Source organism: Platichthys flesus, chromosome 12, assembly GCF_949316205.1.
Source record: "Platichthys flesus chromosome 12, fPlaFle2.1, whole genome shotgun sequence".
Taxonomy (NCBI): Eukaryota; Metazoa; Chordata; class Actinopteri; order Pleuronectiformes; family Pleuronectidae; genus Platichthys; species Platichthys flesus.
This window is the reverse complement of record NC_084956.1, coordinates 7,020,599-7,163,881: the sequence shown is the minus strand read 5'-3', so window position 1 is coordinate 7,163,881 and position 143,283 is coordinate 7,020,599. Positions and strand designations below refer to the sequence as shown.

The 143,283-nt window shown below is 43.9% G+C and overlaps 5 protein-coding genes across 23 annotated transcripts; 4 read left to right on the top strand and 1 right to left on the bottom strand.

Moving 5' to 3' along the window:
* The first annotated feature begins 22,684 nt into the window (after positions 1-22,684).
* Positions 22,685-78,361, top strand: LOC133965996 (ankyrin-3-like). Of its 16 annotated transcripts, none has more exons than XM_062400656.1 (46): positions 22,685-22,714; positions 24,496-24,594; positions 25,190-25,288; positions 26,445-26,630; positions 28,615-28,713; positions 29,061-29,159; positions 29,726-29,824; positions 30,315-30,512; positions 31,203-31,301; positions 31,453-31,551; positions 31,661-31,759; positions 31,870-32,067; positions 33,584-33,682; positions 35,495-35,593; positions 37,000-37,197; positions 37,530-37,628; positions 38,403-38,501; positions 38,582-38,680; positions 38,829-38,924; positions 40,765-40,837; positions 44,988-45,111; positions 48,716-48,818; positions 49,484-49,534; positions 50,622-50,737; positions 51,502-51,534; positions 52,469-52,693; positions 52,791-52,945; positions 53,265-53,476; positions 53,586-53,793; positions 53,967-54,063; positions 55,422-55,650; positions 55,740-55,865; positions 56,207-56,329; positions 56,887-56,913; positions 58,287-58,368; positions 59,510-65,311; positions 67,637-67,711; positions 68,025-68,156; positions 68,556-68,636; positions 72,153-72,240; positions 72,362-72,524; positions 72,824-72,904; positions 73,179-73,262; positions 73,391-73,498; positions 74,632-74,723; positions 76,261-78,361. In XM_062400656.1, exons 3-45 carry the CDS (start codon positions 25,211-25,213, stop codon positions 74,701-74,703), a joined length of 10,713 nt encoding a protein of 3,570 aa, XP_062256640.1. In that variant the 5' UTR covers positions 22,685-22,714; positions 24,496-24,594; positions 25,190-25,210; the 3' UTR covers positions 74,704-74,723; positions 76,261-78,361. The 16 variants fall into 16 exon arrangements, 15 of the variants coding, with proteins under 15 accessions (XP_062256640.1, XP_062256631.1, XP_062256638.1 ...); XM_062400647.1 differs by having other exon boundaries at positions 70,854-72,240; XM_062400654.1 differs by having other exon boundaries at positions 68,556-68,648.
* Positions 78,362-79,459: 1,098 nt separating this feature from the next.
* On the top strand, positions 79,460-94,486 carry LOC133966212 (coiled-coil domain-containing protein 6-like). Its single transcript, XM_062401016.1, has 9 exons — positions 79,460-79,831; positions 81,017-81,166; positions 82,968-83,096; positions 83,664-83,767; positions 84,831-84,991; positions 87,066-87,222; positions 88,668-88,768; positions 89,898-90,019; positions 92,708-94,486. The coding sequence occupies exons 1-9, from the start codon at positions 79,577-79,579 to the stop codon at positions 92,903-92,905; spliced, it is 1,377 nt and encodes a 458-aa protein (XP_062257000.1). The 5' UTR covers positions 79,460-79,576; the 3' UTR covers positions 92,906-94,486.
* Positions 94,487-98,399: 3,913 nt separating this feature from the next.
* Positions 98,400-107,107, top strand: LOC133966645 (monocarboxylate transporter 9-like). Of its 3 annotated transcripts, none has more exons than XM_062401643.1 (6): positions 98,400-98,596; positions 99,903-100,160; positions 101,395-101,538; positions 103,114-103,209; positions 103,670-104,545; positions 104,813-107,107. In XM_062401643.1, exons 2-6 carry the CDS (start codon positions 99,962-99,964, stop codon positions 104,995-104,997), a joined length of 1,500 nt encoding a protein of 499 aa, XP_062257627.1. In that variant the 5' UTR covers positions 98,400-98,596; positions 99,903-99,961; the 3' UTR covers positions 104,998-107,107. The 3 variants fall into 3 exon arrangements, with proteins under 3 accessions (XP_062257627.1, XP_062257625.1, XP_062257624.1); XM_062401641.1 differs by lacking the exon at positions 98,400-98,596 and adding an exon at positions 98,888-99,146; XM_062401640.1 differs by lacking the exon at positions 98,400-98,596 and adding an exon at positions 99,677-99,801.
* Positions 107,108-107,998: 891 nt separating this feature from the next.
* LOC133966621 (protein FAM13B-like) lies at positions 107,999-126,439 on the top strand. Of its 2 annotated transcripts, XM_062401607.1 has the most exons (21): positions 107,999-108,066; positions 108,440-108,641; positions 108,763-108,972; positions 109,586-109,766; positions 112,448-112,667; positions 113,356-113,477; positions 116,952-117,176; positions 117,321-117,429; positions 117,775-117,869; positions 118,475-118,532; positions 119,083-119,166; positions 120,452-120,659; positions 121,448-121,700; positions 123,286-123,418; positions 123,886-123,967; positions 124,214-124,437; positions 124,660-124,743; positions 124,891-124,995; positions 125,341-125,555; positions 125,721-125,822; positions 126,301-126,439. In XM_062401607.1, the coding sequence occupies exons 1-21, from the start codon at positions 108,037-108,039 to the stop codon at positions 126,425-126,427; spliced, it is 3,069 nt and encodes a 1,022-aa protein (XP_062257591.1). In that variant the 5' UTR covers positions 107,999-108,036; the 3' UTR covers positions 126,428-126,439. The 2 variants fall into 2 exon arrangements, with proteins under 2 accessions (XP_062257591.1, XP_062257592.1); XM_062401608.1 differs by lacking the exon at positions 119,083-119,166.
* On the bottom strand, positions 125,866-142,284 carry phyhiplb (phytanoyl-CoA 2-hydroxylase interacting protein-like b). Its single transcript, XM_062401609.1, has 5 exons — positions 142,046-142,284; positions 132,655-132,851; positions 131,342-131,516; positions 129,828-129,945; positions 125,866-128,669 (listed from the first exon to the last, which is right to left on the bottom strand). Exons 1-5 carry the CDS (start codon positions 142,149-142,151, stop codon positions 128,126-128,128), a joined length of 1,140 nt encoding a protein of 379 aa, XP_062257593.1. The 5' UTR covers positions 142,152-142,284; the 3' UTR covers positions 125,866-128,125.
* Positions 142,285-143,283: the final 999 nt, after the last annotated feature.

The window sequence follows — 143,283 nt, the reverse complement described above, 5'->3', positions numbered from 1 at the left end:
TTAAGTTCTATATAATCTCAGGGCTCATTAAATGAGTAAGAATGACACACAAACTGAGGTTCTCACTTCCTTACAACTCAGAGGGTTGTTAGCATGTATTAGAAGACATAGGAGAATTATATTAATCCATAACGTTAAGGAGCGTTAAGTCCTTCAGTCTGACAAAAAATCGTAGATTATGGAGATCGGTGAAAAAATCCTTTCATATTTTTGTCTTTGCGTGTGATATCTATGAAGTCCGTGTGAAAATCACATATTCCCGCACAAGACATGTAGGAATGGGGAGTTTTACCTGTGATAAATTCACTAAACTGGAAACTGTAGAACATTATTTGGGTTTAGTGACACTGTCAGTGGATCAGGAGCCGAAAGTATTTGTCAGATTTCATGTTTATCTTGCTCCCCTTGCAGAATGGCAGTTTTTTGCCTTTCATGCTTTGTTCTTTGTTTTATATGACACCAGTCTGAATATTTTTATGTGTCTGGTTTTATGTTTCCTTGGACAAAACAAACAGTTAACTGGCATCAGTTTGGGATTTACTGTTATTTGACTTTTTATGGACCCGTTGATTTATCGAGGAAGCGATAAGCAGATTCATCAGTCATGGAAATAATTATTAGCTGCACCAAATGCACACAAACAATGTAATGCAGCCTGTGGCCATGGGCTCAGAGAATGTAATAAGCATGTGCAACCTGGGCTTGTGGTGTATTTGTTCTGCTTTACAAATGAACGCTACATTAATGCAATAAAGTGTTTCATTCATTTTGTGTGCATCAGATGATTGAATCTACAATCCTGCTCAGGTTTAAAAGTCCTCTCGGGCAGGATATGGCTTTTTCTGCAGTTTGCCATATTATCTGAGAAGAAGAAGGAAGATGCAACATTACACCTCAAGTTTAATGCAAACACACAAAGCAACCGCAAGAGCAGATAGTATGATTCATTGGAGCAGGATCATCCCTAAAAACACAAGGTTAAACCGGAGTGCAGGGACCTTCCCCCCCGGAACAAGCCTGCCGACTCACCCCTCCATCAGTCATCTCATTCAAACAGGACATCCTCACCTCTGATGTTCAAGGGTGAGACGGAAAAGGAGCGAGCGCAGTTCACCGTGAGATTATTCCTGCGTAGTTACAGATACAGTAATGCTGCTTAATGATGTGATTACAGGGCTGAACGGTATGTAAAGGAGGGGGTGTGGGGGGGGGGGGCACAGAGACTGAATAGTGGGAAAGAAAGAGCAGGAGATGAATCAGCGGACTTGATGAGGCATGGACGGAGGGAGAGAAAGGAAAGGTCAAGAGGCGGTGGGCAGGTGTGGAGGAGTTCCAGTGAGAAGAAGAGAAGAGGATCTTCCGGAATGGAAGGAGGGAATAAGAGAATAGAGAGATAAGGAAAGAGAAGTGGACGAGAGGCGCAGCTGGTGGATGAAAGACGGCAGGGGAAGATGTCGGCGCTCCATTCAAACATGTTTGCCGGTGAACGATCAGTAATAATAATAATAATAATAATATTGATGATGGTGATAGTAATAATAACCTTCATTCATTCATAGAGCGCCTCTCATGGTGCCCAAGGAAAAAGACGTGTTGACTGAAGCAGCCCTGTGTGTGTGTGTGTGTGTGTGTGTGTGTGTGTGTGCATTAATGCAAATGTGGCAGGTGCTAGTCATCCACTCACAGATAAAGCTTATCCTATTGAAATGATGCTGCTCTACCCCCCCCCCCCCCCCGACACACACACACATGCACGCACGCACGCACTCACACACACCACTCTGTTGACCCATGGGACTGATGCTTGCATGGCTTGATAATTACTTTCTTTTTGCTCGCCTCCACCAGCACGCCGGTTCCCTGTCCTCCACTTAACCACCTGCCACGCCGTCATCATGTGCAGCGATAACTGGCCCCGTTTACGAGCTTCCAGGTCCCTGCTCATCTGAAGGCAACGGAGACAACGGAGATGCAAAAATATTTAAAAACATGTCGCAGACTTTGAATTCACGATATGTGTGAAAGGTTTCGTCACCCTCGTGTGTGTCCCCCCCCCCCAGTGGCGATTCTAGAAAATTTTACATGGGGTGGCAGAAGGGTGGCAAGTTAAATTCAAGGGTGGCAAATCACACACACAAAGTCAAGTCAAGTATTTTTATTGTTGGAAACACACATGCCTGGTGTCTATATGTATTTATTTATACCAATCGCTAATGAAAACAGTTAACATATTTATAATTCGAAATTCGTCCCAGCCTTTATACCACATACACAATAGGGTCTATAGCATATAACCGAGTCATCCTCTCACATTTTAATGCAGCTGTATAGCGAGCTAGCTACTAGTCCTATCGTCTTTTGCAAGCTAGCAATTAAATAAACGATTGAAATTACAACGGAATTGTCTATCACATATGACCACCCATCACATTTTCTTGATTCAAGTTTCAGCTGTACTGTACCTTTTTTCATCACTGCAAGCATACAGTTGGCTTGTCTCCAGTTCTTTGGCTTTCAAACCGTTTCTGTCTTCATTTGAATGAAGCGGCAGATGCGCACGGTGAGAAGAGAGCAAATAGGATTCATGGACTCAACCATTTTACAGGGGGGGGGGGACATAAAGATTTTAGTTCTTAAACTTAAACAAGTTACCAATGAGATCAACAGCTTCAGTAGCAAAAAATATAACACCATTCAATAAATGTATATTGGAGACACTTCTAACAACCTGGGTGGCAAGTGGGGTGGCAAGCATTTTTTGGGGGGTGGCAGCTGCCACCCCTTGCCACCCCGGTAGTTTCGCCACTGCCCCCCCCCCCCCCCCCAGACAAAGCCTCTGTCCCTGGGCAAGGGCGGGATGGTGTGGTCCCGGTATGCAGGCTGGAGCTCAGAGGCGATGGGCTCTGTTAGGACGGATCGATGGTAATCACACCTCTTCATAGTTAGCTCTTTCGCATGGGGGGAGGGAGAGAAAAGGGCCAGAAAGAGGGGGGGGGGGGGGGGGGGGGGGGGCAGCAGGAGGAGGTGGGTGCAGCGGGGGGGGGGGGGTATTCAGGGTCCCTTTGGGAGCAGAAAAAAGCCTGGATTCATGATTAGAGAACATGTTCACCCCACCCCCTCTGTCCCATCTACCAAAACCCCAACTCCCAAACATAGATGCACCTTTTCTCTCTATGCACATGCTGATTGTGCTGGGGAGTCATTTTGTCTTTTGCATGTCCAGCCGTCCCCGATTCTCTAAACACAACTCGTCTGCTCTTCTTTTCACTGTGAAGGATTAATCTGTTATGGTTCGTTCTTTTTTCATTTTTCTTCTCAGATGTTTATTCTGAAGCACAATACACCTCATGTTATGTCCGCCTAATAGACTCAGCTACAACAGTGGCTCTTAAACCCGGTTTGTCACAAATGTACTTTTGCTTGGGGCCCCGGGGGAGCGGCTCCATCGCACCTTAAAGGAGGTAATTTAGTGTGAAAAGGTTGCGGTCTGTGTGGCAGTGTGATCCTAGCATGGGATCTCTGTATTTCCAGCGTGTGCCTGGCCTTGTGTGCACCACGCGGTACAGTCGGCGGTAAAAACACCCGGTGAAATGATGTGTTTTGTCATCTGCTGGCTTGTGTGAGACAAGTTCCAAGCGGCCCTGTGCAGAACGCTGTAATTCAGCATAATGTCGGCTGATGGGGAAAAGGTTGATTGTAGCTCCGAGCTGGGATTGGTATTCTTCTACTCAGCTGGTTATGTGTCAGATCACTGGATAAATAGACCTTTAGACAGTAGAGCCTCGCACACACACACACACACACACACACACACACACACACACACACACACACACACACACACAGGTTTTTGGCTGCAGTTCTCGTGTTTTCCTAACAGTTGTGTGCACAGCCAGAACAGTAGAAAAAGCATTCTGTCTGCCTAATGTTGGATACTGAATTATTCACGAGCAGCTTGGCCCAACATGTTTGCACTCTGTTATCAGTGACCGCTCAAAGCACATTGTGGGGACGCGAGTGTATTTTATCATCCACGTGAAGACTCTCGTCACTGGAACGCGACCGAGGCGGCGGAGAATTAATATCGTGACGTAACATCACAACCCTGGTTTACTATATACTATCAGAGAGGATTCCTGAACTGCAGTATCAAGTTGTAGCATGTGTGAAAACCCAGGATGAGGCGCTGCAGCCGATCACGTCTGTGTTTGTGCCTCTGCTTGATATCTGAGGATTTTCCAATGTTTCTTTTTGATTTTGTCTCCCTTCTTCTCACTGGTTCTTACTGGTTCCACTCCGTTCATGAATAATCAGGAAAATGTGAGATTACATTTATGGTTGGCTGTAATACGCCTACATTACCATCGGTGTCTGAGAATTATCAAAGAGATCGTTTTCTGTCGTGTCTTTGTATTGAATGTGACAGTTATCTCACCGATTCCTCTTTTTAAAGATCCTAGATGGATTTTTTTTACGCAGACTTGAATCAGACTTTATAGCCAGAAGGGATTGGTGCCACGAGGGGAACTCTCTGTACATGTTGTGATATGAGTTTACCCCCTTAGGGCAGAACAGTAATTCAGGATTGATGCTGTGCTCTGGCTCTAGGTGCCCTTCAAGCCCACTGTTCCTGCCAGAAATCCATCACTAATACTGTACAGCAAGGGCACAAACACAGGAGGAGGAGGAGAGAAGGTGTGAAGAGTGAAAAGAGTAAAGCAGGACTAAGGATGCTAAATGAAGCTGAGACTAAATGAGTCGACACAGGAAATGATTAATCGTATAAACTGATTTGGGGGATTTTGAACAGATGGATGGATAAAACATATTATCACGGCTGAAATAATTAGTCAGTTAATCGATCTGTTGATCTGTCTTTGGATACAGCTTTCTCCCACAGTCCAAATATATGCAGATTGGCACTTTGAATAATGAATGAATAGAAGGATTGCATAAAATCCTTCAATTTTATGCAAAGTATTCATTGGTTCAAGCGTCACAATTGTAACATATTTTTCTATTTTCTGACAATTTCTAAACCCAAATAATTGGTTGATTTTATCCAGAAAACAATCCGTTATTCATGAAAGTTGCAAAAGTGGAATTTCTTCTGCTCTGAATTCAACGTTATTTATATCGGGGAAGATCTGTCACCAGTGAAATGCTGCTGTTTGACATCCCACAGGAATGAAGACCGTTAATACTGATGATGAGGGTAAAACCTGATCTTTGCTTCATCATCTCTCAGCTCACACGGTCAATACCAACACATGAGCTCGCTCTCCCAGACATAACTGAGTCACAGTGAATTCTCTTTCCAGTTTCCTGGTTGCTAATTCTTCTCCACCATCACTGAACCAATAGGTCGTAAATGATCTTCGGCATCATCTGGTTCCTCTTCCTCCTCTGGTGCTTCTTACCCTGTTTGGTTTCAGCCTCTTTAACAAACAACCCATCACGTTGGAAATAGAACAGCCCTGCAGCATCTTTCAGCCAGCTCCCTTGATGATGCTGTGTGTTCCATGTGTTGACAATCTCACCCTGGATATTTTCGGTTTTCCTCTCTGCTTGCTGTTTTGAAAGCGGCTCGACTCAGAGATGTTGTTGTATATCTATAGTACTAGTATGTTCCCACCCAGCCATTTCCTACCTGGAGGGAAGTGAGTAATAGTACAGGGAGCAGATCGTCTGTGTGCTGTCGCTTTGTCTCGATTTTAGAACAAACAAGGATGGACTCCTTTCTGTGTTTGTCTAAAATCCTCCTGTTAGTGAAATCAAGTTTTTAGGTTTAACACAACTTTAGTGTTATGTTGGTGTTACAGTTGTGTTGAAGCAGGTGTTTGACAAAATTGCTTTTGCACAAAATGCACCAATGAACAACAAAAGCTTCTCACCTCTTTTTCAAAATGTTGAAAATCAAGAATTGGTATTACAGTGAGTTTCATATATTTTAGTAACTTTAGTTTTTTCTCACAGCTTTGGCTGACAAGGGTCAAGAAAGAAAAAACATTCACTTTTGGCATGTATCCGACTACATGCTACAGTAAGAAGTTACACACTACAGTTTTAAAAAGTAGACACCACATTGTCCTTACTGTCTAATTGCACACTTTGCAATCTGTCAGCTTGAAGGTTTGATCTGATGCAACGAGACGCAGCAACATGAGTCAGATTGTTGCTAGTGTTGCTGCTGACTAGGTTGCTGTCACTGTGTGTGTGAGTGTGTGTGTGTCTGTGTGTGTGTTGCTGAATGGGGATGCTGTCAGCTGTGTGTCAGCCATCTTGACACCCACATTGCACTTTTAACTTTTCCGGGACCTTTCCTACCCTGACAGCCAAATGGCCACTCGGCCAGTTACATAAATGCAAATTGCTGAAACGTCCAATTAGAAGAAGTGTTTGAACTAAGCAGAAATGACACAGAGGAGACAGCAACAGAAAAAAAAGGAAACTGCAGTGCTTGTTTATCGTTTCACAGAGTCAGCTTGACTTTTGTACTTTTGACCTTTAAATTACATGGAATGTATTGACTTCAAATTGATTTTAAAGGCTTTTAAAGGTTCAGTGTGTAGAATTTAGTGACACCTAGTGGTGAAGTTGCATGTTACAGGTGCAAACCCCTCAACTCACCCTCACTTTCCAAAGATGATAGAGAATAAAATGTCTCTTATACCACTTTATGATGTGATGGCATTATACACAATCGTTGTGTGTATGCAGTGTGTGTCTCTGTTTGAGTCTTTGTACCTGTGCCTCTTTCCATGTGTGTTTGTGTGAGTGTAGATTACACCCACCACATGTTAATGTTGTATGTAAGAGGCACTTCAAGGTGAGCGCAGTGTGGGGGTGGAGGCTCTTAGACGTGACTTGATCATTTGAGTTGTTGCTGACACCGTCACGGCCTCAAAGTGTCCTCATGGAAACACATATCACTTAATCAGGTGAAGAGAACCCTCGAGGTTCTGTCCCTGATATCACATGTTCGTGTCCCCTTGCTGTGGCAACATAGCCACACATGTCAACGCAAGTTTACCACAAGGTTAAACCAACACGGACGATATATGTCCCAGATATGTCCCCTGAAATAAACAGAAAATCGTTTTTTCAAAAGGGAATTTTTTAGAACTTCTCAGGAAATCTCTGATGGTCGGGGGATGAGTAGGAAAGAGAACAAAACAGAAACACTCTGTACAATGGGAGAGATGAGACGATGGTTGACAAATATTAGGTCAAATCATAAGTGTGACAGATGAGAAACCACCTCAGTGAAGAACGCAGCTCAGCATCATTGTTCTGTGTGTCTGTGTGTGCGCGTGTGTGTGTGTGTGTGTGTGTTTGTGTGCGTGCACTAGCCAGGCTAACCGACTGTACCCATCATCAGTCAAGGTTGTGTCTTATTATAGGTCATTAGTTTCTCTGCTCAGCTGCGACCTTGAAGCGCGCTGCATGCACATGCACCAAGCAGGCAAAATGAGTGTGTGTGTGCGTGAGTGCATGCACCCATCCTGCTCTGTGTAGTGCGCCACACAAAATACGTGTTCGAGACTGCCTACTGTATGTGAAAGCGTACATGGCTGCACCGTAGATGAGCTGTGTGTGATGGATGGATGGACGGGGGGGGGGGTCACAGTGGGTCAGCCAACATGCCCTCATGCAGGGGGGGGGGGGGGGGGGGGATGTCACTAACACTGGGCTAAAGTAAAAGTGCTGCCACCCAAAAATAAATATATGTCTGCCATTCGGGACAAGAGGCTGAGTCCGAACTGCCAGCAGTCATTTGCTGCTTGTCGCCTTCTACCTGCTGTGACAGTCACACTGTGATGTGCAGACCACATCAAGGTCTCACCCCAATATTTGACTTACTGAGAATGTGATGCATCAGAAAAGTGTTTAAACACTGACTCGCTGCTTTTTATTCCTGTTTATTGTCCAGTTTGAACAAACAACAGTGGATGTTTTAGTGGGTGACAGTTACAAATGATGGCAGCTGGAGTTTCTTGCTGTTCTGGTTACTTTTCCCTTTCAACCTCATATAGCACGTCTGAAATAAAGTTACAATAAGTTACAGTCCACACCTGAGACTGTTTCAGTTATATTGTAAACTGTTTTGCCGAATATCCGCCATGTAAGATCTGCCTGAGCCGGGGTGCCTCCTGAGGATTGGTCTAAATCCTGGGTGACTGTATTACTGAGCACCAGTGGAGCAGATTCATGTTGCAGTGTCCCGCTGAAAGAAAACCAGCCCAGAGAGGAGGAGGAGGAGAAGGAGGAGAGAGACATTCTGGATCATCCTGTACCCCTCCCTCTATCGATTTCCGTGTCCCATGTCTCAACACAGCACATTTGATAGAGAGACGCTGCTCATGAGCCCGGCCAGCGACACAAGGAGAGATGACATCAGAGGAAGCTTTTTTTAATTCTCCTTTCTCCCCTTTAGAAAGTCACATGACGCGGGTCCACCTGACTGTTGCACTGACATCTGCTGGTGTTTTTTATTCTAAATGAATGAGAGACGGAATCAATGATTATTCCCCTGCCGTCCCCTTAAAAATAATGAAATCCTCCTTCAGGCCACGCTTGACCCCTTAAACTCCCGTGACCTCCGGGTCTGATGTTGTGCTTCGGTCAAGGCGTCATAATTGCTGTTAAGGGACTAACGTGCCGGAGTATTTGCTGTCATGCCTCCAGCTGAGAAAGAAATATACTCATCTCATAATGCGTGTTGCTGTGTAGTGCAGTTGTAGTATAGTGCTTTGTCTTTTGGGATAATGACCATTTCATAGCATAGTGAATTTCTTTACTCTCAACACTGCCGCTGTCTGTCTTGTCGCCACGCTGCTGCTATTATGGATTTGGGCCTCCCCATTCAACAGCCTATTACTTTGTGTTGCCTGAGGGGCAGCTGGCTGCTTCAGCACCTAATAGCCTTCTGTTGGCCAAGCAGGAACCAGCAGGAACTGAGAGACCATCACTCCAGCGTATAGGAGGCTGCAACGTGTAATAACCCCTGTGTCTGTGAAGGAGCAGAGATTTTAGAAGTTTACATGAAAGATCAGCGGATTTCATCGGTCAGGATGTTTGGCATTGGATAAATTCAAGCACCTTTTCACTCTCACTCTTCCTCACAAGGCTTCACTTCCCCCTCCTCTTTCCTCCTCATCCGTTTCTGTCTGGATGGAGCCTCTGATCCACTTGGCCTCATGTCAAAGGTAGAAGATTAGAATATTGTCCCTCAATTTTAACACGTTTACCGAGCAGCTGAGTGTGTTTAGTTTATTACATGTGCATGATCGTGACTGTCTGCATGTGTGTGTGTGTGTGTGTGTGTGTGTGGAGCCTGAGGGGGGGTGGGGGTTCAGGGGGGACAGATGGTTCGTGGTCTGCTCTCGTCTGGTGCTCTCCGCCTGCCAAAGATCAGGCTCAAACCATTACACCACTCAGCACCACTCCGCTCAGGCCTGCTCGACGACAGGCCACCACAACAGCCCTCTTTCTGTTTTATAGAAAACTTTATGAGCGATTATAATGATGAAGTAGAAGCTACAGAAATGACATTTACAGCAGATTTAGTTTGGGCTCAGTGACAGACTATATTTTTCAATAAATACCAGGTTTTATTCTTTGGCTCTTTTGTAAGACAGTATACTACAGAACATAGTTTTTTTTCTAGATTTTGAAATCCAGAGAAGTAAAATACACACAATAATTATACAGATATTCCATGTTTTCCCACTTAAGTCTTCCCATATAAACGATTTGCCAGGTCACACTCTAGATACAGTCTGTGTGTGTTTCCAGGATATGGGCCTCTCTGCTGTGGTGGTTTACTGAGAAGTGATAATATGAACACAAAGCTTTCAGACTTGGCCTCTTCCTTCTTCACATAGTCTGGAGAGGAGCCTCGCCGTCTGCTGCAGGGGTCTCAGCAGAACGATATTTATCACTGCCAGACACACACACACACACACACACACACACACACACACACTGCTTATACAGTACAGTGTATCTGTGGCAGATCCATACACAAAAAACACAGAATATCTTAAATTAATTATCCAGCCTAGCTGGCATTCCCAGATATATTGATTTTTCTTTTACTCCTGTCTTTTCTGTGTTTTTAACCTGTATGTTTGAACGTGTTTGTGTTTGTGTGTGTGTGTGTTACTTTCCCCTGCATGTATTTATATTTAAAGCTCTTTATTTCATTGTAGCCCATCTTGAACAGGACTCCCTGGCAGAGGAGATATTGTATCTCAATGCGACCTTCCTGGTTGAATAAAGGATGAAGGAGAAAAAAACTTATGGCAGAAGATAAAAAGAGGAATTGAGTTCGACTTTAACTTGACTTTAACAATGCCCTGTGGAGCCAGATGCACATTTATTACAAAGTTTACTCACTGTAGTGCAGCTATGGCACTAAACCAGTGCAACAGATAGGATGTGTAGGAGGTGGTTAAACTTGTTGATCTCTGTTGCTTTCAAGGACACGAGGGAAGTTTAGAAACGTACATGGCACATCAGAGACTGTACCTGTCTGTGACACATGTGCAGACCCACACGAGGAAAAGTCAGACGTCTGACATGAAGATGCAGAAAAAGCTGTGATCAGGGAATACAGATGATTAGTGGAAAGATGGATGAGTGAGATAGAAACAGAGAAGTTGAGAAATTAGTGGATTCTTGCTTTTTATCACAAATGTCCCTCCAGTCCTTTTCCACCATGAATATGACTAGAGGGACACTGTGGTAATGGGCGTCTGCAGTTGATGAATTGGTTTAATTATTCACCTTTTAAACACTGTTTTGAAAAAGATAGAAAGAGAGTATCTTCCCTCAGTGGCAGATCAAGTCAATCACGAGATTCGATTAATCCTGTCATATCAGCTCAGGCTGCTCAAGTGTATTTGACTCAAGTCTGTTTTTTCCTTTTCAATGCCCATGTGTGTATCTGCTGTGTGTGTAAAATGAGAGTGTGGATATCTGCTGGGTGTTTTTTCCACTTAATCTACGTAACAAAATCAGTCCTGTGTGTTGTGTACCGACAAATTATTGAATCACTGCACAATTTAACACATATTCACTACATATTTGAGTTTTTTTGTGTTTAATGGGGAGACGATGAAGTATAGTGGCTGAGATTTGTGATCAGGAGATTTAGTCCTATTCTCAATTCCACCTCTTGATGCTCATGCATGTGACATGCTGTTCACACAAGATTGGCTCTTATTAGAGGTAAAGTCATTTCAGTGCATTCACTGGTTCATCATTTGCATTTTTATGTTCCATGGATGTATCAAAAACCCACTTATAAGAAATCATGTATCAGTTGAGAACTGGCTTTTAGTCATTAACCTGAGATGGCGTCACTTCTGTTCTACAGTGTGATGCACATCTGACAGCATGAATACAGCCCATATTTCAGTGGAGACAATTGTCATCGGAACAGTAGCAGTAGTTTTTCTGTGTGTTTTCTCCATGATTAATGTGACATGTGTCCACTTTAAAAAATACTCCAGATGTGGACACATGTGAGACCTGTGCTGTTCTCATGATGATGATAGTACTTGTCATGCAGGAGACTGTCCACCAGAGTCCAGTGTTTGACTGCGGAACACAATCTGCTGCAGGTCAGACTGAGGCTGTAGAGGAGAAAAGCAGAAGAGGAGGAGGAGGAGGAGGAGGAGGAAGAGGAGGAGATCTTAGACTCGTCTCTGACTTTGTGCTCGATTTAACTGAACTTTGACATGTTGTGTCTCTTGTCGCTGTTTGGCTGAGAGGTCTGTTTTTCTGCTCTATGACTTTGTGCTTCATTTATTTGTCCTCCTCTTTGTCTCTTCTGTTTCTATCTTACATTCTCTCTACTCGCTCTTATTATTGGTTATTTTGTTGATTAACCTCGTAATTGTTTGGTCAATAAAATAGTGTAGAGCCAAAGTGACCATATAGTGAATAAAGCCTTTAAGGTAACATCTTCTTACAACAGCACTTAGAATTCCATTTACTATCTAATTAAGGCAGCAAATTCGTCCTTTTCAGAACAAGAGCACATTTACTTTTAGATTTAGATTTTGTTAGTCGACTAATCTAATAAACATTTCAGGTCTTCTCTCACTCTCCTCTATCTTTACAGTCTCTCCAGTCCCTCTGACCTTTTCTCTTCTCAGACCTACTCCCTCCCCCCCAGTTCTTTTCTCCTGTGTGTATTTCCTCGTCCTCTTCTTTGCTCTTCTGGAGTCTTTATGGTGACTTTTTGGAGGGACAGCTATTGATCCAGCATCGTGCACTAGTGTGTAGGTTTCACCTGAACAGCTGACAAGTCAGTTGGATGAAATCCAATGCGACATTCAGGTTCTCCCCAAGTCAGGGTCATTTCCCCTGGTCCCAGACACAGGAGAGACAGTAGGAGCCTTCATGTGTAGTAGAACAGCGTATGATAATAGGGGAATTTAAAATAATATGGATTTAATAGATATTTAACTTATTGACATAGTAAGATTTTTCTGATAGTAATAGCTCAGTAATGAAGCTGATATTGTGGTTCTGCATGATGACGTCTGAGGTTTGCATATTCACTCAATGCTCCAGTTGAATGGTTCACCTATTTTCCTTTCCCAAGTTCCCTCCCTCCCTCGTCTCCTCTCCTCCTCTTTCTGTTCTTTCTATCCTTCCTCTCCCTGCCTCCTTCACGTCCTCTCCTTATCCCCTCCCTCCCTGACGGTTTCATGTCCCAGGTGACGGAGAGGAGCTGTGCCCTTGAGCAGGCTCTGTGCAGCGGGGGCAGTAAATTTCCGTCTGGTGTGTGTTATGTGCTGTATCTTCTCCGCAAATACCGAGGATACTCTCCAGAATGAGAATGATGGGATGTTTTACAGCTTCCCCTCAGATGGCTGAGCTCACACATTATGGTTGTGAAAGCAAGTCACAATTATTGCATTTGCCCCCCAGCCCTTTTTTCCCATTTGAATACATAAGCATTTATGTGTTTTCAGGCTTGGATTTAGCATGCATAACTCAGTTCTGATGCAAAGTGTTTCTTCCAAAAAATAATAAATATTTCTTTTGCTTAATAATCCAAGCTATAATTTGACATTACAGTCTACAGTACCACAATCACACATGCACACATTAATGAGAAATAATAAAACAAGTTTAAGATTTTATTTGAGTGTTTAACCTGAATAAAGATAACGGTAAATATTTTATTTGTTCACAATGTTTCCTGAAGCTCAGATTACAGTTACACTCACTATTTCATCTGTTAACATCACATATCACACCGGGTGATTTTATCTATAAATGGTTTCTCAAAACAATACGTAGTATATTTACATGTCAAGTAGATAAAGTATTATAATCTACCTATAGTAACATTTGAAGCCTTAGATCCCAATTGTACAAATCAATAAAGAGAAAATATAATGTTAAATGACAATATAACAAAGATATAAATTATATAAATTATAAATAAAATAAAATGATTCACAGGTGTAATACAATTAGATTGTTGACAATAGAGAACATTTTTCATAAACGCTTGACTCCCATCCTCCTCTGTTGTGACTCCCCCTCCCCCCCCCCCCCCCGTAGCCATGGCAACCCGGCAGAATCCCAGCTGCTGGCTGCAGCGTTAGCGTGAAGGAGCCGGTGATCCACGATCACATGTTCAAGTCCCCTCTACTGGTCCAGAGCATCTGTCACTCCCTCTGTCAGCTCTCACCTTCTCCGTCAGCTCTCACGTTAGAATTTTCTCTGACTCTCTCTCCGGTTCTCTTTGTCTCTCGTCCGAAAGCTGATAGCGCTTGGAAAATACCCATGATGCAAGTGGTGCCATTCCTCTGGAATAGTGACAGAATGTGAAAGCGGCCGGCTGAGGGATGGACGGGCTGCATGATATTACAGGCAGCGCTGCCAGGAAAGCATTATTCCTGCTATAAATAACATGCACGGGTGTGACACTGAGGAACTGTGCTTATCATTTATAATCAAAAATGCTGCTGGCGGATGGAAAGTGTGTCCGGGGGATCTTCCAGATGCTGTGAACGACCACAGCATTTGTTTACTCAGCTGTGGAGAGCGACTTTTCCATCAACAACAAAAATGTGTTTTCAGCCAAGTTTCCCTGCAGGATTTATGCTTCTGCTCAACGATGCTGCGCCACAGTAAACGTGTAACAGCTGAGGCGGACATGTTGTTTTGTTTATTTAGTGAAAGATTGGTGAAAGAAACAAATGAAACGGACAATGAAATGTAATTTACTGTGAACAAGAGGAACACACTTTAGCAGGAGTAACAGAAACAGTTGTTTAAATTAGATGCGTTGGATAGACGAAGATTTCCCCTGAGGCCTAGACACTGGTGATGAGGAATGGAACATGAAGTTGGGACGACTTATGAAGGGGCAGCTGTGTCAAAGTGGAGGTAGAGCGGGTTGTTCACTAACCTAATCAACCTCAGCCATCCCCATTCATTCATTCATTAATTCAAATGTGAATTGAAGTTTTCTTTGGCAGGACACCCCAAAGCGCTGAGCCGGCAGTGTGATTGATTCACTGTTGTCCTGCAGTTGGATCATTTGCTAATACCTACATTTCCCAGATGAAATGAATTCATTCAATAATTAGGGCCCAAGCACTGACAGTGGGAGGCCATATTGAAATTGTAATTCACTTTATTTGTTATTTGCAGGTGGACTTGGGCCACAGACATGATGAGGATGTGAGAGAATATCAGAACATCTTTTGGTTTGGACTTGTTGACAGTACGAACAAATAAATGAAAAGAAGAAGCTGCACAGTAAAAATATTCATAACTGGCATAAATAAGTGTGGTGCTAAACAAGTTTTTCTTTCAAAATTTCCCATTATTAATATTCTCTCAATCTATTAAGTGTATTTGTATGAAATCATATTGCCTCTTAAACATGTACATACAATCCGTGGGAGATCTTTACAGTTGTGAGTGGTCCTCCGAGATAAGATAATCACATCATATGCTTCGCAGGTGTAATTACCAAATTACACAGGCACTTTAACATGCCTGTGGAAACGTTACATGTTACATGGACACACTGGTTAATGCTGCATGCTGCTCTTCATGGGGACTTTTCTGTTTCTCCTGCTGCATCAGATCCAGGCTCTTTGTGCACATTTTCCAGGGGAGCAGGGAGTTTAACTGTGAGCAGGATTTGTGTGTGGGGGGGGGCTTCTCATCCCCAGTTCCTGCTCAGCTGACTGCTGAGGGGTGAGAGGTGGGAGGACGTAGGGTGTCCCTAATACCAAGGGAAAAGCCCCCTAATCCGCTGTCACAGTGTCCCCATTGATTGGTGGAGCGGCCCCCCCACTGGTCCACTTTCCCCCAAAGATAGCGTCTGGTGTTATTGTTGTTGTCCTCTGCTGTGATTTGGACTTGAAAACTTCCCCGAGCAGACACACGTAGAATTGGCCCTGTTGGAGAAAAAAGCCTGGAAACACACATTCACGCTGCTCTTTGTCCGTGTGGAGGAGAACAAGCTGATAAGCAGGATGATAATTCAGAGCCATGTGTTGGCAGAGGATGGCAGGGGGAGTGAACCGTGAGTGGGAGGAGGAGGGAAAGAGGAAGAGTGGGTGGGGTAACACGAGAGGGTAGGGTAGGGGAGGGGCTTTGACATATCCCACCCGAGTCACCTCAGTTAAAGTATTTGTTTCAGCTGCTATTTTCAGCTCGGCCCCTCTTGCCTCCCCAACCTTGGGTATCAAGGTCTCAGTGTCAGCGCCCCCCTCACCACCCCTCAGAGTAAATGAAGGTGAGGAAGAAAGGGAAGGAGGCAGAGAGGGAGGAGGGAGACGCCTCAGCTATTATGGTAAGTCAAGTGCTCCTCCTGCATAACCCCCCCACCCCACCCGTTTCGAAGATGCTTTCTGGGGCAGGGGCCAGCTCCTGTGAGGCGGTGGGGATTTACCCTGGTTGACACATTAAAAAAAAGACAGGGAGAGAGAGAGATTGGGGGATGAAAGAGAGAGAGCGAGAGAGAGAGGAGCAGCAGAAGGGATTTGCAGCGTGTCCCTGAAAGATGCTTTGTTTACCCGCCGCAGCAGAGTGGGATAGACCCGCTCTCCTCTTTCCTCCCCACTCCTCCATCCCTCCTTCTTTTTCCGGTGCACGCCGTTGACCGGGCGGAGGAAGGAGCTGTTGTATCCTCCAGTGCCGTAGCATGTATTTTCTTGTTACCTGAGCTGATGGCACCTTGCTGGTCCCAGTGGGCTCAATGCCCGTGAGGTTAAGCTGAAGACGGAGCTGACAGAACGGATGAGGGGTTAATTGTCTGAGCTCGGGTTTCACTCCTCTTCACACAGAGGAGGGGAAGACAGACAGAGAGAGAGAGAGAGAGTGAGAGGGGGGGGACATGGCTGTGGAGGAGGGTGCTGTCTTCCTGACGCAAGTGAGTAGTGCTGAGATTTGGATTTATTCACATTTGCTTTATTCTGAAGACTGAGATTTGTGCTGTGAGATGGTGTCTGAGGTTGATGTTGTGGATTCAGTGATGCAACAGCTACAGTCCTGTGTATCATGAATTATGACTGAACTGGTGTTTGGCTTTGTATCAACTCAGAATCGGAACGGTGCCTGAAAGGGGGACATGTTTGAAGCTGCATGGAGACAACACACAGGATGTTGTTCCAGTGCATATTTAAATATTTGGGACCTTGACTGGTTATTGTACCTGCATATTTGAAATGTCCACTGACTGTATTCATGGTGTTTCTATGCTTTTGCCTTTTTATGAAAATACGCTCATTCGCTTTTGCAGACTTATTCAAAGCAGTTGCTCTTTTAGCACAATGCAGCTGTTTTTTAAGTGAATGTTTGTCAGCACATGTCTTTATCTTGCTTTCTGGGATTAATAAAGTTGTATCTTAAGTTGAAGGATTTACATATAATGGTGTTTAGTAGAGGAAGTGAAAGAGAGGAGCTGAATCCCACTTGAAACAGAGCGTTAGAATTTGACACAGCTTTAGTTTCTTTCTCGGTTAAAATCTCTTTCAATGAAGAAAGGTTCATTGTTGCCTTTTCAGATGTGAAATGGGTCGATAGTATTTACTCATTCATTCACTCTTTTATTGACTTACTTATTAATTGAATGTCATTCCTGCTAGTGGTCATCAGGAGGCAGGACGCTGCTATAACAGCATCAGACCACTTCACTCCTTTGTCGTACCACAAGAAAGATGTTGTGCTTTTCCTAGAGCTGTTTTTGTTTTGGAGCCATGTCATGAGAGCTGTGGAGCAGATGGCTGAAGAATAAAATCATCAATCATTTTGCTGTCAATATAATGCTCTCCATCCATACTTCCATCAGGCTTGATAATGATTTTCTGGCATAAGCATGTTGACAAGGAAATGGGAGCATTAATTCATCACTGGCTTTGCTATATTTAGCCCTGAAAGATCCAGCGGAATCAGGATACTACGAAGGACTATTTAGGGCAGTTGGGAGGATTGGGGGAGTGCAGCGGTTTAAAGATGGGAGTAATGGAAGTGCTGGTGGGTGGGTGGGCTGAGGTCCTCTGGCACCGGTGGGTGTTGTGGCCGACCACTGGAAGCCCCTGTCTTTGTGCTCACAGAGCTGGGGAGCGCGGAGTGTTTTGTGCTGTCAGGAGAGTCGGGGATAAAGTGAAACAATGCAGCCGCTGCTGGTCTGGCTCTCCTCCCCTAAGCTCGCCCAGTTCGCCCAGAGCCGATAACATCATCAGCGCCCTGTGTGTCTCCGTGTTTGTGTTTACACACTCTCACCTGCATGTGAACAGGGCATAAAGTGTTTGCAGACATGTGGGTGTCGTCCCTCTCGTACCTGTCTTTAGAGCTAAATGAGTCCTTGTTCTGTTTCACGCTCGGTGCAGAGTGACAGACTGACATATCGGAGTCTGGCATCGTATCAGTCTTTATTCAGCTAACTATCCTCCATCCGTGTAGATTATCACTGCGTTGATGTCATGAGGAGAAGTGCCAAGTACAGATTCAGCAGAATGAACAACACGTGCTCTGCTGCTCCAAAATGAAAGAGGTGAACTGTTTCAGATCATGAGAGACACTCCGTCCCATTTCAGTGTTACTGGTTTTCAAGCCCCCCGCCAGGGCGCTGTTTGAATGTGTAATTAAACTCCAGAAACAGAGAGCAAATTCATTTATATTTCTATTCATATATTTTGTCACAAATACATTTCCAGAAGCTATGTCAACACCATTGAGCTTTAATGTTGCTCATCTTCAACGCCTTTGACAGTAAAGCTGCGTTCAGACAAGCACTGAAGTCCAGAGATGTTCCTGGTCTTTTCCAGGGGGGGGGGGGGGATATAAATGTTTCATTCAGTTGCTCGCAGAACTTCTCCCAGCTGACCCCTAGTAAAACATCTGGAAAATGCCATGTGAGTCCATGTGAGAATAGAGCAGGGAAACGCAATACAAATTTATCAGGATGAAAAAGGAGGAGCCATACAAACAGGCCTGGTGGAATAGACAAGGATCAAATAAGGACCAACACTGGTGTTTATGTGCTATAAACAACAAACTCTGATTCCCACAGCAGAATATTTCCATCATGTTCAGCTCCACAGCGTCAGCCCTCACCTGGATGATTATCTCCTGATGTTTTCTTCACATTTGAAAGTCAAGAGTTCACGTCTGAAAAGAGCTGAAGATATTTTATCAAACCTACTTCAGCCCTTTTACTTTAACGTTTTTCTCTCTCTATACTTTAAAGAGTGTCTGAAAACAGCAGTCATTAACCAAAGGGCATTTTGAATTAGATATGAGACGGTTAATTGCCATCTTTACAGCAACCTGCCCCTGAAATTAGCACCATTTCTGACTTTGTTAGACTGTAATTGGGAATGATGGTTAAACTCACCGCTTTACCCATGTGTCGGATTTCTCTCCCGCTTTCTCTTTCACCCTCTCTCTTCTATCCACCATTAGATTAATGCTTTCCTTCAGGCTTACCTAGTCTGTAATGGCCCCATTTTCTCTGAACCTCTGATCTGCGGCGGCTTAATGATATTTCTCTGGCTAATCTCTTCCCTCGTCCTCGGTAATGCTTCGTTCACAAAGACTTGAAGATCCGTCGTGCTGGACGCAGATCGGATCCGCGCGGCTGGTCGGACATGTTGGTCACTGGTTTTCACTGCAGGCATTAAAGGATAAAGTGACGAGAGCAATGAATGGTGACTTATGGATAAAGACTAGTTAATCTGTTGGCACTTTGGCTCGAGCAGATGCTGAAGGACAAGCAAAGAACACTGAGTGATGTTTAAATGCAAAATTGGACCCTTCAAAAAAAACATTAACATTATATTCAAAATTGTTCCCTCAAATGAGAGCATGGGATTGCTGTAAGTGGGTCAATATCTTCTTGTTGTGTTATATATATGTATATATAAAACCACATCTGCCGGAACAAAGCAGCAAGATTACAGTATTAGATATCATGACTTATATAATATTTAAAGCTGTGAATCACTGAGTAGTTGTGATGCACGCTGCCCGTCCACAGCAGTGCGTCCCTGTGTTTTCTAATGTCAGAGGTTTTAGAGCCGTTAAGCATTTGGTGACACTTGAACAAAGCCTGAGAGTCGTGGGTCACACTGCTGTACAATGCATGGCTCTTACTGAGGACACACGCTGGTTACATGAGAGATTGGACTGTTAGGATGGAGGCTTACACACACATATGCTGCACAGATATTATATTATGTTGAAATTATTACTTCAAATACAATATGATAAAACGAAAAAACCTAACCAGACAGAAATTCACCACCACTGACGAGTAGCAGACTTCTATAACTTCACACAGCATTGAACTACAGCCAAGTTCCTCACTTTTTTTGGTCTCCTGGAAAAAATTGTGTGATTTTGCAGTGGTTGTTTTAAATTTGAAGACTTTTTAAACACAAAAGAAAACTATAACTATGACTAGAGGAAAGAAAAACTAAGAAATCATAATACATCTCCTTTACATAAAACAGTTATACATCTTTATTTAAAAACATGGAACTGTGTTAGTGTTGTCTCAATATAAATGAATGTATAAAATTGTCTAAATGTTCTCATGATCTTGCTCAGTTTGAATTCCCTTCCTGTATGTTATCTCATCAGTCAAACAGTGTTTTCATTCCTGCAGGACACCACATGTAAACAACCTTCACTGTGAATTACGCCGACACTATAAACGACTTGTACACTTAACGCAGCAGTAAAAGAAAGTATCCTAGGAAAAAGCCCCTGCATGAGTTTGACAGAGAGCGGGTGGAGGATGCTGAGTTCTGGGAATAAACAGGTCTTTACTTATTTTATCATCCAGAAGGTGAATTGTATCTTTCCTTTATCTGTCTCATGACTTTGCTCTCCATCACGGACATGTATAATCATAGAAGTGTAACACAACTGAGTTCACAAGCAAAGTGAGGTGTCCATTTGCACATCCGCACAAACTTGTTGTCGTGCTGCATCAGGAGATTTAGACCAGCGATCTTGATGTTTGTGAGTTTTCACAGTCAATTGCTTATTTCACAGCACAGTGCAGCAGTGGCTTTAATGCAGCGCTACCAGAGACTCTCACTTCATTACCTCCAGCAGCAGTATGATATAATCTATAAATGTCTTTAAACCTTTTTTTTATTTTTACAATGTTACTTCCACACACTGACCCAGTAATGCTAGTGGTTTATCTGTGATTGTCGTTGACCTGTGACTCACATTTGTTGCTCAATATTTGTGTATTTCATCAGGACATTTCTCAAGGCCACAAGAGCAGAGAGGTCGTTAGTGGTCCAGTGCGATGGAGCAGTCCTCAGGGAGCTGGGGGGGGGGCTATGGAAAAAGGAAGAAGGCATCTCTAGATGTGGGCTGATTAGCTGCAGAGATTTAGCTTAATGGTCCCTTGTAATCTGGGAATGACTTAGTTTCCAGTTAACCTTGTTTCATCTGCCAGAGTTTTGTTTACCCTAATGCTTAAGTGACACATCTTTTCCTCTTGCTGTTTTTATTTATCTGTGGAACGATCTGATGCTGCACGGCTTGGTCTCTCACATTTGGGCTTTGGGTCACATCCCTCTGTGTTCGTCAGAGTTATTTGTGGAAAAGCTTGACCGAGGGGGAGGCGGAGAGCACAATGCTGGATAACAGCTCGTACTGTTTGGCCGCGCTGGGTTTATCCTTAGTGTCTCTGGACGCAGAGACTAAATTTAGCACGACTTTGCTTTTGATAATTCAGGGGAATTTGTATGTTTTGAGCCTCGATTATTAAGCAGCAGTTTCCCAGCCTCTCGCCCTCCTGCTCTCAGCAGCTCCAGTGCTGAGTTCTACAAAAAGCTCTTAACAAGGCTGCTGCGAGGACGGAAGTCAAAATGTGCAGAGTGTGCTGGGTGTCATTTCATGTCAAACCAGACGTCTTAGGAGCAAACATGAACATTCGTCTCTTCTCCTGTCTCTTTGGCTTTCTCCCTCTCTCTTTCTTTGTGTACTCTCATCCCTCTTTCCATCTCCCCCACCTCCTCCCTCTCTCTTCCTCTCCCAGACACATGCACAGCACATTTGTCATGGGGACAAAATATGCTTGCCTCATCAATTTTATTTTGGTGTGCAAAGCCCTATTTCTGTAGTGAAATAAAGGGACAGCCGAGCAGAGCAGAGGATGCTCAGCTTCTCGTAGCAACGCGACACTGCTGTCCTGCTGGATTCAGAAGAGATATCTGTGGAAGAGAGGAGGTCTCTGTGGCAGCTGTGTGGACCACCCAGCCACCATACTTCCCACCTTTGAGATTCAGAGACGTTTGGATTAGAGAAAGCTGAAACAACAGTCCAGCGGCTGTGATGGGTGACCGAGGGTGATGTGACTTGCTGGGATGATGTGCTGCGGCTGCGATCTCATGGATTTACTTTTTGCACTGTTTGCGTTTTAGCGGACTTCTAACTTAAAAGGGACGATGGACCTCCGCTGTGTGTGGACATTGGCTTTGTTTTCCCTTTGTTAAGATGTTCTTTGGATGTGTGAGACATTATGACAGAGTTCTACCTGGTACAGTAACATTTTGGCATTTGTATGTGCTTTGGTTCTCCTCTGTGTGTACAACTGAAATGCTGATGCAGTTGGAAATTTAACACAGCTAAACATGTGAAGTGTCTGACCTGACATTCTCTTCCTCTCTTTTCTCTCTCTCTCTCTCTGTTTTTGTTTTTCTCTCCCAGTCTGACAGCAATGCCAGTTACCTGCGAGCAGCCCGGGCTGGAAACCTTGAAAAGGTCCTTGACTATATCAAGTCGGGGGTTGAAATAAACATTTGCAATCAGGCAAGTTTTCTTACACTCTAATTAAGAAAGTAGAAAAATGTTCATTTGAATCTTTGTCCTCCTCGGGGTCTCTCCTCCACACACGTCAACATGCTTCTCAATCACATTCTGCTGCGTCAGCTAAATTTCAAATGAAAGAGCTCGAGGGCTTGAACGGAACACGCAGGATTATCTCAGAACATTTTTACGATATTAATCCATCCATTAAGCACAATCACACATCGAGTCAAGGCGTCACCTTCGTGCATGAGCTGCTTTTACTCAGCTTAATGTGTGTCTTTCTCAGAATGGTCTGAACGCTCTTCATCTGGCCGCCAAGGAGGGACATGTGGAGGTTGTTGCTGAGCTGCTGAAGCTCGGAGCCGCGGTGGATGCAGCCACAAAGGTAAAGGAGAACCTGTCACCTCTCGCAGCTCACCTGATGTTGTGGTCGACTATATTTGGATCCTGCACGAAGCGTAGTGCTGCAGCGTGGTTACAGTTTGGCTGCTGCGAGTGTGAAGCCTTCATTAGTGTTCAATATCGGATCAATATTTAATGACCGCCGTGGGGATCACAACTGGAAACATTGAGAAAATGAAACAAAAGGACGTTTATGTATAATTTCAACAGCAGAGTATGTTAAATATACGTGATTAAAAGCAGCAACAGATGTACTACTATTGTTATATTTTATCTACTGTACAATATCATGTAATACATCCAGGGAGGATCTCCTCCTTGAAAGCATCTTTGCTGTTGAAGCAGAAAGGAGATGAGATGGAGAGCCATTGAAAATATAACCCAGATCAGTTTCCAGGGGGCTTTCACTCCAAGTCTGGTTCAGCTCCTCTGCCACGGGCCATATGCCTGGTGCCGACATAAACACAGCACACGATGAAATATTCAAGATCAAGGAGGAAACCTTCCCCAATTAAAACCTCTCTGTTGTGACCCGGAGGAGGCTCAGGGATTAGTTTGAGATTTTTGGGAATCCACTGGCTGCCCCCCGAATGCCTACAATTTACATTATGCATTCAGGGAGGCAGTGCTGTTGATGTCTAGATCTAGTTATGCAGAGTGTTTCATTTAAATTTGTGGCTTTTTTTGATGATCGAGGTAATTTTGCATCTGGCCCTGTAATGTTTTTCTTTTGGAAGAATTAAACAAGAGGGTTTGTCCCCAGTTCAGACTGTTTGATTTACTCTTGGCTTCACTGATCGGTTTGAAACAGTTAGAGAAAGATGGTTTGACATATTTGAAATATTGTGTCTGTAGTGTTATTGTTGTTGTTGTTCTGGACTGAACCGTCCATGGTGCATCTATCTCACAGAAATCCGTTTACGATCCTAGTTAGAGGGGAGGAGATTTTTTCCCAGTGAATGAGTAGCTGCAGTTTTGTTTCCCCATCAAGTCACCAGGAAGGTGTTAGTGTGGGTGGCGGACGCACCAAGCCCAGATGGTGGTTTTTGAATAAATGGTAATTAATTACATTGGGCCTTCAAAATGTCAGTTTTTATCTTTTCAGTTTTTCTGTATTTCCATCTGTGTCTTTCTCGTGAAAGTAACATCTCTGCAAAGCCTTGAAGGAACTCACTAACATTTGATCAACGATCAACGAAAATTGGACTCAAAGATGAAATGACTATCTTAAAAAAAGGTCCTAAAAGCCATACAACACTTCAATAATACTCTAGTTATTGCCCCCAGCTCTACAAGGAACCAGTCTTGTCTGTCTCTATATTACTCTGCCTTGGCCTCAGCAGACATGTCTCTCTGCAGTGTATGATACATGTGACAGATGATCAGGATTGTGTAACAGCAGTTATAACAACATGGCTCGGTATCACTCGTCCAGGACACAGGTCAGGGGTTAACTCTGCCGTCCCAGGGACCTGTGCATGTCCTGTGGGAAGCCTCCCGTTGTCCTGTCTTCATTTACAGCCGAGGCTCAGCAAGGGGCTCATCTTGTTTGGGACCAGCAGTATCGGAAGTGACACATTGTTGGCCGTGCAGTGGGGGGGGGGGCGGGATGCCAGAGCTGGAACGTAGGATGTAAAAAAGAAAAGTGTGGCCGGGGTGTTATGGATATAAACAGAGGACAGTGACAGTCACACCGAAGCAATGCGGTGGAACAGGTGGGACAGAGCTTAACACGCGTCCCTGTGGTTGTTCCATTTAATCCAGAAAGGAAACACTGCTCTGCACATCGCGTCGCTGGCCGGCCAAACGGATGTCGTCAAAGAGCTGGTCACTAACGGAGCCAATGTCAACTCGCAGTCTCAGGTAGGTTATACACAACATGCACACTCACACGTACACATGCACAATGTCACAGGGACAGTAGGGTCATGTTGGGCTACTGGGGAGATTTGCCCCAGCTGGGATTCACACATTTGTTTCCATGATACTGTGTCATGAAGTCAAATTATATTGAGGGCATCACTGGCTGCAAAGATCCTCACGGGCAGAATCTGGCACCGCTCCAACTGGGCCTCTCCAGAAACCTGCTGCTCCAGCACGTTGCATGTAACTCAGACAGATCAAGGAGAGGAGACAGATTTCAAACCCCATCTTTCTGTCTGGTTTCATCAAACCCTGAAACAGACCATCGCAAAAGTCCTACCTGAAAATTCACATCATTATATATCATCATATTACTCTCAAGATTCTTATTTTTCTATAATATAATAATGTTTCATGATGTAAATGTAGAATAGAGGAAAAAGTCTGCAAGGTTCTGATAATAGAAAACATCTCGAATCCAATCTAAAAGACCTGACATCACAGATTTATCCATTAGTTTGTATTTTCAAGGTGAACGCGCTTTAACCATGTTGTTGAACATGCGTGTTTGTGTTCCGGTCCGTGTCGTGCACAGAATGGCTTCACTCCTCTGTACATGGCCGCCCAGGAGAATCACCTGGAGGTGGTTCGGTTCCTTCTGGAGCACAGCGCCAGCCAGAGTATGGCCACTGAGGTACTGTACATGTGTGTGTGTGTGTTGTGTTTTATCGTGTGTGTGATCATATGTGTGTCAGTCCTGTGTTATAGTGTTGTACCATTGTGCCTAAGTCATATATGGCCTCTACATGTGTTGTACTAACCACCTGCATCTCCTCCTTCCTTCCCATCTTCCCTTTGTCATCCCGCCTCCCCTCACTCTGCATCTTCCTGTTTCTCCTTCTCCTTCTTCCTCTTTCTTTACTCTCCGGCTTTTCCCTCATCCACTCTGTCTCACATTCTCCTTGTCCCCGTCTTCTCTCCCTCCTCCTCCTGCTTGTCTCTCCTCCGCCCCCCCTCCTCCTCCCTCCTCTCCCAATCTCTTTCATGAGCGACTGGGCAGAGCTTCATTGATTGGTAGTGTATGGTGGCGGTGGTGGAGGCAGAGTGACCTTGAGCGGGTCACACACACGAGGTCCGCTCCGCTCGCTGCCTCTCCTCCACGGCTGCTGCTGCTGCTGACTTTACTGCTCTGATTTACGATGCTCAGCCTTGTGGAACCCATACATACACATATTTACCTGTCAGCACACGTATATACACACAAACACACACACACACAAGAATGGGATGTGCACATATGGAGACAAACATCTGATGGAGCTAATGGAATAGCCAGGGCAGTCTGCAGCCTGCTGGTTTACATCTATGGGTTACATGGTAGAACGGGGGGGATGCCCTTTAAGACAAGTACACACAAATAGAACACACACACAGAACTACACATGGATCCAGGACTCATGTGAACATCACATACGAAATATCAGCACATGTGACCAATATATACACAGATATCTACTGATATACAGGATCCAGAACAGGCAGCTTTCAGCTAAATTATGCATCATGAGGGTAATGTGTGCGGGAGTGGGTGGGAGAAACCTTTTCCACCACATCCTCTCATTATGTAACGTACAGTAGTGTCCTCTATGGAGGAGAGGCTTGAAAATCTGCATCTGTTTGAAATGTGGTGCTTGAACTCAAAAGTTTTCTGGATCGATTCCCCCCCCCCAAAAAAAAACGAAAGATTATATAAAGCATCAAAAGAGAAAAAACTAAAGCGTGAAGTCGCTCGATCAAACTTTATTCTTTGCTGACTCCTCTCTGTCCCCCCCCCCCCCCCCTGCGTGCAGGATGGCTTCACCCCTCTGGCGGTGGCCCTACAGCAGGGCCATGACCAGGTGGTCTCCCTGCTGCTGGAGAACGATACAAAGGGCAAGGTGCGCCTGCCTGCCCTGCACATCGCTGCCCGCAAGGATGACACCAAGGCCGCGGCCCTGCTCCTGCAGAACGACCACAACGCCGACGTCGAGTCGAAGGTGAGCGACGCCGACTGATGTCCGTCTCTGAGGGAGGACGTTCAGATGCTTTATCTTTTTGATTGTTTCTTTGATGCGTTTTTTTTCTTTGTCAGTTTGTTTTATTTCTTTCTGCCTTTTGCTTTCCCTTCTTTCCTCGGTTGAAATTGTTTTTTGATGCTTGTTTTGGCAGAAAGGGGGAAGGAGCAACACTCTGTACGGAAGAGGATAGGATTTGAGTTGGAGAATAACTTTCTCCAACTCAAATCTTATCATCCTGAATCTTTAATAACAGTGACTTGTTGTGCGTATGTTTTGTGCGGAGCTCCTCCTCCCCTGTCTGTGCTGCTCCACTTCCTGTCGGTGGAGGCCCCTTCTCAGTTTTTTGCTCACTAACCGCTCATTCTCTCCTCTCTTGGCTGACTTTGTAGATGATGGTGAATAGAACAACGGAGGTACACCTCTACTCAGTACATTTTGTAGTCTCCATCGCAGCTCATTAAAAAACTCTGGGAACAAAAAATACACTTCAGTGCCCCCGACCTGATGCAGTAGTGTATCTGCAGCCCCCCCCCCCCTCCCTTTTCCATTTTAACTCAACAATCGTCTTCTTGCTCCTCATCGCTTCATCCATGTAGTGAATAATATCTCCGCTCGTAGAGAAAGTCAGAGTAGCGCATGTTCCACTAATACTGATGTAGTTCATCCTGGGGCTGGAGGCTTGGCTATCGAGGTGTTCCTTGATTCTAATGGTTTCATGGTGTCCAAAGCTCAAGCTGCGGCTGTTCCTTCTGCCAAATTCCCTGTGACTGTGGACAAAACGTTGTCCTGATGTGTCCCGACACAGTCCGTCCATGAAACTGATTAACATGATAACCAGTGGAAGCATGAGATGTGGTTATCATTCATCGAATAGCAGCGGTTCGTCTGTAACCTGCATGACAACCTAACCCCCTTTGAGCTGTTAAGGAACCCAGCCTTCCAGCAACAGACAGTTTAACTAATTTACTAGATTGCAACCCCGTAGTGATATTAGTACAACCCCTCAACCCTTTGCACCTCAAGCATTTTGCATGGGACCAAAACCAGACCCTATCTCGAACACTGCTTCAATGGAAAACCAGGAGCGCTTTGTCAAACCAAAGCCAGGTGACCATCCTTCTGTGTTTTGGCTGGCATGGTTCCTGGTGTGTCTTAAAACAACGGCTTTGTTGATATGAGGCTCGTGCATGGGTGGTAAAACCAATTTGCATCGAATGCTGATGGGAAATGATTTCAGATTTCTATAGAGGAACATGAGATAATTACGATTTTTGTGTTTCATTTTTGGATGACAATGAGTGTGAAGTTTAAATATGAGATGTGTGTAGTTGGACACCCGATGTCTCAAGTCCGAGACACCTGCTTCCCACTAGATTATTGACTTTATCAAATAGGGTTTTCCAGTGATTAAGTAGCTTAATGTGAGATTCCCGTGCTGATTGGACGAGATTCTTTCCACTGTCCTTTTGTTGCTTTGACAGCTGTTGCTCACTAAGCCAGGGGTTCTGTCGGGGAATCACCCTTTAAAGGCAGCAATTGTACTTCAGGTTCATCTGCAGGACACTAAACCTATCAGGATGCCTGTAGATAACAGAATTGCATATACAGTTTGCATATTGATTCGTAAATTACAGATTATAGACCCAGGTGTACTTGTATCACAGTAGCGTGAGAGCACATAGAAGCACACACGGTATACTGAATTTAAACCCCTCCAGTGGTCAGCATACCACCGGTCCCATGTTTGATGCTGCTGTGAGAGAAAAGTCAGGTGTTAGTGTAACAGTGTGTAGTAAAATGTGTCCTCGTCTGCTGGAGTGTGAGTAAACACCGACCACAGGCCTCTGTAGACTCCTGTAAGGCCTCACCTGGCACACGAGTGTTGCGTTTCATCGGTTGTAACGTAACGTGTGTGTTTTGTCTGTTTGCATGTGCGTGTTGTGCGGTTTTCCTCGACCCTCAGAGCGGTTTCACCCCCCTCCACATCGCCGCTCACTATGGCAACATAAACGTGGCCACGCTCCTGCTGAACCGGGGCGCTGCTGTGGACTTCATGGCTCGGGTGAGTTTAGTCTGACCTCTGCTGTCTGGGAGGAGTATTACCATGAGTAACGGTAAACAAGAGTAAAGGAGTAAATAGTAAAATGATGAAAAGTGTCAGGACCTTATAATCCTTTCAGACATTTTTATTTTTCAAAGCAGTAATAACATTGAAATTGTCTCACTGACTAATAAATGACTATTTACCTTTAATTAGGAAGCAGGGAGCACTGAAATTAATTTGCAGTCCTCAACAACATGTGGTCCAATGGGATTAACTTTTTAAATGGGTAGACATCATTTTAACTTTCGTGTAATTCCTGAACGTCACATGTGATTTGAAATCTATTTTTTATCCTTTTTCCTCAGAACGACATCACACCACTTCACGTGGCATCGAAAAGGGGCAACAGCAACATGGTCAAGCTGCTGCTCGACAGGGGATCCAAAATAGATGCAAAGACCAAGGTGAGAGATAAAGCTAACGAGGCTGAGTGATGAGGTATTTTGCTGAAGCTTATCAGGCTGATGTTTCTGTATTCTGCACATTCGTGAAGATGGTACCTATTGCCTATTTCATGTGTTGCAGGAAAAAAGTCTTTAAATCTGTCTTGTCTGACATTTCCTGTCAAGATTTGTGAGGATATTTGTGAGATAGTGCAGCAAACCCCAGTTCACGCAGCCCACGGGTCTTTGAAATACTTTATAACTTTAGAGAATTTTAGAGAAAAACAGTTGAAAATAGACCCAATGAACAGGTTTTACAGTATGTATTTTCGCAAATGTAGAGATCGAAACCCAAAAGAGAGCGACTCATACATTCAAGAATCTCTCTTTAATTGCCACTCCTCTGAAAAGCCTGATATTTCTCATTGTTGTTGTGACACTAACAAACCATGTTCCGTGTCTCAATCCAAGTATGTTTGGTCATCGAGAAGAGCTTGAATTTGATATTTGAGAATCTACAGAAACCATGTGAAGTTTTATATTTCCGATGAGCTATCTACACCTTCGCCCTCCCTCTTCTGTTTCAGGACGGCCTGACACCTCTCCACTGTGGGGCGAGGAGCGGACACGAGCAGGTGGTAGAAATTCTACTCGACCGAGGAGCACCTTTCCTCTCCAAGACCAAGGTAGCTACTGGGACGATCAATTCAGGATTCACTGCTTTAATGAGATTAGTGAAGGAAAGGTCACAAACACATGTTTTATTCCCACTTTTCACAAACTGAATAGAATCCATCACATTTCACTCAAACAGGGCCACACTTGATTTATAACACACAGCTATTCGACATCTGTTAACCAATCAGATAGCAGGTCTGTTGTTGCTGCTGCTCCATAACGTCTGTGCGACCTCTCCAGAAGAGCCGGTCTCCGCTGCGTGGCTCCACACTTTGACCACGCAGGACGACCAGTGTAACGACATAGACATTGTTGTAATGACCTCGTTATAACAATGCTCCTGTAGCTTCCTTCACAGTCTTTCAGTGCAGCGCAAGGCCACGCCCTAACTTCCTGTGTCTGTCCATCTGTCTATGTGTCCGTCTGCGTGTGTTTGTCTCTCTCTTCTCTCTCTTCTCTCTCTCTCTCTCTTTCTGTCCCTCTCTCCTCCACCTATAGAACGGTCTGTCCCCGCTCCACATGGCCACTCAGGGGGACCACCAGAGCTGTGTCCAGCTGCTGCTCCAGCACGACGTGCCGGTGGACGACGTCACCAACGACTACCTGACGGCGCTGCATGTCGCCGCCCACTGTGGTCACTACAAGGTGGCCAAGCTCATCGTGGACAAGAAGGCCAACCCCAACGCCAAGGCACTGGTAGGGAAACAGGGGGTTGATACCGGGGGCCGACAATGAAAAGTGATATCGTCAAATTGACCAAAAGCCTTCAGAAGATAATGTTTTTTGAAGACAACAGTCATATCATTAGTAACTAGTATAGTATCATGTTGCTGAATTAAAAACACTTAAGATCTCTTGGCAAAAAAAACATGGATCCCTTATTTAAGAACAACACATAATGTATGAAATCAATACATAACTCGAGGGGCAGTCAGAAGAGCACATACCTCCACACAGGTCCAATAGTCCCCTTGAATTGTATCATGTCATAGATTTCAATGATAACATGCCTTATTTTGTATTCATCGAGATTCATGAATTATTATCTGGCACGTCTTGTCTCACAATATCAAAGAAAGTCACAAAAACATTCCTGGATCCACCCCCTGATCCAGATCCACCCCAAAATGTCTTTCCTGACCCGAGGCCTCTCCTCACCAAAGTGTGTCGTGATCTCTATGGAGTAGCAAAACAAAAAACACACAAAAAAAATGTACAGTGCTGAAAACATAACCGCATGGCAGAGGCATTACCATTTAAAGATATAAAAAATACTATTTGACCATTGCACTGCGTACATTTTCGGATAATTTACTCATCAGCCAATTTGAATCATTCCTTATATTTTCGGCTTTACACATATTTCCTCTTTCTGTGTGTGTGCAGAACGGTTTCACTCCACTTCACATCGCCTGCAAGAAGAACAGAGTGAAAGTGATGGAGCTGTTACTGAAACACGGAGCGTCTATCCAGGCTGTCACTGAGGTACTGTACCACACCGACACTCGTTCACTCTGCTGCACGACCTCCTCGGGACACCACAATTGGTTTCTTGTCAGTGTCAGAATTCACAGCTTTTCTTCTACTATTTAATATTCACAGTAGTCATATGTGGATCCAATCTGTTTCCCTGTAGTCTGGCCTGACCCCCATCCACGTGGCAGCCTTTATGGGTCATGAGAACATCGTCCATTCACTGACGCATCACGGAGCCTCACCCAACACCACCAATGTCGTGAGTGGATCATTCATACAGTTGTTTTTACCTATTAAGTATTCTTTCAACTTGCATGGCTGCTCATAAAAAGCTCCCACTGACCTCCAGTCACTGTGTGTTTTCCCAGCGGGGTGAGACCGCTCTCCACATGGCAGCCAGGGCGGGGCAGGCGGACGTCGTCCAGTACCTGCTCAAGAACGGCGCCAAGGTGGAGACCAAGTCCAAGGTCAGAGCCCTGAGTCCCATTGTCAATCGCTGTGTCAGGTGGAGAAATAACTAAAACAAACGAGGATCAAATCCTGGGGCCATGTTGACTTTTTTTTTCCTTCTCTGCAGGACGACCAGACAGCGTTGCACATCTCCAGTCGACTGGGGAAAGTCGACATCGTGCAACAGCTGCTGCAGTGCGGCGCCTCTGCCAACGCCGCCACCACCTCAGGCTACACCCCCCTTCACCTGGCCGCCCGTGAAGGACACCAAGACGTTGCTGCCATGCTGCTGGATAACGGAGCCTCACTCTCCTCAGCCACTAAGGTAAGACTGGTGGAGGGTCCTTAGATAAATGCAGATCATAACTAGGATGAATGATTTCTCTATATAATGATAAAACCACATACAATCTATGGATAAAACCCAGATAGAATAAAAACTAGTTTTCCAGTGCCTAATCTGTCCACTAGTGGGCGCTGTTCTGTTTCCTGCAGACTCCTTGGAGCTTGTCTCGTGTTTATTAGTCGGAGTCTGTTGCTCCTGATAGATTCTCTCATCTTAATAAAATCATTCATAGTCTCCTGTTGCAGACCCATAACCTTCCTGCAAATACCTGACACTGTTCAAACCATTGTGAATTTCTGTCACGTTGCGGATTAACACCATTGTGACTGTGTTCACATTCAGGTCAGAGGTAATATTAAAGTCATTTAAACCAGTGACTTTCACCTCAGGAGGGTTTTTTCTCATGCGTGCAGTCAACCGTGGAAACATATTGTCATTTAATTCTGTCTAATTGCACAGATTAAGGTCACAGGGACTTGTAGAGTCGACTTCATGTGCTCGGTTTGTGCACGTGTGATACGTTGCTGGGGGCGGTCTCTCAAGGTGACCTCTGTCAGTGGAGCAGATGAATGAAGGTCAAACCCTCTGCTGCCGTCTATTGGGACGCCAGCCGAGTCACCTGCTCAGGGAAATGATGTCATACCAACCTGGGAAGGAGGGAAATGGGGGATGAGAACTAGAATTTGACCCATTTTTTTATGTTCATATAAAAAAAAATACATCAAAGAAGTGGGTTGATTTTAAAATGTTTAAAAACGTGTGTCTTTCTATCCAGCAATCTGTCGCCTCTCAATCATTCACCGTGTGAACTGTAAGAGGAGGGAATGTGAACAGGGGCGAAAATGAGGCCAAGTGTTTCAGAGCGTGGAATGAGAATCTGTGGGAGTCTCACATTCCTGTGGACAATCTAACCTAATGTCTTTAAATATCTTCACATGTACACACAGGATGGAAACCCAGATTAACAAGATCACATTGTACAGCAGCCATTTATAGATTTGAAGAGTTTCTCAGGGTATCGCAAAGCTTACACCAATAACCGGTCATCATGAACTTCATTGTTATCCATGAAGTGAATTCATTCTAAAAATCAAATGTAACTGGATTTAAACAAACCCAAACCTTTTTTCACAAAGTTTAACTTCCTCTACAACAAATACTTTAGCTTTTATATGTTGATAGAATGATAATGTCTCGGGTCATAGGTTAGTCAAACATTGTAGTTCAAGAAAATGATTGAAACAGGTTTTGATGAACTAAATTGGCTTTTAATAACACAGCATCTTTGTCGTATTTAAATTTTTTGTGAAAACACATTATTTGTCATTGCAGTCACATTTCAAAGTGCATTACAACTAAGTGAAAACGATTCCTTCTGAGGCAGATCACAACTATTCACTTCCTGTTCTAACACCCATCTCTAATCCTCTTCTCTATTCTTTCATCTTTCTGCCGTCGTTCATTTTAACGATGCTTATTAATTTGTGTCCAACAGAAAGGGTTCAGTCCACTGCACGTGGCAGCAAAGTACGGCAAGATGGAGGTGGCCAGCCTCCTGCTGCAGAAGAGAGCTGCGCCTGATGCTGCTGGAAAGGTGCGATGTGGAGAGCTCACAACACGTGTTAGAGTCAGGGGATGAATCCTGACCAGCGTATAAGGATGTTTTCAGATGAAGTAGTAGATCAAATCAGCCACTGATTCTCCACCTCAGGGTTCTGTGTACTGAGTAAGCTTCACTGCACTTCAAATAAACAGGTGAACAGCTTTGTGCAGCTGCAGCTTCAGGCTGATGTGGACTGAGCTCTTTATTTGCCTCGGCTCAAATGCTGCAAGTCTCTTTTACAGTTTCAGTAAGAAAGCTGCAACCAGCGAATATCCCAGGCCAAGCAAACACCCAATAGTTTAGAATGTGCACTAAACTAGAAATGTAAAACAAAGAATAGAGCATGAGCTAATCATTTATACATCTGCAGTGTTGACTTCTCCTGAAGCTTTGTAAAGATCTGTCATTGAGCTGTAGACCGTAAACATTTCTGGAGAGATAATGGCCCCAAATCAGGAAGTCGTTCAGATAATGTGTCCATTTATCATCCTGCGAGTCTCCCTGTCGCCCGCTCTTATCCACCCTGTCTCTGAGAGAGTGAACAGAATCCTGTCTGAGATGAATCCTCCGAGCTGCAGCTGCACAGGGGGGCTGGTGGCGGTTGTGAGGATGGGGTGACAGGTTGGGGAGTGATCTCGGGACGACACCGCGAACAGACGCTCGTCCTGCTTCTTAACAAAAACTCTACAGATTTGCTTTGTATCACCAAGATGACACGCACACTTCTGTGTGCACCCTTGTACAAATGCATTAATATATACACACACATATTGACACATTTACTTAGCAAAGACCTACTGGAACTGACTAACAGTGTTCGCTCGTTGTGTGTGTGTCTGTGCCACCATCTGAGAGTGTTTAACATAATGGCGGTCAGGTATGATAATGACGCTTTCACCTCTGCTCACTGGTGTCACGCTCAAATCGGTCCCTTTGTAATCCTGAGTCTAAACTTATAGCAAAACCAGGGATCCCACTGCAGTTCTAACTCTTTTAAAATGAGAAGAAAGATGAGAGACAAAGATGTGAAATAAAAGTTTTGACCAAAACCATGAGAGTTGTAATCGTAACAGGTCAGAGGATTATCTGTGTTCTGGGACACATGTTTTCTGAGTCATTTCAAGTGTCTGTTGAGTAAGTGGGACATTCCAGTGGCTCAGTGAGCATCCTGCTGACTCAGTGCTGGCTACTATCGTGTGCATGAAATACTTTGGATGTTGCTCAGAGGCTCCATCATCTAACTCTCAGGCCTATGTCCACCCGTGTTGTGAAAAAAAAAAAGGAATATGACGTTAACTACAATGTTTTAATTGCAACCATGCTTTTGTGATATCTCGACTAATCTTCGGAAACAGTGTGACGTTTCAAACCTGAAATCGTCCTTTAGATTTGTAAAGAAATTAAGCTTCTGAAATGAAAAGTAGATGAATATTGTAGATTTTCTTGTCGGGAGAAAGGAGAAGTTGTAATTAAAGATTTTTTTCGTTCAAGGCGATTGAAAATCACACTTATTACTTGTTGAGCTGAATAAAGGGGATTAAAGATACTTGACATTTCAGGAGATGCACATCAAGGACACGCTCTTCTCTCCCTTTGCTTCTTTTACTGAATTCCAGCATTAAGTATTTTCTCTTAACTGTCTCCTTTACTAAATATCAGTTTGATGTCCACCTCTCCTCACGCCTTTGTTTGCTTCCGACTTCTAACTTGTGCTTGTATGCCTCTGGCAATATTCTAACTCCTTTTTGTGTTGCTTGCCTGCGTGTGTGTCTGTGTGTGTGGGTTGGTGTGTTGGTGTTTTAGAGTGGGCTAACTCCACTGCATGTAGCTGCTCACTACGATAATCAGAGAGTGGCGCTGCTGCTGTTGGATCAGGGAGCTTCCCCGCACGCTGCCGCCAAGGTATCCGCACAAACACACATAAACACACACACACACTGAAACCATCCCAGTGCCTCCGCCAGTAACCATTAACAGTGTTTTTCATGTAATGTGTGTGGAGATCACATACCTTCCCCGTTTCCTCATTCCACCCTTTCTTGTTTACAACACAGTGAGTGTGTGTGTGTGTGTGTGTGTGTGTGGCTTTTTTTCTTTGAGCTCAGCAAACTTTTTGAAATATTATCTCTTTTACATTCAGCTAGATTTGACAATTATTCTCCCAAAACCGAAGCCGAGGGCAGGTGTGATCGGACGGATGATGTTTTCTACGTGTCATAAATAACTCACTCGCCCAAATTTCTTGAACTCTCTGGCAAAGCCATACAGTTTGTGCGTTCCTAAAGAGAAAATACTAATATAGTTACTGCTTTCATAATGTCTGACACACACAATCACACTTCGTTGTGGTTCATCTCCTGTTCAGCTTGAGAAGTCGCAGAATGACAGGATATAGAGACTCAGCACGGCAGGAAATGCCCCTTTTGTCAAGACAGACATCTGGAAAGAGGAGACCAAAGATTGCAGCAGTAATTTGTCTTTGAGCTCGATCTTCCCCTTTCGTCGCTGGCTCTGTTTCCTGCATGTTTTCTCTCTCTCTCTCTCTCTCTCTCTCTCTCTCTCTCTCTCTCTCTCTCTCTCTCTCTCTCTCTCCTTCATCTTCATCTGTTTCTATTTATTACTTTTTCTTTGCCTCCTTCCCTCCTACACTCTTACTCATTCCCTCCCTGCCGCCCTTTCCCTTCGGTTTCCTCCTCTATCAATTGGTCTGCTGGGTGTAATTCAAGGGCATTTTTGAAAACCAGGATCCGTCCCCGTGGAGTAGAGGAGATGATCACGAGCATTTGCATGCACAGACGTAGCAGTGAATAATAACCAAGTTGCACAAAACATATCTACTCGTGTATCTGAGCCAGGAGGATGCTGATGAAATTATGTTGACTCGTGAACTTTGTCTCAATGATCCTAACAATCCAAGAGAGAAAATAACGTTTCATTCAAAGGAGATGGATGGCTTGAAAGTAATAGCTGTGTGTTTGTTAGTGCTCAATGCAAAGTGACAGTAGAGACACTGAGACTCATAGTAAATGACTCTCGTACTAATCAATGACTTTCACTGAAGCTGAAGCCCCCTCTCTGTGAACCTCAGAGCTGCCCAGAGGGTTGAATAAAGCCCGGCCACAGATCACACCATCAATAGTTTCTTCTCATTCTCTGTCTCTTTATTTTTGACATGAATGGAATCAACTACATTATAGAGAACAAAACACCCATTTTGTGCAGCACTGAGCATAACCACTGTTTCTCAGTAGAATGAAACGACACCCCGAGCTCAATCCACCCTCCTGCGTCTCTTTCCCCTCCCTCAGAACGGCTACACTCCGCTGCACATCGCTGCCAAAAAGAACCAAATGGACATCGGGACCACGCTGCTGGAGTACGGCGCAGACACCAACGCCATGACGCGGCAAGGCATCAGTCCCATTCACCTGGCGGCGCAGGAGGGCAGCGTGGACCTGGTGTCCCTGCTGCTGACCAAGAACGCCAACGTCAACATGTGCAATAAGGTGAACTCGGCCAAAAAGCTAAAGTGCATGCACCTCACCTGTATTCTGTGCTGGTATTAATAATAATAGTAATATCCTGCACCAGATGGGTCCAAAGCAGAGGTTAAATTTCCCTACCTGCATGAGTGTGCCTGTGCATGTCTGTGCATGTATAATCTTAATTATAAACCATATATCGAATGACCTATTTTTGTCTCGGGACTTTTAATAAAAGGTTTTCAGCATCTTTTTTCCTGAAGGATAAGATGTGTCAGTGCTGTTATGTGTTCCCACTGTAACACATGTGTTTACGTGTTCTCACATGTTTTTGTGTGTCCTTCCTTCATGTACAGAGCGGACTCACACCACTTCATTTAGCAGCTCAGGAGGACAAGGTCAATGTTGCAGAAGTCCTTCTCAACCACGGTGCTGATGTCAACCCACATACAAAGGTAATGCTTCACACAAAGGCACACACACACACACACACACACAAAATAATCATCTTTAATTCTGTTTTACTCTATATTTTCAATGGAACTTTCTTGCCAATGTATTAATAGCAAATGGAAAAATATACTCGCCCACATTTATCTGCTATCGTCTCTATAAAAAATTGCCTGGTGTTTGTGTCTTTGTGGATGCAGCACACACTGCAGCAAGCACACACACATGCACGTGCACATGAGCTCATAAACGATCTAATATTCACTTTCATTGACTGATACACAAACACTCCCAGGCCTCATAGCACGCTGCTCACGTTCAAACACGTACTCGCTGAAGGTTGGGCTCATACAAGGTTATCTGTGTGTGTGTGTGTGTGTATGTGTGTGTGTATGTGTGTGTGTGTGTGTGTGTGTATGTATGTTTGTGCTGACAGGACAGTTGTTTACAGCAAACAGGTTATTCACTCGCTGATCTCCATTATCATTATGCACCACACACATTATTCAACAGGGACATGGCATGCGATGTAGTTTGGACGTTATGAAAGGGATTTTAGAATCAGATAGCATGCTGGGAAATAAAAGATTATTGTTTTTTTTCTCAAAATAATAATTGTTATAGATGAGCTTTGCACATTAACAGTCCGTTGTGTCCGAATCTGTGACGTAAAAGATACGTAACTGTCCTTTCATCCCTATCGCCCTCTCATGTGTCTGCTCCTTTCTCTCCTCCTCTCTCTCCTCCTCTCTCTCCTCCTCTCTCTCTCCTCCGTCCAGATGGGTTACACTCCGCTGCACGTGGCCTGTCACTATGGCAACGCAAAGATGGCAAACTTCCTGCTGCAGAACCAAGCCAGAATCAACGGCAAAACCAAGGTAGACAAACCCACCGACACGTCCAGTGCACCCTCTAGATCTTTTCCCCTCTCTAAAGCTGCTCATGTGTCTCTGTGCAGAACGGATACTCTCCTCTACACCAGGCGGCTCAGCAGGGCCACACCCACATCATCAACCTGCTGCTTCAGCACGGGGCCTCGGCCAACGAGCTCACCGTGGTCAGTGCACAAACACACTGGCACACACACACAGAAACACACACACACACACTCACAACAGAGCCGGAGATTGACGAATCACTGAATGCTCTTTTTGTTTTCTGTGTGCCTCCTCTGAATAACTCTCTCTCGGTGTGCCGCTGCTCAGAATGGGAACACTGCCCTCTCGGTCGCCCATCGACTCGGGTACATCTCTGTGGTGGACACTCTGAGGCCCATGACGGACGAGAACCTGACCACCATGGTGAGACACCGCTTTCCTGTCGATGGTTGAAGGTGTCACCAATACGTTCCAAACTAGCTCCATTCTTGTGGATGTTTTATTTAACATGGAGTTAAACCTTTATCATTGAAAAGTATTTTAATGTTTTAAAAGTAATAATCCAGCATCATCAGTTTAGGGAATATTTTATACATTCTATACATTTTGCCTGTTTTACTATATACATACAGTATATTTACATGTGTCATATTTTTGAATCATTTATTCATTTTCAGTAGATTAAAATTATATTTTTTACATATGATTTCTCACCTTCCAGACTGTTATAGACACTTTAACTGTATAACAATCATGATATTAAGAAAAAACATTTAATCTTTCTGAATTTCATCACTTTGAATGTTTTGCCACTTTTAAATGTTTGGGCTTTTTACCAGCAACGGTTTTTAATTTGTCAATCAGAAGCAAGAAACAAGAAAAATAGTTACTATGGATGATATGCTTAAAAATGCAAATGTGAAGTAGTTGTCGCTACTGGACTGAAACAAGTAAATGCTCCTGTGTTCGGGGGCTGTATTGACATTGTTTTGAGCTGAATTGTGTGACAGGCAGAAGCAAACTGGAGGTGGGGTCAGTGTGTGAATCCTGGGAAATCAGCCAGCAAATCACTCAGTCAGCCACCATGTGTCACTTGTGTGAAGAGAGAGAGAGAGAGAGAGAGAGAGAGAGAGAGAGAGAGAGAGAGAGAGAGAGAGAGAGAGAGAGAGAGGGAGAGAGAGAGAGAGAGGGCTTAGATTGGAGCTTAAGGTTTCTCCTCTAATAGCTCAGGTCACTAACAGCGATCGGATCAACACACGTGTCTGTGAGGAAGGGGGGGGGGGGGGTGAGTGGTAAAGAAAGTGTGGCAGTGGTATGATGAAGAGGTGACAGGCGTGTGTGTGTGTGGGGGGGGGGGGGGGGACAGTGGGTGAGGAGATGGGAGGTCACTGAGGATACTGCACAATCAGCAGCAAAGTGTATTAGTCATAACTGTCTCTCTATCGGTAGGGATGAAAGTAAAAGATCAAGGTTGTTTCCGTGCTCGTGTGTTTGAGTGATGTATTATTCACTGAGCAGAGGCCTCGTGGTTTCATCCCTCTGTTGGACCTGTACCTGCTCAGCTGTGTGGGGCCATGTGGCCTTCGAACACCTAGTAGTACCTCTTAACGTGACAGGAGCCACAACTAGGATTCAGCTAAATGTTCAGGAAACACACGTGAAGGTCGCACTTCACACAAGATGGAATGGAACTGCTCACATGCTCCTTAATGGGCTCTGAACCATTGACTAGTTTTCAGGGGATGTGATATTGTCAGACCTTCTAGATGTGATCCCTGATTTTGGTTTGGATGAAAGCGAAATTATGTAAACATTTTTTTTTGCAACTTTAACAATACAGCAAGAATACTTTCAAGTGGAGCGCAACTTGTTTATTGATTGGTAGATAAAATCAGTGGACATGAGACTTTATATATATAGTTATCAACGTTCATATCCGCCGATATCAAAACTTTTATGATATGTTTACATTTTACGCAAACAATTTATTTTATTCCCTAATATTTGAATCGGGATCAGCCCCCCCAAAATCCATTTTGTTCGGGTCTAGTTTCAAGGTTCAGGTTGAAAATGTCAACGAGTAAATAAACAGGCAAAACCCTGCGTCATGTGACAATCTGAAAGGATTATCTTATTTATTTATTTACAGCTTTGTAACTTTGGGGTTTCTATTAGAACTGGCTCTGACTGTTAGGGATATGTTTGGAGTATAGAATTTTTATTTTACAATAAACTGAATGGTCCATCTCCCTGTCATTCACAGAGTGCATCAGAAAAACACAAGATCAATGTTCCAGAGACCATGAACGAGTTCCTCGACATGTCAGATGATGAAGGTACGTAGAGAACATGAAAACTTCTCTTTAATTCACTTATCTTCAACAATTAGTTGCTTTAATCACATTTTTACTGGTTTTCCGTTTTCATTAACATGTGCATGTTTCACTGTGTGTGCGTCACAGTTCGGGCCAATGTGCCAGAGATTCTCAAAGAGGAATCTGACTCTGATGTTGACGAAGGTATTTGTCGACAGCTTGACTCCCCCGCTCTGTGGTTGGTTTGTTTTCCTTTAACGTGAGACGTTTCAGCAGAACTAACAACCTGCCTTTGTTGAGAGACATCAAGCTTTTACCATTCTACTATTCAGCTTTGCTTCTCATAGACTCTGCAGCAGAATCAGAGCAAACTCACCTAATGTTGGTTTGCCTGTTTGGTTATTTTGCTCTTATTTATGGACTGGACAGAGCTGGAGATATTCTATTTGTGCTTGTGTTTGTTTTTGTTTTATTTACTGTATTTCCAGCCCTCCCAAGTCTCAGCGTCTTCCATTTTGTCCAAGAAATCCATCAGCAAACTTTGAGCAGTTATTTTGTAAAGCTGTTTTATCCTTGAATCTGGTCCTGTTTTTTTCTTCTGGCAGCTTTCAGTGTCCTGTTTCTGTTCACTAACTGACACTGCTGATGTTATTTTCACCGCTACTTGAGAAAAACAAATTTGTTATTTTTAACCACATGCACATCAGAAGTCTCATTCTGCTCTTTATCAAAGACGCTTTGTAAAGTCTCATCCTGACTCCTCCGACCCTGCAGTGAAGGAGCTCCTGCAGGAAAATCCAAATTAGGCCGACGTGACTACATTCATAATTCACGTTAAAGACTATAAGGAGAGCTGCATATAATCAACAAAAGAATCCTATTGTATGTAAAATACCACTAATAGCATTACTGATATCAATGTCAGTAGAATATCGGCTGTAGAACTACAGAGCCAAACAGCACTGTGGAGTTTGTGGTGCGAGCGTCACAGTTTCAGGCGGTTGTCCTTTGTTTGGGAACCACAGAGCCGATGGGACTGCAAAATTGATGAGCTTGTTCATAGACTGTCGCTTAGGGGAGGGGGGGGGGGGTTCTATGTCAGGCGATACAGCCAGACTCAACAAGTTACACACGCACACACATATCAGGTTTGTGCTCCAGCTACGTGATAAAGTTCCTCAATACTTTATGGATGATTCAGGGTATCATTGTTTCTCAACTAGAATACCTTTAAAAGTAATTCACGAGTATTGTATTTGTGATGTGTGGCCAGAACCAGACTGGTTTCTGTTTGCTGCACTTCACCATCATCTCTGGAGGTGTGTGTGAGTCCGATGTGTGTGCGAGAGAGAGAGAGAGAGAGAGAGGGAGAGAAAGTGGCAGTAAATAGTCTCCTCATCTCTGTTTAATCCTATATGGTGGAGGTCAATCCTATTAGGCTGCAGGTTGAAGTGTGTAATTCTGAGCGAGTGTGTGTGCGTGTGTGTGTGTGTGTATGTGCGCGCGCCATCACACGCTCACCCCTTGCTTTCTATAGACTACTACTACCACCTTAAGTAACACCTCAACTCCTGCTTGCCCTCTAAACTGTCAACTTACTGTAGAGTATATCTCCATAATCCCTGTAGCACTGGACTCACTGGTGCTATGTGCTCTATGCAGAACCTGCAGTATACACAACACTTTATATATATATATATACATATATAAACCCTCTTGCATAACTGATCTTAATGTCTTGGGCAACTTTTACTCCTTGTTTGTGCAACGTGTGGAAGGAAGAGCAGAGCAGAGAGATGTTGCTCAATATTTTTTAAAGTTGACAAAGTGATGAATGAAGTGAATATTTGGAGCCTCACTCCCAGTTTGTCATGAAGCCAAACTCCCTCGAGTAACTTATCTTATATCTTTGTTCGTCCCCGTCTCCTCCACTGAGGCTTCCCGTGCCTTTGCTCCAACCCGGTGTCAGCTGACCGTGGATCAGCCTCTGGTGACGCTGCTCAGCCCGCGGTGTGTTGTCGCTGCTGCTTGTTGAGCTGCAGGGACGCACAAACGCCTTCCTCCCAGTAAATCCAATAAGACGGAGAATTAACCGACAGCGATGTCAGATGGTTTCAGTTTCTGCTCAACTCCGATGCGTTTTTCTCATTTTTTCGCTGCAGAGACAAACTTAGTGGAAGTTGAGTTGTGTGTTGTTGAGAGATGTGCGCACCAGCAACAAGGGCGCAACTCGGTGTGAGTGGAGCGAAGTGCGTGGGGTGAGAGGAGGGCAACTTTTTTTCCACCAGCAGCACAAACACTGGAGGGACCATTGAACCAGTCTGGATTCTCTCTGTGTGGAAGTTTAACAGGAGAAACAAACTCAGGGATATAAAGAAGAATAGAGAGCAGTGAAAATGGCAGAACTGGACAAAGGTACGTTTTTTTGGCCAAGAGGAGTTTGGTGTTTTTTGAGAGGCTGATTTATTATTCAGGCGAACTGGTGGGAGGAGAAACTTGATCTCCCAAAATGTAAAACTTTCTTAATGTTTACTTCTCTAAGTGGATAAATATGGATAGAAGTTAACACACGCTTTATACTTCTGGCGTTATGTAGTTGTTGATTGTTTCTCGAGTAAAAAACACACTGTTTGTCGATACAGTGACTTTTAACATTTCAACGGGTGTGAGGGTGTAATTGTGTCCATGTGTGTGCGTGGGTTGTGTGTCTATGTCTGTGTATACGTGCGTTTGCGTGCGTGTGTGGCGTATGAGGGCAGCAGGCAGCTAAACGTTCTCCAGTTGTGTCAAGTCAGACAGAAACAACCAGAGAGACGGGAAGTTAATTGATCGATTTTTAACACAACAATAAAAGCAGAACGTGTCTAAGAAATCCGCAAAATGGCATCACGACGGTTTCCTTCTTCTGGAGTTGATACATATTTTATAATGGATGGAGACCATGGTGACACACAGTGTGTTGTTCTGTGTTAGTGTTAAGAAAAAGAGTTCAGAGAGGCCAACAAACTTAGGAAACAATACAACAACTGTGCAGAGATAACAGTCTAAAGAAACTCTTTAGTTGCACATCTAAAAACATAAGCATTTTTTCTTTGTGACTTCATTTGTCATCACCCTTTTAATTGTTGTCTACTGTCTCTGGATATATAGATATATATGTAGACAGATATATCTTACTTCATTAATCCCAAGAGAAATGTGTGTTTATTCAAGAGAAATGTATTAAAGATTCAAAGATTGCTGCAGTGAGATAGATGAATGAATGAATAAGTAGTAAACCTTTAAGATAACATGGGAAACTATCTAGTATTTCCTTCCTCTTACTTAATATATACTAATCCTCAGTGTCCCGTTACTCTGCTGTAAACCGTTAAGAGTTGATTTGATGACGTCTGTCTGAATAGTAGCTGTTGGCTATTCTATTGGCTGGTCTCTGGGTTCCAACAAGCAGAAGGCTGCTGGTTTTATTTTGAAAGGTGTCCCCGGAAGCCCTCCCGCAGTCTGACGGTGTGTCGGTAGTGCGGCAGTGTTGGAGGTGGGGGGGAGGGGCTGCGGTGAAGGAGCGCACTGTTGCAGGACGGATCCCGACATGAGGGAGAAGGAGAAGCGCTGTGGCCGCTCCGCCGGCTTCATAGACCGGCGTGTCATCGTCCACCGGTCCGCCGATCGAGGTGCGCTGCGGCCGGGCTCTCTGTGTAGATTCCCCGGGGGTGTTGTGCTGAGGCTCCGGTGGCCGCGGGACCTCCGGCTGTGTGTCCGAGGTGGATGTGGCGGCAGCTGCGTTGTGTTTTACAGGAGCTGCTGCACATCTGCAACATCTGCAGCGCTCCGGCTCTGCTGCTGCAGCCTCCGGTGGCACAGTCGTGCACAGGTGCTGCTGTGTGTGGTGGTGGTGGTGTTTGTTGTTGTTGTTGTTGGTGTTTGTTGTTGTTGTTGTGTCGCTGACAAAGAGACCAGAGGATAAGTTGCGGTGGGCTCTGCAGTGAGGCAGCTTGTGTTTGGCTCAGCGTCACACTGCTGCTGATCCGTTATCCCAGGGCCTGTTCTAAGTGATGAGAGGGGGGGGGGCTGGTGTTTCTCTGCTGTGCTGCAGCGTCGCCTCTCTGCTCCGGTTTGTTGTTCCTATTGTTGTGGTCAACCGGAGGATCTCATGATTTTATGCCTCCACCAGGTGAGGATGCGATGACCGGGGACACAGACAAATACCTGCGGCCTCAGGACCTCAAAGAGCTGGGGGACGACTCCCTGCCCCAGGAGGGGTACATGGGGTTCAGCATAGGAGCCCGCTCCGCCAGGTAGGCACCTGCCCTTGTTACTACAGACATACAAACACTGATGTACTCAGGTGCAGTGATGTCAACCACATTGTGTTGAACTGAAGTATCATGTTGGTAATTTATGCTGTGGCTGTTTACCGTTTGATTTATAATACCACACCTGATATGATGGGCCATTTGCCAGATTTCACTGTATATGTAGGACTGGTCCAGACGATACGATACTGGCCTGTCCCTTCAGCATTCACACAAATGCAGACACAAACACACAATAGTGGAATTCGCTGCAGAAAGCAGCTGGAAAGTTGCCATCGAATGATTCAACCTGACAAAATGATTCAGCGTTTTGTGTGTCCTCATTCAAACCCCGTGCAAAGATAGCAAACGTTCCATGGAAGGTGTAACTTTGAACTTTGATAGTGAAGGTGTAAATTTGAACTTGTGTAACTGTGAACTCTGAGATCCAGCCCAGCTCAGGCCCCAGTACAGTTTCAACAGTGGAAACCTGGCAATGCCCTGGTGAAAACACAACACTGTGACGGCCCCACAGTGTTGCTGTAGCCCCACTGACAGATGGCAGAGGCTCTGTGATGGTCGGATTGATAAAAACAACCAGGCTGACTGGGAGAGGAAGCTGCCATCGTCAGCAGGGCCACAGCAAACAAGGGAAACGCTGAATTAAACCCAAGAGATTCCATGTAAACAAGCCTGGTTGATGAGGCGCTTGGATAAATATCGGAAAGAGTTCTGAGAGAATTCACGACGGTAATTACGTGGAAAGTTTATTAGTTTAAAAGGTGAGAAAGTACATTGGGTTTTGTAACAATAACCCTTGTGGTACTTACTTTAATCAGCTATTACAGATAAGAGAATTGTTTTCACAGGTTTCAGAATAAGCAGAAATAGATTTTAAAGTGCTCGACAGGTGTCTTTGCAGGGGTGTGAATGTAATGCTGGGAAAAATATGAAATCATTGATTGACCGATGAACGCCTGATGCTGAGCGACCTCTTTTACTTTCCTTAGCTTTCTTTTTATGACATCGACATTGCATGGTTTGCTTTTTCCCCTGGGCTGCAAACACACAAACCTCAGAAACACTTGCAGTCCATAGTTGTAGCTGGCAACCATGCAAAGGCACAGCCTCAATGTCACATGAGGGAAAAGAAGAAAGCCACATCATGCTTGAATGTCTGCTAAATGCTTTGCTTTTCACTCTTCTACTCTATTCTTTTCCTTGTTCCCCCCCCCCCCCCCCCCCCCCCTTGCGCCCCGTACCTCATTCTAGCCCTAGAATCAGGTAAGAAAAGAGTAGTGGTCGTAGGCAACATTACCTGTGAATGGTGTCCCTCCCTCGTGACCCCTGATCTACTGTTTGACTCCCTACATCCATAAAAAAACTCTAAACCAAACCACCAGTTGTCCATCCTACATTGGCGTCATCCACTTTCGCTGTTCCTCTGTGTGTGTGTGTGTGTGTGTGTGTGTGTGTGTGTTTGTGTGGTAACATCCTTCTGTTGCTGTCTTGTGTTTTATTCTGAAATCATCATTCCATGTTAGCTCATCACCCGTCACCCCTTAAGTCATCGCATCACAAAAAATGTGTTTTCCTCGTCCGGTGTGGACAAGAGACAATGTTGTTGGAAGCACTAGTGTGTTGTGCAGACGTTTTCTTCAGTTTCAGTTGTGTTGACTAATTACTTAACTTGTGCCACTTTATTTTGTTTTTTTATTGATGTTGCCCAGTGTAACTTCCAGGGATTTAAAAAAAATCCATCTTTTTTACCCACCATGTTTACTAATGGATGGAAAAACTAATTGTAAGTCGCTTTGGATAAAAGCGTCTGCAAAAGACATGTAATGTAATGTTTACATGAGATGTCCCAGCAATTCTGGATTTAAACGGTTTGCAGAGATGGAAAATAATATAAATCCCCCCTATGCATCGAAGAAAGACTCGGCCACACACACACACACACACACACACACACACACACACACAGTCTTTAGGATGCACAATGACTCAGACACAGGTATGACCTAGTAAAATATTGTAGAGATGAGAAAGACGAAAACAATTGGTTCAGAAAATTGGAACAGCAAGTCATGTTAGAGAGGAATGGAAGGGGGGGGAGGTGACAAGGAAAGATTGGATGAGAGGAGAGAGTCAACAGGGTTGGTAGCATAGGGTGGGGGGGTGTGGGGGGGTCTTCCATGGAGTTAATTGCCGCGTAATCGAGCCATCGCAAAATGACTCTGAAATGGGGACGAGATGATGGGACGGCGTGGTAAAGACGAGCGGTGTGGGGGGGGGGGGGGGGGGGGGCGAAAGAGAGAAAGAGACGACAGACAGCAAAAGAGAACGAGCAAAGAAGGAAGGAAACGGAAAAAGCACGGATGTTTATGGATGGCAGAGGAGGATGGACAGAATGAGAAAGAGGAAGAAGCTGTGAAGAACAAACAGTCCCGGTGAAAGCAGAGCGGCGAGTTGGGGGGTGTTGGGGGGGGGGGAGTTGGTCCGCCATGCCAGCGAGTCCATTCAGGCCACACAGAGTTGCTTGGTAACTTGGATGGTGGGGCAGGCAGTGGCGTGCTGAATAGAGGGCTTCTCTCTGTGCTGAATAGTGTGCCCACTCAAACACGCTGAGCTCTGCGTTTTCTCCCCCTCGCTCCCCTCCTGCACACACACACACATACACACACACACACACACACACACACACACACACATTCACATAAATACACATCTACAGTACACACACCCTCTGACAAACTAAGAGAGAGCCAGAGCTATCAGCCTCAATGGTACCCCTTTTCCGAGCCCCCCCGCCCCCCACCCCCACCCATACAGCGCACAAAAACATACTCCTCATCACTTGTGTTATTTCCACACACACGCACACAAGCGAGCGCACATGTTGCGGGCGACTGCAGACGCTTCGGCTCCCGTGTGCGCCGCCGATCAGTTCCTCGGCAGCGAAATGAGCACAAGACAGAAACCTTGAGAGGAGTCCACAGCACCGCATTGAGCTGCAAAAATAGACACACGTCACCGCACGCAGGCACACGGCAGACTGCAGCAGGACGCACGAGGAGGACAGCTTCCTCTTCATGTCGGGCTGCTTCCAGAACAGATCGAGGTCAGCCGCTAATCTTAGAACAAAGCGATGTCAGACCTGAAGCTCGAGTTTGAAACCGTGTTCCTTCTCAGCGTCGTTCTCACAGGATTTTTCTCAGAGACTTCCTGTGATTGCCTAACTCTCCCCTCCAGCCGTATAATATAAACGTACAGTCCTCTAATCTGTCATGTGTCATCGTTTCGATGCACTCACATCCGTGTTCGAACCCCTCGCCCACACCTTCATGTAGAATCAGTTGTCCTCTTTTCTCTCTCTTAATGCAAACCCACCAAACCTTGCTCTCATTTCCATCTCTGAATGACCTGCTGCAGTATCTTATCCCTCTCTGACTGCGGGCTCTATCGTTTCCCTCTATTCTCCCACATATTTCTCTTGGACTCTCTCTGTCCGAGTACAAACCTGACTCCCTGGAGGTTGCATGTAATAATGGATTCCTTTTTGTTCTATGTCGTGTTCCCCTGCCCGCGGCGCGGTAACATGTAGCCTCCGCTCCTTCAGTTCGGATAGGTCCAACACCCTCAACCGGAGCTCGTTCGCCCGAGACAGCATGATGATCGAGGAGATCCTGGCCCCCACCAAGGACACGGTAAGACCCAGTTCTTCTTCTCCTTCTTTTAAAAACAATCTCAGTTGGAGTTCACCCTGTCCTCTCTTTCCTCAACTCTCTGTTTTTCAAGCTTTAATGTTTAGCGTTCACCACAATTTTGCACTTTTGTGCTCCGTCCCTTTGCCAATCAGCTGTTTAAGAAACACTAGCTGGGTGGAATTCAATCCTTCATCACAGAGGTGGTGTTGATGCCATGCTTACTTTTGCCAAAGTGCTGAGGGGGAGTGTATAGCACCTTGTCGAAGAGTTTATCCAAACCTAAGGGCTTCAGGAGGCCCCTCTGTGCTTTCTAATGGAAAACTTCAGCTCAAGCTGCCTGTCCAGTACTTGTTCTGGTGGCCATGAGCAGAAACAGAAACCGTAACCTCTTCATACTTTATAAACAGTGTTAGTAATATAACATACAACTGCAAGGACATCATCACCCAGGATCTCAAACTATACATGGCCAAAATATGCACATAGCTCCTTTGTCTTCTACAGAATAAGAACATGTTCTTTTCCTGATGATATGTTTCACCTAAATCCTAGTAGGATTCTTTAGATTAAAAGGCTTGTCCTCGTTGAGATCAGAACTTTGGCAGCAACTGAACCCTCTAGTGAAACAAAGTGTGACTTCTGAACCGTCTCTCTTCTCCCCCAAGCTTCAGAGTGTCTGTAATGACATTTCCTACTTGGTTGACCCACTGAATAAGGTATAAAGTATAAAGCGTTTTGGTCGATGTCCGACTCACTCGTCAGTTTTTCTTATTTTTTCGGCCGCAGGGGCTCAGCTCTTGAGTTTTGTCTCTTTGTATATGTGTTTATTTTGGGTCTTTGCCGTTCTCATCTCATTCATTAGTGCCGGTCTGCTTGTAGTGGATGGTTTGTTCCCATGGTACTTCGGCTGTGTGTGAGTTCCCATGTGTCAGTGTTCACAAAGAGCTGTGGTCAAACTGAGGAAAACTTGGTCGACTGCCTGAAATCATTCCTGTTCTCTTTGGAGGAAAAAATCTGCATATTAATTTAATTGGCCACAGTAAAAACACTAGTGTTAAAACTACATATTAATATATGCCAATCCAGTTTGCAGTGAAGGCCTCAAGTGTTAAACACAAATTTTTCTGACACAGGAAACTGCTTTTTGCAAAGTTTGCACATCTCTACTTAAACATAATGCAACCAAACTGATGATCTCTTTCACATCATGTCAACTTGATTGGAACCGATGAACATGAAGTTGTATCCCCTTGAAAATAATGAGTTCATCTTGGAAGGTTATTGATGTAACACCATTTGAAATTTAGTCTAACTAGAGCCTATTGAACTAGTCGACCAATCGAATGAGAGACTACAGCCCTCGATTTATTAAAGCGGATTTTCTGCAGTTTACGGTTCCTCCACCATCATCATTAGAGTTGCACATTTGCTGGTATTTTCTGTCTCTTTTGTACTGATGATGAGAGACAAAGGTTAGAAAATGAGTCAAGAAGCTGTGAATGTAACTAACTCATTGTTCCATATCATGCATGACTCAGGGACCATGAGTTAAGAAGGGAGGGGGGGAGGGAGGGAAGTTACCTGTTATGTTCATGCAGGGATCAGTAATAAGCTCTATCCCTTCCATCCTCTCTTTTCTGTGTTTTGTCTTTTAGTCTGTTTTATCTCAATGATTTATCTCAACTCCTTTTCTTTTTATCCTCCTTGTTCGTCTCACCCCCTCTTCTTCACCTCAATCTCTACCCCCCCCCCCCATCTCTTAAATCTCTCTCCCCTCCTCTCCGCTCCTCCGCCGTCTCCCAGCATCTGGCCGTGACGAGGGACTACGGCTCGGAGTGTATGCGGCGCTACAGCTGGACTCCAGACACCGTGGACCACAGCCACAGCCACAACACCTTGTCCAGCCCCATTCACTCCGGGTAAGAGCAGCTGCGCTTTCTCATGTGATCCGTCAAAGTGTGTGTTCATCAGCACGCACACGCACACGGTGTATTACATACAGACGACCTCGAGACTCGTATTCTGCATGTGCATCCAGGCAATTTATGCTGAAATCCCACATTATATTTACTTATTGCGCAAAATATGTATCGTATTCTGTTCCCCCCCACCACCCCCCCACACCAAGAGTCAATATTCAGCAAACCCCGCAGCACTGATGCAGACAAGGTGCAGGGCTGTGGGATTTTCTGCAGTGCTGCTACTGTGCACGTTACATTACAGCATGAATCCACAGTTCATCCTCTGAAGCTCTCGCCGTGTCGTCGCAGTTACAAAGAACAGCCTCTGTCTGAGCTCAGGGGCTCATTTGTTTCATTTTGTATAAACTGATAAGATTGCGCTCTCATGTTCGTCAAGCACTTTGAATATATGACGTTGTGATATGTAAATGTGGCCCTTTACAAAGGCTGCTGGCTTTTCCATTTCCTCGTTTTTTTTAACACTCCGATATGAGGGATCTGTCGTGTCAAGTATTTCTGACGCTGTCTATGTTTGTCCGTCTATATTACTTTGTTCATTGACATTAACTCCTTGGCGTCTCTCAATGTTTCCTTTGATTTTAAAGATCCCATTTCATCCTCTGTAGTTATAACAGATCCCACCAGTGGTTGTGAAACTCTGATACTAAAACTGGGTTCTGGGGATTTGCCCCCTGCATTGTCTCCATGTGTTTATTTTGCAGCCTCTCCTCCCCGCTCCCTCAGTATGACTCCAGGTGATGACTGAGTTCGCTGCTTACCCCCATGATGCCGCAGTGATGTCTCTCACTCCTCCACCTCTGTCTCCCCCTCATCTCGTCTCACACTCTCTCTCTCTCTCTCTCTCTCTCTCTCTCTCTCTCTCTCTCTCTCTTCTCTTCTGAGCCTCCTCTACTCCTCCAGTCTGTGCTCGTCTCATCTGTGTGGTCTTGAGTTACATTTTGCACTGCGTAGACTTTAGAAGTGTGTGGTACAACATGTTTGGGAGTTTTGATGTGCTGTCTCCCTCTTACACAGTCTCTCTCTCTCTCTCACTGCACATAAAGAATACATCACATGGATTCACGTGTTCACAACGCACAGTATTTGAGATAAAAGAAAAATACAAATCGAGGGGTTTTTACGCCTCTTCTCCGCCCTATCATCAAACTTAAGTCGTGTCTATGATTGTATTAATGGGAAGAAGAATCGGACACATTACAAATATCACATTAACCCTCTCCTGGTGAAAACATCTGTGCAGGTGTTTAATATGGGATCACTGAATGCCGCTTTAGAGAATCTGAAACTTTGGCAACTATCTCACTTTCAGCCTCAGAACTGGAAACTAAACTCCCCGTGCCTTCATTAGCACCCGGTTTAGTTTCAGATGGTGTTTAATGTTCTAAACTGAGGCAGATGAAGTTGAGAACGTCAAACTTTCAGAACTCAAAGCAACCTTTTTTTGTCTTCTTTCTCTCATTCTATCTATAGCTCTTGCTCTCTCTCGCTCGCTCTCTCCCTCTCTCTTTTTGTTATTTTCTCTCTTTTCCTTTTTCTTTATTTGGGTGTTCGGTGATCACAGCATGGGAATCGTCCTCCTCACTTGTGTCCGTGGTTTGGCCTCTGTCGCTCCTTCTCTCTATCTGTCTTTATCCCCTTCCTCTAACATTGCTCTTTTTGATCCTGCAGGTTCTTGGTCAGCTTCATGGTGGACGCCCGCGGTGGCTCCATGAGAGGCAGCCGCAGCAATGGCATGCGCATCATCATCCCTCCCAGGAAGTGCACGGCGCCCACACGCATCACATGTCGTCTGGCCAAGAGGCACAAGCTGGCCTACCCCCCTCCCATGGTGGAGGGAGAGGGGCTGGTCAGCCGGCTGGTGGAGGTTGGACCGGCCGGGGCTCAGTTCCTCGGGTACGAATCGCAGGACTTGATGAGTTGACATTTTCCTGCCCTTGAGAAATCATTTCCAATAATGTATTGTAACATATTAACTTCTCTTTTCTCTCAGCCCTGTGATTGTGGAGATCCCTCACTTTGGTTCCATGCGAGGGAAGGAGAGGGAGCTGATTGTGTTGAGGAGCGACAATGGTGACGCCTGGAAGGAGCACCAGTCTGACGCCAGATCAGAAGACCTCTACGATCTGCTCTCTGGGATGGATGAAGGTAATGGAAAAGTTAATCATGTTCTCCACCGTTTTTCTGAGTCAGTGAAGGTGAACTGTACCACTCAGGAAAATCCTATACTACATAACCCAGGGCTACGTCAGCTGGTGACCCAGAAAATCAGGTTTTCCAGCCCAAAAGCTTTTTTTTAATCTTTTTAATTTAAGCAGTTTGGCCTATTTACTGTCTTTTTTTGTCTTGATTCTGACCAAAATGCCAGACTTCAATAAAGCCCAATGTTCAAACTGCTTAGAGAAAAGATAACATCCATTAAATGTTGCTTAACACCACATGTATTTGGAACTATTTTGTCTCGCAGAGCTGGACAGCCCCATTGAGCTGGAGAAGAAACGCATCTGCCGCATCGTCACCAGAGATTTCCCTCAGTATTTCGCGGTGGTGTCGCGGATAAAGCAGGAGTCGAACCACATGGGTCCAGACGGCGGCATGCTGACCAGCAGCACCGTGCCCATGGTGCAGGCTTCCTTCCCACAGGGGGCGCTCACCAAGAAGATCCGTGTGGGCCTACAGGTACAGCAAGTGATTCGCTGTCCAGTCATCAAAACGGAAAAGTTAGGAAAAGATTTACGTTCTCACGGTTAAATGAACAAACATTGACTTTGCATCATCCTGTGTTTAGGCCCAGCCTGTACCCGACGACATGGCGAGGGCAGTCCTCGGCAACAGAGCCACCTTCAGCCCCATCGTCACCGTGGAGCCCAGGAGGAGGAAGTTCCACAAGCCGATCACGATGACGATCCCTGTCCCACCTCGGTCGGCGGAGGGACATCCCAGCGGACACAGGGGGGACGCTGCGCCATGCCTACGTCTGCTGTGCAGCATCACGGGCAAGTGAACCTGCATGGTCATTCATATTTCCTGTCTGTGTGAGCATCAGCCCAACGTTTGATGTTAAAGGCCGCTGGTCGATGGAATAAAAGTGTATGTTCAATATAAAAGCTGAAACACAGGTTTGACTTCAAGTTCAGTGAGGTCATGCTTTGTCCTTTGCTTCATTCAGGAGGGACGTCCCCTGCCCAGTGGGAGGACATCACAGGGACCACACCGCTGTCCTTTGTAACTGACTGTGTCTCCTTCACCACAAATGTGTCGGCCAGGTGAGACACACACACATGCATGTACACACACATTGCACAAACTAAATAATATACATGTAGCACCAAAAAGAGAAGAGTTCTGGATGGGATATAGGAAATGAACACTCATGCTAATGGAGAGCTTATTATATTTTGTTGAAATACCAAAGTTTGACTGCTGAAGCTAAATAGGAAACTAATGAGACACAGTATAGTCGTGCTGACACAAACATCTAATAAAAATTCACATTTTGCTCAAATAAGAGCATGTCCTGTTTCTCTGCCCCGTTGCTAGAAAATAAAAGTCATTTAATTTGACAATGAATTAAGTAAAGCATTTGATCCAGATTGTTAAATGTAGAAAAGTTGACTTTTATTCGGACAAAACAAGTCAGGTTGTGTTTTATGGACAAAAGAAATAGTGGAGAAAATAATTGACAGATTTATTTATTATTTAAAAGCCCTGTCCTAGCCAGCAGACCGTAGACCTCTCGGAGGCCCTCAGAGAAGAGACAGTGCAGCACTATGACGCAGAGAGGAGTTGGCAGTGAGTTGTAAGATCTATCACAAGAGAGAATCTCAAATTACTGTCAGCTGGCACTCGGATCCACACGACAGCAGTTTATTCTCCTGACTCCTGTTTTCCCCCCAAATCTGCTTATTTCAGTGCACGCACAAAGAGAGGGCGTGTTCCCCTCCTCGTGCTCTACAGACAAACATCTGCGTTCTGTTCAGGAGCATTGTTGACACATTGCTCACTTGAGGCAGCGGAAATTGCCTTTGTCCATTAAAAATATAATTTGAAATCAGTGCTGCGATATGGTGCATCTTCCTTTTCACTTCCCATAAACTAGCAGAAGTAGAAAAAGAAGATGCCGTGAATGCAAATGCACTTTAGAACACATTTAGAAAGTTCAATCTGTTTATCAAGGTGATATTGTTTTTGTTTTTCTCCTCCTGATGCTCGTGTTGACTCTGATCTCTCTGACCCTGGAACAAGTTCACCTTCAGACACATTTACCTGAGAGGACACAGTGTCACACAAGCAATGTATTGATAAGTCCGGCCTAGACCTCAGCCAGCGAACCTCTCGGTTACATGACCCAAAGTCATGAACTCTTATCTTAACTAGATTTGGATCATGTGGCGAGTGTGTGGCCTGTTATTAAAGGAGCTCTCCTCACTAATTACTATGCAGCTGTCACGTGTTCAACCTTCAGGGAAATGACCTCAGTCGGTTTTTATTTACTATTTAAATTAATACTTTTCAGGCTTGATACAAAAATAGTCTTCATTCATCTTCATATCAGGCAAATGGTTTACCTGGCTGGCTTTCTGACGTGTCATTTTCTTCTTGGTGGTTTTCCTCCTCTCCTCAGGTTCTGGCTCGCAGACTGTCACCAGATTCCTGAGACGGTGAGTCTAGCGTCTCAGTTATACCGGGAGCTGATCTGCGTGCCGTACCTGGCCAAGTTTGTGGTGTTCGCCAAGATGAACGACATAGTGGAAGCTCGGCTGCGCTGCTTCTGCATGACGGACGATAAGGTGGACAAGACGCTGGAGCAGCAGGAGAACTTTGAGGAGGTGGCCCGGAGCAAGGATATCGAGGTGGGGTTGTGTCTTTGTGTCAAATTGCAAACACTAACAAATGAATACACGTGTTGCATGTTGTTCAAATGAGATGTTTTCTCGTGCAGGTTCTCGAGGGCAAGCCGATCCATGTGGACTGTTATGGCAACCTGTCCCCTCTCACTAAAAGTGGCCAGCAGTTGGTTTTTAACTTCTTCTCCTTCAAGGAAAACAGGCTTCCATTCAATGTGAAGGTAAGAACACTTATCCCTTATATCACCATAACCCTCCTTCTACAGGCATTCACTCTGCATATTGTTCACTCTCATTTAAATTGTAAATGTGCCTTGCTCGTTGATATAGAAATAACAGTTTTCTTTTGCGGTGATAATACATTTTTTCCAGGAAACAACCGAATTACACTAAGCTTTACAATTATTACAAAATTGGAATAGGAAGGAAAATATATTGCGAGATTTTTAAACCTAGATTCAGAAAGGAAACCACCTTTTCACCTTTTTCCTCTCAGCAGCGTTGTTCTTCTAATTTTGCCGTGGGCCAAGTTGTGACGCAATCTTCTGGCTATCTCCTACAGATCAGAGATATGGGCCAGGAGCCATGTGGCCGCCTCTCCTTCCTGAGAGAGCCGAAGAACACCAAGGGCCTTCCACAGACGGCCATCTGTAATTTGAATATCACACTGCCAACCCACAAGAAGGTAGGATCGAGTGTTTGAATAGTTAATCCAACGAAGGGCCACATCATATCATCCACATGTAAATGACCTTGAGAGACAGAGAGCAGTGTTGTCCTGACGTCAAGAGGAGCCGCTGACATTCATTTGGTCTAGAAAACGACCGCCTGCTGCTTGTGTCTATTGGTGTTAAAGCCTGTGCCAGTCATAAGACCCCACAACGTACACACGCAGCCGCACACGCACATCATGCTTTGTTGTATTGCCTGGCTCAATGTGGATGCATACGAATTTTGCACAACAAAAAAAAACACCAAAAAAACCCACTCCATGTGTTTGTGGTGTTTATTGATCACAGGAAACTTTAATCATTTTGCTTTTGCTTCTGTTACTTTGCTGTTTATTTGATTAATCTCAGGTTCTTTCCGATGCCTTTTGTTGTTTTTGCTGCTCCATTTTCACCCCCTGAATTTTAATTTCTACCTCCTCCTCCTCCTCCCCACCCCCCGCTCCCGATAACTTCCCCGCTCTCCATTGTGTCATCTCTCTCTTCTCCTGCAATGCATCTTGGATTACCACAGGATATGGAGTCTGATCCTGATGATGAGGTAAACAGATTCTTCATCATCAAACGGAGCCGCTTCTTCTTTTGTTGTCCTTTCTGTTTGCTTTACTGCTGATGCTGTGGTAAATATGCGCGTGGGCCAATATTTTGTCTCTGTGCAGCACTTGCGTGTGAAAGATGCTTCGTTTTTTACTTTTTTTTAAGTGACCCCCATGTAGTGCATGAGTGGAAGTGGCAATTGTTTTAATAAGCTGGGATTTATTTATTGTTGTCTTCATCCCAAGTCCAGTACAGAACAGTTGCTGTGCCACACCTCGGCTTGTTTTTCATCTCTATCTCCCTTCACATACGTGTTCAATAAGCAATCACTAAATCTCCATCCTTACTGTTAACCTGTCCAACGATTCACACTGGACTCTGGTATCTCTTGTGGGCTAGGAATGAAACTTTTAACTTTTATTATTTGTCCCACTGTTGCGCTCTATTTGGATTATCCTTTCTTTACCCTCATCCTCTGCCTTTATGTTATATTGAACGCTCACACTCTGAGCTGCATGTCAACACGCCTACAAGTTTAATCAAAGGGAAATTAGGCTGTTTTGATGTTTGAGTGTTAACGTAGGTAGCGTTCGAGTTTGTTTTGCTCTTTCAACACAAATATATCAACCCTCTCCCTAGACAGAATATTTATGTTGGACAACCACCAGGTTATTAAATATAAATTGTGTTCATTGCAAAAAATGATTCCATCTACAACCACACAGTTTCCAAAAGACTAGTCATACTCTCAAAAACCAGCACTGATTTTCTTAGAATGACACAAAACTAAATACATAGACTCTAGAACCATATTTGTTTTGCAGCATTATTTGTCCACCTCGTTTTAAAGTGCACACTATTATCTGAACTGCCCGGTTCTATAGATCATGAAATGCAGAACTGTCCATTATAAACTAGACTGCGCTGAAAATGTATCACAGGCCTTATATCAAAATTAACACAACTCCTACCGCTATCTTATTTTATTAAGGTGTCCCATGTCACATGTCACTTCCATGTCATGGAGGTTGCATTTGGTCACTTGCTGGAATAGGCCATACGGACAAAGCTTACATTGTCTGTAATTATTTCATTGCAATGACGTTGAGACATGCAGTGAGAGAAGCGATTTAGAGAAACAGTCCAGTGCTCTTCAGACGAGACCTTACAGTTCTCCTGCAGTGCCTCCTTGTGCCAGTTCTAACAGCATGTACTGATTCACTAAAACCAGGACAGTGTCTGCACACCACAGCGTCCAATTAACAAATAACACAGACTAACATTCACTTTTAGACCATCTCTGAAAGATAATAACCACATTTCACCTTCCACTTTTTTATGTTAAAGCATCTTTTGTTTTTTATTTGTTTGTTTCAGACTGAAAAGCCCGAACGACGTCATACCTTTGCCTCCTTAGCTTTGCGTAAGCGCTACAGCTATTTGACCGACCCAGCAGCGAGTGAGTTTCCCATTTTTACTTTCGTGAAAAATTCTCAATTGGTTTTAGATATTTTTGTAATTTGAATCAGATGCCCTCTTCATGTGACACATACTCTTTGGTCATTTGTCATTCATCAAACATTTGCATGGTTTACTGTGTGTTACGCTTCGCTCACATTCCCCATGTTGACAAAACAAAAAGTCCCCCGGGCTCAACTGTTATTTTACATTTGTGAAAACACTGGGAATCATTGTCTGTCTGTTCATTTATCATTTGGACAAAATGTTTCAATTCATGTTGAATAAAATATTTTTTAAATTCTTCGCATTCTTTTAGTGGCCATTTCACTCTTATTGGCTTTATGATTGTGTGCTGCTGTGTTTATCAATGTGGTAACGGGTTGCACTTTATATAATGTGATTTCTCTACAGTGACACTATGTTTGAACATTTTGCCATATACAAAGTGTCGGCATACGTTTCAATGGAATCCTAATTAATAAATGCAGTGTCCTTGCTGCACTTTCTAAGGACACACAAGTGTAACACATTCTTAGATGTCTGTGTTACGGTTTTTTTCTTCCGGATTAATCCACTTGTGTCATTTGTTAAAACAAACTGATTCCTTTCCTTTTTGTAAAGTGCAACCTCTTATTTTATTTTGAAGCCGTGACCAGACAAGTAAAGTGATATTTATTTTATTCTACACACTTGTGGGGTCATCTCTGGCATTGGAAATGGACCAAATGAAATCATGATCACAAGTCAGTGAAAACTGTACAAGGCACTGCTGCGAAGAGAGGAATAGATTAAGCACATCAGAAGTCAATGGAATTTTTCTTATGGTTATGTCATTTTTTTTTGTCACCTTTATCACGTCATTCATTTCTGTTCCTATACGTTGTTTATCAGGTGTATTTTGCCATTAGTCACTGCCATTTCATCCTGGATATTTGAATATGGGCCTTAATTACATTTGAAAGACTTTCTCAGTTTGAACTGTTATGTTGTTTTGAACCTTTTGTCTTGCCAACGTCAATAATGCTGTTTCTGACTGACTCAAATTTCTCTTTCTTGTTTTATATCATTTATTTCTTATTATTTCACGTTACATTTTATGTTTGCTTTCTTATTGCTTTTCGTTTAAATTATGGTCGAAGAAACAACTGATCGAAGCTCGACGAGAACACAGCCTACTAGCTACCCTCACAAACCTGTCTTTTCAACGAGATCTTATCAGGCGTGGTCGCCTGTTCCTGTCGCCGTCCCTGGCCAAGCCAAATCTGGGTTTTGCTCCATCTCCAGTTCGTCATCCAACACGCCTTCTGCCTCTCCACTAAAGTCTGTCTGGTCCATCAACTCTGCCTCCCCCATCAAGACCAACATCCCTGGATCACCTGCACATTCTGTTAAGTCAGCTAGTGACATGGCCTCTCCCATACGATCTTACAGAACCATCTCCTCTCCTATAAAAACTGTAGTCCAACAAGTCCAGTACCCGAGCCAGGTCTTGTCTAGTCCCCTGGCCTCACCAGGGAAAAGTGCCCCAGACTCTATGTCTATGAAAGGACTGGCGGCATTATCTGCTAGGACCTCCCCTCTAACTGTCTCTGGAGGAGGAAGCACTCTTCTTGAGAGAACATCCATGGGCTCGACGCCACCAACTTCTCCCAAATCATCTCTGAATATGTTCAGTTCACCATACAGGACTGTTATGGGGGGCTCGTGTGGCTCCACACCTTCCTCCTCACCAATCAAAACAGTCCCCGGTCTTTCGTCTGTGCGTTCCTTTGCTTCGGAAGTCACTGGCCCTGCAAGAAGCCTGTTCTCATCTCTTACATCCCCACATAAATCCAACACCCCTCCAAGTGCTGCATCTCTGATCAACGGAACGGCATCTCCTTCACAGTATCGCTCTTCATCCCCAACATCTCTGCTCTCCAACAGCCTGCAAGAGAGAATACAAGCAACCACCAATGCTGCGACTACAAATGTCAATGCAGCATTTGATGAGGTTGAAAAAACATTGAATTCTTGTTCTGCAGGCTATGGCACCTTGAAGTCCTTGTCCTCCTCCGGATCCTCCTCCTATCAGTCCATGAGATCATCTGCCTCTAGTTCCCTTTACACCTCTTTAAGGCCCTCTCCAAATGCCACCCCTGCTGTTACATCCAGTACAATGACTGTCCCAGTGTACTCTGTTATTAATCTGCTGCCAGAGCCCCAGTTTAAAAAGTTACCTGAGGTCTCCAAATCAGCTGCTGCCCTCCTGTCCCCGCGGAAGACTGTGCCGACTGAGGGTAATTCTCAGTTGCAGTCTTCCTTCTCCAGAACTCTTTCTCCCATCAAAGCTTCTCTTTTTTCTGCTGGCCTAAAATCAAACACCATATCACCATTGTCATCAAGCCAAGAGATTCTGAAGGATGTAGCTGAAATGAAAGAAGACTTGATACGAATGTCAGCCATTTTGCAGACAGATCCGAATTCCACAGCCAATAAAGGATTTCAGTCTGATTCTCCCAAGGGAGTCAAAATAGAGGACGAGGAGCCATACAGGATTGTGGAGAAAGTAAAACAAGATTTGGTTAAAGTCAGCGAAATCCTTACTAAAGAATCTGTGAAAGATGGTAAGGTTTCTCTAGCAAGGGGTGCTTTGGATGACATACACTTTTCGAAAGTGCAAGTTGAACAACCACCAAGCAACTGGAGCTATCCGCCAAGATACGAGACTGTGGTTCCTCAAGCCAAATCAAAAACAATACCAGATAGAGATTTCAATCTCTCCAAAGTGGTTGACTATCTGACCAATGACGTTGGTAGCAGCTCTTTCTCTAAAATGCATGAAACAAAGCATAAAGCCGATGAAAGCAAGAGAGAAGGAGAGGGCAAGGAGAAGCAGAAACGTGTCCTGAAACCCACCATCGCCGTTCAGGAGCACAAACTCAAGATGCCTCCAACAAACATGCGATCTTCAGCTTCCGACAGAGAGATCGGTAAATTGGCAGATTCACTTTTTGGAGCTGACACTGTGCTAGACTCCCCTGATGATATCTCTCATGAACAGGATAAAAGCCCCCTCTCAGACAGTGGTTTTGAGACCAGGAGTGAAAGGACACCCTCTGCCCCTCAAAGTGCTGAAGGAATGGGCCCCAAGGCCCTTTTTCAGGATATCCCAGTTCCACCAGTGATCACCGAGACTAGGACTGAGGTGGTCCATGTCATCAGGAGCTATGAGTCTCCGGAAGATGGCAAACAACCTCCAATGGAGGATACACTTGCTGTCAGATATATTGATTCAGATTCTAAAGGGTATCTAAATCAAGCTACTCCGACTTCAGAACAGAACAAGTGCTACTCAATAAAAGTCGGTCCTGATGAAGATCCAATGGGAAAGGGGATGAGGGTAAAGGAGGAGACTCACATCACTACCACCACCAGGATGGTTTACCACAAACCTGGCAAAGAAGCACAATCTGAGAGGTGTGAAGAAACCATGTCTGTGCATGACATAATGAAGGCTTTTCAGTCAGGCAAGGACCCTTCTAGAGAACTGGCCGGACTCTTTGAACACAAGTCTGGCAGTGAAGAGACATCACAAAGAGGCTTTGAGGACATCAACTCCAAACCTAAAGTTGAAAGAATAATTGAGGTTCACATTGAAAAAGGCAATAAAACAGAACCAACAGAGGTCATCATCAGAGAGACAAAAGAGAAGGAGATGTATTACTACCCAGGGAGCAGGCAGGAAGCAGATGAGCCTGAGGAATCACTTCCAGTGTACCTTGACTGCCCCAGAGTAAACACATCCATGTCTCAGGAGGAAGACAGTCGCCCTAGTTCAGCCCAGCTCATTGCAGATGACTCTTACAAAACCCTAAAGCTACTTAGTCAGCAGTCTGTAGAGTACAATGAGGATGAGTCTTCTGAGCTTAGGGGAGAATCTTACAATTTTGCAGAGAAAATGCTTCTCTCTGAAAAATTTGACCAGTCTCATTCTGACACAGAGGAATATCTGAGAGACAGGACTCACTTCCACTCACCAGAGAGAAGCAGTGACAGTGAGGGTAGATCTGTTGGGCCAAGGACAGAGTATGTCTTCAGGTCGCCGAGAAATGTTTTTGACAAATCAGGAAGAATGGCCAGTGTTGATGATAACTTTGACAAACTGACACTTTTGCAGTATTCGTCTGAACCTGGAAGCCCAAAGCAGTCTGTTTGGATGCGGGTGTCAGATGACACACAGAGTAAGGAGAGAGAAGAGCTTATGTATGAGGACAGAGTGGACAGAACTGTTAAAGAGGCGCAGGAAAAACTCAGTCAAGTATCTCAGTTTTTTCGAGATAGAACAGAACAGCTCAATGATGAGCTCTCATCTCCAGAGAAAAAATCTCGTAGAGCCGACTTCAGAGAATCGCGATCAGGGCCGAGCTCCACACACAGCAGTCCAGAGAGGTCAGCTTACAAGAATGGGGCAAGTGGGGAAGAGTGGAGCAGAGAAAGGCTTAGAGACAGGTTCAGCGCCAGTGATAGGAAATGTGCCAGCTTACCCAGCAGTCCAGAGAGGAGGGTACTGTTGCAGTATAGTGATTCAGACCCAAGTAAACAAGGAGATGGTAAATCCCAGGGAATCCCTGGTGAAATGTCTAAACCTTTTCAAATACCTTCCTCAAAAGTGAGTGCAGTGAGGCTTAAGTTTGAGCAAGAGGCTCAGAGGCAGGATAGGACTTCTCAAAGTGTACAAAATTCCAATGCTCCTATTAGGAAACTACAGGAAAGTAAGCTACCTGTGTATCAAGTGTTTGCTGGGTCAGATATTCCCAAAACTCCAGAAAGTCCAGGAAATCAGAGGAGAAATTTAGGTGGTGAATCAAATAAGTTCTCCCCCAAGCAAGAAACAAGTGAAAATGTTCAGGAGGAGAAAAAGCTATTCAAAACTTGGGAGAGCCAAGGTTATGGAAGCTATAAACCCCAATCTCCAAAGCTATCTCATTCATTAATCAATGATTCCATGATTGATGGCAATAACAGTGATTCCCAAAGACAGGAGACGACCAAGAAAATAATCTACACAGAATTTGTTGTTCATGAAAGTCCAAATACCAATGATAGTCTAAAAAAAAACTCGGAATCACAAATTCCTATTAGAAAGCTTTCTAATTTCTCGGAAAATCTGAAATCCACCACTTTAAAAGTAGATGCCTGTGTTGAACCATGTGAGAGGGCGGGGTCTCATATACCGACTTTAACAAGAAATCGGTTACACAGTAGCTCTGAATCCAACAAGTCCACTCGTGGATCATCACTAGGAAAATCCACAGACTCATCAGATGGTAGCCAGTCAACCATAGTGTGCAACGGTGTTGACGATAACCAAATAGAGTATTTGGATCAAGTGACTCCTGTAGTTGTTACAGAGGGCTTCAAAGATATTAAACCCTTGCCTGTGTATGTTAGCATCCAAGTAGGAAAGCAGTACGAGAAGGAAACAGCCTCGGAGCAGCTGGGAACATACAAAAAGATAGTAAGCCATGAGAGTAGGACAGTGCATGAGACAAGGGGTGCATTTTACACTGTCAAGCAAAAGCAGTCTCCATCTCCACTAGAAGATGACACTCTAGAGCAAGTGACTTTCTTGGAAAGCTCTGGGAAATTTCACGTTACCCCTGAGACCCCCAGCACTGAGGAAGTCAGCCTGACCTCAAGAGCACCAGACTCGGCGATGGGCCTTATACCCAGGATGCCAAGCACTATCGCAGAGGAGTCCGAGGAGGATGAAGGAAAGACTTTTATTTGCAAGGAGCCCTCGAAGGAAAAATTGAAGCCAGCTCACCCAGAAACCCGCAGTAAAAAACAACATGATACAGAGAGACAGAAATCAAAAGAGAAAAGAGTGGCTTATATAGAGTTCCCACCTCCTCCTCCTTTAGAGACAGAGCAGTCCGACCCTGAGAAAAAGGGATCGTGTGCTTCTTCTGAGGCAGAGACAGAGATGATAGAGGTGAATCTCCAAGAGGAGCATGATAGGCACCTACTAGCTGAACCAATCATCAGGGTGCAGCCTCCATCCCCTATCCCCCCTGGAGCTGATAACAGTGACTCTAGTGATGATGAATCTGTGTTCCATCCCATCCCTGTCAAAAAGTACACCTTCAAAATGAAGGAGGAGGGAGACAAACGCTTAATAAACAAACCATCTGAGAAAAACGAAAACATTGAGTCAGAGATCAATGGTGAAGTAAAGGTAGAAGATGCTGACTATGAACAAAACGGCAATGACCAGTCAATCACAGACTGCTCTATAGCATCCACTGCTGAGTTCTCTCATGATACGGATGCAACTGAAATAGACTCTTTAGATGGGTATGACCTTCAGGATGAGGATGATGGACTGAGTGAAGACCCTAAAACATCAAGTCTGTCCATTGATATAAAAAACACAGACCGCTCATTTAGTCAGTCCAAGCTTGAAGTCATTGAGGAAGAGAAATTTGAGGAAGGAGGGGATAATGGAAAGGCTAATACCAGTACATCATCAGTAAACTGCAGTGGAGAAGAACCAGATTACACCCTTGAAGGAAGACATCCAGAAAGGCAGATCTATGGAGAAAATTGCTTTGCCTACCAACTTGAAGAGGAGTTGAATTCAACGTTTAAGACTGTTGCCACCAAAGGCCTGGACTTTGACCCCTGGTCTACCAAGGGGGGCGATAATGATGGAGTTTTTGATTCCAAAACAAAAGACGAGGATCCTAAGCCCTTTGGATTATCAGTGGACGACAAATCACAGGCTACAACACCTGACACAACTCCTGCTCGAACACCAACTGATGAGAGCACACCAACTAGTGAGCCTAACCCCTTCCCTTTCCACGAAGGAAAGATGTTTGAGATGACCCGCAGTGGTGCTATTGACATGAGCAAGCGGGACTTTGTTGAAGAGAGGCTTCAGTTTTTCCAGATTGGTGAGCATTCCTCTGACCCTAAAACAGGGGAAAAGGGGAGAGGGGGAAAGATCCAGGGGGTAATTTCCTCTCAGTCCCAAACTGGGGAGAGGGCCACAGTAGATGGAAAGGTGAATGTTATAGATACTACCACAGACAGCAGCACCACACCAGCAACACCAACAGCAACAACTGCAAAATGCAGCCCTGCACAGCCTGGCAGTGACACTGGCCATACCTGTACTGATGCCCCCACCTGCGAAGCCATAGCTGAGACCGCCTCCTCTTGCACAATTACAGCCTCTAAGGTTGATCCCAAATTACGCACTCCTATTAAGATGGGCATAGCTGCCTCTATAACTGTGAAAAAAGACTCAGGGGATCTCACAGATAGTAAATCTGAGTTGTCAGAGGGACAAATGGTGCCAGAATACATCAGTATAGAGGGTCAGTGTACAGAGAATCAGTCTAGTAGACAGAGTGAGTCCGAGACAGAGAGAATAGAATACCCTTCAGAAAATTGCAACAACAACAATAACCTTGAGTCCTCCAGTGTTCAGGCCAACTACATTCAGTGTGGCAGTGTGGTGTTCAATTTGCAGTCCTCTTCTGAGCCCACTCTTCAGAAAGCTAGCAGGATAGAAACACTGTCCTGTAGGGATGTAGAGGAGAGAGTCGATGTTCACACTATCAATCAAGGGCAGGACCAGAAAAGTGAGACCGTCAAAGAGAGTGAAGTGAAACAGCCCAAGTCTAGGCTTCCAGTTAAAGCATCAGGGTGGTCATTTCCCACGCAGGGAACAGCAATAGGCAAACAGAAGCCCAAACGAGCAATGAAAGTTGAAGTCAGGAAAAGAGGAGAGCCAGCCATAGCCAAAGTAGAGCCCAGGTCTAGAATACCAATCAAGGATGTTAAAAAGAGCACCCCTGTCGCTGCAGCTAGCTCACTGGTGTCAGTTCGGGTTACCTCACAGCCCAAGAGGGCATTGGACTCAGAGAGAGCAGCCATACGTTTGCCCACAAGGCTACCACTGAAGGACAGGCATCAGGTCAGCAATGTCACGAGTGAGGGATATAGACAGGGCAGACAGGAAAAACCTGATGAAATTTGTAAGCGCACCATTGAATACTTTAAAGACATTAGCGGGGAGACGCTAAAGTTGGTGGACCGCCTGTCAGACGAGGAGAAAAAGACGCAGACAGAGCAGTCGGAGGAAGACAGCACCTCCCGGAGCACCTCTCTGTCGGACGCCTCCCAGCCTTCCCAGCCCTCCCAGCCCTCCCGCTCATCCAGGTCTGGTAGAGGTTCGAGGGCTGAGGCCGGGGCCGCGTCCGTAAGGGCAAAGGTGGCGACGACGGACAGGGCCTCCGGCAGTGAGAGGAGCAGGAGGAGTAGGCGGACTGGTGGGAAGGAGGGCAGTCAGGGACTCACAGGGTCTCGAACGCCTCCCATCGCAGAGATCAAGCCTAGTTTGTAAAACTTTCACACTATGTTTAAAATACATCTATATATTTATATATTTCACTTTAAGTTGCATGACATCGTTGTGATCGTTTAATGGTTTGACTGGAATGCCTGTGGCGTGTTTACATATTCTCTTTAGAACATTAGCTGTCATTTAAATTTATTTTTTTGTCATTGATGTACTGTGTACTGTATTGTCCATGTTGCAAGATTCTCTTTCCTCTGTTCCCCACTGTCAACCCCCTTTTAACCCCCATATAGTAGAGTGAGCATGCCAGTAGTAGTGACTGGTCCACTGGCACAACCAGTCCCCTGTTTGACAACTCCCTGGTCTGTCTGTCTGTCTGTCTGTGCAGGGTGGCTACCAAAGTTACCGTAGTAGTTTGTTCTCATACAGTTTTCAATTGTCATTTATACTAACTAGTATTAGCACTTGACACACAAAAGCGCCTTCGCATGACAACATTTTAGCTCGTAACATCGAACTTTCCACCCTAGATTTGTAGAGCGATGAGTCTGTTATTGAGAGTCATGTTATGTTTTGTTGTTACTGCCTGCCTAGAGGATACACAAACACAATCACAGAAATCCACTTACTCTATGAGCGTGTTTAAGTGGCCCATAATGTCTCAAGTGTGATATATCCTTTTCTTGCCATCCAATGAGGAGAATTTAACCGATATTAAAGCTATGTTAACAATAACATGCAGTAACTATTATGATATAAATACGTTAAACACAACCTTTGATTAATCACGTTAATTCTGAGGAATAAGTGGCCAGAAAAGGACGGTTTATATGTTTATTTTTCTCTTACATTACTGTTTAGGGGAATAGGAATATGAATGGTACTGATGGGTTGTTGTCCTTTATCTCCCCAGGTCCCCAAAGTCCCTGTGAGCGGACGGACCTGCGCATGGCTATTGTCGCAGATCACCTTGGACTCAGCTGGACAGGTGAGGCCCATTCGCTCATGCACCTGACTTGCTTTCTTTCTTAATCTCAAACCTTGTCATTTTACTGCCATCTTCAGGCTAACGGTATATCTCACAAATAATTATCATGTTACCTGTAGCCCTGGAAAGGAAGAGCTAAAATAATGAATCTCCTCATTACGGACAGTATATAAGCCTTTCAATGGATTTTAATTATGAAACGTGTATATTTAATTTGAAATCCAGTATTTGCACTATGAACAAAATGACAGACACTGTGAATACTGCATATTAGAGTTTGAATATTTATGTGTATTTTTGTTTCCCATCACAGAGTTGGCCCGGGAGATGAACTTCACAGTGGATGAGATCAACCACATCAGACTGGAGAACCCCAACTCTCTGACAGCACAGAGCTTCATGCTGCTCAAGAAATGGGTCAGTCGGGAAGGGAAAAACGCCACAAGTAAGACTTTGATTTTATTATTCCGCTTTCTGAAAATGTTATTTTTGTCACTATTCCTCCTCTGTGTGTTTTTCTTTCACTTTGTCTTTTCATTCTTTCTTAAAAGACTTGAACTTCTATTGCTAGCATTGAAAATTAAAGGTTATATTGTAGCCTATCTTTGTATTAGTACTCTCCCTGTTTGTCTTGCTCTCTGTTCTTCTGTCTGTCTTGTCTCCTACCTGTTCAAACACTCATATCATGTCTCTCTGGACAACAGACTTATCGTGTTAATTTTAGCAACCTTTCCTGATATTTTTGTTAACGTATTTTATTCTCACTAGTAAAAAGACTGTTTAAAAGTTCCATCATTTCAGGCTTCTCAAAAAAACACGTTTTCCTTCTTCCCTTCCTCCACAGCGGATGCCTTAACTACAGTGCTGACCAAAGTCAATCGGATGGATATTGTGACTTTACTGGAGGGCCCAATATTCGACTATGGTAACATTTCAGGCACGAGATGTTTTGCCGATGATAACGCTGTTTTCCGGGATCAGGCTGATGGTAAAGTTTAGCTCTGTCTAGCTGACCTCTTACCTCTCCCTGCTACCTTTCTGTTGTTCCAGTGCATGGTCTGCGTACAATCAGTCCCAGTGCAAATCTGTAGAGAAACTCATTTACAGTTAGGACAACTGGCTCCGCTCTTCCCCAACACACAATCCTGAGTTTCACATTCTATCATTTGGATGCCAATGGAATAATTCTAGTATTTTTCTATTTAAACACTTCAACATACTGATTTGATTTGGCTTCTGCTGAAGTAACCACTCTTTTTATTTAGGTCAGGTGTTGCTCAGGTTGAAAACTCCTAGTGTGTCCAGTTGTCACGAATGAGCGATGTCCATTAGGTGCATGCTGCAAACTATATACTACTTTAAATGTTTTTCAGTCATGTCTGACTTGTGTAGAAATGACATAACCCTGTAGAATCTGCTTTCCTGTATTGATTTAGCTTAGTTCTCCTAGTTCTCCTCCAGTTCCTCTGAGCCTTCCCTGGATAGATGAGAGAATCTCTTCCTCCGCAATCAGACTGCCTCCTCCTCCTCCTCCTCCTCCTGCTCCTCCTGCCTCCCATCACCTCTACAGCAGCATCCACTGCTGTTAACAGCACATAACCGCTCTTAACAAGTTAAGAGTCATGTGTTGCGCTGTGTGTGCCTTCTCCTCCTCCATCCCTCACGTGCCTCCTCCTACACACACCCCTCATGTGATGCCATTCATTGTCTTGTTGTGCGAGCATGTTTCACATCAAACAATCATTCATGATGTCTTTTTTTCCTCATTCTCCACTTTTTCATTTTTGTCTCTTCTGTTTACCTCTTGCCTCATTCCTTTTTTCCCCGTAGTTTGCATTATCATCCCCTTAACTCCCGGAAGCACTGTCGCTGACTTCATTGTGCAGACACCCGTTCCCGACTTGCCATCTCAAACCCAAACTCCTCCACCAACTCCCCTCACACCCACTGCAGCACTTCACTGCTGTCCTTTCCCCCCACGCCGCTCATCCAGCTACGAGTCCTCAATTTCGCTCAAAGACTTGGCACCTCAAATGCAATTTAAACAGCTAAGGTTCAACTTCTCCCAAACTCCCTCCCTCATCCAATGCCCCTCTGCTAAACCTTGTCTATGCCCTGCCTTCCCTTTCCCGCCCAACCCTTCCTCACCGATCCCACTTATTACTTCACCTTTACCTGACTCATCTGCTGCTAACTCTCAATCACCTACTCCTCCATCACCTACCTGTGTCCAATGCTCTCCCACCTCTGCCCCAACCTCCTCTTCCTTCACTATGGACCCTAACCTATCTGAACCAATCACCATAGCTGTTTCGTCCATTTGCTGCCCACCCTCAGGTAGAGTCTCACCCTCTGTCGCAGCCTCTCATAGCAGGGACTCTTTAGTGACCCAGCTGGCGCCGTCCTCCCGCCCTGTCTCCTCCCTGTCCTGCTCTCCCTCTGGGTCCCGCTGTCCTAGCCCCATCCCTCTCTCCCCGCCCCTCCGCTCCCTGTCTCCCTGCCCTAGTTGCCAGTGCGCTCTCTCCATCCCTCCACCTGCCGCTCAAACTCTCGTTGATCCTTTAACACCGGAGATATACATGTAGCATGTTCAGCTCTTAATGTCGCTCCCCCTCTTCCCCTATTCCTTTTCACATCTCTCATCTGTCACCTATCTCATGTGAGCATGTAACAGAACTTCCTGGCAAATATTAGTATCTTACACTCATTACATCCCATGCTAGAGAATTAACATGGCCTTAACGTGTCCAACTTTTAGTGTTTCACCGCAACCGCAGCTATTGAATTTATACTCACTAAAAATCTGGGCACTCTTACTGTCAATATGAATGTGCTTCTTTACATATCTTTTTATTTTTCAATATGATATTTTCAAACATTAATAGACATATGCATTTTATATATTCTTTGTAATTTACTGCCTATGTTGGTTTTAGCGACATTATCTACTGACATATCACCATCTCAGCTGGTGGTTTCTTGGAAACATGCTTTACATTTCAACCTCTGTGCCATTGTCCACGTCATATGGTGAATGTGTTAGGGCATGTGTGTGTTTTTCCGTGTTTTTTTTTTTTTTTTTTTCGTGGCATGCTTCGTATATGTGGATATGTCTCTACATCTCTCATCCTGTCACCAACAGATTATCAGAGCATTCTAGCGGAGCTGCAGTCTCCCGCCGCACTGCACTCTGATCCCCACTTCCTGGATCCCGAACTCCCTGTTACCCCTAACCCTTCCCTTGCTCATCACCAGCCAGAACCAGACACCCCTTTGCTGGCCTACTCCCATCGTCAGCCCTTGCCCTGGAGCCCCGAGATAGAGCCCGGTAGCAGAGAGGCAGGCAGCCCTCCCAGGAGCCCCCCCAGGCCTTGTGAGCTCACCCTTTCCTTCCCAGTCTTTGAACTCCCTGATCCTGTCCCTTCCAAGGTCAGAAAGCCCTACATCGCGCTGAACGACCAGCTGCTTTTGAGCGAGGAGGAAGACAGGCCTTGTCATGAAATGGAGCTGAGCCACAGGCCCAAGTCACCGTCCTTCCCCGCGATGTGCGAGTTAGACACGTTTTACTTCACGTCATCCCCTTCGCTATCATCGATATCATCAATTACCCCTTCAACACCTGACAGAGCACACATAGGAGACACGGGACTGCAGATGGTTTCCCCCAATGGGGCACAGGGGGATGTAGGTTTGGAAGGAAGTGACAAGAAAGTGACAGAAGAGATAAAGAACGTTGCAGAGATGGTCGCAGCAGAGGTAGCAGAGGGAAATGGATTAAAGTGGGTAGAGAAGGACTTAATCAAAAATGTAGAAAGAAAGTGTGAGATGATAACAAAAGACAGGTCTAAGGTAGCCGAGGAAAGTAAAGGTTTGGTTGAACAGAGGGAGGAGTCTGCACTGGAAGACCAGCACGTCCTTATAGCAGATGAGAGTAAGGAGACGGCCCGTGGGATGGAAGAGGTGATAGATTTGCAGAGTCTGTCAGAAGTACCGAATCATGTGATAGAAAGTGAGCAAGGATTGGAAAAGGTTCAGGAGGGGGACGGGGGCGGTGGTGACTCAGTCTATGAGAGTAACAAAGTGGATAACACAGATGGACAAGTCCAGTTTAAAGATGAAGGATCCCGTGACTTTGAAAAAGAAGTTAGCGGGACAGCCGAAGGGGACAAGGAGACCGAGGACCAGGCTGTGGCTCGCCTCTCCCCTCAGGCCTGGGTTGAGGCACTTGGAGAACTTCAGTCGAGTGAGTCTAATGAGGAAGAGGAGGAGGGACACAGAGCCAAACAAACCACGGAAGAGGCATTGGGAACTCTGATGGAGGAGGTGAAGAATGAAGAGGTCTCAGAGGAAAAGGAGGAGGACGCAGAGATGACGCAGGACAGGGTTCAGGCAATCGCTGGTCCAGTTGAACAGGCAGAAAAAGACTTGTGTTCACTTTCAGGTTGGCACAGTGACTCCTCCAGCGTCAACGTGGAACCACCGACACCAGGCCGCAGTGTCAGCTCAGACCTGCTCGACAGACGAGAAAGGTAAGTCACCGTTAAGTCTCAAAGAATTCATTAATTTCATGCCAACCAGACTTTAAAAGTGATTCCTTTCCTCATGCATCTACCTCAGAAATCTTTCTCACTCTTTGCCTTTACCCTACAGCCAAGAGATCTCCAGTGAGTCCATCACTTCCTCGTCAAGGGCAGAATCGGGGAGATCCCGGCACAACGGCAGCAGCTCAAAGCACTCACCTCAGGGCGGCTCCTCTGAGTCATCGAATGGCAAAAAGGAAGAGGGGGCGCTGGTTTCAGAGAAAAAAGTCAAGGTAATGTTACTAATAATAATTTATAAACTCGAATAAACTGTATCTATTACATTCTGGAATCTCCTAAAGCACTTTATGAATTGTTAATCTGCAGTTGCAGAAGAACCTATGGTACAAGTTGGCCTAAAGAAACAAACTTCAGTGATTAATGCCAGGTTTCTTTTGTTGTGACCCAGCCAAACAAAGTTCATAAATGTACAAAGTGTTCTAACTAACCAATTCTCTTGCCCAAACATGTGCTTCTTTCTCCCCTTGACTCCCCCATGTGTTGTGTAATGATGTTATAATGCGTTCCCCAGCAGAAGGTTAGCGTAGATTCCGGTTCAGACGAAGAACAGACTGTAACCACCAGAATCTTCAGACGACGTATCATTTTAAAGGTACCCTGGAGCAGAGGCTGGGCGGCGGCTCTGGGTGGGGTTGGTTTGGTGTCGTTGACGTGGCAAGTCTGGTGTGCATAATACTAGTTGTGCTTGGTGTTTGCATAGTTCTACACTCTATGCCAGTGTGGATGTGTGTGTGCATAGATGTATTTGTGTCCGTGCACTGCTGAGTCAATCGCAGTTCTTTTCTCCTGAGGTGCTGTTTCGGTGTGGTGATGGGACGCCATCTTCTCTGAGCCTGTATTCATGTGCTAACCGAAACTACTTGCAGGGAGAAGAAGCAAAGAATATGCCAGGAGAGACTACGACAGAGGAACACTATATGGACCGAGATGGTAACCTCATCAGTAGAAAAGTAATGTATAACTTTACTTCCATTTCCCATTCAGATGAAACAAAACCAACCGCTGGGAGAATAGATCAACTTTCTCTTCCAATAGAGGATCAGATTTTTTTCTTCCTACGTCCTTCTTCCTCGGGCAGGTAATCAGGAAGGTTATTCGGAGGGTTTCTACTCCGACACCAGAAGGAGGTGACAAGCGGCTCCGGGACCTTCTGCACAGTCCCACTCTGCAGGAAGACGGGTCTGAGGTTGGCACAAAGACACCCGCCTGTGTTCCTGGGTTCAAAGTCGAATCTCTGTTTTCCTCCTCTCAGAAAACATCAGCATGTGGGAGGTTCACAACCAACGCAGAAGTTAGGCTTAAAGCTGCACTGGGCAAAAATGTAGGTTAAAAATAACCTAAATCAGAAAGCTGCAACACAAAAGAAAAATGTAATCCTATCTAAAGGAGAAATGTTCATTTAGAGGTAACTTATTATAACAACACTTTGTAACTTTTATCGAGCAACACCGCCCCCTGCAGCCACACATCATGACAAATTCGATTGGGCTCTGTGTTCGAGTGATTAAGGATCATTCCCCTATTCCATGTCAAAATAATGTCCAGGCTTCTCTTTTTTAGTTAAAAAGATTGCAAAGCCTTGCTTAAAATCCTGTTACTCATACAGTAACTGTTCATGTATATTTGGGATGAAGAGGTAAATTGGGTTTTAAAGAGGTTAATAATTAAATACTGATTCCATATGTTATTTTTACATATTGAAAACCTCAGTGCTCTTTGCGTGCAGCTTTAAGTCAAACAGTCAGGTCAAAATGGAATCAGTTTGATGTGATGGTTTTCCTTTTCATTGGTGTAGGTAGACTTTTGACTAACATTAGCTGTTTCTACATATTTTTTTCCTAATTTCTCTTCTTTGAAAAAAACAACACAAAAACCCCTAAATGCCGCCATTTAAAGTGCAGTCTTGCGTTTTGTGTTGTGACCGTGTGGTGTCTGTTGTGTTTACAGAACAATGGGGACGCTGACTCCGCTCCCCCTGACTGTGTGGTTCTAATGCTCTTTTTAAGTGATTATTCAACAGTATGACTAATCAGTGCTGTGAAAATACACTCTGCCTCTTTTGTTTCTAACGCCTTCCGCACACAACACACATTCTCCTCCTCCAGGTGTCTGGTTGCTGTGTGGTTTGGGTCCTTATTATATTCTCTAACAAAAAAAGACACTACTAACATTTGCTAGTGTCAGACTCCTGCAGTAGGTGTGTTTAACTTCTCCTTTGTGTCACTTTCAGGTGTGTGTGTTGGGTTGCTCCTTATTCCCCCCCCGTCAGAAGAAAATGAGACCATTACTCAACTGTATCTTCTTCTGTGTGTTTTCTAGCAGGGAGATGTGTCAAGAAATAGCCGGCGGAAGGATGACAGAAGGTCGGGGGATAAGAAGCTCCACTCATAGGGATGGTTGTGCTCTACCAGGTACTGTTGGTTTCTCTGTAACACTGTGAGTTTTGTCTTTGTTTGTGTATTTGCAGTGTGCAGTGTGTGTGCAGTATTGTTCTCCCCATTCTTTCCAGCTCTACTACAGAGCTCAACCGTGTGGTTCCAGAAGTGAAAAAACACCATTCATTTTCTCAACGGAGATTTTGATTATCAGCCATAATATTATAACCATCCATGGTAGAAAAAACCACAAGCTACGAGATTGTGAAAAAGATGGATGCTCCTGTAATTACTACACTACCCACAATCCTCTGGTTTAACTCACTGTTTCCATGGAAATGTAAACCAGGACTGTGAACATGTAAACTACGATAGGATCAAAGAGAGGAAAACAGACTAAAGGATGATAAAAATTTGCCTCCCAGCACCAGCAAATATCATATCGGGATTCAAACACAAACAGTGATGTGACAAGGATATTTTGTACTAATGGGAGACATGTCTTTGTGTTTTGGTATGTTTAGAAACATAAGACACGAAGTGCTCATTAGTGAGTTTTAAAGATGCTGGTAGTTCTATTTTTAACTATCAACTGAGCTCTACCAACAGTCTCCCTGTGCCTCCAGCCTGTGAGCTATCTAGTTGCCTCCTGGCTCCAGCCCTGCGCTTAATACTCACATAATAGTGGTTTTGATTCACTCTGGACAAGAAAGCAAATTAGTGTGTTTTCCCAAAATGTCAAACTCTGGCCGCTCTGTCCCACAGGCTGCAAACAGCTGACTGGTACCTGAGCTTGGTCATCCTTTGGCAACCTTTCTGCCCCCTGGGTTCACTGGGTGTGTGTACGTGTGAATAGGGAGCAGTTACAATGGAAACAGGGCCGAGGGATGGTACACACATCAGCATTATGTTACCCCAGTGGATTCCCCCCCTGCCTGTTTTTGTCCAGTAAATCCCCAACTCAACAACAGCATTGTAGCATCCAAAAGAGTTTGTTATCCCACAGGCCAGACTGTTAATCCCCACTGCTGTTCACATTTCGTGTTGTGTTTGCTGTGAATCATTCCATCTGTACAAAAGTGACTCAGAAATAATATGGCACTGCTGTGAGCCTGGCATGGAGCCTCTATAGTATCACCATAACAACTCCATCTGGTCTTGTTAACTTGTCATCTTGTTACACAAAGAAGTGAAAGATTGCATCAGTGTTTTTCAATTTTCAGACATTTTTATTCATATTCTGTAAATTAAGATATTTCCATTCATTTTCTGTACATTTTTAGATTTAAGGTAATTTGGGGCATTTAAGATTATTAAGTTAAAAAGAAATCACTTATAAATGGAGCCCAACTGATTCCTAAGATGATTTCTAATTTCATAAATAAGTTTGTTATAAAACATATTATTATGTACATCTTTTCTGCATTATTGTTTAAGCCGCTGAATAAAGGTTTGCGTATCAGCAAACACAAATGTCTATATAATTAGCCAATGAATATATTGAGTCTTTAAAATTGTGAGCAGTTACATTAAATTGATTTGATTATGTGATGTACTTTTTTATGTTTTACAGGTGTACAGGAACTGGGTTAGATGTTTCCTGGGAATATGTGTTCAGAGGGAAGAAGAGTTGCGGCGTGAGGACTGCAGGCGCGGGTCCAGTCTGCAGCTGTCTTCTTCAAACAAGCGGTCTTCACGTGAGAGGAGGCGACCCCTCTGACTTACGCATGAGCATGAAAAACTCACTCCCTGTCAATCAGTAAGACCCAGGAGGTTCTCCCTCTCCGACTGCGGTGGACCTGTGGACAACGATTCTGCTTCCCGTTTTGTGTGAGACAATAATAAAGGCCATCGGTCCACTGGGGACGTGAGAGCCCTGTGAGGAGGAGCATTGTTTTCCTCGTGAAACAACGAAAGACTCCGGTACTGACAACCACAGACGCAACTGTGACCAAAGATGGCACAAAGAGCTCGATCCACTCGATGGGCAGAAAGAACTAAGCAGACACAATAACACACAAAATATCCAATTGAACACTTCAACACTCGCCTTATAGTTTCTTCTTGAACCCATTGTTGTCAGGATGTAAATTGTATTGGGATTTTTTTTTCTTCCTTTTTTAAAACTTAAACAACACAAAAGCTTTTTTCTGTATATACAAATTGCGATGTGTAAAATTCTTTAAAAAAAAGGGCATGTTTCTGGTTGAGAACGCACTGAGGAGAGTAACCTTTTCAAGTGCTTTCAAAATTGACGGAAACAGTTCCTCTTTTAAAGATTTGAGTGTAACTTCACAGGATCTTGTATAATTAATTATTAGAGCAGGTATAATGTTTGTACATGAAAAAAAGAAGAGCTGGTTTGATTTTAACAGAGGACATTTCCAGAAAATCAATTTCAGTAATTCCCAAAGTGGGAGTGGATCTAATCCTGCAAAAAAGCAGCCTTTCAGAGTACTCCTATTTTCATGCATGCTGTTCACATTATTTTAAGTACGATTTTTACCAGTTTGCAAACACCGTATTCAAATAACAAATAAAACCCTTTATCTGTGTACACATATAGTCCAAAAATTTGTCACCAATTTTATATTTTGAATTGAAAAAGGAAACCATTAAAAGCATTTATCATGTCGGGGTGAGGATGAGAGATAAAAAAGGATCTATGGCTTCTCGAGGGTGTGATGTATTGTCTATGTAAAGCCGGAGCAGGGCAGCTTCTGCTACAAGAACGATATAATCTGAATGTAAATGCTAGAAGGCTGGCTCGCTGTAAAATTATAACTGTTATTGTGCGTGTTGGCTATAAGGTGTAGGAGTCTCTGTACACTGTTAGACTGTTTGTAATCATTTTTAGCAGTGTGTCAATTTGGTTTCCTAACGGCTGCTGTGGTATTAAAGGAAAACTGGGGGCATTTTATTTAGGATTTTTTTATTTTAATTTTTTTTGGGGTGAAATATTTCCTTAATTAAAAACTACTCACATTAAGGACACATAAAGACATTATTTGATTGTAGCTCTAAATAGCATATTGTATTACAAATACACTGGATGGTCAACAAACAATTATTTAAGCATTAAATGAATTGTGTTAAACTCTGAAACTGTGTGATCTTTTTAGGCTTGAGAGTCTGTATATGCAATGTCGAATAGAGTCGTTTTCACTAGCTCATTGGCAAAACTTTTACTTCACATTACAATAGGACTTCTCTTTTGTATTGGTTTCCATTAGATTACCCATGTAGTTAAAGTGTGGTGTTCTACTGGAGCGATGGCTCAGTATGCTGATGTATAATGCTGTGGAAATGAAGACTATGTGACTTTCCTTTTTTTGGTGGGTGGGGGGGTTAAAGGAAATCAGGTCGAGTGCTGTACCACATCCCCGTAAACTGTCAATCAAGGGGTATAGGGACCCTTTGATATGGTCTAACTATCAATTTTTGTCAATTTTGTTGGATATGTGTTTTCACATGAGCAGATTTTTGATGTACAATTCTTACTAACAGCGTGAAGCCATTGAAATGTAACTATTCTAGCACTTTGGTTATTCAAGGTCTTTTAGAGGCTATAGCAGCAATGATGCCATCACAAATGTTTCAGACGTCTTTAAAAAAAAATCAAACGAAAAATTACAAAAAAAATAAAATAAAAATGCATTGATTTCGCAGTACAATTGCTTCTGTTCTTGTCTTTGTGTCCTTGAAGGTTTTGTTATTAAAGTAAAGCAATGACTGCAGCGGTGATGTGATGAGAGACGCTGTCCTTCAACCAGATTTTATATTAACAACACATAGGGCGGTCTTTTGAATGGATGACGAAACCAATTTGTAGCCACTGCAGTACTTCAATCATTAAACTACCTCATGAAACAATATTATTATGTCTTATAATGCAGCTTTAGCTTAATTAAAAACTATTATATTATCTTCTATTACAGCTTTAGCTTCATCAAACAGAACTCTAATGTCTTATAATGCAGTTTAACACTATTTGAATGTCTTATAATGTGGCAATAGCTTCATTAATCGATTATATTGTCTTATAATGCAGTAACAGTATTATAATGTATTGTACATTTCTAGCTTCATAAACAGTATTATAACACCTTATGATGCAGTTCAATAGTATTAAAATGTCATACAATGCAGCTTTAGATCCATTTAAATGTCTTATGTCTTATAATGTAGTTTAACAGTATTAAAATGTCTCATAATGCATCTTTAGCCTCATTAATCAGTATTATAATGTCTTATAATGCAACTATAGCTTAATTAATCCGTTTTTTTATGTCTTACAATGCAGTATAATAATATTAAAATGTCTTATAATGCAATATAATAGTATTACAATCTCTTATAATGCAGTACAATAGTATTATAACGTCTTATAATGCAGTTTAATAATATTTAATATCTTATAATGCAACTTTAGCTTTATTAATCCGTTTTTTAATGTCTTACAATGCAGTATAATAATATTAAAATGTCTTATAATGCAGTATAATAGTATTATAACTTCTTATAATACAGTTTAATAGTATTCAATGTCTTATAATGCAGTTTTGGCTTCATTAATCTGTATTATAACGTCTTATAATGCAGTATAATAGTTTTAAATGTCTAACAACGCGTCCATGTACAGTGCTCGTGTTTAGTTATCCTTTCAGGTTGATGTGCTGTCAGGTGTCAGATCATCAGCACCAGGTCGAGGATGGAGCCTCTCGTTTATCAATGGTGCACTGGGCGGTACTGGAGCCGTCCTGGTGGTGGCGCTGTGCCGACATGTGTGAGCAAGGTCACACGGTGTACCAGCGCTCGGTTGAACCGTAGCTTCGCTGTGTTCGCTCCTCAAACTGCCGCCGTCCTCTCCCCTTCACACCGTCACAGCCATGGCGGACAGCGCAAGCGAGAGCGACACCGACGGCGCGGGCAGCAGCTCGGCCACACCGATGTCGACCTCCGCCTCGAATTCGGGCAAACCGAGCATAGTGATCTCCCAGTTCCGTCTGGAGGAGCTGACGAACCGCCTGGCCTCACTGCAGCAGGAGAACAAAGTTCTGAAGATCGAGCTGGAGACGTTCAAACTCAAGTGCAAAGCCCTGCAGGAGGAGAACCGGGACCTCCGCAAGGCTAGCGTCACCATCGTGAGTAACGGGAGAGCTAGCTAGCTGGCTACATGCTAGCACCCCCTCACGCCACTTTGCACTGCGTTTGTCAGTGAGCCAGGTGCGGCTGCTGCTGCGTGTTTAGCACCGAGCAGCCAACGGGGACACGTTAGACACGTTAACTCGCATTGTTATCTTTATATGAACACTGCTTTCTGCTGTTTTGCTAGTGCTAGCTCTAATAATATTAGCTAGCTAGCATTTGGTTGGATGTGTTGCTAATCTAGCCAGCGGGCTAACGCTCGCAAGGGTAGCTGAGCATCGTTAGCCCAACTAGTTTGTTTTGCCCTGCCTGCGCTCGGCTAACAATAGCTTAGCGGCTAGCGGCCAGGTTAGGGGCGTTTAAAAAAGTAGGTGTGCGCCTCACGATGTCAGTTACCGGACTGCTAGTTAGCTGTTTGGTCAGCTGGTTACTAGGTGTTAGCCATTGTCACCACGTTTACCTCCGTCAGAGGTGGTGTGGGTGACTTCACTGGGAAATAAATAGCCCAGCAGCAGGAGCACTGGTATGGGGCGATGAGTCATACGTCTCCACGCTCGGTTAATCAGCCTCCGCTTCATACTAATGTGTAACTGATCTGATGGAGAGACGGGGAAGTATGTAGGCCAAACTTAGCGAGCTAGCTCAATGCCAGGCTCATATGTTGGCAAGTCAGCCCCACTGCAACCTGCCCCCTTCTCCTCCTCCCCTCTCCTAAAAGGTGCCAGGCTTAACCAGCATGTTGCATTCTATTGCCCATCTCCCTGTTTTTGAACAACTGACACAAGGAGAGAGGTGGGGGGGGGGGGGGTCCAGCTCTCAGAACAGACTGTTGCTCCGAGGTCAGTGGAGAATATGAGACTGGCGTTAACACGGACAGGCGTATCATCATCATCCTGTAATGCTAGCTGCCTCAACACATCTCCCATGTTTCACTCTTTCCCTTACTGTCAGTCTACCCATTACTGCAGCAGCTCTTGAGTCACTGGAGGGGGGGGGGGGATTCCGCTTCCTCTTTGGCTGACACATTTCACTGCAGCAGATTTTTGGGTGGTTTATACTTCAGTGTACCGTTGATCACATTATAATCTGAATAAACCTTGAACACAATCCCAGTTTTCACGTGCTACCAGACTGATGTTCGCCTCTGCCTGTCCTGTCTCTTTTCTTTTCCATCCCCACAGCAAGCGAGAGCCGAGCAGGAGGAGGAATTTATCAGCAACACCCTGTTCAAGAAGATCCAGGCCCTCCAGAAGGAGAAAGAGACCTTGGCGGTCAACTATGAGAAGGAAGAGGAGTTTCTCACCAATGAACTGTCAAGGAAACTCATGCATGTGAGTGGGAACAAGATTGTTGATTGTCGATGTCAATATCCGGCACAATAGAGAAAATAGTTTGACCCCTATGTGATAAATAGTCACGTTGTTATCAAATATCAATGCGGCACAGAGATGCTTTTCTTTATTCTCCATTATGCAAAGTTTGTGGCTACTGCGTTGTCTAGCATGTTAAGCATAAGCTTGCTGTATGTGTGTATCAATGGACACCACCCTATGTTTGAGTGCCAGCAGCTAGTGCATTATCATCAACTGTCCTGGTCCTCGCCTGAAGCCTGGAAAGGCTCAGGATGACTTAATTGCGGCTGCTAGCTGCTCCAAATGACTCTCAAATTACTCTCCTCCCGTCTGTCGGTTATTTCGTTGTGTCTGTTTTCCACATCTTATTTCCCAACTGCAGAGCACGCAGCATGTGCACTTTCAGTGGCTAACTGAAGGGTGACTAATGGTGTGTTGATGTGTCATGGCGTGGGAGTCTGCAAGGGACACATACAAATGCCTCAGCAGACCCTGCTTAAGGTCATACAGATGGACTCGTTTGGGGTTTTGTTGTCTTACCTTCTCACTTAACATGAAGCAGACCTGTGCCTGCCTCTGCGTCTGCCTGTAGACTTGGTGCTGACAAATGCCCCAAAGTGTGTCAGTGTGTGTGCTTGTTTACATGGGCATGTGTTTCAGTCTTGTGATGATGGATTGCAAATTGAGGAAATGCGGTCATTTTTTTACTGGGTGTGTATATGCTCCTTAAGAGAAGCACTGTGGTCGATTGTTTAGTCTGACCTGGATTTCCCCCATCGATGGGAGTTTTTGCTGAAGTTGTCTAAAGTTCAGTAGCCAAATTATGCATCAGCCTCAGCAAGGATTTGAATCTGTCTGGATGTTATGACCCATACCATGTTAATTTTGATCTATTCTTAAGTGCCAATGGGATTTTATTTTAGAGAGAAAGCCGATTAATTATTTCAGATCAATTGTTATTAATATATAAACTAATGAAAGGGGGAGAGTCTGTAATGATACCTTTTATACACTCTCTGTATACACATGCTCACATTGCCACCGCTCTGGTGTTGCTAACAAATGGCCTCTGCTTGAAGGACAGAAGAATCCAATGGGGATGTAATATCTCAAGGTGTCCATAGGCTTAAAATACAGAGACATATTTTCACTCAGACTTGGGCATAGCCACAACTCGCCACACGGTACAAAGGGTGGTTGCCAGTGGTATGATTACTTAAAGGGAGGAACCCTGTCAAAACAATTCCTAAAATTCTTTGTTTGTTAATTGGAGGATGGTGTGTCAAAACTCGATTGGCCGTTCTCTCAGCCAGGATACTTCAAAGCACTTCATTATGAATGCACCGCACTCATAAGTGAAGATAATCTGCCTTGTTCTGAGGTTTTCTTGTTTCTATTGGTCACATAATGGAAAATGTTATTTTTCCCTTTCCAGTCTTTTCCCATAAATGAATTTGCATCCTCCTTTTTCCTGTAATGAGTAATCACTAATGTAATAAATCACACAGCCGTCCCGTTTTAAATCAGCACTGAGCCGCACCCGTTCTTTGTACTGGTGAGCTGCCAGAGGTGGTTACTTTGGTTGCCAAATCATTATTTTACTCTGTTTATTGCTCTGGGAATTGTAACATTTTGCTTTAGCAAGCTAAATAAGATGATCTGAGTGTATTTGTTCACTGTTGTGAAGTCTCCTCTGGCTTTCTCATTTTTTTTTTTTTTTTTATTCACCTCCTTCTTCTCCCTCTGTCCTTGTGCCCTACCCTCCCCTTTTCCATCCCAGCTCCAGCATGAGAAGGCGGAGTTGGAGCAGCACCTGGAACAGGAGCAGGAGTTCCAGGTTAACAAGCTCATGAAAAAGATCAAGAAGATGGAGAACGAAACCATCTCAAAGCAGCTAACACTGGAACAGGTATGTATAACATGGAGGAGAAAAGTATCCAGTGTGGAACTACACTTCTCTGAGCTTGTGTCCAGTTATTGCGGTAAAGCGAGTTGCCAACATTTCACCACCCTTAATGCTTCCCATTGAATGTTAGCTGGAAAGAACATGTTGGTCTGTGGCTGGGTTCAGACCAGTGAGTTTAGAACCAAAAAGTTTCCATGCTCTGAAGTCAGGATTTTTGTGTACATGTATATGTGTGTGTTTATTGTTGCTATTCACTCATCAATGTAAGAGTGATCCTAATGAAATACTGTTGTGCATTTTGCCTAGATGGAGGTGCAACACAAAAACACAAATCAGCAGCTTAGTTTTGTTGCAGGGTTATTTTGTATCAGTTGGTGATAAAGACAGCTTTATTGGCCATTCCTCCGGCTCTCTCATAAGCAGACATAAGAGCTGCAGTTCTTTCAAAGAGAAGCTTATCTGGACAGAGACCTTGGTTTTGCAGTGCAGCATATTTTCTGTGCAAATCAGCGATTGCTTTCCAAAGTCATGTTTTTCTCTGGAAGTCACACGCTTTCTTTTATTCTACAGTTGAGGCGGGAGAAGATCGACCTTGAGAACACATTAGAGCAGGAACAAGAAGCCCTGGTCAACAGACTGTGGAAACGGATGGACAAACTGGAGGCTGAGAAAAGGTGTGGAATGATAATATATGATAACTGTCTAAGTATCGAGAGATGCTGCCTCCTTCTACACCCATATTCATACACAAAAAACTGACACATATTAAAAATGAGTAGTTACTTACACAAACTATTGTGGCTTTCATATAACATCTGATTCTCCATAAATTGGCCAGTAGTTGCACTAGTTATTATGAAGCCTAATGGGTGTGCCTAATATTAAGCAATATTCAAAAACTTTCTACAAAAGTAACTTCATTTTAATCTAAACTTACCTTAAAGCTATTCTGCAAGTGCATCTCCTTTTTTTTAGTCTTTTTTTCTCGAAAAATTATTTTTTTGCAAGTTCGTTTCTGGTCGGCTTTCTCTGTCTGACAGACACACACACACATATTCACAGGCATAAATAAAATGCCTGTCTATCACTCAACAGTTGACTCATCTTCACTTATGATGCAGAATAACAGTAGCTTTCTGATGACACATTTCAAGGTCAATGTTTTTACTGGAGTGATTTACCATAGGGTGAATAATTGCAGCCTGAAGGCTTGATTTATTTGTCGATATTCAATATGGCAGGTGGATGAAGAATAAGGATTTAAAGGTTTTATTATTTTTGAGAGTTAAATAAAGAGTCTCAGATGTGGCCAGTAGGCTTTAGCCCAGAGATATGTTAAAGATAGAGGATCTCATATATTTATTTAAAAAACCTTTTCATTATAGCTGCCTCCAGACATGCACTGAAATCCCCAGTTCCGCTGTATCTTCTCCGGAGTTGATGCATGTGTGAACGCAAAGGTCAGAGTGAGACGCTTCTCAGTTTCTGCTGAGTTGTGTGCCTGGCCTCCGAGTACAATATACGTAGAAATCCAAGAGATGTCGATGTGAGAACACAGCAGGGGATCCCCCACCGTTGCTGTTGTGAACGCGTCTGTGCAGAGAACCTCCAACTGTGTTGTCCATTTGTGAAAGGCAGACTGCGGGTAAACTCCATATCTCCGGATTTTACCCGCAGGTCATGTCTAAAAACGGCTTATTATTTCACCTATGTGTTATCTTTGTTTTTCTTAACTAGAATCCTTCAGGAGAAGTTGGACCAGCCCGTGTCAGCTCCTCCCTCCCCAAGAGATGTTTCCATGGAGATAGACTCACCGGAGAACATGATGCGGCATATCCGCTTCCTGAAGAATGAGGTGGAGAGGCTTAAGAAAAGCCTGCGCACCACTGAGCTGCAGCGTAAGTGGCCTCAACTTGTCACATGATCCGCAGGGGGGTGCAGCCTCTGTGGGGGGTAAATTCCCTTTATGGCTAATTAAGGATGTGATTGGTAAAAGTGATAATCAGATAAACTGTGATGGGCGGATTCACCCTAAAACCAGTACGGGCTGGTTTTACATAGAGAACAGGAAACTCTCTGGCTTTGTGCTGACATAATTTACAACCTCGATAGCTTCTAGTCTGTTGTTGGTCACATTAAAACCTGAGACGGTGTGAGATGGGCCTTATAAAGTAGGGGACATGCACAGTGGTCAGCAACAAAGCTTGAAGGAAAGACTCTCTGGTCTTAAAATACAAATCTTTTCTCCTAACTCCTTTTGAAAGCGGTACCTGTTACATCTGAGCTCTGTATTAATATCCTTGTGATTCTCTTAAAGGTCTTAAACCTGTGAACATGTTCTGTCAGCTATCTATTACTATTCTACACTATCTACAGTTCTGACTACAACGCTCTCAACTTGTGCAAAACCTCAGATGGAGCTAAATACTTCTTCCACTACCTCTTTTATTTTGTTAAAAGCTGATCAGTATAATGGCTTTTATACAAGCTGCAGCTCCAGTCCTGCTGTAGAAACCTGTAACTTAAAAAGTAGATACCATAAAGAAGACTATAATTAGGACACTAAGCACTACACCATACCACACTCAACCATACAATATTAATAAACATATCACACACAATTCCCAGCTATATTTTGCACTATATATTACATTAATACTTCATGGAAATACATTAGCAAATAGGTTCCGGTGTAAGTACCAGTGTTTATTGCATTCAAGGATGCCTCAGGTGATTGTTGGGAAAAGTAATCTTGCTGATGCCTTTTTAAGAACTCTCCAGCATCAACTACTTTTCAAGAGCAACTCTTTCATAGGGAAAAAACAACCCTATTCACAGTATGAGTTTCAAACCTAACATTAATTTGAAGTGACAATATAGCAGGTAATATGTTATTTGGGATGGGACCCCCAACTCTATGATACCAGATTTTATTGTAAACGAATGCACCTTTAGGGAGTTAACAAAGCTGTCTAAAGTGTGTGTTAAAATATTTGGAAAGAATTCATCATGGGAGATTATACTAAATATGATATTGTCAATGTTTTGTTTTGACCACTAGAGGGAGCCATTAGTGTGGTTGTACAAACAGCTCTGCTCCTAGTAAAAATTCATGTACCACTCCACAGTATGGACTGCACTTGGAACCCTTTAAATCTCTACTATGCAATATTCACTATACATATATTTTCCTGTCTTTACACTGTATATTTTATTTTAATTACATTCATTTTTTTTTCTATATTTCTATATATATTTGTATATTCCTTAGACTTAAGCATAGAATATTACTTACTACTTGCTGATCTGGTTTTTTTTTTACTATTGCTGCTGTAACTGCTGCTCATTTCCCCAGTGCGGGACTAATCAGGGATTATCTCATTTTATCTTAGTTCAACTGATGACACATTGTCTGAGACAAGAAGTTAGACTGAGTCTTCAACTGGAGAAAATCACATCATTGCATTCATTCACTGATAATCCTTTGTGTTAATAGCAGTCAGCACGGACCCACTACAGTACAATCAAACTAGATTGTTCTTGGAAATTTCAGGAAGGAAGGGGGGGATGTTATATCTGCACATATTTTAGATAAACCTTGTTAGCTCCACAAAGGATGTTGTGTTTTCCCCCCTGTCTGTTTTAATTGTAAGCAAGATTACACACACTCAACTGAACGAATTTCCACAAAACCTGATGGATGCATTCTATATGGGTTATAGAAAAGCCCATTACATGTTGGGGCAGATCCAGGGTTTTTTTTTCACTTTCTTTAACATTGCCGGATATTAATTCATCAACCTTCAAGGACACAAATGAGGCTTATTTAGGGAACTGATATTTGAGTTTGTGTATTATGGTGCAGCTTAAATGTGTTTAAAGGGGACTGTTGGGCCTTTGCAGAGGTTTGTGCTCTTATTGAGTGACATCCTACTCTCAGCTGATGTCATCTGTTTTCTGTCCTCCTCCCAGACACAGAGAAGCGTGCCCAGTACATTGAGGAGGAGCGACACATGAGGGAGGAGAACATCCGGCTGCAGAGAAAGCTTCAGAGAGAGATGGAGCGCAGGGAGGCCCTGTGCAGACAACTGTCTGAGAGTGAATCCAGTCTGGAGATGGACGACGAGAGGTAGAGCATGGGACACATGATATGACAGATTAATAGATACGCTGCAATAACTCTGGGGTGAAAAAACCTTATGTGTCAGCAAATCGAGGTAAATGGATGAAAGATAATTCATCTCAGTAAATGGCTTGGCCTATCTGCTGGAGTCTGATGTTGCTGGGAGAGGCTGGAGACTTATTTGGCTCCATCATATTGCTGATACTGCTGATAGGATGAATGGGCCCCGAACCTGTTACAATAAAAAGATGAGGGAACAAAGGAGGTATAGATCTGAAGGACACAGAGCAGTTGTTCTCCTAATGGCCGGTATTTTCCAGCCCTGTAAAGGCTTTCTTTGTGATAAGGAAGTCAACAAAACCTGCCTGTTTAAACATGCCTGTTGGCCACATGTTACCACCCTAATCGTTCCACACTGCCTGTGTTTTTTCTTTCAGTTTGGAATCAGACTATAGCTGTCATGATTACTTCAGACAACAGTAGTAACACAGGATATTAACAGCAGCTTAGTTAAATTGAGTCAGATATCATTATAACTGAAAAGGAGCCATCCTCTCAGGATCATTTAAGCCAGTGACTGCTTTGTTTCTTAGTGAACATGAGCTCTTAAGCTTCACGTATATCGCAAAAACATTCAAATACTCTTCGCTCACCTTTTAGTTTTCAAGGTATCATACACATTCAATTAGGTTTGGGCCAATGAACGAGGATGATCGTCCATCTCTTAGCCATGTCCACATTCAAGTTTTTCTTTCAGTATTAGGTATCTGCAGAAACTGAGCCAGATCATATAGAGAATTTAAGATACTCAAATGTTCATAGAATGTGAATCTCACAAATTAAAACAATGCAGCTGTAGACGTGTTAATCTCACACACCTTGTTTTTATGAGCTTCTCGTTCTGAAGACTGGAGGTCACAGGTCTGTTAGATTAATTTATTGATATGATGTAAATCAAAGTTCATGTTTAGACGTTGCCATCCTTGCCTGTGACTTTAATCAAAACTCTTAAAGATGTCTCACTCTGTTGGATTTGTTGGAACAGCAGAAGAACTCTCAGCTGTACAGTTTTGGGACAGACGTCTGAGAGGTTCTTCTGTCACTATCTTCGATCAGACATTGACGTACAGACAACAACTGACAAGCTTAATTTGTCTGTTCTCTAGCTAATTAGTTACAGCTGATAGGACCAACTACCAAAATCAGACCTGATAAATGAATGTTTCCTACCCTGCACTGTTAATGTCAATGATGATTGCCAATTTATTATTAGCTTCTTATCATAGTAAGAAGTTATGTAAGGACATGCCTCCACTATACACAGGATTCCGATCACATGTTGCTGTCAATTACAATATCTCTTCTTCTTCTTTGTCTCATTTTTATCATAAATTCAACCGAAGCATGTTTTTATATGTAGTTTTACCAGCTGTAAAATGTCACCCTCTTAGGTACTTCAATGAGATGTCTGCACAGGGCTTGCGAGCGAGGACCGTGTCCAGCCCCATCCCCTACACCCCCTCCCCCAGCTCCAGCCGACCCATATCACCAGGTAGGTAGATTTTACATGGCCACTGTTCAAGGAATACAGCAGTCAACAAGGTACATTACGTCAGAGGGTGGCCGACAATTAAAAAAAACGCCTTTGGTGTCCATTGATATGACTCATTGGCACAAACGCAAGCTTTATCTTAGTTTTAAAGTTCATCATTAAAGTCCATCATAATCCAATCTGGAAAAACATCCTTTGACAAGTTGAAGTTTATTTAAGGTCAGCAAAACCACAAATTCATTTTCAGTGAAAAATGTTTGTCCTTTATCCCGTTTCTGGCCAATCAGTTTATTTATTGTGTCCTTCTAAACCTTCTGTATCTGCAGCCTCCTGTTTCTTTCGAAATCAAATTCACTCCACCGATTAAAATTAATGACGGTGGGTTGAGTAATAGTTTGGATGCCGACCACACTGTCGTATATCCCAGGAAGAGCAACACAAATGTTGGATAGAGAAAAGTTCACATAGCTAATCAAGTCATCTCATCTACAGAATTTGTTATCTCCAAACCAAGTAACTAAGGCTTTTTGGGGGGGTTTATCAGATATTCAAGAGGAAGGACCAGTTGTAACTCTGGTTTTTATGTGACTATAGTTAATGAGTAATATGATCTTGCCCACACAGATAGTTCCATAGAACGGTTTGTGCTCTTGCTCAGCTAACAAAACCATTAGTGTAGTACTGAGGTAAAAGCACATTAGGGACATAAATGTACACACTTTTGATGTTGACAGGTATTTTTTGTAGATCCAAATTTCCCAATTTCTTTATCATCTAAACTTAGCCCCAGGTGTCTTTTGAATCCTATTGTAAAAAGCAGCAAATACAATGCAGAGGGGATCAGGCCATTCAGGGTTCAAAGTTCGCTGAGTCATGCTTTTTTTTGATTCAGCATGATATCAAACTACAGCCCAAATGTTTGCTCAATCATAAAATAGAGCTGCGGTGCCAAAGCACTGCTTTTTTCTGTTCAGTCAGCAGGATACACTCTGTTAACGCATTTTGGACTATATAATCATAAAACCGGTTCTTTAGGAAATGGCAGCACTTTCAATCATAATATAATAACCTGATTTAAAAAATAAAAAAAAGTCCTTACATTGTGTACAATGTTGTCTTCCTGCCACAGGTCTCTCATATGGCAGCCACACAGTGGGCTTCACCCCTCCAGCTACACTGTCTAGAGCTGGCATCTCCCACTACAACACTCCTGCCCTGCACGTTCACGGAAGCTCCTCTCACGCCGTAGCAGTAAGTAACATGCATCCACGCATCTTAAACAAACATCCGTTGAAATTTGAATGTTTCAGGATGTCTTAGGTGTTTGTTTTGTTAAGAGTTGTTGTTTTCTGGAGTTTGCAGCCCAAGGCTCTCTTAATTATTGCAAAGTGCGAGGAGATCCAACTGAAATTTTTGTAAAACTGAATGTGCTCCAAGGTAATAGATGTAATAAAAAAATCTTAGTTCCCATGTGATCTTTGCACTATTGAGTGAACTGTTCCACTTTTTTTTTCTGTTACGTTTTGACAAAAGGCACAAGCTCAGCCCTTTCTTTTTATTAAAGACGCTGCCTTGGCCATTACACCAGTTTGTTTACTGGTACTGGACAGTTTGTCAGTATTGGGATATTTCCATTTATGTACCCTGGCATATTTTATTTGAAAATTAGAAGTCACCAGGAGTTTAACTGTCTTGTAAAGTGTGAGGTTTGCCAAAAATGGTTTCTGGCCAGTTATGGTGGTGATGATACAGGTTGCCTGTCAAGAGCTTCAGCTATGATTGCATTTACAAGACTGGAATGTCATTCCGTAGAGTGCATAGCTCCACCAAGGCCCAACAGACCCCAACAACAGTGTTGAACAATAACCTATCTGGCAATGTTAAGAAAAAAAATACTTGTTGGGCCATGCTGCACAAAATTTCATGGGAGTCAGTTGAGTAGTTTTTACATAATCCTGCTGACAAGCCAACACAATATCCTTGTTGGAGGTAACAAGAGGTCATAACACACTCTGAGCAGTGCCTCTTCCCCCCCTGGACTAAGCTAACACTGGATGCTGGTGTGAATCACTGTCTTAAGAGTAGTATGAGATGGGACAAGCTGGGGCTAGCTGGTCAGCATACTAACTTTAGTAGAAGTGATTTCAATAGGAGCAAAACAAGAGTTGAATTGGCATTGCTTTCTAGCCCTTTGTCAGTTTTTAATAGATGACAAAGCTTGCTGAAAACCTTTATAAAGTACAATGAACATCCATGATGGTGAATTGGGCATCATCTGTTGATTTGACATGTAAGGACTTAATATGTAACTGATAATTTAAGATAAGATAATACTTTATTAGTTGGCGATGGGGAAATTTGCAGTTTGATTTAAGAGAGCTTTATGAAAATATCTCAACTAAGAATGTTATAAAGATTTCTCAAGCTTTCTTAATGGATGAGTCTAAATGCTCCGACAGTCTTTTTCTGCTAAAAGTTGTGTATTCAGGCCGTGACAGGGCTTCATGAGAGAGTTTAGATTAAATGTCATTGTTGGTTTCAGAGTTAAGACTCTTTTCTCCCTGCTCCTCCGTACCAGATCATTACTCCCATGTTACTCACTTCTCTTGGGACCACTGCCAGTGGGGCACTTACCAGGTCACAGTGACTCTGTTCTGTGAGTCTTGGCTGCATTTTCCTACAGATACGACGGACATGTGAACTTTGTCAATATTTTTGATCGTGCGTTTTAATAATTCACTTTACAATCTGTACATGTTAACCTTGTATTCAAATAGCATTAATTGACCACTTAATTGTGTCCTTCCTCCTTATGACCCTACAGTAACCAGTCTCTAAACTATTTCTTCCATAATTAAACTTTACCTCCCACTCTATTTTATACCCTTGGCCACATCCATACTGCTGCGTTCTAGTTTTAAAAGGCGTTTTCGAAGTAAAGCGATCTCGGACCGCACAAGAGTTTTGGATTTGTTTTAATCCTCGTCCATACTAACACCCATGAAAACGACTAGTACACGCCCAATCATCTACACTGGGCACGCTGTATCGATGTAAACAAGAAGGAATGTACGGCTCGCAGGTCTGAGGAATTGTTGCCGATTGCCTGCAGACCACATCTCTCCCATCATCCCATAGCCCACCCAGGAGTGTAACAATTGGTCTGGAAGATCAGAACTTCAGAAGGATTAATTTTTCTCTAAAGCCCCTTTTTCCGTGCCTCCTTGCTGGCATAAGCCACGGCCAGTTGCATTATGAAATCCGGTTGTCCATTTGTCTGTTGAATTTCCATGAGCACAGATGATGGTAGTATCATTATGTGGGGGTGGCTACAAACAAAATACAGGAAGAGGAAAAATGCTTTTGATCCGTAGTGAAACTGCAGCAGCTCAGAGGACGTCAGCTGAGTAGGAGGTCCTTCATATGTGACCGGGGTGGATTTGCGTTGCCCAGACCACCTCCGGATTTGTTCTGGTGTGATGTGATCGCTATCCGATGTTAGGACGTACACATCTGTACTGTACAAGCTGTCCGCATGTGATCGTATCACAAAAACAACATAATACCAGGAATACTGTCGAGGGAATGTCTTTGTTGTTCTTAGTCCAAGTTCACTGTGACCTGAAAGACGACAACATTCAACACTTCAGCTTGACTGGTTGACGAAGTGGAATTGCAAATTTCAGTTCATGAGCAATAGTTCTGTGGAGAAAACATGACTCACCAACAATCTTATTTTCCTTCAATGGTTTGGAACACTGTAAACTGTCTACAACAAAAAGAACTGATTCACTTCTTCTCCCTTTTGTACCCTGCTGTACAAAGTGAGAGGTTCATTGTTGCTCTATCTGCCAAGTAAATTTCAAAATGAGAATAGTTTCACATGTTGCTCTGACATGTTTATGTTATTTCATTAATTTGTATTTCTCTCTTTCTCAGAGGCCCTCTCCAAGAAGAAGCACCAGCCCGGACAAATTCAAGCGACCAACGCCCCCACCCTCCCCCAACACGCACTCAGGGGCCCAGCAGGCTCAGCCTCAGCTACCCCCACCAGCGCAGCCCATGGTCCAGTCCATGTCCTCCCCGGCAGCTATGTCGCAGCATGCAGCAGCACATCATCCTCCCTCCCAGCCTTAACGCCACACACAAGTCTCTGTCTTTGTGCGTGAGTGCGCCCACTGAATGGCACGACGCTACCGCAACAGCAGCTTCCATCATTACCAGCTCTGGAAGTCAAGTTTCTTAATCTCTACCAACTCCACAAAAGAAGCAGCTTCAACAAGTTTTAGGGTGGAAAGAAACAAGTCGGCAGCTGAATGAAGCAAGCCGCCTGCCAAATCCACACGTGGCGTTACTTAACTTCACTTTTAAGGAATGGATGGACAGAAAAATAATCGCTTCTGGGATTTGTAGGCCAATGTTCTGTTCCATCTTCTGTCTTGTACATGTTATGTTTTTGTTTTATTTGCTTGGGACTGTAGCTGGTTGGAATTGTTGTTGTGGCGCTTCTAAGATAGCACAAACAGCACATGAAGTAAGTGTCATGGTGGTGTTTTCTGATAGGTTGGATGTTTGGATCAGTGGATGAATGTATGCTTAGAGAAATTGATGAATTGATAGATGGATGTGGTTGATTCTTTGCGAGCCTATAATATGACACTCAACCGCAGTAATGTCCACCATTCCAGCTCATCCCCCTGCCCCCTTTAGGTCTCCGAAGCAGTGTCAACATTCCACCCCCCCGACCGCAAGTTTGAACAGCTTTGATTAGGTCAACAAGAGTTGTCACAGAAGACTGCTGGGAGTTTCTCCACTATAGGGCATTGATCAAACAGGGCATGTCCCACAGTTATTTTAGTCTTTTGAAAGCATTCGAGGCTCTGCAGCTTTTCAGTTCAAATGAAAAGGGAAAAAAAACAAACATCATGGAGGACGGGTGCGGGGACATAAACCACAGATAAATGTTGCCTTTTGAGGTGTATAAAAATGTAGTCTGAGGTGTTACAACTTAGTCATGTACTCGGTCTCTTCTCTGCTCTTCTCTCTCTGGTGTATTTCTGAAAGCTTCTATCATCCTTATGGATATTCCTCATCAGAAAAAGGAAAAAAAAAACATAATGCTCTTTACACTAAATATACATACTGCTAAAAACATTCTAAATGAATGGTACTGTTGAACTAAATTTCTATGTATGATTAAAGCTCTTGAGATGACAACTTCTGTTTTTAATTGTCAATTTTATGGATAGCATTGTGACAACTGCAAGGGTTTACCATTGACGAGCTTTGTAGACTTTGTAGGAACAGTCATGTTTTTCAGAAGACGTCCGTTTCATCAAACACAGAATTTAACGGATCGATGCAATGGTTCCACTTGGGTTTGATCTTTTTGTGTGTTTAGCTTCACTGGATTGTTTCCTTTAAATCATGATGTCCCACTAAACCCCCACAGCAGTTGATGGAAAGTGTTTGTGCCTTAAATAAAACTCCACCATCAGACCTCACAGAACAATCCCCTTTAGTTGCATTTAGTGTTGCACGTGCACGGAGGTATCTAAAGATTTTACCATCCAGCTTAATGAGAAACATGTTAAACTGAGCTCTCAGGCTTACCTACAGTTGAAAACTGGTAAGGCTTCATTTTTCATTTTTGTCTTTTGTGACTTGTGATCTTTACCGAAATAAACAATAATTATTGGGTGGACTGCCACAAAAGTTGCAACAGACTCTTAAGGTCCTTTGAGGATACATTTAAACAGTAACTGTCTATTCATCTATTGCCACCAAGAAGTTAACACTTCCGGGAATATCTTAAACGTTTCCTAGCAATCCAATGACTTTCGTGATTCCTTTGACTTTTCCTCTCGGCACCACCATAAATTGAAACATAAGGGATTGCCATAAAATTTGGTACCCAGTGTTTGTCTAAACAAAATGCCTTTGATCCCTGAATGTTCTTTTGATGCTTTTGGGAAAAATCACAACAACTGCATGTTTGGCAGAAAACATACACACGGACATTCATGGTCCCCAGACAATGATTCTTTGACATTTCATCTAAAGCACCATCTTCAAGCTAAGAGCTGATTTGTTTTTGTCTACTACTCATTAGCGAATGTTAGCATGCTACATTTATTAAAGAAAATTGATGTTCATCGTACACAAACCTGCTATCATTCTTAACTTTCATTGTTTCAGACAAGTTTTCAAATAGTTTTTACCGTATATCAACCATTCTCATAACTCCATTACCCTGTGAGATGCAGTTCTAGCATCCTCAGCATTTGGCCCGTGGTCAAGGTTTCATGAAGTTATATGGACAAATCAAAACAATAAAGCTGGACCGACCAACCAGCCGGCGGGCCTTTACACTTTTACAACCATGCATGTAGCATGACCCGAAACATTAAGTATCAGTTCTGTTTTGACATCCATCTATTGTGACACCACTACATCTTGTGATAAGCCTCTTACGTCTGATTCTGTGACTGTATCCAACACCGCATGGTCTCAACCAGTCTCTACTGGCTGAAGACTCGAGGGGTGTTGTTCCTAAATTAATCCCACCAGGGTAATTGAAGATGTTAGCTTTCATGATGTGCGCGCTGTTGAAGGGGAGCATGGCAGTGACGACAGGCTCCCCAGGTAACTGCGGCTTGTTCACAGACACCATGAGTTCAAACTCCCCAGGATGAAAATGTTGGCCTACCCCCCCACCATAAGATTGACATCAATATATTGTTGTCCATCCACTTGCTGAGTTCTGGTACAACTGAAGTGAACACCTTTGTTTTTCTACTATGTTCCAGTTTTCTCTGTTGCTGCTGAAGCCGGCAACCTGAACTAATCCAAGCAGGAATCTGGACTGGAGGCTCGGGTTCGCCACGCTGGGTATTGAAGTTGGTCTTTCACCTCTGCGGCTTTATGGATCTAGGTGGCCTGATCCCGGAGCGATTTATCCAGACTGCAGGGTGGCTCTGTGTTTTTACAACTGCCAAGCCTGTTGCGTAAAATGGCAGCAGGGTGCTAGATCTCGGGTGTCACCAAAAGTGAGGGAGAAAAGGAAAATATACCAAAGAAATACGAGTTCTTCTCGTGTAAATCTGCTGGGAAGTGTTTTTTCCAGGTTTATTATCTTGTTGTGGCGACTTATTTACACTGACACATTAAAGTCATTACATTTTAAGGTGAAGAAGCAAACATATTTAAGATATAGTTAGAATAATAATACATGCTAAGGTCAGTTAAGGTTTGACAGGTGGTATAAGTGGTTTTTAAAGTTTGAGTAAGTCTAAAAGTTCATGTTAGTCAATGGAATGTTATCTTGAGTCACACTGGTGTGTTTACTGATGGTCTGTTACTAGGTAATGTCAACTCCACATCAGCTGAAACAATACAACTTTCATATCAGTCCATTTCGTAGTTTTCATATTTCTGAGGTGACACATGACACATAAAGACCAAAAAGTTGTAACTGGGTAATGATCCCTGGTTAGATTATGTAAATATTATCTCCATTTCCCAATATACTTTCAACAAGTTTGACTAAATGAACTATCCTAAGCACAGCAAAGTAATATGTCTTGGTTTGAACCACAAGCCAATGAACATGAAATCTCAGTCCCTGCTTGTTTTTAATTAATTACAACTTATTGTAAAATTATGATTAAAAGGGATTACGATTAAATAATGAATCTCTGCTATTTTAATATATTACGGCCCCAAAATGGATCCTTGTGAGACACTATCACAAATGTAACACTATCAATTTCAATCAGAATAATAATATTGTTTATATACAATTTATTCATCTGATCAACAATATCAGCCACAACAGCAACTGCAACAACAATGAAGACAAAATCCTAACCACTGAGGCCCGAGAACATTGCTGACGTATTATTTAGGTCAACAGTGAATATCCATCTTCACACAGTGGAACCACTTGATCAGTTCATTCACCTGCAGATAACAGGTTTTACCCTGTCACTCAATTAACATTATTACCCTTCTTAAGTCTAAGATAATCAACTTGTTTATTCATTAACACAGGGCAAACATGCTTTTCTAAAACTAAAAGGCTTCATTGAGAAAGGGGGTCCAGTAGACTTTATTTGCCCTCATGTGCCCTGTGCTATGTTGACTTGTCAGCTCTGGTACTGTACATAGATATGTTATCAGATAGGTAATATAATGAGCTTTTTAAAGCTACAGGTATGTTTGTGATAGTCTAGCTGCAATCTGGAGATTGCAGGAAATCCCAGAAGTCATAGAGGAACAGGTCCCTATAAAGAAACTGGAAATGTTTCAATTCAAGTATTGAATAAATTATGTCACCATGTGAAACTCAGCACCAACATTGATTATACTACTTGTCGATAGTGTTATAAATTAATCATAGCTGTTGTGTAACCCCCAGCCCTCAGATTCACACACACACACACACACTGTCCCCTACATGCACTGTGTCTGGTTCAAACTGGTCTGGCACAACATGTCAATGTAATGCCAGTGTAGAGTACAAAACTGGGCCTCACTTGTTCTTTTTTCCCCTCTTTTTTCCGGCAGAGGGGGGATTAAGGAGCCAAATCTTTTCTGTAAGACCCTTCCTGGCTGCAGACCTCATCTATGGGAAAAAGCATCAAAGTTTCTGAAGAGTTATCGGGTCATTCAGTGCAAAAACCAGGTTGACATGTGGTCCCTGCTCCCCTCACCCCCCCCCCCCCCCCTCTCTCTAGCTCTGCTCCCCGTGCTTTCATCTTTTGTTTCCACCTTTCTGTCGGGTTCTTCTTTCCATTAACTCTGCTCCACATTGTGACTGACCTGCAGGTCACGAGAAACACTACACGGTAACACGGGGGTGTCATTCTGATGCTGCTGCTGCGGGCGGGTTACGAAGAAGAAGAAGAAGAAGAAGAAGAAGAAGTGTGGCTCTCGCTATGTGAATGCACGAAATCCCCAAAAAACACAACTGTGAATAAATGTAAAAAAAAAAACACCTTACAATGTAAGCAATAATATAACGTGTCTGTTCCTTTTTGTTTCTTGAAGTAGAAACATGTGAAGTTGGAGCCAATAAAATGCCAGTAAGTTATTTAGACCTTTAGAAAATGAGAAAGTGGATAAATGGCCTTAATAAATTACAAGTTATATAGGTCTATAAGTCACCTGTGTTTCCATGGTTAGGGTTAGGGTTAACCCTATAGAACCCTACTCTTTAAAGCCTCACACATTTCAATTGCATTTCTAGTTGAATCCGTGTCACTCTCAACACAAGCTGTCTGTTTCTCCCTCCAGTCTCTGCAGGATTCCCCTCTTGTGGTTTTTATTTGTAACTCATTGTGTCTGCCTGGCTCTTTTCGAAAAGCTGATGCCACTTCCTGTTTGGCTCTGAACTTCCTCAAGTTTTAATCAGCATTGATGTGTTGGAGTCACGTGAACGGCTGAGAAGGATTTGGAAGGGGGGGTGGGGGGGGGATTGTGCATGTACGTCTTTAATCATGGGGGAGAGGAGCACAGGCAGCTGCGCCCTGCTGGTGCACGGTGGTGTTGTTATTACCATCCATCAACCGGTTCAGACTGGCCCCATATTAACAGTTTCCTGGAGAGAGGTGGCCCCACACACACATAACACACACACGCGCACGCAAACACACACACAGCCTCAGCACATGGACCCACAACTCGCAGCACATCTTTTAGACGAGCTTTTAAAACAGCTTATGTTCATGTTCGTAATAAGTTGATATCATTTTTTATGTAGATTTATGCTTTTTTCCCGTTTTGTGAGGTCGTTTCAAACCAGATCCTGATTCGGACACCTATCAGGTAAACGGTTTTGTGTGTTTGTGCATGTGAGTGTGTGTGTGTGTGTGTGTGTGTCTGTTAGTGTGCACGCTCCTCGTTAAGTTTGCTTATTCCTTAACATTATAAGATGCATATCCTTGCACAGTTAGACCCAGAAAGCCGCGCCGCCGCTTCTCCGAGCGCCGCCGCTCCGTGCCGCTCCGTGCCGCTCCTCAGTCCGCTGTGCGCTCCCGGACGCGCAGGAGGAAGCTGCGCTCTTCCTCCTCTCTGCTGCTGCTGCTGGACCAGCAAGAACAGCTTTAAACCGGTTTCCTGCCATCTAGCAAAGCGGACTGATGCACACAATGCGCATTGTTGCTACTCGGTCCTTTCCTCGCTCACGCACCCCGGCTCAGACGGAGGCTCAGGTGGAGCAGCGTCCGCAGATGATGCGCCCTCGTTTGCGTGATTAGCGGGGATCCTGTGAGAAGGGATTTTCTATTGGGTGAACGCTCCTACATGGAAAGCTCCTGTAGAGCGCGCAGCTGTGCATGCGCCTGCTGCTGCTGCTGCCGTTTGTGTTGATGCTGAGGTGAGTGCATCATGTGTTTCTTACGGAACGAGCACAATACGCGTGTGTTGGTACGGAAGTAACGCGGTGTTGTGATGATAACATGGTTAGTGTTGGTGGTGAACATAGAGATGACATTATTTTCCATCCGTGGGCATGCCATGATTTTCATCAGCTGTCATCGGTTTTAATGCGCTGGCACCTTGTTTGTTTATTTACAAGCAAACGCGTGAACTGTGCAGAGCTCTGCCTCTGCACCAACTTTTTGTTTCTCTCACATTAATCATGAGGCCTCATCGTGGAGAAGGAAAGGCTGCCGCAGTGATGTATGAAGTTGCTGTGGTCAACAAATTATTCATGAAAGCGGTCTGAAAAACTTCAGGTCAGCACAGGAGACAGGCCTCTCCCTTGTGTGTTCAGGGTGCCTGGTGCGGGAGGGGGACACACACACACACACACACACACACACACACACACACACACACACACACACACCAGGCAGTGCAGGTTCTTTAGTTTCTCCTCCTCCAAGGTGTGGTTCTAGAGAAAGGAACAAAAAGAGGCAGCGGGCTGTGTCTAAGTTGCAGTCACTCTTGTGATCAGGACCTCACACAGGTGACCTGCCTGTTTGGCCCGGCCATGCTCGGCAGCAGCCTTCCCCACACAGAGGCTGTGTGTAAGTGCTCTGTGCTGGAAGTGGACCGTTTGTGTCTTCTTTTTTCTATTATCTGGCTCTCATCCTTGTTTCTGTGATTTTTTTTTTTTTGCCGTTCCCAGGAACCCCTGCTCCGTCCGAGCCGCTGCAGATCCCAGAGGGCAGCAGTGAATTCAACACCATGGCTCCATCCGCTAAAGTGCTGGACGGAGGCTGGGGATGGGCCATCGTCGTGGCCTCTTTCATGGCCCAGTTCCTGGCCTATGGATCGCCCCAGTCAGTGGGCGTTCTCTACCCCGAGTGGCTGCACGCCTACCAGGAGGGCAAGGGCATGACGGCCTGGGTGGGCTCCCTCGTGGGTGGAGTGGGACTGATAGCCAGTGAGTATTTCACACTGTAATAATGCATCTGTACCGATGTTTTGTCATTATATATCATCACTAGGAATATATATCTGCTGACATGAAGGATTGAGGAAGAGATATTATATCTGTTTATATGGCTTAAAGAACCGAGCAACTCACCTTTACCCGCCTCTTCCTTCTATTTCCTTCACAACAATACATAACGCCATTGATAACAAAGCAGATACGATAAATGTGCAAAGTCTGCAGTCCCGCTGTCATCATGGGGTATATTTACCATTGCTACAGGTGTTAGACAGTCCTTTTTACTTTAACGTTTCAACATGATGGAGGAGAAGAAATGCCACTGCCATCATAAAGACGTGCACTCAGTTGCTCCCCGAGCTGCGTTGCTGTTATTGATTTTCCAACAGAGCGATGCAAGTGCAAGTCATCCACACTATGAATGTGGGAGGATCACTTAGCCCTTAATCTAACCCCAGAGGGAGGAGAAGGAAGACAGATTGCGACCCAAGGTGTATACACTAGCTTGAACCTGATCTAAGAGTCTAAAGGTTTGGCGGCGTTGTATAAGCTGGACTTTGAAAACAACTAGGAACATGTCATCCTTCGGTGAGTCTCTGATGACTGGACAGATTTAGCCTCGGACCTGGCTAAGTCCTGGAAATGTGTCCTAGCTGTCAGGCAGCTGCAATATACGACCCTCCTGCTGCACAACAGTAGGGTCTTTCCCCCGGGTTACTGGAGGGAAGGAAACAGTAAATGATGTATCACATGATTTATGAGTCCAACAGCCTCAGGGTATTGGAGTATTCACCAAGCACAGAGGAGACATTGCATCTTAGGCTGCAATGCTGCACTCAGTGTATACATCATGCAGCGCTAATGAAAAGCTGGAACAATGAGTTAAAGAAAACATCTGATGGAAGGAATAAGTTGGTGTTTTACCAAATTGAAAGTGAGTTAAATGGGAAACTAACTGATAAACAAAGAGTTGAGAATGAACACCGGTCCTCTCATCCTCCTCGGTGATGCTGCGACACCTCTGTCAGGCTGCCACTTTGAACCTGATGTGGTGAGACAGTGTCATGGTCCGACTCAGCAGTGCTTTGAGAGACGGGGGGGGGGGGGGGGGACCATCACCACGTTGTTTCTTCTCTCTGTATTTTTTGCTCCTGTGTCCCTCACCTTCTCCTTCCATCTCTTCTACTGTCTGACCGTCAGTTTTGTCCTCTCTGCTCTTCCTCAGGTCCCATATGCAGTGCATGTGTGGACAGCTTCGGGGCTCGTCCCGTGACCATCTTCAGTGGCGTGATGGTGGCCGGTGGCCTGATGCTCAGTGCCTTTGCTCCCAACGTGCAGTTCCTCATCTTCTCCTATGGGATTGTTGTTGGTAAGGAACCATCCATTTTCTGTCTTGATTTCATACTATACAGTACTGTTATTGAACTGCAAAAGCTAATGCTAAAAAAGTGTTCTAAGTTGCTCTGATCATGGGAGTCCATGATGCCTCTTATCTCTTGAACATCTAATAACACATTGTATAATCATATACAACAAGCTCGGGCACGTACCAAGTCCAACTGTTAGGTAACTACAATGTTTATAACTATTATTGTCGACAAAAACGCCACACCCTTAAAGAAAGAAACAAAATCCTGTCTCCAACCGACTTATATGGATCTGCTCCAAAAATGTTTTTTTCCTCATTGAGATCAGATATTTACAACACTTACACATAAGTGTTCTGTAAAGTGCTTAAATATCAATTCTCTGATGTAGTTTAGAGGGATATTGTTACTGTACAGAGTAAAGGTCACCCCCCCTAAAAATACTTACTTTGATTCATATAATCTGGATCGTTATCCAGATCCAGATCATACGTAATATGTTCATAGATATAAACACTCTAAACATAAAGGTCTTTGTTTTATTACTTGAGAAATTCAGAAAAGTGTAAACGCCCAACCTCACAAATATCAAAGGATCTGGATCTGCCCCCTGGTCTGGATCAGGATCTGGATTTCCTGACTCATGCAGGATCCTTCTACCAGGTGTAATGGTGAATCCGTCAACTTGTTTTAACAGAATCCTGCTAAATAACAAACAAACAGCTGAAAACAAAACCTCTTTGGTAGAAGTAAGACAAATAAATTCACGTTTGCACCATTTTGGACATTAATGTTTCTGGGATGTTGACATCCTGTTACAGACTAGTCGATCCCAATGTGACCCTTTATTGCCTTTGCACCTCCACCAGTCCTCCTGCGCGGGCCCAGCACCACCTGTTCTCCCGTTAAGTGACACCAAAGCTCAGTCATGCTTAATCCTGCTGAACCCCTTCACAGTCAGCCAGGTCTTTGGCACATGCAGCACTGGAGAGAGAGCGAGGAGGCCATGCATATTTGAAGACAGACATTTATTTTTAGAGATGCCCTTAGACGATGGCTGTGTCTGCATTCACGTGCCGCTTGTTTACTGCCGCTTGTTGACACCTTGAGCGCCCCGCCCTCCGAACTCTCACGCTCATTGTACATTCATGGTTGTGATGATTCCATGACTCCATACATCTGACCACAGCGAGCACAGTTTTGTTTTGCTGCATGGTAGCAGCGAAAACATCCTTTAATCCACGTGCCTCCTAGTTTTACGACTCATCCTCTGAAGGTCACACGGGGGGGCTTGAGCCAGTCCGAGCTGAGGGTGAAACCCTGGATAGGTCACCAGTCATACTCAGTCATGTCGACACTTAAAACCCAACCTGTCCTTAGACTGAGGGAGGAAGCCGGTGTTCCTGGAAAGAACATTTCAGGTTCAGGTTCAAACTCAGTACCCCCTTGCTGTGATGTGACAGGAATAGAATTATGTCTCCCCCCTGGTTTTGTATTCAACGGAAAGTATTTTGCCCTTTCATCCAGGCTAATGGAAATTCTCCTTCTGTCTGTCCTTGCCATCTCTCCTGCCACAGGCCTGGGTTGTGGTCTGGTCTACGCTGCCACGTTGACAATCACATGTCAGTATTTTGACAAAAGACGCGGCCTCGCCCTCGGGATTGTCACCACAGGTACTGCTGAGCACATCAGTACTGATTTCATGCATGAGCTATAGGGAGCGTTTTGAAGCCAAGGAAAACATCTGTAGAGAAGCAAACCCAGTGTGGCCAGTTACCAGATTCTGTAGAGCTGTGAATCAAAACTTGTATAGTTGTAATTTGTAAAATTTGACCTTTATTCAGTCCATTGTAAATGCTGAACAGTTTAGCTTAGTCACTGTCTGAATCTTTAAGTGTAATAAACTTCCCATTAAATCTTTTCTTTTTTCTTGCTGACCTCCAGTGCTTTAACTAATTGCCTTGCTGCAGTGATGTAAAAAGTTTTCCAGGATTGTATTAATTTTTCATGGCATCAGAATAACTTGAATAGTAATGCAGTCATTGAAAAATCACCACATAATCGCTAAGTATTGATTAGTCCCTGACCTTCTTCCACAAACCAAACCTTTCTGTCTTCCCCTCCCTCACGCAGGCACAAGTGTTGGAGCGTTCATCTACGCCACCGCTCAGAATGAGCTGATTGCACTGTACGGCCTGGACGGCTGCCTGCTCATCATCGGTGCTTTAGCGCTCAACCTCATGGCGTGCGCCGGCTTCATGAGGCCTCTTTACATGCCGGGGTACTACCTCAAACAGAAAGCCGCCCTGGAGCGCAGCACGGAGGAGCAGCTCTTCGAGAAGCCCCAGGTGAACGACCTGCAGATCACCGCAGGCTCCACCGTGACCAGTCCAGAGAAAAGTGTGACAGTGAAGGAGATGCTCATCACCATCGATGGCAAGGATGTGGGAGTCCAGACGGAGAAGACAGGCAGCTTCCTGTCCGGGTGGGCCATCATGAAAGTCATCAAGAACAATCAGCAGGCGTACTCCAGGTACATTCACTCCATGTATGAGATCCTGCAGGACCAAGCCATGGTGGCATTCTGTTTCGCGGTGTTCTTGTTCAGCCTGGGGGCGTTCCCTCCCGTGCTCTTCATAGAGGATGTTGCGCAGAGTCAGGGACTCATCGAAGAAGTAAGCGTCATCCCTCTGGTATCCATAGGAGCCATCGCCTCGTGCGTGGGTAAACTGGCGCTCGGTGGGCTGGTGGACATCCGGTGGATCAACAGCATTTATCTGTATGCCTTCACGATGTTCGCAGGCGGTGTGACGCTGCTCCTTCTACCTCTCACTAAGACTTACCTGGGACTGCAGATCCTGTCTGCTGTGTTGGGTTTCTTCTCTGGGAACTGGTCTCTCACCTCTTACATCACCACACAGATTGTAGGCTTGGACAGACTAACCCAAGCACACGGAATCCTCATGTTCTTTGGGGGACTTGGGATCATGCTTGGACCCCCGGTTGTAGGTAAAAGATCTTCTCTTTATTTACATTTGTAAATACTGATAAACTAGTGATTCTAGGTACATGTATTTTTGTTTTACTTGTGCAGAAATAAACCTTATCATGTTTTCAGATATTTGTCAAAAATCCCAATGTTAAATCAGACAGTCAGGGGAAACACAACAAAGGTCACACTAACATAAACTTTGAGGCAGTTATTTAGCTGACTGCTGCATCTGCTAGGAATCTCTGCTGACCAAGCTCATGTCTGTTTTTCTCATCTCCTCCCAGGGTGGTTCTTTGACTGGACACAGTCATATGATTTGGCGTTCTACTTTAGTGGGAGCTGTGTGGTGCTGGGAGGATGCATTCTCACTCTGCTCACCCTTCCCTGCTGGAACAGGAAGCACGCTGAGAACGACAGACCTGACGTCCACTACACCAGCAACTGTGACAAAGTTGCCTCGGTAGCCTGAACAGCACCTTCTCTCATAAGGACTCACATCTTACCCCTACTGCCAAACAATCGTCCACTGTACCTAAACCACCTGTAGCAGAATTTCCTTTGAGTGTATAGGGGTTCCTCTCTTGTAAACTAATTAACCAAATTAAGTTGCAGAGGTTTTGAAATTCAGGCCTTTCTTCTGCCCTTTGCCTGCATTTCTCATGTTCACCCTGTGTGTCTTTGTATTGGGCAACCTGGCAATGTGTGGTGGAGTACTGCACCCACTGTACCACAGCGGCAGTTTCTCATACTTTGGCAACTGTGTGTAAGATGGACGGCATGTCCCATTATTCAGAAATTAAGCCAAAATGTCCTAGAACCCTTCGAACCCTATCATGTTGGACATTTGGTGCCAGAGTCTGCACAGAGGTGACAAGGGTATGGAGCTGTTGTGAGGTCCCGCCGATACACTCGTTGAACCGATTGCGAGGTCTTAGCTGTCTCCATGTTTTTATAGCATCCAATATTTAATTAAAATCAAACTTACAAGAAGGATTAACACTTGAGAAAGCATCAGTGTGATAAGAACTACCCCAAACAATAGAAACTGTATTTCACATGCACTTTTTGTTTGGTACATGTCCCATCCACTAACACGGAGGAGCTGGTGTTTATGACCTACACTGCGGCCAGACACTTTGGCTTCCCTTTTGAGGATCTGTCCTGTTGTCCTTCCTTATGTACTGTGTATGTGTCTGAGCCATGAGTACTGAGAAGTAATGATGTATTAATAATAGTAACTTCTCAGTACTCAGTGGTTGGAACTGGTGAGGTCCCCTTGCCAGATGGTGTCTGGCTTTAAAGATCTGACTCTGGTGTCTGTGGTGATAATCCTTTTTTTTTCATGTCGCCTCATTCTACGAGGCAAACTGAACAATATGCTTCAACTCCCAACACTCTACACTGTTTTTATACAAACAGTGGCTGTCACTTAACTGCAGAGCTAAAACAAAATTGTGGTTCATGGGAAACTGGGTAGAGAGACATCTGTAAAGTCAGCAGTTAACTTAATGCTGCGGTTCATTGGTCACAGTAACAATCCCTCTGCAAATGGACAAAAATCTCACCCAGGAATCTGACTTGAGCAGACAGCACAGGGATCGGAATGAAGGAGGGAGTCTTTTTATGATAATCGTAAAAATTATAGCAACACACCCTATTGTTTTGTATTTTGCTTTAAATATATACAAATATATCTTTAAAACACCACTATGTAACTTACCAAAGCATCAATTATAGTCAATGCCTGTCAACACATAATGCCTGTTGAAACAATACAAGAGCCTTGCTTTAAAGATAATTTCTGTTTTCAAGTGCATTGACTGAATTTCTACCTTTTTGTAATTGTTTGAGTTCAACATACCTCGTGTGTATGGATCATACGGAGCCTTTTTAAGATGCTGAGTCAAAAACATGTAAAAACATTGAAGGGGTCGTACTGTATTTCAACGTCATCATGAGCATGTTGATTCTCCATGGCATGTTTATCATGATCTCTGCTGGCATTCGTTTTGACCTGGCTGGTCCTTTTCATCATGTTGTGTATGTGTATACATATACTGTATATGTACATGTTAATGTGTGCGTTGTGTGTGTACGTGTTTGCACATGCACACCCTCCTACGTGCACAGGCGTGGGGGTGCATTGTTTGATAAACTTTTGTACTAGCACTAATTTGTAAAGTCCCACATGTTAGTGACTTTTGTATGCACAAAACTGGCCATAGAGCTGTACTTTTTTTATTTTAAAATTAAAAGAGGATTAGTGTGACAATTGTAATGAATATGTTGCAACACACTTTGAGAATCACTCAAATGCTGTTAAATACACAACTGCAAATGTCTTTTTGATAGTTTCAGACTTATATGTTTTCTTTGTGTTTGTATATGATATTTACAGTGTGCTGATGACGTACAATTAGTACTGATCTAAAAGTGACAGTATGGTTTGTTGTCACCTTTTAGCTACTCTTATTTTTTATGCCAGTATTACAATATTTATGTATGTATTTCTGATTTATTATTTCGTTTATAAAGTGCCAATACAATATATTTGGAATAAAGAAGTTGAGATGTTGGTATATTTTTGTCTACATTTCAAATAGTAAATGAAAGGTAAATAACTGCTTCATCCCATATTTTGTGGAAAATATGGAAAAGCTGCCATTGCAACATGGAAAACATCATGTGTTTAAAACTTTTGTTGAAAATATATAAAATAAATATTCTTATATCATATCTTGAATATAATTATACATAAATATCATAAATATCTCCACACAGGTGTGCAAGTATTTAGCTTGTCGCAAGCTAAATACTTTTTGATTGATTGATTGATCATAATAATAAGACAAATACTTATTGGTGCTGTTGTTATAACTGTAAATGTAAATAGCTCCTTTCTAAAAAAGGTCAAAGGATGAGAAGAAGCAAATTAATACAATGGCCTTCAAATCAAAGATACGATTCAAAATCAAGGACAGCAGATTAAAATATTACAACCTAATTTTAAAAGTTATGGAAAATGAAACATAGAGCAATAAACAAAAAGACGATCAAGTAAAGGCCATTGATTTAAAAAAAAAACACCTTTGAGGTTTTGTCCTGGTGAAACAAAGGAAGTATTCACACTCATGTTTTAAATTCAGAGGAGATAATTGAACTTTCAGTTTCAGCATCTTCCTGCCGGACAACCCCGCCTCTGGTCGCCATGGCCGCAAACCTGTCACGTGACTAGCAACGTAAACAACTGTCAGGGAGCTAACGCGTCGGGAGCTGCTTGCACGCGACGCTCCGGTACCGGGAAGACGGGATAACGGGATTCTGACGAACCGGGAGGTCGGTGCAGTCCGGGGGTGGAGGGGGTGTTGGGACCGAGGCGGGCCGTTCCTACCTCCGGTTGCGGGACTTGGGGTTAGTTTGAGAGGCGGGCTCCTCGTGCGGAGGAGGGTAACAACACGTTTGACCCGTGGGGGGGGAAATGGAGAGATGTCACGGTCCAAGCTGAAACATGGGAGCGAGGGCGTCGGTGGCGTTGTGTGTAAGTGTGTCTGTTGTTATCTCCTTTACTCTGATGTGTGTTCAGCTGCTAGTGTTGTATTCGCAAGTAGCTCCACGTTAATGAAGACAAGTGTGTGTTTTACTCAGAAACGTGACGCTGTAAGTTAGTTCATGTCATGCTACTCAGTGTAAAAGCTGAATTCACATAGAATTTTATGTCATTTCATCCAAAAATGTCGTTTTTATTGTGTCCTGGGCTGTTTTTTGTTTTCTAAAGCTTCTCAAAGTGGGTCATCATCGCCAACCTCCAGGATGAACTAACTTAATAACCCAGCACCCAATTATCTAAACGAGATAAACTGATTTAAATTCCTCCATTTGAGTTAACCCCTGCGCCTCCTGTCTCCTCACAGAACGACCCGTCTTCGGTGAGGATCCTGAGGCCCAGCGCTAAGGTCAGCCCGCGGCCCACTGGTCCCACCCTGGACTGGGAGCCTGAAGTGGCCTCCAGCTGTGTGTTTGGTGTTGACTTGGAAACGCTGAGGGAGGAAGGCCAGGTGGTCGGTGGAGTCCCCCTCGTGTTAAGAGACATGGTGGAGTTCCTGGAGAGGAATGGTAACACAGGCACATCCTTCTTTTTATCCTACACATCCCCCCTGCCTTCTCCAATCCTAACAACTACTCACACGTCTCTATGCCTGTGTACTGATGGATGATACTTGTGTTCCCATCACAGGAATGCATCACAGGGGTTTGTTTCGTCTGTGTAGCTCGGTGGCGCGGACCCGGCAGCTGAGGCAGCTGTGGGACCACGGAGAGCGGGTGGGCCTGGAGGAGGAGGCCGATGTCCCCACTGTGGCCTCGCTGCTCAAACTCTTCCTCCGGGAGCTGCCCACCCCCGTGGTGCCCGAACCCCAGCGCCAACAGCTCCTCCTGAGCATTTCAGGTACATTACATTACATTTCATTCAATTTCATTTAGCTGACGCTTTTATCCAAAGCTACTTACAATGTAATGAAAGTGCATTCAACCCTGATGGTACAGACCCAGAACAACAAGAATCAAGAAAGCACAATTGCTTCAAAAATAAAGCAAAACTACAAATTGCTATTTGTAAGTGCCACTTAAATGCTTCTAAATTGTTTTTATTCAAGGTTTATTGTTGGAAGAGGTATGTTTTTAGTCTGCAGTGGAAGATGTTTAAACTTTCAGGTATGAGGAAATCTTGCTGGCGTTGTCGGGTCAGGTTTCATGATCTGTATGCGTTTAAAGCCCAAAATATGCCACGTCTCTTATGCGAATATAACCTGTGTTCACCCCCCTTTACGTTCAATAAGAAAATAATAAGCAAATATATTCAAGAGTCCATCAGCAACAGATTTTTCTCACATGCACAAATGTTCAAAATTGCAATTCTCAGGGCACATATGGCCTCAAATACCAACAGATCCAATATAAATTTGATTTCACACCATATATCCATTGATACTGAGGATTCATAGTGATTGATGGAAGTGTTGGTTGATAAATAATGTTTTTAATGTTTTTGCTTATTTCAGGATATGAAGAAGAGGCAGAATTGAACCAGTCGCTGACGGAGAAACTTTGCCACCTCCCTGCCGACAACCTCAATATTTTGTCTTACCTCATCCACTTCCTGTCCAGAGTGGCTGCTCACAGCCAAACAAATCACATGCCTGTGGAAAACCTGGCAACCATCTTTGGGCCTTGTATATTTCAGTAAGTTGCTGTTGTTAATGTCTCATTCAAATCCTATTCAAACCACTGTTAGGACACAAGGTTGCTCTAATCAAATCAGTACATTCAGGATACGTTCTGACCTGAAAACTGAGTGTCAACTTGTCATTGTGTTAATTATAAAAGACTTTTCCCCTGTGTTGACATTTTTAAATGATGCTTTTCACACCAGTTTTGCTGTAGTGAGTGATACGTCTGAAGATTCCAAGTATGAGCAACAGCAACAGAATAATGCTTTGTCTGATTGTCCCGAGAGCAGCGTTCTAAATGTCGGGCCCAGTTCATCAGCCTCTGTGGTTTTGTGTCTGCTCCATTTTCCACTAAGTTGGGGTGGAGTCGGGATCGTTCCTTCAAGGAAATGGTTGTGGATCATGGTTTGATAACGGAGAGCATGACACTCAGAAGGACAGACACACATCAAAGTCGTTTTTCTTCTCATGTTTATGGAACGTTGACGTCATTGTAAACAAATACAATCTCTCCGGGGAAAGACTCATACTTACTGGACTTGTAAGTCGCTGCCACTGAGGAAAACACTCATTACATTCATTCAATATAATTCAATTTCAGTTATATTGCAGCTTTTCGCCACATTCATCACAGCGTAGGTCAAAACAATACAATATCAAAGGGATGTACACAGCAGGCTTTCAGTCTCCCAAGGGTCTCATAGACAATATGTCTATAGTGTGGTTTTCCTGTGAAGGATAAAGGCATGTCAGTGGAATGTGGAATTAGTCACACTCTGTGAAGTTCTGCACATGTTAGGAAAAATGGAAGACGATTACACCCGGAGAAAGAAGAGTCTGTTGGGGTCTGTCGAGTTGGTATCAAAGGCTTTGAACAAGTTGGGGGTGGGTGTAGATGGTCAGAGAACATCATGTGCTTTCTGCCTTTGGTTCCACAGGAATTAGAACAACAAGCAGGAGAGGAAATGAACGGTATAACCGTTTGGATGAAGAATGATTAAGAGATAAATATATCCCAAAATATCCATGGGAAAAAAAAGCTGCTATTTTGTGCCAAACAAAAGCGACTGTACTTCCATGCACCTATTGGCTCTAATTGTTGCTATTGCTAATATTTCAAAAAGTTCACACAGGTTGAGAATTTGTCGTGGTCGTGGGGGAGAGGTCGATGCCGGGGGCTGGAGGCCTCATGCAGTTTAGATGGGGAGAGTTCAGCCCAAGTTAGTTTTCTGATTGGGGCAGCTAAGGTTGTTCATCCACTTACCAGAAGGTTGGTGGTTCGACCCCAGTCTCCCTCATTCCCCGGGTGGCGAACTGTCCCTCGGCAAGATGCTGAACCCCAAATTGCATTGCATTGTGGGAGTGATGTATAATAGAGAAAGGGCAGCAGATAGATGCACCTCATGAATGTATGAATCAGACTTCAAAAGTCCTATATAAATAGAGACAGTGAAAACTTAAAGGTCTTATAAGGAGGATATCAGTAGTCTGTATAGAGTAAATACTCGCTAAGCAGTAGGGCACAAAGATGCATTTAAGTGGTTACTGCACGCAACCGATTTACCTCAAGTGAAGTAATCTCCCTGAGTGGTTCTACCCGGGTGGAGCAGGCTGCATGAGCACAGCCGGTTTTTGGGAAACTCTGCAGCACATGTCCTTCAGATGCCATATGTGTGACGTGTTCTTTGGCAACGTATCCCCTAGATAACTCCTGCGTATATGTCCAAGCAGCTTTCTATCTCCCCGTGGCTCTGTGAGTGTGTTTGTTAGGAAGTCCACGTGACTGCTCCTGTCCTCACAACAAACAGATCTATTATTACCCAGATTTTTCACATTCTCCTCCCCTGGGTGTTCGCTATGGTAACCAGTGCCCACTATGTATACATGCGACACAACCTAAATAAGAACCAGAATGGATGATAACGACAACAGCAGAATATACGAGGACACACCAATAGTAAAAAAAAGCTGCTTCTATTTGAAGTCACATACATCTCATTAGGAGTGGGGGCTTAGATACATTTTGTGACTTGAATCTTCACATATCTCTGAAGTTTCACATATAAAAGGGAAATTTCATTAGCTTATACTGCCCGTCTGCTTTTACCATTTAATTGACTGTTATTAGGGCCCGAGCACCGACAGGCATTGACAGAGAGTGAGGCCCAATTAACATGCTCAAATTCTTACCAAATTTAGCAGAAAATTAGAAAGTGATGAAAATGTACGTATTCTGGAGGAATTTGCCCGAGCACCTCCTGTGCAGATGTGGACCGCGCACCAATTAATTTAATATTATTTAATGTAATTTTATATAAATTTTTATTTATTTTGGATTTTAGATACTGGATGATTTAACATGCCTTAAAATCCTATTGTAAGACAATAACCCAGTAGATCCAACCTTGGCTTCTGACACCTTAGAATCACAGTGTGGGACACATTTAATTTCATTTAATTCTGAAAATTGATGCAAAACCTTCTACTTTATATTTTTATTTGGAGTTGTATTACACCATTTGCAGTCTTGAGTAGTTTGTCTCATGTGTGTGCTGTGTTCTGCCACTAGATGGAACCCTTTGCAATTTTCTGTGATGCAGCCCTTATCAGAGGACCATTGTGAACACACAGTACATGGCACTGTACTGTATATGTGACTCTGCATTGTTGCTCCTCCACCTCCTCTTCCTGCAGTGTTCCAGCCGGACCCAGGATGCTGGAGGAGCAGAGTATGTGTAATGCCTTGTTGCTCCATCTTCTCAAGCACCAGAGCGTTCTCCTTCCAGTCCCAGCCGAGAACAATCTGGTCTCCTCCATCGCCTCCTCCTCCATTGCCTCCTACTCGATCGCCTCCTCCTCAATCGCCTCCTCCTCACCACCTCCTCCTACTCTCTCCGCTCTCTCACACTTTGAGGTGAACAGATCTTTCAAATTCCCTCCAGTGGAAATTTCACACTTCTTAATTACAATGAATTATTCAGTAGGTAATCTTAGCACTTACTGACAAATAGTAGCCATGGTTATTCCAGTCTCTGAACTCATGTAATACGAGAAGCATACGAATTTATAAAGTCTTTCAGTTCCCTCACAAATGATTTACATATACAGTAAGATTTTTAAACCTTTAAACTAGATGTAGGATTGTTGCTTTAGGCTGTTCAGTTATTTTGTGGTATGATTTCATTAGTGGCCTCAGACCTGTAGTAGTTGCTAAAGAGCTCATTAAAAGGTAATGGCTAAGTGACAGGTTTTAGAAAAATGTACTGACCAATGAAGATTCTTTTTTAATTAGTTATTAGTTACTTTTCTGGTTCCAGGTTCTGTAAATTGATTGATTATGTTACAGTTACTAGGAATTAATAATATATACAGCGGGGGAATCAATTCATACAAGTAATAACTTATAATAGGCTTCACCGTCCCTACTGGTTGTCCATCATTCGTTGACTGGTATGACTGTGAAGACAGTATCATAATGTGTTCTGTGTAGGATGTAGAGAGGTTTTTAAAAAAGCCTATAAAAATAATGCACAAATAAGCTCTGAGGTTTTATTACCCCTCTAGAGTGCTCTGTGTTTGTTCACTCCTGTTGTCCCTCGTAGGTCCGACCCAGCAGCCGTCAGCCAGAGCAGAGCAGCGTGGACAGATTGGAGGGAGACACCACGTCCGTCTCAGTGACGAGTGCTTGTGACCAAACAGTATGGATCCGAGCTCAACTCAAAAGGTACTGTCATGGGGATAGATGTCGCTTTGTATTAACGTTAATCAGATCAGGTCCCATTTCCTATAAAAACTAGAGCTGTTCCTCTGTGCTATAGATAGTGGCATCTGAATCTAATGGAAGGACCTCATTGCTGTTTGTGCCATGAACAATCTTACTTTGAAGACAGGTAGTAATATACACTGGTGGCTACATATCTGGGAACACAAACTGAGTCCCCCAAGTAGTCAACAGGAAATAGAGCTGGTGTCGCTCACAGTCCTTTCAGTCTAACCCTGGCATCACTGTTTTCCTGCTGGATGGAGCAGAGAGAAGTAGAATAAGGACAAATTGGTCACCCAGACAGAATCAACATAATGAAAGTCATCTGCTTGTGGTGAACTTCAAAGTTACCGGACAATGATATATTTGTAACTCGTGAGCGTAGTTTGCCACGAGCTTGCTGTAAAGGAATTACATTTTATTAATATATTATCTGTTTCCATCTGCTGTCAGTGAGCATGTGACATATTGACCATGTGCGCTCTGATACTTGCCACGCGCTGATTCATTTTGTGGCAGTTAGCCATGTGTGCATGTATTTGTTTGTCTGCTGTCTTAATTTGTGTTTCCTGTTTGGATGAGAGATCTGTTTAATGACGCTAACAGATCTATAAACAATTTCTTGTTGTGATTCTCAGCAGACGGGCAACTGAAAACCATCCGTCCTTGGTGGAATTCAGAAAACACGCATGAAGTAGTCACTGATAATATTGTGGTTGACTTAAAGAAAAGCGAGATAAGGTCACAGAATTATTCAGTGGCTGCAGCACGATTTGGCAGCCAGATGTCGGACTCGTCAGACTGTAATTAAACCACCCACACGTGTCAGTATGAAAATGAGTCATCAGTAGATGCGGGCCAGCTTTTTCTTGTCCAACAGGTGGCTTGAAATGTGCAGCGTTTGTGTTTGTGGGTGTTTGTGTGTGTGTGTGTGTCTTTCCAATTGACATGGGAAAAGGTCCAAGTCTGTGTAAAGCAGACACGGCCCTGTGTTTATTTCCTCAGCTCATGTTGATTCACGACACTCAGTCCAGCTGCCCACCTGCCAGATCACTGTTTCTGTCCATCAGGCAGTTAAACGGTTTCCTCATGTCGTCCAGTGCAGGATCAGGCTCGTCCCTCTGTAGTAGCATCATCTTACTTCAAAAATTAGAGAGTCAAATTAGAGAGCCTCAGTTGTTGTTTCACAGATCTGTGGACAGAGAAGATTCTGTGTTCGTCTCACATGCAGGCAGCTGCACAAGAGGACAACAGCAACACCTCAGTATTAAACCATATGGGAGGGAACAGATGATAAGTCGAGGTCACAGCACTTCATGTCAGGGTCGTCATTATCATGGTGAGAGCGGAGACTCTCTGAAGGTTCATCTTATCTCCATGTAGGAGACAGGATGGTCACTCGGAACACAAAACATAAATCATCTGATCTAAAACATTCCTTCTGAGGCCTCATGAGTTCTACCCCATCACACCTGTAAAACAATAGTTTTAGTCAATAGTTCCATGATAAACACAGAAACTTGTGGACACACCCCCTTAAGATCTTAGCTAACATCTGATGTGGAAGAGCAGCAAATGACCTGAAGACCATGGAGAAAACAATTGATCCAAATTTGACCCTTGAAACAAATTAAGACAAAAATGAGCTGGGACAATAAATAAAGATCTTTTGACCGAGTGTCAGGATACTGTCAAAAGGATGGAGTGTGGATCTGCTACCTACCTACCACTCATCTATCAATGAGAGTGGAGCTTTCACTTTATGTGCAGCAAGGAAGTCATTTGTCACTTAAAAGTAAGTCTCTCTCTCTCTGCACTCTGCAGGGGTCTGACAGTTACTCATACAGTAAAAGCTATAATTACCTCCAGCGCCTTAGATAAGAAAGACATTGTCAAAGTAGGTCAGAGAGGCAGGTCAAGATGAACTTTCTTTAACGAAGGCTGTACAGGTCTGTTTTTGTGATAAGACTGAAAAACTGTGAGTGTGGAGGGAATAATATCGAGCGGAGGAGGATTTTATATGTGTATGTGTGAGGGGAATGGGTTATTGAAGGGGCGGGGCCAGCTCTTTGCCCCCGGTTGTGTCACTTGTGCTCTTGACCATCAAGTACTCGTTGTCTGTGCCCTATTTACTTCACGTCTCTGGCGTTCTGCGTCCCTCCGATGCAGCGAGCGGTTGACTGTCACGTGTAGTTAGACTGCTGTGTGGCTCGGCATTTCAACAAAGGATGTTTTCGGGTCTTATCTGCTTCAGCCTCAGTGACACTCAGGGTCGAGTCTACATTCCTCCACAAGTGAATGAACATGCTCTGCATCCGAGGTCATTAATGCAATACGGTTATATTCTCATTGCTCTGGTTTGTCCACCAGCAAATGCATCAGTGCTTTCACTAATTTGTGCATCTTAGAATAAAATGTGTCGTGTCTACACTGCTCTGAGAGAATAAACATTTATGACGCTGAGGGCCGTCTGTGGTTTCTCTACTTCCTACGAGTTCACTCAGTTTGTTTCTGTCCCTCTTGCCTCTCTTCAGATGAAAGATGTTTGAGGAAGGGGGACTCGAAGCTGAGGAGTGATTCATGTTCATCATGCAGCGGCCGTCTGCTCGACTCATTCTTTGATTAATGTAGCAGTCACAGTCATTAGTTTCTCGCTGCCGCTGCGCTGACCCGTCGGGCTGCAGGTTACAGCTCCGGAGTCAGACACCGTTTTACCCAAGTACACGTGACAGATGGGCTGCTTTTGGTTCGCGTCACAGCAAATGAGTTGTGCTTGTTTTTGCTGGGAGCAGCTCATTAGAGCCTCTCTGGGGCTTTAAATCAAGCTCTGCTGAGTCATGCAGGTTTTTTTCTTCCCACCTGCTGCAGAGGCCTACAGTTTTTCTCAGGGATATAAGTGTGGGACACAACTCGTGTTAGCCTTACGATATGCTGATTTATACACTTAGAATCTGCTGTCATAGATTTTACATGCGTGTATCCCATCCAACATGACATGGGTCTGCTACTGCCAGTTTTGACATACTTATTTAATATTTTACTGATTTAGTTGTAGCAGTCACTTGGACTCAAAGATTACTTAATTAGATGCATTACTCAATGGAGGGGGGGGGGGGGAATGATGTAGACTAAAATTGCACTGGTTGGTTTTAAGAAGCATTATTGTTCTTCAGGAAAATCTCTACAAATGAGTGGTTGAATAAAGACCTCTGGATAACAGGGCCACAGAGAATCTGGAGCAAAATCCATGTATTATCATTTTATAAAAAATATAATGCATTATTCAAAAACACCTATTAACGATATAATCAAAAGCTACAGAACAGCAGTTTTTGTTTTAATACTTCAAAAAGAATGTCTCAACTGAGAGTGTTATTTTCTCTTCTCCTCATGTCTTCCTGTCCTCACCCTCTGTCTCTCTCTGTCCCTCCATAGAGCTGACACTCTGATGCAGAGTTGTGAAACCAGCTCTGACGTCAGTGCTGACATTCAGAGGCTGATTTCAGACCGGCAGGCTCTGGAAGAGAAGGGGCAAAGTACGGGGGCAGGCTGTGTGCCCTCCCGCCTTGCTGACCCAGGGCCAGGGCACCATCTGCACCAGAGGAGACATTTTCAAAAGGTTCAAGAGACACCATCAGAGTTGATGTGTACCACAGTGGGGTGAGTGTCTTTGCTGTTTGCCATACACACAGGATATATTTACCCCTAAACTGACAAATGTGTTTTCTCTATTCACAAAACTCTAATGCACATTCATTTTTCATTAATAGAACTCTTTGAAATTATGTTATTTTTCTTCAACAGGACCTTTTCACCCTTCAACTCATCATCAAAAGAGAAAGAGAGGACAGAAGGAAACAAGGAAGAGGACAGACGGACACCGTCCTCGTCCATTAGAGATGACTGTTCACTGGTGTGCAGTGTTCATTTTCTTGTAGTCTTTGCATCTTCTTTTTAGGTTTTACTCTCTTAGTTTCTTTTTTTTCATTCCTATACTCCCTTTTCAATCTCTCCAGTACTCACGACTCTTGGTGTTAATATAATTCAGTATAAACAGTTTCTTTGCTTTTTCGCATTTATTTATAGACCTGTAGAGTGTGGTGAAAACGATGTACAGTAACTTGCTGCCTCCTACATATGCTGACAAATACATTCTGTGGAGTGGAGTGTTGCACAATGATATTTCTAATATGTAAAGAGGAAAGTCCTTTACTCTATGACTGAAAAGTGATTTATTATGGATTCAATTGTTTTCCAGGCTTCTACAAATCCAGGGAGGACATCTGTTTCCGACTGCTGCACAGCCAGCGGATCACAGAGAAAAGCCCATGTGCAGAGTCAGCACTCAGAGAGGTGAGAGGAAAGCTTCCACATGAAGACGAAATTCAATCACAATGTTGGTGCTGCAAACATTTGCTCCTGGTTATTATCATTAAACATTTAAATAACAAAATATTTCTACCAAGATTCAAAGACGAGCATAAATACTGAAGCACTTTAGTGAGACGGGATGTTTTGGTAGTTTGGGATCAGCCCCTCGCTCCTGCACTCGATTCCTCAGTTCAGCTCATGTCTCAGCCCTGCAGTCAAATGGGAAGTAGGTTATGGGAGCAATGTGCTGCTCACAGTCATGGTTTTGATTCCAGTCCAAATAACACCGGCTGCCACGGGGTTCCACGTGGTGCAGGCCGACCGAGCTATCTGGACTGGGTCGACCTAGCATGGCGCTGGTGTTTTTGTTTTTGCACTGCCTCCAATGAGCCACAGGACGGGTCATCTCAGTTGTGCCTCATTAGTGTCTGATATAAATAAGCCGTAACCTTAACGGCGGAGCCAGATGACTGTCTGACCTTCAAGGAACATCTAGCACACAGCTGACTAAATACAGATAAAGCACAATGTGTGTCACAGTTGTATGGAGCCTGTATTTATGTTGTTGACATCATTTTGTTTTTCAGTCTGCTGTGCTGCATCGAGTCAAAGACAGAAGACAAAAGCAAAGGGCCTGATGGGAAGGTAAATAAACAGCAAGCTCCAAATCCTTTCATAAAGCAACTGTTTAAAGTCAGGTCGGAGAGGATCGTTCTGTGAAAGCCAGGCTACAGAGTTTGAAGCCTACGGTTTGCAAACTAGAGAAATGCAATGTACGAATGGATCTTAAAACCCACCACTGATAGAGAGAGAGAGAGTCCAGTCCATCCACTAGGATTCAAAAAAACAAATTTAGGGATGTGTAAAATGGCGTAGAACAGGTGGTGACAGTGAAGAAACCAGAACAGACTTACAAATTAATTTCTTCAATATCAATAATAATCGATGGTTTTATTTAGCAGGAACAGAAGACACCCACAATTTCAATGACTCCCAATCTGGGCGAAATTTGTCAAACCTTAAAATATACTTGTGTTGACTTTTGTCAAAGAAACTATTCAAACTCTTCTCTAGTGAAAAATAATAATAATTGATTTTATCTATTTATGTGTCACTATATGTGGATGTGACACGTACTAGAGTGAGGGTTTCAGGGATGTGGCTTCATCAGTGAGTGTACTGTCTGCTCCTACAGGGGAGAAGAGGAGGAGGAGGAGGAGGAAGTCGTGGTTCTTCTAATACTCTCAATGATTGCAGAGGCAGGAACAGCGGTCGTGACGTAAGTCCTCCTTCCCCACGGTCTTTTTTAGATACACAAATTAAAACCTTTAGGTTGAGTGTATCTATGACAACAGGAGCATCGATACCTCAGGTGATTGTGTGCGTGATGCGTGCCTGTGTGTTTATGTGCACACCTACAGTATATGTGTGTCTGTAGGTGTGAGCACGCCTGCCTGTGGGTGTTTGGCTTCAGTTATAGCAGCCTGACTCCCTCCGCCTCCTCTGTGTGACGCACAAAGCACCGTTTCTTTTTTTTTTTATGAATGAACAGCCGAGGAGGGTGAGAAAGGAGAAACCAAGCCCTTATCTGCTGCTGCTGCAGATGATGATGATGATGGTGAAGAAGATGATGCTGAGAATGTCAGAGCATCTAAACTCACAATAATACGTAACAAAAAAACAATCTGCTTTATATCCTCCTCAATGAGATCAGGATGCTTTTAGTGACATCTTTATTCCATCATCAGAATTCATTAGACATGCATCCACGTTCACACACGAGGCAGCCGGCTACGTGACTCCCTGCAGCTCTGCCAAACAGACTGGGGCCGACAACGTTGCCGTGGAAACGCCTCGTCACGTAGTCCCTCTCCTCCCTCGCCCAAACGCCCCCCCCCCCCCCCCCCGCACGCACGCACCGACATGAGCGGCATTCCCGACGACCCCCTTCCTCCTCAGCATGATGAATAATCCATGTGGAGGCAGTTTAGTAGCTGAGATGCCGGGAATGCCATTCAGAGGGAAAACCATGTGGATGTAGGGATTCTCTTTGAGGGAGGGGGGGGGCAGCTACGCTCTCCACGCTCACACACCCACAAACGCATCGACCTGATGATGGTATTCACAGCTTTACTGTTCAAAGGAGAGCGTGTCGCTTATGAGGGATCCCACGCTGGATGCTGATGCACGTTAGGAATCTGACTCACTGGTTTGGATGACTAGCAGAGACCTGAGGAGAGCTACAGCAGAGGAGAGTCACGTTTTGGATTTGACCATTTTTATCGGTGATTGTACCTGGCTGGGAGCTTTGAAAGATCTTTTTTTTTCAAGTTTGCTCTCAGTACTTCAGCCAAAAGCCCAGCCCTGCTTTGACTAAAACCGTTCTCAATCGGACAAGGACACCACCCAGACTATTTATTTTCCCATGAGAGAATAAAATGATTTTGCAGGACTTCTCCAGCTTCCTGGGCAGTGTGTGAAACATCGAAGACGACACATCTCCCTGACTTCTCCTCTACCTGCACGTCTGCATCCCTGAAGCCATGTTCTGCTTCTGTTTCCAGAGCCCCTTCCTCAAGCTACAAGCCCTGGAGGCTGAGTCGGGATCTCCGCCAGCAGCAGGAGACCCCCGAGTTGGGGACAGCCGTCCAGCTGAGCAACAGCCTTTTTCTCCTGAAGAGCAGAGTCTGTATTTGAACCACAAGCCGTTCCTCAACTTGCCACCATCACCACCGGCTCAGGATTATAACACGGTGGACCTTTCCCAGCCTGGTAAGACAATGGCACACATCATGATATACAGAATTGATAATAGTTAAGATTGTGAATGATTTTAACTTGTGCGCCTTAGTAAAAAGTAAATAAAAGTCATAATGACACTAAACCAATTATTTATTTGATCTACCTATATCATAAATGTATTTATGCCATTGTGTTCTCAAAGGACCACACAGTGGAGTACTTTCAGTCCATTAGTACAAGAGCAATACTCTGTACATGCTGTTCTAGAACCTTTATTTATAGCGTTTGTCATCTTTCATTCAGAGCAGCTTCCAAGCTGCTTGTAATTCCTTATAAGGGTTCATTAACAGTCAGTATCGCTTGTCAGTGAGCGGCGAGCTTCATCATAGTAACCGCACACACAGGTACGACGCTGTCCCTGTTGCATCACTGTACGACACCAGTGACATAATGAAGAGGTTCATATATTACATAATATATCATGTTTTTGATATCAAGACACGAAAGTAGATGCTCTCTTTTATTTTCTAATGGTGGACCTGAGTAAACACTGATTAAAAAAAACAGTGTTTTTTAACTATATAGACAAGAAGCTGTATTTGTAACAAAACAAATTAATGAGATGGTCGTTATTCTTTCATTCTACTTCCTTCTCTACTCCCTCTTGTTTTCTGTTCTACCTCCTCCCGCCTTTCTCTCCACTCTCCCTTCTCACATGTTGTCCCATGTGTATTAGCAGAATGAAAGAAAATGAGAAAAAGTCCAATTCAATACAGATTTCATACTTTGTCCTATCTGTCTCTTTTTCTCTCTTACAGCTCAGACACCTTCCCCTCTTTCATCGGAGTCCAGTCCCGTCCCCTCCACTGCCTCCACTCTTTCTGAGGACATGTCAGGGGACGATACCCTGTCGAGCACAACGGGGCCCAACACCAGCCCGCTCCTGTCCTGTTTTACGACGGCCGACGGCCCCGTTCCCTCGCCGCGCTGCCCCAACCTCAGCCACAGCCTGCGTTTCAACTTGGACCCGGAGACAGCTCCTTCTCCTCCGAGTTCACAACACATACACATGTAAGAAGATCATCTCCTCACCAGCTATATTCAGGAGTAGTGGCTCACAGCTTGGATAGTCTCAGTTTTTAGGTTCTTGATACATGGTTGGATGTAGTTTGTAAATAATCAGAGTGTTAATGAGGTGACACATTAGAGCAGTGATTCTCAAATGGGGGTACGCGTACCCCTGGGGGTACTTGAAGGTACTCCAGGGGGTACTTGAGATTTTTTTTAAATATATTTAAAATTAGCATCCATTCAAAAATCCTTGAAAAATTGTTATTTAACAAATATTCAATAAAATATAAGTGTAAGTTCATGAACTAAATTATATATTCAGTAGGCTTTTCAATTTAATTATCCTAAAAAAACAGAGTCTCCCCCATAACGATGGTTTGACCCAACCTGGCACACGCCACCTGTCATCACCTGTCATCACCTGCCTTGAAAACTTCAACAATGGAGTCGAGTTGAAGTGCAGCAGCAATGCTGCTGAAACACGGAGGGACAAGTACCAAAGATACCAGAGCAGAGAGCCTTCCCTAAACAACACCGTGAGAGCTAGTGCCTCTTCGGAGGGACGCTAAAATGGAAAAGTTTTCCGTTGTGAAGTTAATGATTCATTACAATAAGTCCGCGTCTCTACCGGTACCCTTTCAAAATAAAAGCATGTAATACAAAAGCAGAAATGAAATTGTATGACCCTAAAACGAGCAAATATGTCACAATAAAATAACAGAAAGACGCTTCAATATTATTAACAATAACATAGATTGGGTTATTTACACTTTATGTTTTTTCTGTGGGGAGAGATTAGCCAGCAGTGGCATTAAGCCACCACATCTTCAGCGGTATCTCCAGACAAAACATGAAAGTCATGTTGGTAAGCCACCTGAGTTTTTTAAGAGGAAACTTTCTGAATTCAGGTCATCTCAAGACACGATGCGAAAAGCCTCCCCAAAGCAAACGGAAACAAGCTACCTGTCAGTATTCTTTTCGATCCTTAAAGAAGATATTTTAAGATGATGAATATTAAAAAAATATGTTTTGAGCTAATCTTTTATTTAAAACTAAGTTAATGATTTATTTTTTGGGAAGAAGTGTTTAGCTATAATTAAGTTCATGAGTTCAGTTTGAGAAAATATCTTTATTATGATCCCAAAGAGGTCACTTTAAGTTGATAATTATTTTGAGGTGCACAAATCTTTATTTATATTGAGATAATAATAAAAGTCTTTCGTTATTTTATATCTTTTTATTTCGTAATAGTTCAAGAGAGACCACTACAAATGAGCAATGTTATGGACATTGATGGAGTTTTAAATTTGAATGTGTCTAGTTACAAGGCTTAATAAATCACATTACATCTTTCTTTCAACCAAAAATGCTTTGCGCTGGTTAGGGGGTACTCGGCAGAATTTTTTCTTCGAAGGGGGTACGTCACTGAAAAAAGGTTGAGAACCACTGCATTAGAGGATTTGCTACTTTGGGAGGAAATTGGTTCCTCGGATGTGTTTTTAGAAAGTCCTGATTTCATACTAAGGCATGAATACGCAGGAAGTCAAGAATGCAAATGGGCTGATGTGTCCTTTCCTGTCCTCAGGGCTCGCTGCAGCATCCACCCGGAGCCAGACGAGGGCTCTGTGACCGTCTCCGTGCTCAACAGACACATCCACACCCTGAGGAGGAGGATCAGGCATTTTGAGGAGCGTTTCGAACAGGAGAGGCACTATAAGGTGAGGAGGGAGAAATCAGAGCTGCTGGGACGGTTTTATTCTCTTGAGTCATGATTGGATTGGAAGTTATTTCCTTTAGAATTAAAAACTATGTTTTTTTTCCCAAACACATAACCAGCGCTCTTAGAGACATGCAGCGTTTCATTTATCATGTTTTTTTAATCCCATGCCGGACACTTGATGATGGCGATGTTTAGGTTTTAAACAGAGGCTGCTTCTGCTGCCTTCCTCCAACACGTCATGCATACTACAGTGAATTACTCCCTCTGCTGGTCCATGGACAAAATTACTGTTTGTTACACAAGTCATCCTCAGTCAACTGGTTGATAAACTGCTGCGGCACACAGGCCAACGACTGCTATGACAACCGAGCAGACCCAGAACAAGGGACTGACTAAAGAAAGCTGATCTCAAGACAGCCGCTGTACTTTTCATGATGAGATTTTGAAATGATTTTCTTTTTCCAGCCTGCTCATAATGACAAAACATCAGATCCAGAGATGGCCAGACTAATGAAGGAGCTCATTAAGACTCGCAAGCAGCTTAAAGGTCAGTTACATAACCATAAATACACAGTCGATTCCTAATGACTGCAGCGGTATTTCAGACTTAGAGTTTGTAAAAGTGCTAATAAAACAATATCAAATATATGTATTGTACCAGTAACTTTATATAATCTATTTTGCGTTTGTAAACATGCTAGATTCATTTTTGTGGTTCACACCTCCACATTTTAGAAACACAAGGTTCCTGTTCTCATGTCCTTTCTTTTTCTAAACTCTGGTTTCCCTTCAGAGCTAAAGCTGAGACAAACAGAAGAGGCCGGGCTGAGAGGACGGGGACGTTTCAAAACACGCAGGACCAACACAGACCAGGGCGAGGCCGCACCGACAGGGACGGAGCTGCAGCAGCTCAACAACAACGGCAACACAAAACCAAACGTGGAGGAAACCGTCAACATGATAACCAACCGACTGAAGGAGAGACGGAGGGAGCTTCGCCTGCCCGACCACATTAAGGTGGATAAGAATAAATGAAATGTCCTGTTGCTACATGGGTTTGTTGTTCTAATTGACCGGAGATAGAGAGAAACTGTGAGTTACTGACCCTGGACGGATGGAAATCACATTTGCCTCATCACTTGCAATATAACCCATCAAAACAGAGCCTCACAATCATCTTTGAAACAGTCTTACTGATTGAGGGTCTGTTTACAATGTTCCCTGTGCCTACTTGTGCAGGAGATGACTCATTACCAGATGACCATGGAGAAAACTAGCATGCAGAAGTGTTTGCTCTACTTTGAGAGTCTGCACGGACGACCGGTAAGAACAAACTGTGTTTATCTCCTATTTCTTACCTGAGTAGTTTGATTCTCTTCTCTCCGTGCTGACTGATTTCTCTTTCTTTGTGTTTGTATAGTATCACCAATAACAAATGTTTTTCTGTTTGTGTCTCGTTTGTGTCGTCAGACTACAAAGCAGGAGCGGACGCTCATGAAACCTTTCTACGACCGGTACCGTCTTCTCAAGCAGCTTCTGCTTTTTTCTGCGGCCTCGACAGTCATCACGACCATAGTGAGTATCCATCTGATACTGAATTTTGAATAAGGGAGAGTGCTCTTGTAGACAGGGACTATATCTTGACAAGTACACAACCCTGCTGGTTTTCACCCATGAGGATACAACTGAGCTGGGCCTCTGAGGGCCAGGGCAGAGTCACTCTACTGCCACCTCCTGGCCTGATATAAGAGCTACATTAAACGTCTATGAAAAAATGGACAGATGATTATTGAACTAATATTTATGGGGATTTAAAGTCACTCAACATTTTCAGATATTTTCCTCAAGACCACTGTTAAACCTGCTGTATATGTTTGAGAGAAAATGACCCCCCCCCCCCTGTGTTCTGTGGGCACAAAGGAGGAAGAGGAGGACTCTGATGAAGGTCACCCCAAACAGCGAAGCCCCAGGCAGCAGCCAGATTGGCTTAAATCTCCCAGGTGTGCGTCCTCAGAGGAGTTGCTGCAGCTGCCTTCGTTGGAAATGTCCGAGACGCCTCTGGTGTCCCCGCTGGAGGAGACGAGGAGTCTCCAGCCGCAGATCATCACCCTGGATACATTACACGAAGCTTCCAGGTATGGATTCTGTGTGTAGCTCTAACAGCTCTTCAGTGGGATTTACTGCTCATTTTCCAACTCAAATTAACTTGTTATATTTGAATTAAATGCACCCGTGCCTCCTTAATGTAAAAAAACGATTTAATAGATGATAATACATTGTTTATTTCTCTGTTCGTTTAGATCAGAATTGCTGGATCACCTCGGAGTCGCTCGATCAGAGAAGCGGAGGCTTCACAAAACCCTCCGAGAGTTTGAAAACCACTTCTACACGCAGACCGGCAGGTAAAAGCTCAACACACAAATAACACACAAACACACACACAGCTCCAACCAAACTACGTGGCTTTTGAATTTTATTTTTCTCTTTTAATAAACTTGGAACATTTGGTTTTCAACATCGCCGTGTGAAAAACAAAGAAAAAAAAAAACATCCACAAAAGAAATAACGCCGCAGTGGTACGACGTTAGCGTGATGCTCACTTACGTAACGTTAACACAGCACAGAGAGCTCAGGAAAGAGACGAAGAGAGAGAAGACGTTTGCTCTGGACTGTTCACATCCTTTGTACATGTACATGTTAGTCGTCCAAAGCAAAATACAGTCAGATCTTGATTACAATACACACTGTACATAGCAATCTGAATAAGGCAACATAGGGACTATCAACCAGTTATGGAAGCTGCTGCAGGTTGTTAAGAAACTACAAAATAAGTTTTGCCTTTTGTTTTTGCATCGTCTCCCCTCCGTGTGTTTGGAGCAGGGCTTGTCAGAAGGAGGACCGTGGACAGATGGCGGAGGAGTACTGCCAGTATAAGAACCTCAAAGCGAAGCTCCGCCTACTGGAGGCCCTGCTCAGTAAACAACAGGACTCAGCCAAGACCAGTTGAGTTGACTCACAGTGGGACTCTAATGTAACTTAACAGGACTGGATCAGATCTGAGAAGCTGGTGGGCCTGGTCTGTTTTTGTTATGCCATGCTCATTATGTGGACGCACTTTACATGAGGAGAGCGGTGATGGAAGTTGGAGAGAATCTGTTTGTTGAAATTCTCGGGACGACTGCAGAGATATTTTTTTCGTCCCAAAAAACAACTCGTCCTTTATCATGATGTGACACGTCTCGTTACAAACCCGATGTAGCACGTGTATCTCATGTAGCATTAGTCTGTATCAAAGATGAAGCGCTGTAACTACTTGGTGTTAGTTACATATTCGTTATTTTAAGATGACCGTACGTATAGCTATCGCACTTTGCCTCTTTTTTTTTTTCTTGCCAAAGTTCTATTTTTGGACAACTGTGTCCATAGTTCATGTGGAGACTGTATTTTTTGTCTTTGTAAAACAAAATGCGAATGTTTAAATGCAATCAGTGAGACAATCCAGTCGTGGCTGTGCATGTCAGTTTGTTTGTGTCCTGCGTTGTGCTATGAAATGCGCTCTGAACTTTATAGTGAATCTAAATCGTGACCATGTAAATGATGGTGAACCTTTGACATTGTAATGCAAGTTTTACTGCTGTCGAATATGTCTTCCCCCCCTATTTTTTGCCTTTGTTTAATTAATTCCCCCTAAATGCTGTTGTTGACAATGATCAGAGTGTGTGACATTGTGCACTTCTGGTTTATATAATTTTCTATATATATATACAATATATATATGAATATCAATAAAAAATAAATATTTTTTCACATTTATTCTGCTAAACACAGTTCATGGTTCTACTTTCTTTGCACTGACTACAGTAAAAGAAGAGCGAGTGTTACAGAAAGGTTGCTAAGTTAGAGGTCAGCTTTCAGAACTGCATCATGCTTTGCTGCTTCTTCATGGGAAGTTCACATGAGAACTTTCTACTGGTTGTTTCATTAGATTCCACAGCAGTTTCATGTCTGGTTTTTAACACCTTTGTTTTAAAGAAAGATAACCGTTGATGCTGCGGCCTTAGAATGTTGTAGTACCATTTCATGCCACTAGTAGTAGGAGGTCAAAAAAAAAATACAGAAGTCAGATTTTCTCGACTGTGGAAAAATAACAAAACATTTCTAGAAAAAGGAAAACTAGAAACAACAAAATGCTCGTCCACAATCGTCGGCATGTCAATAACAACAAGGCAAAGGTCATGAACAAAATTAAAATTAAAGAAAGAGGAAACTGAATGGAAGCAGCCCATGTTTTGAGTAGAGTTAGAGGGTTTGGTCAGTACGCCAGAGATGACTTGCAGGATGGATGGATGAGTCCGTGGTGGTGTGTCAGCTGGTGGTCCCTTATGTGGACATCTTCAGGTTTGAACTGATGTATGCTTTCAACATGTAAGGGCGACCCCTTTAAAGACGAGGAGGCGATGGTGCAGGTGTCAAAGTGTGAGTCCCTTCCTCTCTTTTCCTCCGTTCGTCTTCGGGGACTGTCGGTCTCTTCAGAGCACAGAGCGGTGTCAGAGAGATGTCGGTGTGCATGTCTGGGAGTCTACTAAATCTGCTGCTTCATGCATGTGTTGGTCTGCTTCATCAGTTCACGTGGACTTCCTGTGTGTGTGTGTGGAGGCCGGTCACCCCCGAGTCCTTCCCTTGCTCTCCTGCAATCTGCTCGTGCTTAGCGCCCCACACTGATGTTGCAGGTCTTGCAGCTCGGGTCCTTCTTGGCGTTTACCGTGGACATGCTCATCTGCTGGTACCCGCTGATCTCGGCCACCGTGCCCGACGCCAGGTCCACGGGCTCCGTGTAGATGACCTCCAGGATGACGTCCTGGGCGTGATGGAACAGCAGGCCGCCCTCGCCCTCCTCCACCCGCTTGCAGGTGAGGAAAGGGTTGTTGGCCATGTCGAGCAAAGGGAGGCGCTGCTTGCAGAAGTCATCGCCCTTGGAGCCCTTCGGCGCCAGGACCAGAATAACGAAGTGGTAGGCCGTGTACATGCAGTAGAAATCTCCAAAGTACAGGTTGGTGTCGGGGTTGAAGAGCTTGTCGGCCTGGACCTCGAAGCGGTGGCGGCCGTACGGGGAGTCCTGCGGAGGTTTGCCCGTGTTGAACTCTGTGTTGCAGCTGAAGAAAAGGCCCTCCAGCTTCCCACTGATGGGCGAGCCGTGGCTGCCGCTGTCGTCCTTCACCGACGGCAGCATGCGGTTCTCCTGCTCGTCCCTGGAGTTCGGACAGAAGAGAACGAAATGTGTCATGAGCAAACAGAAAACCATTCATCAGCTTCCCTCGGGGGCCGATCAGTAACAAACACTGCTCATCTTTTAATAAAGTTCTCCCCCCCCCTAAACAAATTAAAGTGATTTTTGAATTGCCAGAAAGCAGTGGCACCACTTTACTTTCATTACAGTATTATGAACAGTGTGTGACGGGGGGGGGGGTCTCTATGTTAATCACATTAACATCCAGTTCGTCCTCGGGAGAAAAGATTCACCGTCACTGGAAAAAAAAACTACACTTTTCTTTATCATTCTCACAAACTGCCAGAAAACAAAAAGCTGCTTCCTGACTGCAAATTAACAAACCAACACTCAAGGCAATGAACACTATTGTGGCAGCTGCCCCCCCTCCCGTAGAGCAAATCTGATCTCCGAAGCTCCAGCTATGAATCATAATTATATGATATCACTCCAGAGGTTTTCATTATATTCATAATTGATGCTTTGTTGTGGGCATTATAGAATTACACAGCGTCCCAGTTCAGGTCAAACGATCCGAGGCCCCCATCGGGTCAGTACTGTTGTTCGCCACACGGTGGTGCAAGTTTGACAGAATGCACACAGTGGCGGCTGCGACTCAGCAGAAGGGGATGAAGCCTGAGCAGATGACGTCATGTTTTCAGAGCTCTAACAAAAGAGTGCTCAAAGGCTCCTGTGCAGCGACAGAGAGGATGGAGAGGAGCCATTAGAACCAAGAGACAACAAGAGGAGGACGAGACGGGAAGGGACAGAAGAGACACTCGACTGAAGCAGCAGAAGCTCCAGGGATATTCTCCCTCTCTGGCTGTCACATGCTCCTCCTACATAAAAGCAGACTTCTGCTGCCACGAGTATGATTTGTTCTGTCTCTATTCATTCGCCCGCATCTCCGAGCAACTGTCTGCTGTTGTCTGACAGAGTTACACAAGGCGTAGCTGCTTTGTTCTGTTGTATTCATCTGTACAGTGTGCATGTGCAGAGGAAGTCACTGCTTCAGTAGATTGAACTACACGTGTGGATTTATGGATCTAATCATCAGGCTGCACTCCAGAGGTGAATCCTCAGCTTGATCTGGACTCCAATGCATCGACCTAAAACTACGTGCTCTTTATTTGCCTTTTACCTGGCATGGTCAAAATATTCTTTGTTCTGGTTCCTGTAGAAGACGGAGAGAGGCAGCATCCGGCCGGCGATGGCCTCGGCCTTCTCCAGCAGCTGGTTTAGATGCACCGTGGAATAATCTGAAAAAGACACAGAAGAGCTCATTAATGGAATTAGTGAAAGGAAATGGACAAACATCATTATAGGAAATCCAATTATTTTCATGTGAATTCTGGATATGAGCTCAGGGATCCTGACGCTCTTCCCTCCCTCACGTCTCCATAGTTATTCAGAGGCTGAAGTGACTCAGCATTTACACCAGAAACCTTCTCAGTCAGTCTTATAGTAGAACCTACTTTCCCTCACCACCACCGAAACACAGCTCTGCCAACCCGGTGTGGAGATGATCCAAAGCATATGTATAAAAAAATCTGAATGATGCAGTCATCCCAATTTCACTACGGGAACTCGAACACGCCACTGAGGACGATTTGAGTGAAAAGAGAAGATTCTCTGCTCTCTCGTTTTGAGGAAAAGGAAAAAAAGACAAACTGTTTAATTTCATACTTTATTACTGTAATATCAGTTTGTTGTAGAAAGATTACTCAGCATTAAAGCTGTCAAAACATTTGTTAGATCTTGAGCCTTTTAGTTATAGTGAGGAAAAGTCTCAGCAACATCTTTAAGTATTTTCCTTCATCACCTCCTTGTATGAAACACACACGCACACGCACGCACACACACACGCACACACACTTTATTTCTTTCCGTATTCTCTCACATGTATGAACTTGAATCTCTACTGAGAGAAGGAGGATTTGTTTTCATTGGCATTTATTTGTTAGATTGCACAACAACTACACAACCCATTTTGTGGCACATGACCCAAAGAAAGAAGAGCTCTTAAGATAAATTAGAACATATAACCACAAAGTGTTTTGGGTTCCGTTTGATTAGCTTGAAAGGTATAAATAAAGTTTGACTGATTGAATCCTGGCAGTCCTGAAGGGACCTGATGCTCCCTGACACTTTAACTTCAGGACAAAATCTCTGTTTGATTAATACTTTGGTTTATTGTAAACTAGAGACATAAACATGTCACTGTGACCATGTTTGCATGAACACATTAGTAAATAGGGGGAAGGGGGGGGGGGTTACATGTGATTACGTGTTGTATGTTTTAGCCTCCTCACCCTCTCTGATTACTCTGCTCGCCAGTCTCCACGCCATCATCTCTCTCCTCCTCCCCCCACGCTAAGCCTCCAGCCTGCGATGTTGAACCCTGTGACCCCTGCATCAGAAGATATACAGCACAGCTCCCCTCCTTCCTTTAATCCCTCTCTTTCCTCAGCCCCCCCCCCCCCCCCCCCTCCATCTCTCCATCGATCGTTGCCTGCACTCAATTTAAATTAGCCTCCCTTTAATATGCACTGTGCTGTGTCCTTCCCTCCATTGTCTCCTCCCTCTCTGTCCTTTTTGGTTCAGTTGGTCACTGTTGAAATGTGCGATGTCGCCCGTGACCGGTGTGTTTCTCACCGCCGGTGCAGAACTCGATGATCTCACTCCACTCGGAGACGGCGTAGTCCCCGTCGGTCTGTTTGGAGGCGGTCTGGACGGCCACGGTGTACTCGGTGCGTGGGCTGAGGAACCAGTGGCCTCGAACCGTCATGGGCAGGGGCACGGCCTTGGCCACCAGCTTGGTCGGAACGTCCTGCAGGGAGGGAGAGAGGAGGGCAGTCGGAGAGTCAGGAGGAACTTCTCCATTTATGGCCGTCTTTCAGCCACATGCAGGTTTTGGCAGACGTCTGCTCGTAATACACTTCATATACATAAGTGCTGGACTGTAGCTTGTGGCCGTCACTGCACTTTTTATTTATGTGTGTACAACAGTTTCTACTTTATTTAACCTGGACAAGTCTCTGAGGGTGTGAGCAGGTCAGTGATTGGACCAGGAGCCTCTGCCTAGCAACAGAGTCACTGCCATTGCTGCACAGACACTATTGGTCACAGACAAAATCTATATACAGTATTTGGACCCTATACTACACAACAGACAGGAAGTGACTGCATGAGAAGAGGAGGGAGAATGTTTAAAGGAGTCTGTAAGAAGCTGCAGTCTTCCTCCTCTTCTTCCTCCTCCTCCTCTTCTTCCTCCTCCTGCTGCCCCTAAAGCAATTACTCTCAGGCAGAGAGGGAGAGAGAGACTGTGTGTGTGATATTCGCCCATTAGAGCTCAGACCACTGGCACACTGGGAACAAAAGCCACCGTGCAAAGTGTCTCCTTGCCTAAAGAAAGGTTATCTGACATGGTTACCTGTGTCCGAGCCTAAAACAGACATTTCAGGTTTCAAACATCAAACTTAATCAAAATTTAGAATGTTTCAGAAAGGTTAGGAGCATTTAGTAGTATTGTTTAGTTTCTATTGCTTATAAATGCATCACTTACACAAAAAAATACATATTTTTAACATATTACACTGTCAAGTGACTCATGCGATTTTTGTCAGAATGTGAAATTTATGTTAGAATTTTTTATTTTGGCCACAGAGCTCATGGACATACAAATATGAGATGAAGTGTTTTTTTGGAGCTGGGACATTTTTTTTTTGTTTCTATAGTTTGGTAAAATACTTAAACTCACATCTCTCTTCTTTGTGCTCTGCAAACTCATTGTGATTTTTCACTTTTTTAAAACACTGAATCACATTTTTCCAAATCCTCTTATTCTCGACAAACTCCTTCCTTCTCTTTGCGAAACGGCACAAATTCCCTCGAGTGACACTTCCACTTCAGACCCTTTGATGAGTCATCCCTCTGCAGTGAGAGACCAGCTGATTCAACCTTGTTACCTTGTGCTTGAACTTGTTTGAGTTCTTGTTCTCCTTCTTGTTCAGGTCGATGAAGTAGTGTGTGATGCGCTCCTTGCTGCGCGGCTCCATGTCCCAGCAGATCTTGAAGGAGTCGCAGGTGATGTTGCTGATCTTGATGTTCTGGGGAACAGGAAGCTCCTCGTTCTCCGAGATGCTGCCGTCCTGGGATTTACTCCCTGTGAAGGTAACAACAATCAATGGTGATGTTTCAGATAATAATGATCTTAATCGTTCGAGTTAAGCCTGAAATACTTTGCTCATAATGACTTCAGTGTTATAAGACGTCAGTGATTGTGCAGACTTTAAAATTCTGTATCTTTGCCGAGCTTTTATTCATCCATTATCTTCCTCTGAGCCAATCCCAGCTGACATTCGGCGAGGGAGGGGGGGCGGGGGGCACTCTGGACCGGCCATCAGTGTATCACAGGGCAGACTCACAGAGACCAACAACAATTCACACTCACACTCACACCTGTACTGTTTATTTGCAGTCACTGGACTGTGGGAGGAAAGCCAGAATACAGGGAGAGAAAACCCAGATAAGGACAAAGCATCACAAAGACAGCTTCTTCACTGACCTGGGATTTGAACCAGCAGCCTTCCTGCTGCGAGGTTGACCACTGAATCACCGTGCTTTTATTGAGCCCTCAGTATTGCACATAAACGTTCCATACCACTACGGTCTCTCAGGAAACAGCACTCGTAGTGTATCCACCATCCGCCCAGCCCAGAGAGTTGCCATGGAAACACATCAGTCCCTCATCACACACACAAACACACACACATATACACACACATACACACACACACACTTACACACCTATCTGCTGCTCAGAACATACGCTGTATTAAATATTTCAAACGCTGCTGAATGAATCTCATCTCTGCATATAGAGTCATTTCTAATGAGTTACTACATATTTGTGTATTTTTCTTTGTAAATCTGTACAACAATTTGTTTTGAGAATGACGTTTTGTAATTTGGTCGTTCGTGAGCAATGACAGTAAAGTTCTTGAATCTTGAATCTAAGAAAGTTGAATTTGCATAAACGTAGAAAATTACGAATTTCACAGTATTTTGTCACGTCACTCTTCAGCCTGTTTAGAAACTCACAACACCAATTAATCACGTCCCCGCATGCAACACAACATGGAACAGAAGAGAACAATCCCAAGTGCACACAGAGGCCACAGCAAATGTCAACGGTTGAATGAGAGCTTTGTAGAATTAGGATGAATATAGACATTGCGTCACGCTGGGACACCCCCCCCTCTTGGCACTGCAACAATGCGTTTCCTGTGCACACTCAGGGGTCCGAACACGAGAGTGAGTAAAAAACAAGAATGTAGAAAATGCACAACTCCACTGAAAGTCCGCGGAGACCAAACAAAGGAAGACGCAGCCGAGCATGGAACCGCTCATCAGCTGAGAGAGGGCCAGAGAAAAGAGTGATCCTGTAATTGGGCTGTGAGGTCTCCTCTCTCTCGCCTCAACACATCAATGAGAGCGATTGTAGATGGATTCATTTTTTAGGAAAACGGACAAAACAGGAAGTGACTCCTACGACCAGTGAACATCTTACAATTTTATTCTGGTTTGGCTCTTTTCCAGATTATGACTTACGACTAAAAGTAACACAATAGACAAAAGTAGGGTCTCCACCCCCAGACCAGACCAGACCCCCTACTTACTTTTGTCCTAATCACTAGTTCCTAATCAGGACTATAGCTGATTACTGCAAATTATCATCTTTATCCAAGAAAGAAACCCTCTTTGGTTAAGTGCCTGGAAGATACCGCTCCCCCCCGATGAAAACTAAATACATGCACTTGGGCGTTTAGAGTTTAAAGATGACTTTACCAGACAGAAATTATATAAATCTTCAGACCAGAGAAAGCCGGTGTTTTTAAAACATGAGATTATTTTTTTGAATCAGAAATCATGTGAGCACTCCGTCCTGTTTTTATGAGAACACCTCGTCCTGCTGCTGATCCACATCTCGTCGTTCTGAACCCCACTAAGCTGATGGAGTTCGGTTCAGACTGAGAGGGTCGACGTGGGACATGACGCAGCAGAACTCGGTCAGAAACCGCTTCAGTGAGTCAGCACAGAGCGGACGGTGATCTCAGCGAAATAATGTCCCCCCCCGAGATCTTCTGCTGCTGACCTCTACCAAAAACAAGAGAAAGACATCTCTAACGTCTGCGTCAGGGAAAAGAAGGAAAATCCAAAAGACACTTAAGTTAAGACACAATGAAAAAAAATGACAACACCTAAAAGAGCAGATTATAGAATAGAGTATCAAGCTTGAAAGAATGATGGAGAAACAACTTAAACAACTTAAATTTGAAAGCTGAAACAAAGCTCACCTTGAAGTTGAGTTTACTGTCGTTTCTAAGGCAGCAATTAAACTTAAGATTTTAGGTTGAACCCCCTAAATTGCCTAAAGGATAATTATTATACAGCGTGACCTGTTTGTTCCTGTAAACATGAACCTGAACCAACCAGCAGCGATGCTCCTGCCGACCCAGTCGCTGTGTGGAGCCTGAATGAGGTTCAACATCAACACCGATGTTTCCCTTCAATCCGACCTCATGCAGGTTTTTTAACCGCGCAGCTCCTTCTGACTCCACACTGCTGATTTAGCTCCTGTTTACTCTAATGCTCTCTTAATTAACCTGCACACGGAGGCACTGCACCGACACAGCGAGGCTCTCCTAACCCAATCAGATATTGCCCACACAACACTCCAGAGGCCGCTCAGTCAGGCTGGAAATGAGGCTATCAGGGAAAACAGGATCTGGACCGCCTTAACTTTACTGGGCAGAGAGAAGAACAGGAATACTGTTCACTCTTTATTCTTCTGAAATGAAACAATATTAAAACATGAATTTTAGTAACAAACACACGTTTTATATTTGTATCTTTAATTAAGCTACATGTCGGCCCAGTGATGTGCTGGGTTTATCCCTCATTTTGCCCACTGTCATCTGGGATTGGCCCCAGCAACCCTTGTAGAGTAAGTAGTATATATAACGGATGGAGAATGTAATTCGGCAGTAGACCATTATGCAAACAAACTCATCATCAAATGTATTAAACAAAATGCAGCTTGTCAATATGAACACAGCGGCTTAGTGAGATCCAGCGGTTTAGCCCGGCACCGACTCCTCTGAGACTCAGGAGGAAAGATGGAGGAGTGAGAGCCAAGGTCATTAAGGTGAAGAGCAGAACCTTTTACAGTCTCACATGGGAGACCTCAACCTCTCAGCGTCACATCATCACACCAGCAGTGTAGCCAGCATCGCTCTTACAGATCTGCTCTCGCACCCGGGTTGCAGCTGCAGCCAATATTCATTTAGTTGTGTCCTAACTTCACCGTTGAGGCTCCTACACACTGATGTTCTTCTGTTACTGTATTAAACTCTTACAATGCACGAGGCAGGGGGGTGGGGGGAGTGTTGTCTAATCATGATCAAGCAAAATGAGTCTGCTTGTAAGCCCTTGCTGTGCAGATTACTCATGCTGTGCACACATGTACAGGGTGGGGGGGGGGGGGGGGGGGTTGTGGAGGGGTGTGGGGTGTGTGTGTGTGTGGGGGGGGGGGATCAACAGAACGTAGCAGCACATTCAACTTGATACACAAGAGCAGCGCACGTGCTTGAGCAGAGAAACAAAATGGAGGACGCAGTAAATATCTGCACTGGTGCTGCTGAAAGCATCACATTTCACAAGATGGAAAGAGGACTCTGTGGATTCTGACAAACCCCATCAAACCTGCTGCCCTTTCACTCAGCGTGCAGCCAAATGCCAGAGTGGAACAGCAGCAGACGCACCAGGATCAATACCAATCCTGTTAACGTGCATATTGGTCCTAATGGCTCTCTGTGGTGGGGCTGGTTCCAGTCACACCTGGCCTCATGCTGGGAGTTACTTGAGCTGGTGAGTGATTCGATTCCCTTTCAGGCCCAAATGTACTCAGTGGAACAGTGGAGGTAAACAGTGTGAGACGTATTCTCACAATGAGATTCACACTTCTTATTCTTATTTTTCATATTTTCAATAAATAACTAAAATATCCAATCAGCCTTGAACCGAGGTGCAAAGAAATACAAGCCACAGATCAGCTCCAAAAAAACCCTGAGAAACTTTATTTGTAAAACCCATATTCACAAATCACAATTCACCTCAGAGGGCTTAACATGATGCGACATCCTCTGTCCTCAAACCTTAACAACAGGGCATCAGTACTAACATGTGAAATGTCCAGTAGAGCTGTGCAACGTCCACTGTTCCACCGTCACATTATCAATTCTGTTGGAGCAACACCACGTCCATCCCTTCATCGCTACCTCCAGCTCCCAGGGGAAAATTCACAGAGCATGTCGAAATACAGACTGTACACAACAATTAAAAACCTTCCCCATTTATCACTGGGTTCTTCAACCTTGTTTATCAGTGGCTGAGGTTCAGGAGGGAGAGCGAGTCGTCCACTAATCATAAGTCCTATGGTTCGATCCCAGTCTCCCTGAGTGTCACAGCCCCTGGGATCTGTGGCAGCAGTGTGTGAGTGATGTGTGAGAGAGAAAGGGCTGCACAGCGCTTTGAGTGGTTCTTCAATTTTTGCTAATCTTGGTCAACAGGACTAGAGAAGCGTTCTAAAAGATACAGACCATTAACATCAGGCTATTTTATATTGTTTTCAAAAGTCGCCACCATGTCCAAGAGAAAGGCTTAAAGTTAATGTGGAAGAATCCATTTATAAAGTGTAGGAGGGTGTAGGATGTGAAAAAGAGACTGACCGTCTCTGACTGCACATAAGTGGCCACTCATTTCAGACGGATGAGCCTCCTACCATTTGAACTGCAGTAGTTTCACGTCTAAAATTGAGGAGTAGACACGAGCGGAGCAGCAGACAGTCACTGAGCACTGGTGCTCACAGGCCTTTTGAAAATCAGGCCTTTGTTCCTCTGAACGAAGAGACAGACAGGGACAGGGACAGGGACAGGGACAGGGACAGGGACAGAGACAGAGACAGAGACAGGGACAGGGACAGGGACCACGCTGGGAGCGAGAGGAGCTGCCAACAGGGAAGCATCTTTCTCTTCGAGTGAGATAAACAAAGCCCAGTTCATCAGGGTCAACAATGTGGAGTTCCACCTTTTTACAAAACCAACAACCTCCTGAATAGCAAGCGACGACAAATAAATAACACAAACATGCTCAATGGTTCAGAATTGCCCCGCCCCTGTTCTTATACTTTCATTTTTAATAGAAGGTCAGAATTTGTCCAAACCCAGAATGAGTCATCATTTCTCATTTGCATAGAATTTGAATTTAAAAGCAGCTGCAGTAAAAATCCACATAATTCTGTATAGAAGGATTTTAAATTAGCATTAGTGTCTCAAATCAAATTTCTATTTCCCATATTCACTAATCCCAGTTTGACTCAAAGGGATTAACATTGGTTCAGGTGTGACACCCCCTCGGTCCTGAAGCCTCGACGAGAGAAAAGAGTAAAACTACTGCTATTTATTTAAAATGCTATAAAACGAAACAACAATATTTAAAACATTCATGAGAAATAACAGTCCCAATCATAAGAGGAGAGGTTTATCAATGTTTAAAGCGTTCGTGCCAAAAGGGAAAATGTCTGACAGAAAATGTTTGAAGCAGATTTCCACAGCAAATCAAATACAAATAACATTCTTCACCATTTAAATCAGTAAAGTGAATCATAAGTGGCAGTGCACTATCTGAGCCTGTCGCCAGCAGAGTCATGGCAAACAACTGCTCCCACTGAGCACTGGCCAAACTGAAATGCCAGCTTACTCAGCCGGTGCTGTGTGTCACCGGGCCAGCCGCCTGTTGCACCACCACGAACTGACTGAGCTCCGTTCAACAAGACCGAGCACTTTGAGTCTGCATGCTCCACTAATCCTCAGCATATAGTGTTTATCAAATCCTCTTGATCTGGTGGCTGGTTCCAGTATGTAGGCTGTAAGCCCCACCTCCTCCATGTTAGCAGATGGGACATGGACCAAACTAAATAGTACACATTCACAACATTTACCTTCAAAGATGGTTTCTGTCATTTCAGGGAGTTTCTTATCACATCGATGAAGCGTTGTATTGGCTGACTCGGAATTGGTCGAAAATATTCAACTGCCCAAGATGGCGGACCCCATCGTGAGGAAGCAGAGATGTGTCATCCATCTTTATACACAGTCTATGATGTTTACCATCCTGGCCGAGCACGTTACCAGGCTGACATATGCTGGTTAGCCTACACAGATAAGATTGTCATCAATCTTACTCATTGGAAAAGATGGATAGTGTGGATATGATATTTTCACTATAGTTGAGATGTTTCAGTTATGATTATGTTGGACTCACCCCAACATTTCAGAGTTAAAAAGAAAATATCAACCTATGTCTGAGAAGCAGCAAATTTTGTGCAATGAAATAGAAAAACAACTTTCTCCCACTGCTGATCTAATCTTGCAAAACTAATTTTCATGATGAGTCTCAACGCAACAGTGTTTTTGAAAAGTGGCAAGAGACGAACAACCACCTCTCTATCACAGACACACACTATCAGATTGAGGGCGACACAGCTGGAGCTGCAGTGTTTTTGCTCTGAGAGATTTCACACAGTGCAGACAGAGTACTTGGATTCATAAATGGCAGTCATCCATCACAGCAACCGAATTATGTCAACGGCCACAGCGGAAGGTCTTCGGAGACATGTAGCATGTATTTCATTATCCCCTGTAAATACACAGTAACTGGGGATGCAGAATCAAACAGGCGGTCCCTTCAGTCACAGCGTTTCAGTGCTTGGGGACAAATTGCTGTCCAGCACAATATTATGGAACCTCTGTGTCCCCGGATCTCCGCACACATGCAGCAGAGACGTCTCTTTCATGCAGATTCTGTTTTAGATTCACTCAAAGCAAAACATTCCCCAGCTCTTGCTTATTCATGTTACGACCCCGTCGCTAAACCGAACCATTAAGGCTGTGACATCCCCTGGAACAGGGCTCACACACAGAAACAACTTCTATCTCTCTTTTGTCCATTGAAATTCTCAAACAGTCCTCGGTGTGTGTGTGTGTGTGTGTGTGTGTGTGTAGTGTGTGTGTTTGTGTGTGTGTGTGAGGGAGAGAAAGCTCTTTCCCACAGATTACTGGAGCTGCATCTATTTTCCATTTGCCAGGTCAGCACAAGGCACGTAAGCCTCTCCTGCCTCTCAATTAAATATTAATGGATATGGGAGATAAATTTAGACAGCTAACTGAAATGAATATGGTCAGAACATTTTTGGGCGTATGGATCGGGATTATAAAAATAGTCTTTTTCTGGGAAAACTGGAAGTGGGCTGTCTGCTACACTGGGTGTGGCTGGGCAGGTGGAAACTTGTCAGTATTTCTGAAAGTTGTTCTAAATGAACGTGTGCAATATTACACTTTAGATATCTGAGAATTATACTGTTGCAGAATGGCAGATGAAATTGAGGCGTCAAATCCACTGGATTTGAATGCAAAGAGTTAAATGTTTCTATGGTGACAGTGGTTCTGATAAACTGCAGCGGAGATTTGCCACCTCAGTTCCTTGAGCCTGGAAACATCAGGTTGGTCGACCCCAGTGCTCTGGATGGAGCAGGAAGGTGAAACTGAATAAAGTGGTGCCAGGCCATTAAAACTTAAAATCCATCCTGAATTTCACAGGAAGCTGCAAGTACTGGTGTAATGTGATCAAGCTTTCTTTTTCCAGTTAGAAGATATGATACACATGACGAAGAGACGTCGGTTCAAACATTAGTAATTCTCTTGAGGTCTTTGGTTGAGAGATTTAAGTCTTTATTCTATTGACGGGCATTTCCAGAACCTACTCAGTTATACTATCATACTACCACTGATAGTTCGTCTGCACAGAATCTAGACATTGTGACTGAGTTGCTCCACAAACAGACACTATGTCGGGGTCTTAATGAAACAGAGGCACTATTTACTCCTGACACTCTACTTGACAAACAGGAAAGTGGCTGTTTTGCTGCAAAGACCAACACGGCTTCATCATAAAAGCTCCTGAGCCGCAGCATAGGAGGCACAACACGAGCACAGGGGTCCATTAGAGAGAAGTCCAGCCCCAGCCTGTGTACACCATTATTAAAATTACAGCTTTAGGATCAGGCCAGCGAAGCACTAAGAGGATATAAACTGCATCCTGCTGTATTCCACTGTGAGGAGCAGCTCCGGCAGATGAGAGAATGAAGCATGAGTGATACAATGACGGCAGAGTGATAAGAAGCTAGGGGTCATTGGAAGGCTCGGCGGTGACACACCATTGACTCCAGGCGCGTCCTGACCGACCAATCCAAATTCAGATCGAGAAAATCTGGAAAAACTCATTAAAATCCAATCAGCCCCGAAAAGGTGCCGTCTCATTTCAATGTCATGCGTGTGCATTAATCGACACGCTTGATTAAAAGGGGGGAATCGCTGTGACCATTAGTCTCAGATGTGCAATCAATGGGTTGTAATTGCAGTGATGGGTGTGTAGGGCTCCACCACCTGTGCACGCACACACACACACACACACACATGTGGGTGCAGCCATGTTTGAGCGTCTCATTCTCTCCTGATGATGACTTGCTTTTTTCCCCCTCCTCACCATTATATTAGCATCAGTGTTAAACCTGCTCATTTAAAAAACGCTTTTATACTTTACATGATATAAGTGGCTTATACATGCATTCTAAGCAGCGATCAATTAGATATCAAGACTCTATTTTATGATTTATAGAGAGAAGAAAACTTTTATCCAGCACAGATGCTGGTAAACGACTTAATGCATCAAAAACCTGAACCTAGTGGGAGTTATTACCAGTTGATTATAGGATAGGAGATTATAAAGATGATTGTTTGTGTCATGCTTTAGGTGCAAATGAATAGAGGCCGGTAACTGAGAAGAGAAGCCCAGGAGCAGCGGTCATAGGCGGGGTGTCCGCCGGCCTCTGTCCATGTCTGTGGTGCTGAAGTCTCCCATCACTTAACCCTGTTCCCTCGTGCGTGCATGTTCAGTTTGCAGGAATGCACCATTCGATTTCTGGCAGAGATTAATGCACCAAAGCCCGACTGCAACAGAAAAGACGCTCAGCTATTCCACACACGCACAAGCGCACCATCCATCCATCCACTCACTCAGAGGAACCGGCGGAGCGAGCGGCCCCTTGTATCCCCTTAGAACACACAACACGGGAACATGATGCGTCTACAGCCAAAGAGGAACACTCTCTGTGCACCTGAGCAAACTGCAGACTGGGCCTTTAATGCATGTTGTAATGTGGAAAGCAAACCTACTCACCATCTCGCTCGCACAACTGTATGGCGTCCAGGCTCAGGTCCTTGATCATCCCCTCGCAGGGACTTAACGGACTGGTGATGTTGTGCGCCAAGGCTGGTACCTCCATCTCTGCAGCGGTGCCTGGATGATGCTGTCACTGGGGGGGAAATGCTGCGGCTCGCTGAGTGTCGTCCACGGGACTTGCAGGAGAACAGCTTGGGTCCTTTACGCACGGAGGAAGGAAAGAGAAAGAGGAAGAGAGAGAGAGAGAGGGGAGAGAGAGAGAGAGAGAGAGAGAGAGAGAGAGAGAGAGAGAGACGCGTTCTTCCACTTGCTCCGCGCGCACAGCAGCTCAGCCCTCTGTCTCCTGGGCGGTGCGGCTACTGGCGCGTCAGCGGAATCGTCACGGGCGCGAGACAGCACAAGCCGCGCGCTGCAGGTTCGGCTCTTTGCGACGTGGAGCACCGCAGCTCCCGCAGAGACGCGTTTGCACTTAAAAGCCTCCGAGACGCTCGTCGTCGACTCGTGCGTTTTTCTTATTCCGCGCGCTCTCCGTCGTGCACGCTGCGCATTGTCTGGTGCCTTCAGAGCCACAAGTGTGCGCCGCGGGACAGTTGAACATGAATAGTTCAGTGGATTAGCGCGGCAGAGACGTTCTGCAAATTCAATGGCTTCTTATGTAACCAGATTATCCATGTGTCCCCTGCCCCCGCCCCCCCTCTCCGGTTCAGGTCTCCATCCAGATCCGCGCGCACATGCACTCCCTTTCAACGACAGGCCGATGAGGGGCTCACGTGTCCTTATATGGTGGTGAGCTGGAGGTCTCAGGTGCAGGAGGAGCGCCCAGTAATGAGCAGTGGGATAACTGGGACATATTGCTCCCCATAATGAATAAGCACCTCTGCGTCTATGTCTCATAAAGGATCATGTGTGCGCTGTGGACATAATGGCACATAATAAAAATGCAAAACATGTCGGGGGACCATGTGTGTGTGTGTGTGTGTGGGGGGGGGGGCGCTCAGGATTTATCTTCCTTATGGAGACAAACGTAACGTAAATCAAGTTCAGGTGGTGTTAAGGTTAAGGTTAAATTTAGATTAAGGTTGGGGTTAGAATTAGCTTCAGGTTCACGTTAGAATTGGGGTTAAAATGAAGGTTAGTGTTAGTGTTAGAATTAGGTGTAGTTTAGGGATTAAATTAGGGTTAGGGTAAGAATTAGATTTAGGGTTACATTTAGGATTGGGTTAGTATGTAGTTAG

Excerpts from the sequence above, each read along its gene's own strand:
- LOC133965996 (XM_062400643.1), top strand. The coding sequence starts at position 25,211 with ATGGCCGCCCAGGAGAATCACCTGGAGGTGGTTCGGTTCCTTCTGGAG. Across the intron at positions 32,068-33,583 it reads CACTCTCCTCAGCCACTAAG|AAAGGGTTCAGTCCACTGCA; the intron begins GTAAGACTGGTG and ends TGTGTCCAACAG. Across the intron at positions 56,914-58,286 it reads AGTCTGATCCTGATGATGAG|ACTGAAAAGCCCGAACGACG; the intron begins GTAAACAGATTC and ends TGTTTGTTTCAG.
- LOC133966212 (XM_062401016.1), top strand. The coding sequence starts at position 79,577 with ATGGCGGACAGCGCAAGCGAGAGCGACACCGACGGCGCGGGCAGCAGC. Across the intron at positions 83,768-84,830 it reads AAACTGGAGGCTGAGAAAAG|AATCCTTCAGGAGAAGTTGG; the intron begins GTGTGGAATGAT and ends TTTCTTAACTAG. Across the intron at positions 84,992-87,065 it reads GCGCACCACTGAGCTGCAGC|ACACAGAGAAGCGTGCCCAG; the intron begins GTAAGTGGCCTC and ends TCCTCCTCCCAG.
- LOC133966645 (XM_062401643.1), top strand. The coding sequence starts at position 99,962 with ATGGCTCCATCCGCTAAAGTGCTGGACGGAGGCTGGGGATGGGCCATC. Across the intron at positions 100,161-101,394 it reads TGGAGTGGGACTGATAGCCA|GTCCCATATGCAGTGCATGT; the intron begins GTGAGTATTTCA and ends GCTCTTCCTCAG. Across the intron at positions 103,210-103,669 it reads CCTCGGGATTGTCACCACAG|GCACAAGTGTTGGAGCGTTC; the intron begins GTACTGCTGAGC and ends TCCCTCACGCAG.
- LOC133966621 (XM_062401607.1), top strand. The coding sequence starts at position 108,037 with ATGGGAGCGAGGGCGTCGGTGGCGTTGTGT. Across the intron at positions 117,430-117,774 it reads TTAGAGATGACTGTTCACTG|GCTTCTACAAATCCAGGGAG; the intron begins GTGTGCAGTGTT and ends ATTGTTTTCCAG. Across the intron at positions 118,533-119,082 it reads GCAAAGGGCCTGATGGGAAG|GGGAGAAGAGGAGGAGGAGG; the intron begins GTAAATAAACAG and ends CTGCTCCTACAG.
- phyhiplb (XM_062401609.1), bottom strand. The coding sequence starts at position 142,151 with ATGGAGGTACCAGCCTTGGCGCACAACATCACCAGTCCGTTAAGTCCC. Across the intron at positions 132,852-142,045 it reads ACAGTTGTGCGAGCGAGATG|GGAGTAAATCCCAGGACGGC; the intron begins GTGAGTAGGTTT and ends TTACCTTCACAG. Across the intron at positions 129,946-131,341 it reads CATCGAGTTCTGCACCGGCG|ATTATTCCACGGTGCATCTA; the intron begins GTGAGAAACACA and ends TGTCTTTTTCAG.